The sequence below is a fragment of the Nicotiana tabacum genome, chromosome 9, assembly GCF_000715075.1.
Source record: "Nicotiana tabacum cultivar K326 chromosome 9, ASM71507v2, whole genome shotgun sequence".
In the NCBI taxonomy this organism is placed as follows: domain Eukaryota; kingdom Viridiplantae; phylum Streptophyta; class Magnoliopsida; order Solanales; family Solanaceae; genus Nicotiana; species Nicotiana tabacum.
Window position 1 is genome coordinate 92,916,877 of NC_134088.1, and position 144,179 is coordinate 93,061,055.

A 144,179-nucleotide genomic window follows, 5' to 3' on the forward strand; every position below is an offset into this window, starting at 1 on the left:
TAAATGAATGTGACATACGTCGCATCGATTCTGAAGGAGGCATAATGATACTCGAGAAACGGCGGCAAAGAATTCCCGCCATAAAAACTTACCACTTCCCGAATATTCAGTTGAGAATATTCAGAAAGTGGGGGGACTATCTGTATTGGTGGAAAAAGACACTACGCATGGACTATCAATAAGCTGACGGGGCATGGTATGTGGAATAACGATGTAAGGACAAGTGGCATTCTTAATTAGACGAGTTAAAGAATGCGAAAAAGGCACGAGACAAACACCCACGGGGTTACACTGAGGAAAAAATCGGACCTGACAATTGCAAAAGGAGAAACATGAACGAAATGAATAAAGGCTGTGAAGAAGGGAAGATACACAAACCTATCATAAATAAGGAAGGGAAATCGATGTAGTTACAAGGAATCTTTATTCATAAATCTTTCCGTTACGGTTAGGGGTGGCATGTGGGCCGGGCCCGGTCCTAAGTGGTCCGGTCCTAAGTGGGTCGGTCCTAGGCGGGCCGGTCCTAAGCGGTCCCGGGCTTCGCGGGCTTCTCGTTGGAACCGGTCCGGGACCGGGACCACGAACTAGCGGTTCCGTGTTAAGTGGGTCGGTCCCGGGCCTAAGCGGGCCCAAACGGTCCTAAGCGGGCCTAAGTGAGCCCAACGGAAATTTTCTATTTTTTAAATTATTTTTATACAAGTTAGAGAAAAAAAATGGTAATAAAAATATCTAAGGCAATTCCTAGTAAATTATATTATAGAATTGTCACCTAAATTTTTTAATTCAAATTTAAAGACAAAAATATTGTAAAGAGATATTCAAAGCAATGCGTTATAATATATATACTATACTATACTATATATACATCTTAAGATATATAAGCTATATTCGATTTACTATATATACATCTTAAGATTTATACATTAATATTCGATTTATATACTATATATACATCTTAAGATATATATATATATATATATATATATATATATATATATATATATATATATATATATTTATACATTAATATTCGATTTATATACTATATATACATCTTAAGATATATATATATATATATATATATATATATATATATATATATATATATATATACTATCGAATATGGCTTAAGATATCTCTCTCTCTCTCTCTCTCTCTCTCTCTCTCTCTCTCTCTCTCTCTCTCTCTCTCTCTCTCTCTCTCTCTCTCTCTCTCTCTCATATATTTCAATAAAAAATTCCCAAACGTAAACTTTCACATACATACATCTTATATATATATACTATACTATATATACATCTTATATATATATACTATATATACATCTTACTATATTAAGATGTATATATAGTATATCGTAAGATGTATACTATCGAATATGGCTTATATACTATGTATATAGTAAGATGTATATATACATCTAAGTCTACTTCTACGGTTTGAATAAAAAAACCAATTAAGAGCCATTTTAACCTTTTCAATTTCAACATTTAAAATTCGCATACCATCACCTACAATTAAATGGTAAATATGACAAATACATCTAACATGAAAAATGTTACTAAATACAGGACTTAGTATAGTGGTAAGCAAGGCTACAACATTTGTGTTACTAGTAGCATTATCCATTGAAACTGATATTATTTTATCACTAATGCAAAAATATCTACAAATATCCGCAATCGTGCTAGAAATAAACTACCATGTGTGACGTGAATTAATTATTCTATAAGCAATAATGCGCTTTTGCATTATCCAATGCTCATCAATCCAATGCAATGTGTTATATTTTTATTATAGCACTAAAAAAATATGGCAATATCTTTCTTAGTCTTCCTCCCCCCTATGGGATGAGCACAACAAGGTGCTAATACCACCATTGAGAAGAAAAAGAAACTAATCAAGATGTGCCAAAATACAAGTTACATATTAATTTACATGGTATCTCTTACAAATTTCATAAATCCTTCAAGGTCCGGAGGAATTTCCGTTGGTGGTGGCGAAAATGAAGCTTGGTCATCACCGCTTCCAGGCGAAGCATCATCCTCCGCAAGTTCAGCTAGCATTTCTTCATAAGTTTTGTCTACCTCTGGTTGTGATTCAGTAAATCCAAAATTTCTTCTTTCTGAACTGATCCAATCTCTGAAAAGTACTGATTTTTCCAAGCTCTCCCTTATAGACGCTCTATAATCACCGAGTTGAAGTCTTGCTTGACTAAAAGCGCTCTCTGATGCCACTGTTGAAGCTTGAATAGTTAAAATATCTCGGGTCATCCTTGAAAGAATCGGAAAGTATTTTTCTTTGTCCTTCCACCATTCCAAAATATTAAAGGAGCCGTCGGGATTCACTTCCTCAATTCCCTGTGACAAATAAACTTCAAGCTCATTTAGTTGTGAACAATCACTAGTACTAGAACCTTGAGAACCCCTGAACCCTGCCCAAGTACTAAGTGCTCTTACTCCCGCAGTTCTTTTAGATGATTGAGAACTAGAAGAAGAAGGAGTTGGAACATTTGGTCTAGCATGATCTAATGCAACTTGATAAGTATTATAAATAGTTTGAACATTTATTTTAATTGAGGCTATTGCGTCCGCAATTGTAGACAACTCCTTATCTTCAACTGCTAAACCATTATAAACAGTTTCATACAAAAATTGAGGACCTCCTAATTTCATAGTAGGATTTAACAATGCAGCAACACCATAAATAGGGGAATAACGAAAAATATTTTTTAAATTTTTTCCTCATGGAATCAATAGCAAGTTGATAAATTTCCTCACCCTCTGAAAAATGATCAAACAAATTTGCAAGTTCTGCAATATAAACTAAACAGTTAGAAATAGTAGGATAATATTGCCCTGAAAATTCATTTGTAGCAATATAAAATTTTTCTAAAAAATCTACAAGCATTTTAACATTAGCCCAATCCGCATTTGTAAGGTGCTCATCATCATCACTTACATGAGCATTAAGCGTTGAGTTTATGGGGTTTCTATATTCATATGCAACAACTAAACTTTCATACATGTAATTCCATCTAGTTGGACAAGGTTTAGGAACCTTTCTTTCTCTTAGGACAAATTTATCACATCTTTTAAAATATTCTCTAAGTCTACTTCTACGGTTTGAATAAAAAAGCCAATTAAGAGCCATTTTAACCTTTTCAATTTCAATATTTAAAATTCGCATACCATCACCCACAATTAAATGGTAAATATGACAAATACATCTAACATGAAAAATGTTACTAAATGCAGGACTTAGTGTAGTGGTAAGCAAGGCTACAGCATTTGTGTTACTAGTAGCATTATCCATTGAAACTGACATTATTTTATCACTAATGCAAAAATATCTACAAATATCCATAATCGTGCTAGAAATAAACGGCCCTGTGTGATGTGAATTAATTATTCTATAAGCAATAATGCGCTTTTGCATTATCCAATCCTCATCAATCCAATGACTGGTAACAGTAAGGTAATCACAATCATTACCACTTCTACCAATATCAGTTGTAATAGCAATACGATAATTTATATGAGTAAATAAATAGCGCAAATATTTTTCATATTCATGTTTATATTTATAAATATCACTCTTTACGGTTGTGCGAGGAAAACCTTTATAAGTAGAATTATAAACTTTTCTAATATAATGCACAAAGTGAGGGTTAGAAGGAAAACTATAGGGTAAGCACATAACAGTAACCATTTTTGCCAATTATTCCCGATCTTTTTTTAGATCATAATATAAAATACCACCGGTAACAGTGTTAATTTCTGATTGAAATTGATTTGACCCGGTACTAAGGTCAGCCTGACTAGGTGCACTTGTCCCCTCGGCCAAAGCTTTCATATAAAAATATCTAGCTTTATCTTGAGGGTGTAGCAATATGTGTCTAGTCAAACTTCCCCCCCCCCTCCCCTCCCCTCCCGACTTCCAACATATTTAAAAACTAACTCTTTGCTACAAGTTTTACACATAGCCCTATTTTTTTTCTCTTAGTTGAGTAAAAAATGTCCAAACAAGAGATGTTTCTGCCCATTTAGAAGGTTGTCTAGAAAAAGTAGGGGCAGTAACAGGAGGGTCAGATGGGGGATCATTTGGATTATTATTAGTTGGGTTAACTTCAGGAGCAGGACTAGTGGGTGTATCGTCATCCGGTTACGTTTTATCAAAATCTATTTCTTCATCATCATTTTCATATTTGTCATAGGGTGTAGCAATATGTGTCTAGTCAAACTTTCCAATATGTGTCTAGTCAAACTTCTCGTCCCCCCCACCCCCGACTTCCAACATATTTAAAAACTAACTCTTTGCTACAAGTTTTACACTTAGCCCTATTTTTTTCTCTTAGTTGAGTAAAAAATGTCCAAACAAGAGATGTTTCTGCCCGTTTAGAAGGTTGTCTAGAAAAAGTAGGGGCAGTAACAGGAGGGTCAGATGGGGGATCATTTGAATTATTATTAGTTGGGTTAACTTCAGGAGCAGGACTAGTGGGTGTATCGTCATCCGGTTACGTTTCATCAAAATCTATTTCTTCATCATCATTTTCATCAATAGTTGGATTACCATAAAGAGCATTCATATATTCATAGTTTAATTATTCACCGGGTGCAATATTATGGCAAAATTGACTCTCGATAAATTATAATAAACTATTATCGCTATCAAGAATAGCAGGTATAGGACGGGTAACAGGTTTCGGCCAGGGAGCCGGGGGAAGTGGAGGAAGTACAGATTGGCCACTAGATTCACTACTCTTGGATTTTTCCTTATTTTTACTAAATATTTTTTTTAGGGAATAAGCCATCTTAATTAATCAAGCAAAGTAAATAAAACAAACAAAACAATAATATTAAAACTTAAGAGTTGGAACGAGTTTACCGAATTAACGAATAACTTGTTGAAAAATAATTATCATTGAAGACTTAAAGACTTGAAGATTTCAATTCACCAACTTCACAATTTTACACAAATTGTAACAATTAAGTAAGCAATTATAGAAGAATATTAGAGAGAGATTGAGAGAGATTGATGATTTTGTGAGAAAAATGAAAGAATGAGGGAGTATTTATAGTTGAAAATAGGGAAAAAGTGTAATTATAAAAAGTTTGGGGTTAAATAAAATTTGGGAGGTTAAATGGCTATTTTGCAAATAGTCAACGGCTATTTTGGCAGACCAAACGGCTAGTTTTTAAATGGCCAAACGGTCAATTTTTTTAAAAAAAAAAATTATCCGTTGGGCCCGTTTAGGACCGCTTGAACCGGCCCACTTCTGAGCCGGTCCCGGTCTCGCGGGCCTCCCCTATGAGACTGCCCACTACCCGGCCCATCACCCCACGGTCTCGGTCCTATCCGGTTAGGACCGTTTAGGCCCACCGCCCATGTAGGCTTGCGGTCCTGGGCCGGTCCCGGTCCTAACCGGCCCACTAGCCACCCCTAGTTACGGTTATACATGGTAACGAGCAATCAAAGCAATTAATATTATTAGTGAGCCCAAATTAAGTAAGTGAACTGTTATAATTGTATGCTCATATATAAGGACTGAAATCTCATTTGTAATAAAAAAGTAACAATTATTATTGAAATTTATACGGTTATTCTTTGTTTTGCTCTCAAAGTTCTAAGCCGTAATTTTGGGAGTGATTATCAGTTCATTTCATATTTTCTTTGTCAATCATTTTCATTCCTTAATCTATTCTTTCAAATTGTTGGGAAAGTGAAGTAAATCTTGGTTATCGGTAACCCGATTTCTTCTAGATATTGACTTTGACCGAGAAAATTAATTTTGGGTTAAACATAAGGAACTTGCAAATTCTTCAAAGAACACCACTGTCTTCATACCATATAGTCCTGGCCATATCCGGGATATTGGTCAGCAGATACGCAATGGCCCGATGGAGGCAGCTAGTGCACAGGACAAAACTGAATAGCGTTGTTTGTTCTTTACCCTTGTGAAACAGTGAAAGTATATGTTCACTTACCTCTGGACAGAAGCCTAAACATTTCTTCAATGTTTTGGGATGGATTGTTTTGGTATTTTAGGATGTTGATAGTGTATAGCAGAAAATCGAGAGAAGCTAAGTTTTTTTGCATTTTGCATACTTTTAATGTGTGCTTCCTTTTGCGTTTCCATCATCTCTTTTTTTTTTCCCCGAATACATCCTTCACTTCTCATTTTCTTTGGGGCAAAATGGAACTCTTTGAGTTGCAATCTGCCAATTTCAATTCATGCTCCTTTTGCGATTTTCATCATATATTCTCTTTTTAATATTTTTTTTTTTCTACACGGCCTAGCTACCTGTGAAAAATTTCACGTGATAACATATTTGGTTGTTCTTTTACGATTTAGTTATCAAATTAGGTTGCATCACGTGAAAGTTATTTCACTAACTATGAGGATAACGCTAAAACGATAACATTTACAATTTTCTGAAACCCAATTTCAATGTTTATGAGGTCAAATTTAGTTTTAGTTGTTCAAACTTCATACTTGAAGTAGTTAAGGTTTGAAGATTTTTGTGGACCAGTGGCTTCAGTAGTTTTTAAGGGTAGAAATGACCAATTTTATTAATGGCAGGGGTATATTTGGGACCATTTACGAACAGAGGATAAAATTATTTCATTTTCAATAATTTAGGGGTAATTTTGAACCTTTTTCGTACTTAATATTTGTCGCCCATCTTCGGGGGAAAATATTAGTATACTCCACTTGAAGGAAATTAGCAGTGGCATGAATTTGGAGTGAGGGATGGATGAGGGTGGTGGATTTGTTGATGGTGTTTAAGGGACATATTTTTCCAAAATTAGTTCATTTAGTAAAAAAATAGGCAAAGTTGGACGAAGTTTTAATTTATGGCCATGTTTTAAGGGACAACTAAAGGTGACTTTTTGTGCAAATGACCCTCAAGAAATATCTGCGACGTAAGTGGTCTCATTTCAGTTCAATTTTGAGAGAGTATCATGCAAAAACTTATGACAGATTTCCGACTTAATACACGACATTAAAATTAAATACTGATTGCTTAGGGTTTTACACAAACTTTGCAGCTCCGAAGCCACATGGTCACAAGGGTGATCAACTAACCACCCTTCGTCGAAAAATTACATTGTGTATATAGGTAAAATATTACGTTTTAGAGGTATATGACGCATATTGAACACTTTTTGTTGGAAATTTTTTTTCACTTCTTTCAAATTTGAATTTTCTTGAAAAAATTTCTAACTTCGCCACTGGTTCGAACCATCAATTAGCAATGGCGTTCTGGGGTTAATCTTTGACTATTTGGAATTTTTCTTCCTTTTGATATTTACGTATATCTCTCTCGTTACTTTCTTTATACTTCCAGGCACTCAAATGGATCCCGACGAATCATTTACTCACTATTGTAAAAACGGAAGGTTTCATCTCTCTCTCTCTCTCGTTTGTTTCAACAGCATGTTCCCTTTTCCCCACATTAAATTAAGTTTATTTTGCTTTACGAACAATAATCTTGTATGTAAGTGGAGAAAGGTAGAGGGCAAAGGCGTATTTATAGGGCAGATGTGTAAGTTCACGTGAAATATGTTCCTCTCCCTAGATCATATATAATAATGCTAGTGATTTTTACTTAATAGGTATGTATTCTCCAAAGCTCAAAGAGCCTTGGTGCAATGAGTATTACCTGCACCTATACAAATGAAGTTGGTATTTCAAATCCCACAACTATCTTATTATTATTTGTTTTTTTTTTCTAGAATTGAGCCCGAATATTCAAGTCTCAGATCTATCTTGTTGTTTTTTCTTTCTTTTTCTAGAATTGGGTCCACCCATGGAGATCGGGTATCTCTTGTGTCTCCTCTTGCATATTAATTAAGTAGTACTTTTTTCTCTCTTTCTTTGGTTTATTCTTTTAAAATTCCTAAATTTGACATATTGAAATCCCTATTCTCCTGCTGTCATTATCGTTAAATTTATATAATTAAATCTAATGTCCTTATTAAGATTAGCAACATTGGAGAGGATGTGTCATATAGTCAATGGATTTAACTAATCTTAATATTTATATGTGAAAAATCACTAAAATTGCAAACAAAAAATTATATATATATATATATATATTATTTTAAATCTATAATTTCAAAAGTATAATGAGTTCATGATAATTAGAATGTAAAAGTTGAACCCGTCAAATATAAAATTCTGAATCCACCTTTTTATAATAATGCACTCATATTCTTGAAATCTTTAATATCCCTGTGGTAGAAGGGCAAGCCCATTATCCATCAAGTTTTAAATCATACACCCTCGGTTATTGAGAGAAATGCTGATGTGATTTATTTTTATTTTGAAGCCAAAATAGAGCTCAAATTTATTCTAGATGCCAGCAAGTTGGCGTGGACACCATATTAAGCCGCATATTTTAAAACCCACCTTGATAATTCTTGTTCCATTTAGAATTAATGATAGTTTTAACTGTTACTGTAACAGGATTATCCGTGTAATATTTAGTATATTACGCCATAATTGCTTGAGCTTTTAAGGTTAAAGCATAAGTCTGAGATGTGGTCTGTGGTCCAAAATAACATCTCTCTTTGTATATTGTAAAACCAATCCTCTGCGTACCTGTTCCAACATTTGCTTTTCCCTTTAAAGCTCTTTCTCTTTTTATTCCATTTATTTTCCATTATCATGATTGTCATGTTTTCTTTATATACAATTCAGGCAACCTTAGACGGTGGTTCTGTTAGAAAAATAATGGGATGAGTGATCCGGCTTCGATAGTGAAATCACTGTTCTTAAGGAATTTAACTTTCTCATTTTGTTGTTGCAGGGATAATAGCATAATTCCTCTAGGATTTTACAAAGCCGCTAAAATTCGACTTTCAGTAATTAACTCGAATTTCCCACAAGAACAGAATATTTGTGAGTTGAGAAATAAGTAGAAGAGACAATAACAACAACAACAACAACAACAACAACAACAACAACAACAACAACAACAACAACAATAATAACCCAGTAAAATCCCTTTAATGGGATCTGGGGAGGGTAGTATGTACGCAGACCTTACCCCTACCCTGAAAGAATAGAGAGAATGTTTCGGAAAGACCCTCGGCTCCAAAAAAATAAAAAGACAAGGACAAAATGGAGACAATTTTAGTATCACAACAGCAATCATAGGAAAAATAGGAACGCCATGAAATTCAGAAAAAAGATGCAAAGCAAAGGGAGATAATATTAGTATCACCACAACAATCATAAGAAAAATAGGAACATCATGAAATCTAGAAGAAAGATGCAAAACAAAAACGATAGCTAGTAAATAGGACTTGCACTGAAAAACGAAATAGTAAAAAGAAAAAGAGACGAAAATTTGATGGTGTGTTTCGTTTCGGAGATAATATGGATATTTATAATACCTCTAGGAGTATGTTGGAATTAACAGACTCAACTCTTCATAAACGGGAACCTTTTAAAACCAGTAGTCACATATTTTAAATTTTAAAAAAAATGTTTTCCCTAAAATTAATTTAAAAACGTTTTTATTAATAAAATAATAGATGACTAATATATTATTAATTCCGGGCTACTTACTTGGCCTACTCAATCTTGACTATTAATAATTCCAATTTCCCTCCAAACTATTCAAACATTTAAACAATTCTTCCTTTCTTTGTTTTTCCAACGAGTGACAAAACAATCTCTTTCAAACATTAGCTAATCTAACAGGTTCATCCATAGTTCAGTGTGAAGTAGATGATAAGAAGCCAATTTGCTTGTGTTCATTGGAGACCTGCCAATTAAATCTTGAGTTTTGAGGAGGATGAAGAAGTGACGTTCTCAGTTATTGGCTCTATGTGAGAATGTCAGTGAGATGATGACTCTCCTTAATTTGATTATTATACGGACGATGAAGATGACTCTATGGATGATGATCTTGACATCTGTCCACTTTCTCCTTCTTCCAAAAGTAAAAAAAGGGCAGCCCGGTACACAAAGTATCCCACGTTCACGCTAAGACTATCCAACGGGACAGGACGGTGGCGGAACGGGCCTAAATGGGACGGGATAAACGAGACGAAACGATAGGCCCATCCCATCCCGCTAACAAACGGGATGGGACGGGACGGTTTTGCGGGCCTTAAGTGGGCCGTTTTTTTAAAAAAATTAATTATTTAAGTATTAAGTTTGGCAAAGGCTAATTTTTTGACAATGACTAAGTTTTTAAAGTTTACAACGGCTAGTTTTTTGACTTATTTAATAAACTTAAAACTTAATAAATTATAAGGAAATTAGAAAACTAAGTAAAGAATTATAAAATATTAAAATAAAAGACTTGTAATGAAATATTTTAGTAATCCATAAAGAATTGTGCTCCTTAAGTAAGTGCTTGGCTAAACCCCCGTCCCACTACTAGTCTTGTGTACAAATCGTTGCTTACATTTTTCACATATAGCACGTTGATTGACTTTATCATGTTAAAAAAATATCCATACAAGTGATGTTTTGACACGTTCACCCTTAGGCGTTCCCCTTACAGGAGGTACAGGGGGTAAAGCTCCAGACCGAGATTGACTCTGAGTTGAAGCTTGTGTTGCGAGATTAGTGGGTGTTTCATCTAATTCTTCATCCTCATTTTCTTCATCCTCAATAAAAATATCATTGCCAAATTATCTTTGTAAAGTTTCATGATCTAGTTGTTCTCTGAAATTAATATTATAACATGCACGGCATTGGGAAAATGAAGTTCCATCAACATGAGTCATTTCATCTATATGTTTTCTAATTCTAGGAGAAGGATTAGGATTAGGACTAGAATTAGAATTACTACTACTATCACCTTTACTACTTTTTTTACTACTTTTTTTAAATAGGCCAAATACATTTTTAGGTGCCGTAATTTAAATACGAAATTAAATTAAAAAAGTTAACACCAAAATTAAACACACAAATAAAATACGAAAATAGAACACGTAAAGTAAACACAAAAATTAAGCATTAAAATGATACGCAAAAATTATATATTAAAATTAGGAGATGGAACGAGTGCATCGTGATTAAATATTGAAACTTGAAGAAATTACCCAAATAATTGCTCCAAATACTTGACGAATTAATTTGAAGCTTGAAAGTTGCTCCAAAAATTTGCCCAAATACTTGAAACTTAGTTGATCACTTGATTGTGAGAAAATTAAGAATAACATAGATAGAATGTAAGAGATCTGAGAGAGAATGGTTGATTTTTATGGGAAAAAATAAAGAAGGATGGGGTATTTATTGTTAAAAATAAGATCAAATTATAATTTAATAAACTTAGGGGTTATATTAAAAGTTTGGGGGGAGGAGGGGGAGCAAATATGGCCGTTTATAGTCGCTGGGAACGACTAAATTTGCAATGGAGGTCGTTGCCCAACGACTGTATTTCAAAAAAAAAATTAAAAAAACACTCAGGACAGGCGGGACGGGATAAACGGGACGAAATGGGCATCCCGCCCCATCCAGTGTATCGTTTAACATAGGCCCATCCCGTTTAGATTTAAGTGGGCCGGGACGGGACGGGATATGGGACGGGACCGGGACGGGACGGGATACGGGACGGGACCGGGATCGGGACGGGACGGGATGGCCCGTCCCGTTGGACAGCCTTAGTTCACACAGAGTCTAGCGAAGGGCCGCACCCGAAGGGATGTGATGTATGCAGTCTAACCTAAAAGCAAGCATTAGTGGCTACTTCCACAGCTCGAACCCGTGACTTATAAGTCACACGAAAATAATTTTACCTTCTTCCAAAAGTGGAGGTAAATATTTTAGAACTTTATTCAGTGAGTCCTCTAAAAACTGCCAATGCATTTCGATGTGCAGTAATTTGTCTTCCCTATTTGAGTTTCCCATTTTGAAGGCGAATATATAGACAAAATATGAGAGTTTATTAAGATTAAAGTGCTTAATGAGTTAAGATGAATATAAACATAGCTTTTTGAAGAGTTTGCTATTTGTGTGGGATAGAGGTAAAGCCTCGTTATATAGTTTAACTTGTTGGTGTTTGGACTGGAAATATTTCTTCAAAAACCAAGACCAAGGTTATTTGGGTTTAAAACCAAATTTTGGTTGGTTATTGGTTTGAAAAACTGAAAGCAGCATTAACCTTTTATCTCACAAAAAACCAAAACCAAAGCATTCAGGGTGTGTGTTTGGTACGAAAGAAAATGATTTCTTGAAAAATGAGTAATTTTATCACTTATTTCTTATATTTTGTTGGTGAATTGAAAAGTTTTTTTGCAAAAAGTATCTTTTAGTGTTTTTTTAGTGAGTAAAAAAATAATGTTTTGAAAAATATACAAAATTTAGGCAAATGCTATGGGGTGCGGGGTTGGGATGGATGGATGATGGGAGTGGGGGGTTTGGGGGTGGGGTGGTGGGATTGGGTGGTTTAGGTGGTGGGGGTTTGGGATGGATGGGTGGTGGGAGTGGGTGGTTTGGGTAGTGGGGCCTCGTGGGTGGGAGGAGGTGAGGTAGTTTTGGAAGGTTGAAAAAGAGTTTTAGAAAATATTTTCTTTTCTTTTAGTAGAAAAAATATTTTCCTCCAATTGGAGGAAAATGAGCTAAGGAGAAAAATATTTTTCTTAATACCAAACACACCCTCAAATTCTATTATATAGAAAAGAGAAGTTGGTCGCACCCAAAGGTATGGCCTAGTGGTCAATGAAGTGGGTGAGAACCTTGAGGTCTGAGGTTCAAATCCCAGCGGAGGCAAATACTAGGTGATTTCTTCCTATCTATCCAAGCATTGGTGGATAGAGTTACCTGGTACTGGTACTGGTACTTGTCCCTGGTGGGAGGTGGCATGTATCCCGTGGAATTAGTCGAGGTGCGCACAAGCTGGTCCGGACACCACGATTATTAAAAAAAAAAGAGAAGTTGGTCGATCAAGGGTATATTTATAATTTCAGCTGACCTAAATTGAACTTTTATTGCTCATGACACATAACCTTTCCAACATTCTTCATCTAGAATCCTCCGGAGCTAAGTCCTCCAACTTTCTCTCATCTTTACTTTGTCCAATCGTCTTTCATCTTTTCTTCTATTTGTTTTTTAATTATTTTACTGCGGTATCTTAATGATTAACATCTTCTTATCCATAGTTGAAAACAAAGGTGAATTGGTGAGATATCTACCAATTTTTTATGTTTACTTGTAATTTTAATTCTTTTCAGTTCATTCCATTCTTTATGCTTAGACTGATGCAAAGGGACTTGTTCAAGCATTTTGGGCTAACTTTTCTTATTAAGCAAATAAATAGAAGATCGATGTTTGACTAAATGTGGTGAAATCGATGACAATTTGTGCTCTTGACATTGGTGGTTTAATGAATTAAGAAGGAATCGGACTTCGAATGCAACCGTGTTTCACAATAATGATAAAGTTGTGTGCTACTGCTTTCTAAATACTTGTGACGATCAAAGAAAACGCTCAGCTTCGTTCTTGCGGGATGGAGCACTTTTGGAGCTTTCAAAGTGCTGAATTAAAATATTAAGGTATAACCCTTCACTTGTTGTTTTTTGAAGTTTTTATTTCTTTTCTTTATTTATTATATTAGTAAGATAAAGGTCGATTCTCTACTAATATTGAGGTGTAGTTCTTTTGAAACTTTGATTTCTTTTGAATGTAAAACCGATGAAGATTTTGATGATCGTTGATTGAAATTTTTAATATATAATTCTTTATTTATTATATTAGTAAGATAAAGGTTGATTCTCTACTAATATTGAGGTGTAGTTCTTTTGAAACTTTGATTTCTTTTGAGGTGTAAAACCGGTAAAGATTTTGATGATCGCTGATTGAAAATTTTAAAATATAATCCCCTTTTAGATTTTTGTTTACATTGCCAGTTGCATATATAATGTGCTTAATTCGTTGTTATAATCGATGTAGAGTATATGATTTTAAGATCATATAGGTGATAAATTGATAATTAATTAGTTTTTGAACTATTTTATAGTTTACTCGAAAATAATTAATAATAAAGGGTATTTTCAGCTTGCACCTTTAATGTATTAACATAACTCTTGTTGATTAAGGCAACATGAAGAGACTATGTAGAAGGTTGTGAGCTTATAAAATACTCATGATATGATTTTTTTTAAACTAGATATAGTTGCCTGGTCACAGCACGAGCTACATCAGGAATGCCTTTAAAGAAGGATTCTATTATGTCGTGTCCGCATTCATATTGCATATGCTTAAAATTCTTTACTACTATCTTACTAGAAAAGAACCTGTTGCCTCAAGCAAATCTACATGAATAGAATTAACCTCTTAATTTCGAGCAACTATTTTATAATAAAATTTGTTTAATTCATTTCAGATATAACTGAAAGAACAAATATTGAAATAAAATTTGTGTAATTCATTTCAGATGTAACTAAAAGAACAAATATTGACATACTTTACTTTTCGGTTATTTTTTTTGGCACGTAAAATAATTTTAATTCGCAGTCCGAATCACAAAAAAAAGGATAACTTACCAGTAAAAATATATAGAGTAGTTACCGACAGTTAAGTGGAGAATGATAAGTTGATAGAAATTAAAAACTCCCTAATCGAGCCAAGTGAGGGCTCACGGAGAGTATTGAACATTAAGAAGAATTTTTTACTAACTTATTAATTTTTATTTTTTTGTTTTTATGTTATATTATGTATAAAAAATATTTATGATAGTGCTTGGTTTGTCTATTGATAATTTTTACCTTAATATGTAAGTTATACTTCAAATGAGAAAATAATAAGCTTTTCAGCGAGAATTTTGAAGATTTGTTTGTAAGGTCAGGGGAAGGAGGAATTTTAGATGTTCTTAGAAATCATGGACCTTCTGAGTGCCTCATTATGTTTCTAAGTTGATTTTGGTAAATGGTACATGTTGATAATTGTGAAGATCAATCTTCTATTTGTCACATTCAGTACTATGACATATTCATTAGTTTTATCCGTACTTATTTTTATAATTATGACCAATATATATCCCTTTCCTTTTGTTTATTTGTCATTTGGATATGTCGATTTCTTTCAAAGGTTAGTCATGATAAATTGCATCTACTGAGTATTCTATTCGTGGTTTATTTGTAGGTTGTGTTTGAGATTCACTTCAAAAATTGGTGGCTCGACTTAGTTGATCAAGTGAGTTTAGAGTGATATAAGAGACACAATGTGATATTTTTTATTAGTTAAGTGATTTGTTTGCAAAAGCTTGCCTCTTGTGGAAAGTGAATAGTATGACTTTTCACATTTTTGCTTTTGCACAAATAGAACAAGTTGTATCAAGATGGTATGAATGGTAATGATATCATTATCAAGTATATGTATCAGTAAAACAGCTGTACTTTTCTAGAACCATAGTCATCTTGCTAATTCAGCGGATTGCAAATTTTTAGTTTTGTCAGTGTGAATTCTTGCTGGCCAATTTTTCGTTTTTGATAGAAGGTGCCGTCTTTGGTACTACTATTATTTTACACGATCCAGGAACTTCGATAACGTTGGCGTGATTCGGTTTGAGCAACAGATTTTGACGTGATACATCTTCGTAATGAAAATAGAGTGGAAACATGAGTTGATCCGTAATGAGTATTAGATTGAAGTTCTCTTAAAGAAGACCGCCAACTCCTATCCCCAAGATAGAAAGCGCCCGGTCCTCTTCTCCTGTGTCGAAGTGTAGTGTAGTGTGGTGATGCTTTGCCTCACAGAAAGAGTGGGAGATAAAAAGGAAGAATTTAGAATTTAAAAATCAAAAGAGATTTTTTTACATATTCTCTATCATTTGTTTCTCATTTAGTCAGCTCGCCAGATAAATGTACATTTTATCCCATATTATTGTCGTATTCAATATCATCCATCAATTTATCTTTACCGAGAGCATGAAAACTAATTGCATAAATTTCTGTTCTTTAGTTTTATAGTTTGAGGCAAACTTAGAATATAGTATTGATTTTTATGTTGGGCCCGGGCTTTGCACGGGCATACCTATCTAGTCATGTTAATAAATGTGAATTCATGCACAAAATATAGACAGCAGGTGGAAGGAAAATAAAACATTTTCTTTGAAAGCGATTGCAAAAGTCAAAAACATTTGCATGATATAGAAGAGTCATTTTAGAGAACCTTCCATCGGAGAAAGGGCAACTAACACCGGTAACTATATAAGCTTTCTTAAGAGTTAAAAAGTAGTAATAGTTAGATTTTCAAAGAGAAAATGATCAAAATAGTCCTTAATGTATTGGGATTAGTTTATTTTGGTCCCTGTGATATGCACCTTAATAAATATCGTCCTTAATATATAGAAAAGTGTATCATTTTGATCTTTACCCCTAAAAGCTAACAGATATGTTAAAAGTGTTGTTAAGTTTAACCCTTCAAAACAAAACAAAACAAAAAAAAACCAGTCTCACCTCTATGATGAGCTACGACAATGGAGCTCCACGAAATTAGTGAAGAAAGAGCCATCAACAGAAAGACTTTCAGTAAGCGACAAAATCGAAAGGAGAAGAAACCTTGTTTCTAAATCCTTTCAGTAAGCGACAAAATCGAAAGGAGAAGAAACCTTGTTTCATAGATTTGGAAGCCTATTAAAGAAGACAATGACTAAAGCACTATCCTGATATATATATAAAAAGATAACAAAATGATTCCATTTGTTTCTTGCTCGTGTTGTCCCTTTTTTTTTTGTTAGCAAATAAATGAAGAATTGAAGCTCCCACCATTTTAGTAAATCAACAGAGAATTAGAGATCCAACCATCTTGAAATAAGTCCACACGCCTTATACTTTGTTTGAGCTAAATGATATTTCTGTAAAGATTCTTAGAAATTTTTGAGAATTAAAGAATATTTCTGCAGAACAAAGATGTTTCTTCTAATTATTGTTTTTCTTTAAAATTATGAATAAGTATTTTGAAAATATGCAACAAAAAAAATTGTTTGGAAAAAAAACTTAACAAGTACTCTACAACTTTTTCTGAATCTTTTCAAAAGACTTCAGACCTCACATTCACCCGTTTGTTTGAAAATTTTCAAAAAAAGAGTTTGTAAAATTTTGCGTTTGTTTGAATTTTTTTTTTGCAAATGATTAATTTTATTTCAATATTTTGTTTTTCCTAGAAATGTTTGAGTTGGTTATTAAATTTTTTAACTTTTGCTAAACAAACAAGAGTCATTTGCTTGAACTTCTTGATACCCAGATCTGCTGCGGTCAAATTTGATCTTATCCAAAAAATATAGCCCGTAAATTCCTTCCCCAAAACTTAGCTGAGATTTGGAGCTTTCCCTAACAGTCAAAAGGGAGGGGTTTGGTTTCATGGAGCTCCTACACCAGAGCTGACAGAAATGAGGCTAGCTTTCCTCTTCTTTTTTTTAAAGGATTAAACTTAACAGAACTTTTAACAAATCTGTTAGCTTTTAGGGTTAAAAACCAAAATGATACATTTTTTCTATACATTAAGGACCATATACATTAGGGTGCATATATCAAGGACCAAAATACACCAACCCCAATACATTAATGACCCATTTTGATCATTTTCTCGATTTTCAAATCCAACAGAGGTTGAATAACAGCAGTACTGGAGTCCATTTGCTTGCACTACTTATCAAGGACAAGTATTATAAAAATTCAGTTAATTTTTGTATCTACATTGAAAAAGCCAATAGAATTGAATTGGTTTCTCAAGCATACCAACAGACTATTGACTGCTCTACAGATACTGAAAGCTTTTAATTAACGATCAATTTCGTCTAATGTGTATGACACTTTTACTAATGTGTTCTCTGAAGGACAAATGCAAACCTCCTCTCCTCAAAGGAATACTCAATCTCCTCCTCCACAGGAATCCTTTCAGCTAGCTTCGAATTGTAAGGTAGAACAACAGCTGGACCTGGTGTTGCTGTCTGCATCGGAACAGAGACAGTTGAAGGAGTAGAAGGCACAGGAATTGGCATTGCTCTAGTAGGAGTTTTGTTCTCTTCTTCAACAGTAGAAATTGTCTTTACAGGAGTGGAGAACGGTGTAGTATGGTTACTTAGCAGGGTTTTCATTACCGTCTCATTCTGTTTTCTGTTCACATCTCCCAATATATTTGTTGCATTGGTCTTCGAAGAATCTGTGGTAGAAATGGGTGAGAACGGCTTCCGCATCATTGATGTCTCTACTTCTGAACCATTCAATGCACTGATGGGGTGCTTTTTTGAAGGATGTTCATCAATACCCAAACCTCCTCTCCTCCCTAAGCAAAGAAGCATAACTAAATTAAGTTGAGAAAGGGGCAGTACACCTAGAATTCTTTAATATGATATCAGAAGAAAACCACCACTGCATCTTGAATTCTTTAATATGATATAAGAAAGCTAGTTAAAATTCACAGTCAGTGTTTGGTTACCTGCTGATCTTTCTGCAAATCCATCATCCTTAGAATGATTAAATTGGTCGAGCTGATGAAAGAGCTCAGACTTCTTTGCTTGACGTGTGTTTGGGGTAGCTTTAGTGGAATGAGGGAGTTCGGTTTTACAAGTTTGCTGCATTGTTCCTCCAAGCGAAAGCCTTTTATTGCTTGGAGTACCACCACATGACAACTTAGGACCTTTTTTAGCACTTTGGTTCTTCATAGGGCTGGGTTTAGAGCCATAACGAGCCTCTTGTTCTGCCATCAACTGTCCCTGAAGTTTCTTCTGGTCCTGATATAAGATGAATCAGGTGCAGGTTATAGCTTTCTATGATAGCATACATTTAAAGTCAACATAAATCCAGTTGAGAGTTCATACCCTCTGCCTCTTACGTTCCAGCTCCTTTTCTTCCCGCAAGATGGTATACTCTTCAAGCATAGCGAGAACACGAATCTAACAAAAAGAAACAAACAATTTAGGAGATCTACATGTATGGAACCTTAGACCTGAATGTTATCATATCTTAAAAGCTCAAGGTGGGGAATGCATACACCATCATAAGTGAATAAAGTGCCTCTCTCATTCTCCCATGCTTTTGTTTTTGATGCCAATGCCTCCACCATTGCTGTTGAACAACATTTTAATTGATTTGAAGGTTATTAACATTATCGACAAAGAGAAGGTCATCTTTCACCACTGAGATGTCTTCATCTAACTTTTATATGAAACAAATAAGCATTGACAAGAATAAGGTATATGAGAAAAACCTGGAAGCTTATTAACCAAAGCACGAGCTTTCTCAGCACGCTTCAGAGTAAGGTGGGTGCCTCGTCCAGCATTGTAGCGATTTTCATCCTAGACAAGAAATCAAGATAATAAATAAGCATTTTAGACGTACTTCATGAAACATGCCAATGCTAGATGAAAGCAAACCAACCCTGTTATACTCCTCAAGCCAACACTCCTCCTCACATGCAGCAATCCATTTCTCGACTTTGTCTAGAATGTCTTTTCTGCTAAAAGCTTCCTCTTTAGCTTGAGCTATTTGGAGCTCAATTTGCTCAAGGACAGAAGCAGCATTGACAGCTCCTTTTCAGAGATATGAACAAAGAAGAGCATAAAAATTAATCTCGTAACAAAGACATAGTAATCAATTGGGTTTCTTTCTACTTGAGTACAACTTAAATACCAGATTCAATAGCCTCAATAGCTATACTCATTGCACTGTCTGAATCAGCAACGATATGTGTTTTTCTGTAGATCTCCTCTAGTTCTGACCTCTTCTTCAAAACAAGCTCCTTCATTTTGCTTGCTTTCAGTTCTTCCAAACGGGACACTTCTCCCTCAACCTTGATAGTTAAGGGGACATTACTATAAGGCCCGAAGTACAATTTCAAAGTCAAGCAGAAGAAGCACCAGCAACAATGGAAAACTAATAGTTACAATAATCTCAAAGATTCTATAACTTACATGAGCAATGAATTCCACAGACAACATGTCAGGCTCTGTTATCTCATGTTCTTTGGCAGCTATCTTACGAGTGACATTCTGAAATATATTTTGCTCTTCAATGGGTGTATCCATCAAATTCCATAGTTCCAACATGGATGTAGTAAGATCTTGTAGCTGCAAAAACCAGAAGGTCATCAATGTCTACAGAGTGTAACAAAAATGATAGGTAACACTAGAATAATTTACTCATCTGCATACCCGCTGCATCCTTTGTAACTTAACTTCTTGTAGTCTTTGTATTGCAGCTGCTAAATTTTGTATGGTATCATTACTAATGTTCTTAATTTCTTCTGATTCCCCTAGACTGGGATCCACCTCACTGATAGTATGTTTGAAATCCATGCCAAGAACCGAGCATAGTGAGTTCAAAGTACCTAGGTGATCCAGAACCTGCTTCAAGCGTTCACTCTGCCAAAAAAGAGTAATAGTTTAAATCAAAGGGCAGGGACGGAGAACATTGGCCTTGGCGCTGTAGAGAAACTGCTAACCTTTTCTTTTTGAAGTGCATGCAGTTCTGTATGCAATTCTTCGAGCTTTCGTAATGATAAATCACTTTCATCCACTACCATGCTTGTAGAAGTAAACCTAAAGATTTCATTCTTAATCTTCTGTATCTGCTCCGTAACTTCAATGAATTGATTCTTTCTGTCAGATTTCCTCTTCCGCATCTCCTCCAGTGCTGGAACAATGGCTCTAAGTTCTGCCTTCAAACCTCCTTTGTTCTGATCAGACTGAATACAGGAGATTCATTATAAAATTTCCATAACTGATCTTGTGAAAGGAGAAAAAAAAATATGTAAACCTTACTCTAAATCAATATATAGGGTATTACAATTTTTTTTCCATAGAATATAAAGAAGAGCCTGGAGGCTGCTTCATCTTAACACTATTGCAAGAATTAAACGAACCGGCACTAGCTTGGTACAATTTAATATGGTATTTACAGATAAAGCAACTGCGATATGGGCATTTCATACAAGCAGCCCACATATTGAAACTGTAAAGGTAACTGTAAAGGTAATTAATTGGCTATGACATTCCTAACCTGCTTAATGTGCACGGGGCGCTCCCCCATAGCAGAACATATAGCAGCAAGCTCTGCTTCTGAATCAGCAATAGCCTGCCTTAACTGAGCCCTGCTCCTGTTCGCTTGATCCACTTTTCTTCTGTACACTTCCAAGCATTCTCGTTCAATCTCAAATAGCATTTTGTCCCTCTCGGTATCACACTCCCCAACTTCATCCCATATAATCTTCAACAAAAAAAGAAGAAAGGAAAAAAGAGCATATTGAATATGTAGGATGCCTTTCATCATGAAATCAAGAAGATAAATACATAAAACATAAATAATTATGAACATGTTATAGGCAATATATTCATAAAAGTTACTACCTGCAGTTCATGCAGCAACAATCCACATGTTGTTTCCGTTTGCATAAGCAGGTCATTTTGAGGAGTTGACATCTCGGAGATATTTCCACTGCCAATTAAGAATGATTCTTACAAGATTATATTCGAAAAAATATTGTATAATAATAAATCAGAGATAGCAATTTCACCAGTCATCAACTGTAACATTGGTCATAAACTGTAACAATTAGTCTGATAAATAAGTGATCAAGAAAGTAACACAATTTTTAATGTCCTTCTGACGTCTATTCTTAAAAATGAGCATGCCTAGTCCCTCACTGTTTTTCACCTAAGATGCAATTTCTGCAGATTTAACTTTGCTAAATAAAGAATCCTCTTAAGACCCCACCTTCAATTCTCATACCCACAATTAACAGTTCAAATTCTAAGCTATAATCAACTCTATAATCTCATAATCTGTAGAATTCTTAAGTCCTAGGAATTAGGATACAAATATCTTCTTTTTTATTTTTTTTTATTTTATTTTATAACGGTGGTGTCTGGGCCAGCTTGCGTGCAGCTTGGTTGTTCCACTGGATACCTGCTATCTTCAACCAACACAGGTACCTGGTAACTCTGTCCAAAACTTATGCAAATGGGAAGAAATTACCAAATGTTTTTCCTCCATAGGAGATATAAAACCAAGGCCTCATGGTTCACCTCCCACTTTGTAGACTACTAGGCCACACCCTTGGTGATGCTAGGATATCAAATATCTATTTTGCTAACTTATTAAACCTTAATTAAGTTCTAACTTGAACAAACTGGATTAGATTAAAAGAGGTATTGTAGGTGATTTCAAATGCTTAGATTTGAGATAGTCAAAATTTCAAACTAGCCGTACGGATAATCAGAATGATATTTCAAAAGACTTGAAATTTACGAATTTCATCCCAAGTACTGACAGCTCGTTGAAAATAATAGCATTACAATTTTTTGTCCGTTTCTTAAGTGAAAATGCATATTAGTAGGCCATTAACACATCGTAACAAATAAAAAATGCGCATAAACTGCTGCTCAATTAAAAACGATTGAAGAACGAAAGTGAGAAAGAGGAAAACATACGACTGTGTATTTGGGCGGAGAAGGGAGATTGCGAGAAGTTGGCACTGCAGCAGCGAGAGATGGAGAGGAAGAAGAGAGGTCAGCTTGTCCCAGCAAATAATTTGAAATTTGAAATATGGGGGTTTCCTGATTTGGCGTCCATTATATTAAAATTGAAATAAATAACAACGGATATTGTGGATCTGGGCTTGTATCAGAAATCACACAAGTCTAAAATGCTTCCCATGCTATAGTCCTTGGAGCTGGGCCGACCCGAGCCCAATTGAATTTTTACACAACTGAGCAGCCTCGTGTGTCCAGGACCTTTTGTTACATTTTATAGCGAAACACTTGACATTTAGATATTATTTAACTATTATAAATAATAAATAATTAAAAACTTCAATTCTTTTTATGTTATAAGAGATAATAATGATGATGAATGTTGTTGTAAAAGGTAAAATACTGTTTGTTATTAACATAAAATTGTTTTCAAAGAAATTTGCTTGTTATTTTGAAATATTGTTATAGAGGTTGGTTGTTACACAGAAGTCCGACTATATAATCAAGTTGCAATCAAGTTGAGCTTGAACCAGTTCTTTTTTCTTTTCAAAAGTGAAACTAGCTCGAATTGAAAAATTAGGAAATAAAGTAAAATATCAAGAAATTAAGATTTATATGCTAAAGATAAAGTAATACGAAAACGGGAGGGTCTAAAAGATGTCTTGATGGACATAAGAGCTAAGTGTGATGACCCGCCATGTCGTCATGTCATATAGGCGACATTTGGCATATATTAATACCATTTGGAAGCTTACATAGGACGAAGACTAGCATTTATGAGAAGATTCTAGAGAAGTATGGATATTTCCTTTGGAAGACTCTAGATCCCTATGGATTTGTTAGAAAAATTCCTTGGAATCTTCTAGGCTTGTAGAGAATTCTAGAGAAAGCCCTTTATCTTGTAAATATTAAGGACTTGTGTAACAATTAATATTTGCACACTAGCCCTTAGGAGACTAGTATATAAAGGAGGTCATTCATTTGTAATTCATAAGAGCTTTGTCTAGAATTCTCTACAAGCCTAGAAGATTCCAAGGACTTTCCTAGCAAATCCATAGGGATCTAGGGTCTTCTAAAGGAAATGTCCAAACTTCTCTAGAATCTTCTCACAAATGCTAGCCTTCCTCCTATGCAAGCTTCCACACGGCATTAATATATGCCAAATGGCACCTATATGGCATGATGACATAGCGGGTCATCACACTCTCCTCCGCCTATGTCACGTCCTTAGACTTTAACTAAGTACACGTGCGACACTTGACAACCCGCTCACGATCTTGCATAACTTGCTCACGTTCTTACTATGCCAAGTCAGCCTTACTACACTAAAGATCGCTAAGGGAATATTTCAACACATGCGCATTGCTAGAAGGAAGCTTTGTAGGGAACCATGGTTGGTATTACCAAGGGCGTGGTACTTGCAAAAGGGACAAATATGAAGGTCTATAAGCAAAAGGAGTATGGCGGTGAACGGAATACACGCGAGGTGGACGACATAGTCATCTACAGCAACCCCTTGAAGGAGCACATAGAGAACTTAAGGAAGGTTTTCCAAGTCTTGCGGGAGAATGAGCTATACATCAAGAGGGAGAAATGCGAGTTTGCACAATCAAAGGTGCACTTCTTAGGCCATGTTAGTAGCAATGGCGAGCTACGCATGGACGAGACTAAGGTACGTGCTATCCAGGAGTGGGAGGCACCTATAAATGTAACTGAGTTGAGATCCTTCCTTGGCCTTGTTAACTACTATCGTCCGTTTATCAGTGGCTAGTCAGCAAAGGCCGTACCATTGACTGAGTTGCTAAAGAAGAACAACCCATGGGTTTGGACGGAGCATTGTCAAAAGGCATTTGAAGGCCTTAAGGCAGCTGTAACAGAGGAGCCAGTCTTGGCGTTACCTGACTTTGCCAATACATTTAAGGTGCACACAGATGCCTCAGACTTTGCCAATTGGGGAGTCCTAATGCAGAATAAGCATCCCATAGTGTTTGAGAGCCGAAAGTTAAATGAGACGGAGTGGTATTACACGATGCAAGAGAAGGAGATTACTGTCATTGTGCATTGCCTTCATACACGGTGACATTATTTGCTCGGGTCGAGGTTCGTAGTCAAGACTGACAATGTGGCTACCAGCTAATTTCAGACGCAGAAGAAGCTCACACCAAAACAGGCCAGGTGGCAGGATTTCTTGGCCGAGTTTGATTATGTGGTGTAGTATAAGCTGGGCAAAGGTAACGCCGTAGCCGATCCCTTGAGTCAAAAAACCGATCTTGCTTCCATCACTTCAGCAAGTTGGGATATTTGTGAGGCTATAAAAAAGGCATACAGCATGATCCAGCATCCAAACAGGCTATCGATTTAGCCGACCAGGGCAAGACGAGATGTTTTTGGGTAGAAGACGATCTATTGCTTACCACGGGTCAGCGGGTCTACGTGCCTGAGTTTGGAAACATTAGACGGCGGATCATAAGGGAGAGTCATGACACAATGTGGGATGGTCATCCAGGCCAACGTTGCATTAGGGCCTTGGTTGAGTTAGTCTACTATTGGCCACGCATGCAAGATGACATAGAATGTTATGTGCAGACTTGTCTTGTCTGTCAATGGGACAAGGTTGAGCAACAACAACCTGGAGGACTTTTGAAGCTACTACTAGTTGCAGAGCGTCCATGGGAGAGCGTGACTATGGACTTTATCACTTGCCTACCAAAGTTCCGACGGTTATGGTACTATTATGGTGGTCATGGATAGATTTTCCAAATATGCCACCTTCATGCCCGCCTCACCAGGTTGCACTGCCAAGGAAGCCGCTAAGCTATTCTTTTAGAATGTGGTGTAGTATTGGGGCTTACCAAGGCATATTATCAGTGATCGGGATCCCCATTTTATTGGAAACTTTTGGAGAGAGTTATTCGACATACTTGGCATAGAACTACACTTTTCCACTAGTTTCCACCCACAGACAGATGGACAAACGGAATGGGTCAATGCCTTACTATAATGCTACTTGAGGAATTATGTAAGCACGCATCAGAAAGATTGGGTAAGGTTCCTAGACATCGCCCAATTCTCTTATAACTTGTAGTGGAGTGAGTCCATGGGGCGGACACCATTTGAGCTAGCCACAGTCCAACAACCATAAAGCCCATATTCATTACCAGTCGTATTCGAGGGAAAAAGTTTGGGGGCTTATCATATGGCCAAAGGATGGGAGGAGCAGCTTGACACTGCTAAGTCCTACTTGGATAAGGCAACTAAGAAGATGAAGTTTGCGGATGGTAAGTGGCGTCCCACGGACTATAGAGTTGGGGATATGTTCATGGTAAAGTTTAAACCAAGACAATTCAAAGCACTACTCAGCATGCATCAGAATATGATTCGCAAGTATGGGGGGCCATTTAAGATCGTCGCCAAGGTAGGCAAGATCTCATACAAGCTTGACATGTCATCATATCTTAAGATCTACCTTGACTTCCATGCCAGCATGCTTAAGCCATATCATGAAGACAAGTATAATCTGAGTAGGGGCCAATCAAGTTGAGCACCTATTACTATCACCGCCTTGCATGATCGGGAGATTGAGGCTATCATGGATTACCAGGCCAGGCAAAAACAAGGTCAAAAAGCCACTGCTATGTTCCTCGACCATTAGAAGGGGAGATCACCGGAGGAGGCCACATGGGAACGATATGAAGACTTATGGCAATTCAAAGATAAGAACCAAAAGTTTATGCAGCAATATTGCGTCGCGGTCGTCGCAACATTAAGTGGGGGAGAATGTGATGACCTGCCATGTTATCATGCCACATAAGCACCATTTGGCATATATTAATGCCATGTGGAGGCTTACATTAGAGGAAGGCTAGTATCTGTGAGAAGATTCTAGATAAGTATGGACATTTCCTTTGGAAGACCCTAGATCCCTATGGATTTGCTAAAAAAGTCCTTGGAATCTTCTAGGCTTGTAGATAATTCTAGATAAAGCCCTTATCTTGTAAATATTAAGGACTTATGTAACAATTAATATTTACATACTAACCCCTAGGAGACTAGTATATAAAGGGGGCTATTCATTTGTAATTCATCAAGCAAAGCAATGAAGTTCTCTGTAATACAAAAGCTGTCACACCCTAAACCTGAAGAGGCATGGCCGACACCCGGTGCCATACTCGGTCCGAGCATACCACTCTATAACTGTGAAATCTGGAGGGGTAACCCTCAACTTAGGCCAATGAGGCCATATTTTGAGTCATCTGAAAATAATGTCTCTCTCATCTGAGGGATAAGCATACCAAAAGGCTGATATATATGACTGTGCAGGCCGACGAAGCCGCCATGAACATTTACGGATATACAAAATATACAGGACTCGTCTACAAGCCTCTGGAGATGATTATATTATGGTCGGGACAGGGCCTCTACCTACCCATCAAACTTGTATAAAAAATGGACTCCAAGGTCTAGACCTGGTAACTCCGAGGGAGTGGAGCTTACAAACCAAGCTGATGTTTGACTCTGTCTGCTGGGAAGGTCTATCCAAATGTCTATCAGGACCTGCAGGCATGAAATGCAGCGTCCCCGGCATAAGGGGCATCAATACAAAATAATGTACCGAGTATGTAAGACAATAGAATAACTGAAAGCTGAGACTGAACTGATAATATAATAACTAAAAGTAACTGGGAGTCAAAGATAATCTAAAGATATGCTTACCTGCTGATATTGACTCAACTTTCTCGATATAGTAAATAAAATAGTTGTTCGGCTCTATAAGGCTCGGTACGTATAACTGCTCTGCCATAGTAGGTTCGCTCATAGGCACTCGGCCATACTAGTCTCTGTATCTCGGCCATTCTGGGCTCGCTAATAGGCGCTCGGCCACAGTAGGCTCGGTATATAACTTACCATCTGATCAGAGGTTGCCCAATAGGGGCCTGCCCACCGATTATAGCTCGATGGTGGTAAAAATACTGTAATACTGCGCAATAGGGGCATGCCCACCGATTATAGCTCGATGGTGGTAAAAATATTATAATATTGTATATATATAGACTCTGTGCTCTCTTGACTAGAAGAAGACAATACTTAACTGAATATAAAGTCTCGATAAGGGAGAATATGATAACTTATGAGACTAGGATAATGTACATATATTCAGACTTCTCTTTATGTCTCGTTATCAAACACATATAGTTACGAGATCATGCCAAAATGAAGAAAATATTTAGCCTTAACATACCTTAACCCCGTTTACTTCTTAATACCTTCCGAGCAACTCTTCAAACAACTCAACTCAATCTACCATAGCGTAAGGAGATTCAAAATCAGTGCTGAGTAAAGGCTAAGTTCGTTACTCAAGCTATTAGCTCGTTGACGTAAATTCGGCAGCATCTCCCCAGTAACAAGGGCTTCCTCCAATACCATATACCAACAACAACAACTAGAGAAATACAGCAACATATAAATATCAATAACAAGACACCGTATAACAACAACAAGTCACCACTACTTCATGACGAGCGGTAAGCTCCTATTGGAATCCGTATAACCCATATCACCCTTATAGACTTCTTACTTTAACTTAACAGTATCATTAACATGATAACAAAGTCACTCATCAATGATGACCTTAGGCACATGCAATAACACAATACACATACCTCCTACAGTAGCTTCAAGTCGAAATCCAAGTTATATTTAGCTTACAACAACCCTCAACGGCAATGCCACACCATAGAAGTGACTTAAGCTAATCTTCACTTCCAATCTAAAGTTTCATATGTTTCTTTCACCAATTCACTTGCTAAACATATAGACATGCATAACAACAGAAAACATATCATAATCAAGTTATTTTTCCCATTTTCCAGCCATAACAACAAACATATATATATATCCTTAAAGCAACCCAATAAAAGATAACAACAACTCTTAACAACATCTCTTCCCCTTTCAAGTACTATCTTGTAATCTTTCACTCCAACACCATAACCAACATGTAATTAACCTTAAACACCATCAAAAGGATGTTAAACATATCTTAGGCAGTAGATAATATTTGAACCCTAAGCTTAAATTAGCTCACCATCATCCTTATTCACATCACAATACCATAGAGGGGTTATTCTTCACCTTTGGCTAACTTTGATGTTGGATTATGGTGTATTTTTTTGGAATTTGTTTGGAGCCTTGGGGGAATTGTTTGGGAGAGTTTGGAGAGTGTGAGGATGGAAGGAGGTCAAAAAATGAGCAAATCTCATCCCAAAAACGAGATAAAAACAAGTGAAGGTCGGCCACCGACCAAGTGGGTCCCATAGGGGCTTCCAGCGCAGTCTCGCAAAAACGTGAATATATCTCTACACTGATATTGTATTGATAAATGGTTTAATGCGTTAGAAACTAGACTCGTAGATCATCAATTTGATATGTGCATCATCCCGTAATTCCAAGTACATTGGGAGAAATGCTCAGCTACATTTGACCTAATATTCAGCATATTTATGAATGTAACTTGTGATGATCTTAGCCAACTTTTATTCCACAACTCGCTTGACTTCAAAACATAACACACGACTATCATAAGAATAAAATAACTCATAATATAACCTCCTTATCATTTTGAGCACCCTAGTCTCACCCCAAAAGTACATGATATAACATTCCCAACTTGTTGACTTTCGATGAAACCTATTTTCTTCAATTCGTTTAGCTTCTAAGCCTTCCAACCCTATTGGTACTTGCAGTTCATGATCTTAAATATTTGTAACCTCCAAGTTAACATGATTAACTTACTTTATGTACTTTCAAAGATGATCTCATTTCTGAGCTTATATCAATTGACTTACGACGTACTTTCACGTACGAAAATATGGGGTGTAACAAAAGCTTCCTTTGGCAATGCTCCTATGTTCTAACATTGCCTTAACGATCTTTAGTGTAGTAAAGCTGACTTGGCATAGCAAAAATGTGAGCAAATTATGAAAGATCGTGAGCGAGTTATTAAGTGTAACTCATGTGCTTAGTTAAAGACTAAAAGGACGTGACATAAGGCCCTATATTCGTGACTGTGCAAATTACTCCCTCTAGTCGGTTTCATCTGTACTTTAGCCAAAAAAGTTGGTCCAAACTATTTGTCGTAACTACCAAACCATTAGTTACTAATTTGAGTTGAGATAAAGGTAATTTAGTCAAGTATCTCTTATGTTAATGTTATTAAATAATTTTTTAATCAGTATACCAAGATCCTGATCATTTGGTAGCATGTATTAGGAAAAATAATATTCCATATATTAACTTTGGTATTATTAATCCCTTGTTTGATAGTGTTTTTCAACCTATGAAGTTTTTAGTTATATACCCTATTAAGTATTATTCTTACACATAGCAAATCATGGCGTTACAAATACGATAATTTGTTTAACACGGATAAGCATGTATGATGATAGAACTGTTATTTCAAAGCCTTTTCCAAATCCTTTGTAAAGAATATAAAGGGTATTTTTGTAAATAGATATAAAAAAAAAATATGTAATGCATGTTATTTTTAATACACCAAACCAAACAGTCAATGGATAATCTCAACATAATAAATTTTAATATAACTAATCCCAACATTATTAATATTTCAAAGTGGATACAATGAAAGCAATATTTCCAGGTTTGCCCCAACGCTCTTCATGAATCAAAACTTTGCCAAATCGACAATATGTATAACCTTTGTAATTTGCATATATAAATATATATTTAACATAGTTATTAGTTGAAAATATATATTCATAATTCACTTTAGTATTTCAATTATGCCCGCTTAACTTCTAGTTTGGCGTCCAGCCGAGGTGGGTCTTTTCTCAATATGGTTAACTTAGTAGCTTTTAGCTTGATTAAAGTGGCAATATAGATAGCATACCATAGTTGGAAAATCACATATTCTAAAAAGCTAGAATTATACAAATAAGCGGCGCAAAACTTATTAGTTTGGCCAACCATTCAACTAAGAAATATAACTAGTCATATTCTTGGGTTAGAGATATTCCACATGAGAGGTTTCAGTACTTGAAAGTTTAAATCCTTCAAACCCTCATTTTCTCTGTTTTTGAGCAAACTAAAAACATTCACAAGATTAGTGTTTCAACATCTAGTTAAACTGTAATATTGCAATTTTATAGAATTGCTTAGAAGTTCATAAAGGGTTAACCAATAAGATAAAGGTGCAATAGGAGCAGGTAAACCTGTTCAACCTTTTGGTTATAAGGTGACAATCTCACAACAAAACACAAGAACAATGACACCAACCATGCATGACAAAGGCTTAAGCGCATCCCAACATTCTTTACTCTCAACTGTGCATTAATTGAGCGAGCTTTACTCCAAACTCTGTCAAAACTTCAGACATCATAGATTGTCCATTCTCAATTGTCCTTTGGCACCTTACAGAAGGACTGAGTAAAATTGTACCAATGCCATGCTAGCAACCTTAATTTGATAAATAAATGGTGAAACAAACAGGGCTCATCTGTCAGCCTGTTAGGACGCTGGGTTGGCATTGTGCCATCCTGTGGTGCATGGCGATATGCTCATGAACTCATCAAATTCTTTGACATGAATATCACAGCATTTCCACTGCAAATTCAAAGGACAACCAGAAAACATGAGTTTTACGATGGTTGAACATTAACCACTAAAGACAAGTAGGGAGATATTGTACAAACGCAGCGAAATATCACAAAAGCAATGCTTGGCACCCTCGAAAGAAAATAAACAAAATGAGTGTTTCTTTATCAACTTACTCCTCTCATCCGATCATGGAAGATAGCGGGGCCAGGATGGTAACTGCAAGCAGCGTCATGATTTTCCTTTTCTGTAAAGGTCTTACCACAGCCCTTATTTTTACAAATTTGGGGTTCGTTTATATCAACTTTCTTCTTCACCGGAGCAGGATGGCATTGCTGTACATCTGTATTGCTCTCAGAAGGTACAGATGTTACTGTATTTGATGCTTTTGGAATTACTTCTCTGGGTTGTGAACCTTAAAAACCAATAGCAAGAACACTGATCAGAGTCCGGGCAAAAAGCAAAAGAGAGTCCCTATATTGGGAGTAGAACAAAAAGCAGTTTGAGGATGAAAACAAACTTTTTCCTCGTTAACCTACTAGGAAGCAAGAACCCAGAAGCTTGAGCTCAGTATTGATAAGATTAACAGCCTACTCAGCACTTTCAGCTTGCTAAACTCAACTAAAACTGTCCTAGTCGTCCAAAGTATATCGCTAGATGAAGTAAGAAGATGGAAGACTACCGTGATCAGAACAAAAGAATCCCTGGCGGCATCTAGGACAAGCTTCTTTCGGTGATACATTGGTTGTAGAAGTTGGTGCAGGAATTGCTCTATTCCGGTTAGCAGCTGGATTTGCTATCACTGGTTTTTCTGTTGTGTGCTTTCCTGTCTTACAACTGCACAAAAAAAACTTTGATGTTACTGGCAGACACAGAAGAAATTATGTGTTTTAGCTCGATATTTAGCAATCTCAGGAAGGTTCCATTTCATGCCAGTCAAACAAATCAAGCCAATTATGAAAGTGTTACGTAATTCTTCTTACACTAGAGATAAGTAGATGAGGAGGATTGATAAAAGAAGTATGTTGTTCACTATTACCTATCCCAAAAGAATAAGTATGTTCTTTTCTCATTGTGTGTAAGAATAAGGGGATAAAAGAAACCAATAATCTGTGACGGACGGAAATGAGTTTCTTGATCACTTAACAAGAATAGTAGAGGCAACAAAAATTAGGAAAAGAAAAGGGTTTGTCTACGATTAATAAATGACCCCGCATAATACCTCCTCAAACTGTTCAAATTGATAATGCAGGGCAAAAGCTCCCTGCATCTTACACTATAACACCCCACCACCACCCCACCCCTTCCCTCCTTCCCCATACCGGAAAACAACAAAGAGATGCAAGGTTTAATTTAAAAATTAACAACTAATCATAGAGTAGAAGTGTCTGAAGCGTTTCCAGCTGGGCGGTTAAAAAGAATAATGAAGTCAAAGTAATATAACTACTGAGAGGAAGATTATGACATACATGAATCGAAAATAAAATGCAATCAGATTCTGCCTTAACTAATTAAACCAATGCCTGGGTCTAAAGCTTTATAATATACCAGTTTCAACAGATTCTAGCAAACAGAAAGGGTACTACTATTTGGCACGAAAGTCTGAAGTAAAATAAGGAAAAACATAAGGTACCCACCCAGGAATTTCGAGAAATAAACTGAAATCATGACTGCTTTTCTTGCAACAACTCCACTTCTTCATTCCATCATGAAATAAAGGCTGCAAATATGAACTTAGATGATTAGCTGGATGTTTTAGAAGCTACGGTATCTGCAAAGCAAGATAAGAAATCGGAAAATTGATTTCACTTACACCCTGATGCCAAAGGACCCAGCAAGTGCATTCACGTTCAATGCGGTCCGTGCAAAAGAAGAACAAACTTATCAACAGATGTTTAGAAGGTAATGCATAATTCATAAGAGATGACGTTCAATTCCACGGAAATACAAAATTAAGATTCTTGCAAAATTTATATTGTCTCATAGTAGGTTCCTGCTATAGTCTCTACATTCCAAATGATAATCATATTCTTGCATCTATTTGCAGTAATTTCACCAGACATCCTGTTGACTATCTTTTTTTATCAGTAAGCAAAACGACATCCTGCTGATTCTTGATAATGTAAACACGTTTTCTTAAGGTGATGTATGTGCAATAGGATAGTACATGTACATGCAATTGTGCACCTACATGCTACGCGGGGCTCACAAGGACATAAGAAAAAAGCTAGAATTTGAGCTATTAGTAAGCACTCCTCAGTTTTTACCTAGTGACCTTTCTTTATCCCGAGTTAAATCTGCTTTAAGAATAAAAAAAATCAGCAAATTTCTTACAACAAATTCCACACTAAGATGCTGCAAATGTTTCTTTCCTGGTTTCTGCGAGTGTAAAGAAGCTCCAGTCCCTTTGCACATTACAACAGATTCAAAGAAAAAGAAATCGATTTCGATCCCTAAAAGGTAGACCTAGGTAAATTTTACCATGCATTCAGTAGATTTAACTAGTTTTGTCACTTCCTTTATCCTAATTGGATATTGATGCTATAAATAGGTTTTTTTATATGGGGAAAACTGGAAGATCGACATTATTGCCTGATTTATTGTTTATCCCCTCATACAGTTAGTTAACTACACTAAAAAGGATAGTATAGTTGAAAACTCATTATATTTCTCAAAAAAAGTACTTTCTAAGCTACCGAAAAGTACAAGACTGCACCAATCAGATTGATATACTTGCTAATGATAAGTTCACTTTTAAAACATTATAGAACATTTCAATACTAAATAATTCCATTATCAAGTGACTTATAATGAAGTTTAAAGAGATTAAAACTGAAGCGAATACATGAATTAAATTTAAAAAACAAGGAATTGAATCAGAGAGATTAAATAAAGGGGGAGACGAACGGATTCGTGATAAGTGCAGGAGTTTTCAGGGTTATCATCCTCAGTGAAGGTGGCGTTGCAACCGATCCTCTGGCATCGAAGTCTCTCCATTACTGAATGCTGATCCTCTAGAAACTACTGTTAATCGGTTTCTGCAAAAGGGATCTAGTCTTCCCCAAAGTCTTTCTTTTTCGTTTTTGCCCCCAATTTATTTCTGGGAATCCGCGTTTCCCAATGCTAACTTACGTATTGGCCTACTTGCTTTTTTATTTTTAGTTTTCAAGTAACGGAAAAGGGCGATATGCCTCGCTATCGATAATTAGTCATTAGTACCGTCCGTCATATTTTCTTTCACTATTACTCCCTAGCGTCATCCATTTTAATATTCTTGCTCCCTCACTAACGTATCCTTTAGATGGACACATGGCGCTATCTTAATCGGCCTAACCATCTATTCATTTGGATTCAATACTCGTTCAGCCCCGACTCGTTAACCCCACATTCCCCCTAGAAGGATGTAATCATTTATTTCCTCTTCAAAGCTATGATTTTTCCTCATCTGAAGCGATTTTCCTCTGTATTCTGTCATCATCTCTATTTTCTTTCTTATTTTGTGTATAATTTTCACAAATAGGGAGTTACAATGTCAGAAGGGAGTTCTTCGTCTCAAGAATATGTGTCGAGTAGGACATGCAAATGCGGATTGACTGCACTCTACCTCATGGCTTATACTCCTTGGAACGCTGGTAGGAAATTCTACAAATGTCTTAAACCTGAGGTTAATATCTTATATTCTATATATAGTTAGTGTATGATAATTTTTGGTTTTCATTATTTTCTAAAATTTCACTTATAACATGTTGTATGATTTTGTTTTTCAGAAAATTTCGTGTAGTTATTTTGAATGGGTTGATAAAGTGTTACCGGAAAGAGCTATGATAATTATTTGTAAGTTAAAAGCACAATTGGAGGCTGTCAAAATTGAAAGGCTGAAATTGAAGAAAAAATTGAAAGCCTTAGAGGCCATAAATGAGGTTGAATGCACCAAAACAAGAATTTTGGACTCTTCAGTGGATGCTATTTATATGGAAAAGGGACATATTGAAGGGAAAAAAATGAAGAAATGGAGGCTGCAAATCGCTGGGAAATGACCAATTCAAGGAATTTGAAAGCCAAAGTCTTGAAGATGAAGATCTTTACTATGATATCTTGGGTCCTATTTGCTAGCTTAATTGCATCTTGTATGATGAATATAAATGATAACTAGTTGGTCAAATCTAGTTTGTATTTTTTTAAGTTATCATGTATGGTGAACTTAAGTGGAAGCAGTGTAGTGTATATTTTTCTGTTGGCTAATTAGATTTTTACTTTCCGGATTGTATATGTTGATTGCTCTTTGTTTTTCACATGTTTTTGTTGGTTAATATGATTTGATGTTCATGAACTTGTTCCGATATAAAAATGAGTCACACATGTTAACTGCTATTCAAACTACATAAATAAACTTGTGTTTATTCAAATAACTACACTACTAATTATATAAGTTGCAATAAGAAAACAAACTAAAATATTCTAAATTACCATTAACATTACTAACAAAAGTTAACTGTCAAGTTACAGTTAAATTGACACACGGATGCCATATTATAACCCAAAAATAAGTTACCACCTAGGTCATACTATGGCATCCAACTATCAGTACTAACAAAGAATTAAAAACTAGAGTTAAATATATTGTAAGAAGTCACAAATTACAGCACCAACCAATTTGTTTAGACAAAATACTATTACTTCATAAATATATTGTCCAGCATAGTATTTCACTTTCCCTTTCTTGCCTTAAGCTTTTAAATTTTTTCTGCTTGTGCAACTCCAGCTGGTTAGTAGTTAGAGCTTCTTTCCCCTCCATGTGAGTCCTCTCGGTGAATATGACAAAATTGAGGGCTCACACTAGTTGAATCTCCTCTTAAGCTGATGACTCTTGTTCTAGATGTGATATTTGGTTGCTATCTCATTTAAAGCCTTGTCCCCATCTCTGATATAACTTTTGGCCTTAAAGAAGGGTCTTCCTCATCTGTGAAGTATGGTATAGAACATGTGGAACCAACAGTTTGGTGTAGGAATGAACACAAAAGGATTGCTGGAGCCTTCACTAGCTTGAGATTGTTCAGCCCTGACAATGATATCTTTTCATCAATATCTTCAAAATTTTCAGTTGTCTTCCTATTTATGGTAGAGTTCCCTTAGATGGCTGTCATTAAGAAATGAGATATTGTCAATTAAAGTAGATATTGTTAAAGACTAATGATAGTAATAGTTACCTTCTTACACCCTCATGTGTTATGGTTTGACTCTCAATAGTTGCTGCAGTTCATAACCCTTCCTTTCCTTAACATAGACCATTCTCTTTGTCTCTTAATTGCTTCATCCTTTTCCCTAGTTTTCTTCACCTTAGGTCTGCCAGCTAACTTCATTATCTGTGGTGGTTCCATTGCATCTGCAGGGACTACCTTCCAGAATTTTTCTTCCCTAACAGGCAGTATCTTGTGTGAATAAGTCTTTAATGTTGTCTCTTTACTATACCACCAATGTATTCCCTGCAAAGGATCAAGACTTTTGTACTCAAATGCCCTAATGGCATGAGGACATGGTATTCCAGATAGTTGCCAAGACTTACAGCTGCATTGCTTCAAAACCATGTTTACTATGTGTTTATCAAGCCCTTCAGATATTTCATAGCCCCAGTCACCATTAAAGTGAACCACACATTTATGTGCAATCCTCAAATAACCTTCATAAAGCTTCATGGCATAAAGACTAAAGTCAGCAGTCCATGACTTCACTTTATCCTCATGTTCTCTCAGCATTTCCATCACCTTCACCTTCACCCTAATGTCCTTTAGAATCTTAATTATAGGTTTATACCTTGTATCCAAGATCCATGCATTAAATGATTCTGTGAAATTGTTATCCACAAACATATTCTTGCATACACATCAAAGAATGCTCTACACCATGACTGGGCAAGGTAATGCAGCAAATTCTTCACTGTATTTTCATCCATGTCCCCTATCTTCTTCAATTGGTCATCAAAATCCTCCTTATATGTGCATCATGCACTCCACCACATAAACCTTTTTATTTCTCCACATCTTCATCTTTTACACCAATTAGCCTCAATGTGTCTAACTTAATACCTATGATTAGCTTCAGGCAAAACAATTTTTATTGCCTCAATCAAACACTACAAATCATAAGAAACACAATATTAGTTTAAAGAAACATATAGAACTATAAAAGAATATGGACATAAACACTACCTTTTGCATGTCTGAAATGATAGTGTATCCTTCTCCCATGTTGAGATCAAGTGACATCTTTAGCATTTTAAAAAACCAGTCCCAAGTTCTCTTTGTTTCTTTGTCCACTATAGCCCAAGCTATAGGATAGAAATGATTCATTGAGTCAAGACCAACAACAACCAAAAGCTGACCCTTAAATTTTCCCTTCAGAAATGTCTCATCCAGTCTAATGAAAGGTATCATACCTTCCTTAAAACCCATTTTCAAAGCATGAAAACAAATATACATTCTTAAGAACCTCTTCTTACCTTCAGTAAGAGCATCTTTGACATATTGATTATTATATCACTTCCAGAATTACTAATCTTCAACTCATTAGCATAGGCCTCTAGCTTGTTTTATTCATCTTTAAAGCTTCCTTGTAGCTTATTCAAAATTAGTTTTTTTGCTCTCTTACATTTACCATGGCTTGAATTAAGCTCAAATGCAGCTCTCAAATCATCCCTCATCTCTTTCACTTTATATTTTGGATTGTCTTGCAACCTCCTCTTAAAATAATGTGCAATGGTGAAGTAGTCAACATTAATATTATCATAAGCAATGAAACAATTATGATTTGAATTTAGTGTCTGGTTCTAACCCCTGGACAGTCCCCATCCTTATAAATTAGGTAAACATATGGCAACCTACCTGACACTCATATCTAAGCCTTTTTGTATTATTTTTCTTAAGCAGTATCTCTTTCTTATTTGCCATAGCATACAGTTTCAGACACTTCCTAGCTTCAGAAATATCCTTAAACCTCATATTTTTATCTAGGTCTTTGTAATCCAGCAGCTGATCAGTTATACCCATACTCCTCTGAGTTGAGATAATGTCTAATTCATCAGAATCATACTCTGAAGAATCAGAGTCAGGTTCATCATCACCCTCACCATCAGTTGATCTACATTTAGGTGCAGTCTCATGATCAAGTGCAACATCATCAGGTTCATCCTCACCATAATATAAAATATCAGGTGCATTCATTTCCAACTCACAATCCTCTACATCAAATATATCAACAACAGTGTAATCACTACAAACCATTCCCAACAGCTTTCTAATACCACTATCCCATTAATTTCATAGTATCTACCAGAAGGAGCAGATACATTAACTTGTTGAATGCCACCAAATAATAACTTAGTGCAAAACTCATTAATAATATCTATAAAGGATAGATGGTCAGAGTCATAACCTTTCAAGGTGTGGAACATCTTCTTAGTGTATATGACTTGTGGCTCTCTACTCCATTCCTCGCCATAGTTAAATATCAAGTCCAAATTAATCATAAGCAATTTGCAATCAATTGACATATTAAAAAATAAGCAGGTGAACCAGAAAATAAACTAAACAAGAACATAACTAATCAATATTATAAAATAAATCTGAAAAGAAACTAATAAAAAATAGTAAAGCAACATTCAAAGAAACTAATAAAAGATAGTGAAGTAATATCCCTAGACAAAGGGAAAGAACATGGTCCAATACCCTAAATCACAAAGCACATAAAGACAACCCGGACCACCAAATTAGCCTTTATGACAATACAACCATATGCAATATAACAACTAATAAATTTAAAGCCTTTAAGACAAAATGAATTATTATACTATACATTGGGGACCACCATCACAAGCACATGTAAATACAATAACCCATAAAGTTAAAGAAATGTGTAACCCCCCCCCCCAATATGCTTAAAATAATATAGCTTGAAGTGAAAATCAAATAATAAAGACCCATAGAAGAAACCCCAACCTAAATGACAAAATCTGCTAACCTAGATATTTTAATCACTGAAACCAACCATTAAAAACTAAGGTTTAATCAAACCATAAACATCTTAAGACTAAGCTTTTACTATGGTAGGGAAAATAATTTACCTTTAGATCTGTAACGACCCAGCCGGTCATTTTTTAGAGTTGTAGCCCCGTCCCTCTATTTACTGCTCATTTTATACTTTATAGCTGTTATGTGACTTTTCAGGGTAGTCGGTTCGGGTCCGGAGTAAATTCAGAATGAAATGAGATACTTAGTCTCAAGGTTGAAAGCTTAAGTTGAAATGATTGTCCGAATATCGATCTATGAGTAAATAATTCCAGAATAGAGTGTTGATGGTTCTGTTAGCTCCATTTGGTGATTTTGAACTTAGGAGCGTGTCCGGGTTGTGATTTGGAGGTCCGTAGTAGAACTAGGCTTGAAATGGCGAAAGTTGAATTTTTGAGAAGTTTGATCGGGAGTGGAATTTTTGATATCGGGGTCGGATTCAGATTTTGAAAGTTGGAGTAGGTCCGTAATGTCAAATGTGACTTGTGTGCAAAATTTGGGGTCAATCAGACGTTTTTTGATAGGTTTCGGCGTCGTTTGTAGAAGTTAAATTTCCTTAGTTTCAATAGGCTTGAATTGGGGTCCGATTCATGTTTTGATGTTGTTTGATGTGATTTGAGGGCTCGACTAAGTTCGTATGAGGTTTTAGAACTTGTTGGTATGTTTGGTTGAGGTCCCGGGGGGCCTCGGGTTGATTCCGGATGGTTAATAGATCAAAAGTTGAAGTTGAGTGATTGCTGAAGGTTGACCTCTACTAGTGTAACCGAACCTACAGAGCTTTGATTTCAGGTGTGGGCTGTGATGCACATATGAGGTTTAGAGGGGAGTGTGTAGGTGGTCGGAGGTGCGAAGAGTTTTCCGCACCTGTGTGGTCGTAGGTGCAGTGAGAGGTGCACAGAAGCGGAAGGCGCACAAGTGCGATAAAGAGTTCCGCATATGCGTGATCGCAGATGCGGCAGGAGGACCCCAGAAGCGGAAGTGGGCAGATGATCTGGGACCGCAAAAGCGACTTGGATGCTGGCAGAAGTGAGTCCGTAGAAGCAGAGTGAGGGACCGTAGATGCATGGGTGATGTCGCTTCTGCGATGCCGCTGAAGCGGTTAAGTATCCGCAGAATCGTAAAGCCTAGGTAGATTATTAAAATAAGGGTTCGAGATTTTTGGCTTCATTTCAAACATTTCAAGCACGGTTTAGGCGATTCTTGAGAGGGTTTTCGAGGAGATTCTTGAGGTAAGTCCCTTGTGCTCATTTTTTATTAATAATCTTGCTTCCCCATTGATTTTCCCACCTAGTTGGTATGTATTTAAGGTGTAAATTGGGATTTTGAGGCTAGGGATTTGAAGAGTTTGATTTGGGGATTTGGGTGACGATTTGGTGTTGGATTTTGATAAATTTGGTATGGAGTTGATTCCTTTAGCCCGTATTGATTATATCACATTGTTTATGGCTAGATTCGAGGCATTTGGAGGTTCTTTCGCGAGGCAAGGGTATGTTGGATTAGAGATTTGCTCGGATTGAGGTAAGTAACATTTCTAAATTTGGTTCCGAGGGTACAAAACCCCGTATTACGTGTCATGTATTTGATTTTGAGGTGACTCACATGCTAGGTGACGGGCGTGTGGGCGTGCACCATAGGAATTGTGACTTGGTTAAATTTCATGAAACCTTGTAGTTGAATAATCTGTTGTTATCTGTACATTCTCCATGTAGTAGAGAAATTGAATCACAAATCATGTTTAGACTATGTGTTGGCACTGTAGGGACCCACAGAGGTCGTGTACATATTGAATTATCTGCTAAATTGCTATTTTTTGCACTCAGTCACAGTTTTACTTGTTTATTATATCTTAATCTCTATTGTTCCTTGTTGATACATTATATCATTTCCGTTGGGGCTGACTTTCATGATTACTGAGAGCCCGAGAGATTGGAGAGATTGATGATTGAGTGAGGTCGAGGGCCTGATTGTGAGATATTGATACTATATCACGTGAGTTGTTCGTGTAGCACGTGAGTTGTCCGTACGGATCCAGGTATTATACTATAGCACGTGAGTTGTCTGTGCAACACGTGTGTTGTCCGTGCGAATTATAGCGCTTGGGCTGAAGGAGCCCCTCCGGAGTCTGTACAAACCCCCAATGAGCGCATGTACCTACTGAGTGCGAGTGCCGAGTGCTGAGTGAATGGGAGGGCTGAGTAACTGTGACCCTGAGATGATGCATTTAATTTCATTATTGTTGCACTTAGCTTCCATGTATCACTGTCTTGAAATTTCTGAAAGATATTACACTCTGTTTCACTTAAACTTGTCATGGAGTAACTATTTGATCTAATTTATCGAACTTGAGAGCATGCCTACTTTCCTATGTTGAAATCACTGTAATTGAACTATAACTGTGAAGCTCGTCACTACTTTCAGTTCTTTATTTAGTCTCGTTACTTACTAAGTTGGTTGTGCTCACGCTACACCATGCACCTTGTGTGCAGACCCAGGTGCTTCCGATCATGGCGGTTGCGGAGTTGTGGAGTTCGGATTCTCAGAGACTATCGAGGTAGCTGCTTGGGGTTTCATAAACCTTGTTTCTCATTCCCATCTTTCCACTTATTGTATTTAGTTTCAGATTATCATAAACAGTATTTTCTAGACTTGTAATGTATAGATGCTCATGTACTCTATGACACCCAGTTGTTGGGAACTTCTGGGTTGTATTTTGGATTTCTATCCCGTTTGTGAAAACTTTTATTGTTTAAACTGCTTTAATTTATTTTCTGTTTAAAGTGTTGGAAATATTTTTAAATATCGGCTTGCCTAGTACCACGATAAGCGTCATCATGACAGGTTAGGATTTTGGGTCATGACAAGTTGGTATCAAAGCCTAGGTTACATAGGTCTTACGAGTCATGAGCAGGTTTAGTAGAGTCTTACGGATCGGTATGGAGACGTCTGTACTTATCTTCGAGAGGTTACCGAACACTTAAGAAATTTGACATTCTTGTATTTTTGTCATGCAGATTTGTTGGTTCCGATAACTAAACTTCTGTATTCTATTCTTTCACAGATGGTGAGTATACGTGCTACCGGACAGGATGGACATCCACCAGTACCACCATCTAGGGCCACGAGAGGTAGAGGTCGTGGTAGGGGTCGTGGTAGGGGCAGAGGTGCAGCTCATACAACAGCTAGAGCAGCACCTGTAAATCCACCAGTTGCTCCAGCTCAGGAGCAGGTTCTAGATGTATTTGAGCCAGTGGGGCCAACTCAGACACCGGATGTGCCCATTGTGATTCTAGGCCTTTGGGAGGCTTTGGCCCAGATATTGACGGTTTGCACTGGCCTTGCTCAGATGGTATCAGCTCTGGTTGCGCCAGCCATTTCTCAGGCCGGGGGAGGTACTCTTACCCCCGCTGCCCATACTCCAGAGCAGGCGATGCAGGGACTTCAGACACTTTAGGTACTACCAGCCCAGTCGGTTGCAGCTGCTCAGGCCCCGATAGTCCCCGTTATGACTGATGATCAACAAAGGAGACTTGAGAGATTTGGGAGGCTTCAGCCTCCATCATTTAGAGGTGTTGAGTCGGAGGATGCCCAGGGCTTCTTGGACAAGTGCCAGCAGATTCTTTGTACAATAGGTATTTTGGAGAACAGTGAGGTATCGTTCACTACTTTTTAGTTTTCTGGGGCTGCTTTCAGATGGTGGGAGGCTTATGAGAGGCGAAGGCCGGTCGGTGCAGCACCACTTACATGGCAGGGGTTCTCCATTCTTTTCTTGGAGAAGTTCGTGCCGCAGTCTTGCAGGGATGAGCTGCGCAGATAGTTTGAGCAGTTACGTCAGGAGGGCATGTCTATGACGCAGTACGAGATAATTTTTTTGAGTTGGCTCATCATGCAGTTTGGTTGGTTCCCACTGATAGGTGCTGAGTCGGAGGATGCCCAGGGCTTCTTGGACAAGTGCCAGCAGATTCTTCGTACAATAGGTATTCTGGAGACCAGTGGGGTATCGTTCACTACTTTTTAGTTTTCTGGGGCTACCTTCAGATGGTGGGAGGCTTATGAGAGGCGAAGGCCGGTCGGTGCAGCACCACTTACATGGCAGGAGTTCTCCATTCTTTTCTTGGAGATATTCATGCCATAGTCTCGTAGGGAGGAGCTGCGCAGATAGTTTGAGCAGTTACGTCAGGAGGGCATGTCTATGATAAAGTACGAGATAATATTTTTTGAGTTGGCTCGTCATGCAGTTTGGTTGGTTCCCACTGATAGGGAGAGGATTACGAGGTCCATTTATGGCCTCACGTATCAGTTGCAGTTGCTTATGACTAGTGAGAGAGTGTCTGGTTCTACTTTTGACGAGATGGTTGACATTGCTCGGCATATAGATATGGTCTGTAGCCAGGAGCATGGTGAGAGGGAGGCTAAGAGGCCTCGAGGTTTGGGCGGTTTTGGTGGTGTACCTTCTGGGGGACAGTCCTACCACAACAGGGGTCGTCCTTATAGGCCTGCTCTGATGACTTATCCAGCTCATCATGGCGCATCAGCTAGCCACGGTTCTTACAGTGCTAACTCATGCTAGTCTTCATTCAGTGCACTACCAGTGCAGAGTTCTCACCATGCCTCGTCCGCTCAGGTTTCTACAGGTAGTTCCTCGGGTTATCAGGAGCAGCAGTTCCATCAGAGGAGGGGTTGTTTCGAGTGCAGAGACTTTAGTCATATCAAGAGAGATTGCCCTAGGTTGTTGAGTGGGGCTCCACAACAGAGTTCTCGGCTGATGGCACCAGCACCAGCAGTTGCACCACCCACTCAGCCAACTTGGGGTGGTTCTTGGTCTGCTAGGGGTCATCCTAGATGGGGAGGTTGATCAGGTGGCGATCGGGCCCGATTCTATGCTATTCCTGCCAGACCAGATGTTATTGCTTCCGATGTTGTGATCACGGGTATTGTCTCAGTATGCCACCGAGATGCCTATGTATTATTTGACCTTGATTCCACTTATTCGTATGTATCATCGTATTTTGCTCATTATCTGGATATGTCCCGTGAGTCCTTAGATTCATATGTTCATATATCTATACCAATGGGCGATACTATTGTTGTGGACCGCGTATATCGATCATGTGTAGTGATTATAGGGGGATTTGGAGACTAGAGTTTATCTCTTGCTACTTAGTATGGTTGATTTCGACGTGATCTTGGGTATGGATTGGTTGTTTTCATTTTATGCTATTCTAGATTGTCACGCTAAGACCGTGAAGTTGGCGATGCCAGGGCAGCCAAGAATCGAGTGGAGAGATTCTCTAGACTATGTTCCCAGTAGAGTGATTTCATAATTGAAGGCCCAGCGGATGGTTGGGAAGGGTTGTTTATCCTATTTGGCCTTTGTGAGGGATGTTGGTGCTGATACTCCTGCTATTGATTTTATTTCGATGGTGCGAGATTTTTTGGATGTGTTTCCTGTAGACCTGTCGGGCATGCCGCCCGACAGGGATATTGACTTGGTGCCGGGCACCCAGCCCATTTCTATTCCACCGTATTGTATGTCACCAGCTGATTTGAAGGAATTGAAGAAGTAGCTTCAGGAACTTCTTGATAAGGGGTTTATTAGTCCTAGTGTGTCGCCTTGGGGTGCACCGGTCTTGTTTGTGAAGAAGAAGGATGGTTCTAGGCGGATGTTCATTGATTACACGCAGTTGAACAAAGTTACAATCAAGAACAAGTATCATTTGTCGCGCATTGATGATCTATTTGACCAGCTTCAGGGAGCGAGGGTGTTCTCTAAGATTGACTTGAGGTCTGGGTATCACCAGTTGAAGATTCGGGACTCGGATATTCTAAAGACGACATTCAGGAACCGTTATGGTCATTATGAATTCCTCGTGATGTCTTTTGGGCTGACCAACGCCCCAACAACATTCATGCATCTGATGAACAGTATATTTCAGCCTTATCTCGACTCGTTTGTCATAGTGTTTATTCATGATATCCTGGTGTACTCTCGTATCCAGGAGGAGCATGCCTAACATTTGAGGATTGTGTTGCAGTTGTTGAGGGACAAGAAACTTAATGCTAAATTATCCAAATATGAGTTTTGGCTTAGTTTACTAGCATTCTTGGGGCACATGATGTTCAGTGAGGGGATTCAGGTGCATCCGAGGAAGATAGAGGCGGTTCAGAGTTGGCCCAGACCGTCCTCAGCTACGGAGATTTGGAGCTTTCTCGGCTGGGCCCGTTACTATCATCGCTTCGTGGAGGGTTTCTCATCTATTGCATTGCCTTTGACCAAATTGACCTAGAAGGGTGCTATTTTCAGATGGTCGGATGAGTGTGAGGAGAGCTTTCAGAAGCTCAAGACTACCTTGACCACCGCTCAAGTTCTAGTTCTACCTTCATCTTCTGGTTCTTATACAATATATTATGATACTTCTCGGATCAATATTGGGTGTGTCTTGATGCAGGGAGGTAGAGTGATTGTTTATGCTTTGCGTCAGTTGAAGCCTCATAAGAAGAACTACCATGTCCATGATTTGAAGTTAGCTGCCATCGTTCAAGCATTGAAGATTTTGAGGCATTATATCGACGGTGTGTCTTGTGAGGTGTTTACGGATCATTGGAGCCTCCAGCACTTGTTCAAACAGAAGGATCTAAATTTGAGGCAGTGGAGATGGTTGTAGCTGCTAAAGGACTATGATATCACCATTCTGTATCATCCTGGGAAGGCCAATATGGTGGCCGATGCCTTGAGTAGAAAGGCGGTGAGTATGGGTAGTCTTGCATTCATTCCCGTGGGAGAGAGACCTCTTGTAGTTGATGTTCAGGCTTTGGCCAACCAGTTCGTGAGATTGGATATTTCAGAGCCCAGCCGGGTTCTAGCTTGTGTGGTTTCTCGGTCCTCCTTATATGATTGCATCAGAGAGCGTCGTGCAGCGAGAGTTGGGTACCCAAGTTTAGTTGAAAACATCATTTCACCCTCAGACGAACGGATAGTCCAAGCACACTATTCAAATATTGGAGGATATGCTACGCACTTGTGTCATTGATTTTGGGGGTTCTTGGGATTAGTTTCTGCCACTCGTGGAGTTTGCCTATAACAACAACTACCACTCGAGCATTCAGATGGTTCCGTATGAGTCTTTGTATGGGAGATGGTGTAGATCTCCGATGGGTTGGTTTGATCCTGGTGAGGCTAGGCTATTGGGTACTGACTTAGTCCAGGATGCTTTGGACAAGGTTAAGATGATTCAGGAGCGGTTTCGCATGGCGCAGTCTAGACAGAAGAGTTATGCCGACACGAAGGTCTGTGATGTTGTTTACATGGTTGGGGAGAAGGTACTGCTCAAGGTTTCACCCATGAAGGTTGTTATGAGGTTCGAGAAGAAGGGCAAGTTGAGCCCTCAGTATATTGGGCCGTTTGAGGTACTTCAGAGGATTGGGGAGGTGGCTTACAAGCTTGCCTTGCCACCTAGTTTGTCGAGTGTGCATCCAGTGTTTCATGTTTCTATGCTCCGGAAGTATGTCGTCGATCCGTCTCATATTTTGGATTTCAGTACGGTTCAGTTGGATGGTGATTTGACTTATGATGTGGAGTCGATGGTCATTTTGGGTCGGCAGGTTTGTAAGTTGAGGTCAAAGGACATAGCTTTAGTGAAGGTGTAGTGGAGAGGTCAGCCAGTTGAGGAAGCTACTTGGGAGACCGAGCGGGATATGCAGAGCAGATATCCACACCTATTTGGGACTCCAGGTACGTTTCTAGACCAGTTCGAGGACGAAAGTTTGTTTAAAAGGGGGAGGATGTAATGACCCGACCGGTCATTTTTGTGAGTTGTAGTCCCGTTCCCCTATTTAGTGCTCATTATGTACTTTATAACTGTTATGTGACTTGCCAGGGTAGTCGGTTCGGGTCGGGGGTGAATTCAGAATGAAATGAGACACTTAGTCTCAAGGTTGAAAGCTTAAGTTGAAATGATTGACTGAATATCAATCTATGAGTAAACAATTTCGTAATAGAGTTTTGATGGTTCTGTTAGCTCCATTTGGTGATTTTGGACTTAGGAGCGTGTCCAGATTGTGATTTGGATGTCCGTAGTGGAACTAGGCTTGAAATGGCGAAAGTTGAATTTTTAGGAAGTTTGACCGGTAGTGGACTTTTTGATATCGGGGTCAGATTCAGATTCTGGAAGTTGGAGTAGGTCCGTAATGTCAAATGTGACTTGTGTGCAAAATTTGGGGTCAATCGGACGTTTTTTGATAAGTTTCGGCATCGTTTGTAGAAGTTGAATTTCCTTAGTTTTATTAGGCTTGAATTGGGGTGCGATTCATGTTTTGATATTGTTTGATGTTATTTGAGGGCTCAACTAAGTTCGTATGAGGTTTTAGGACTTGTTGTATGTTTGGTTGAGGTCCCGGGGGCCTCGGGTTGATTCCGGATGGTTAACAAATCAAAAGTTGAAGTTGAGTGATTGCTGAAGTTGGACCTCTGATGGTGTAACCGCACCTACAGAGCTTTGATCGCAGGTGCAAGCTCGCAGGTGCGGGCTGTGATGCACAGATGAGGTTTGGAGGGGAGTGTGCAGGTGGTCGGAGGTGCAAAGGCAATGATTTTCCTTCGTCATCATCTCTATGAATGGTTAAAAACTGAATACTTAACCCTGCAAGATCCATTTGAATTATGGAGTAGTTTGAAGGCGTGATATGACCATCTTAAGCAATCGTATTGCCAAGAGATCGATATGAATAGATTTACTTACGGTTACAAGATTTTAAAATCGTAAGTGAATATAATTCTGTTGTATTCAGGATAACTTCCCAACTTAAATTATGTGGGGAAATTACGAATGATGAGAACTTACTAGAAAAGACTCTTTCCACTTTTCATGCCTCAAATATGGTATAGCAACATCAGTACCGTGAAAAGGGTTTAAAGAAAAATTCTAAATTAATCTCATGCCTCCTGATGACTGAGCAACATAATACCCTTTTAATGAAGATCATGAAGCCCGTCCCACTGGATATGTACCAATTTCCGAAGTGAATATGGTAGCCGCGAATTAAAAGTCTGAAAGAAGACAAAACAATTAGCGTGGTCGTGGTCATGACTATGGTTGTGGGCGTGGACGTGGAAGGGGACGAAATAATTATCGTCATCATGTTGGAAATAAATAAGAGAACGATAAGGGTTCTCAAAATAATCCTTTAAAAGACAGAGTTAATATTTGCCACTGATGTGGTATGAAAGGTCATTGGGTACGTATTTGTTGTACACTTGACCATTTTGTTAAACTTTATCAAGCCTCCATCAAAAGGAAAGAGAACAATGTGGAGGCACATTTGACTTTTCAAAATAATGATGATGAAGTAGGTCCCTCAAACAAATATGATGATGTTAAGGCAAATCTTGCATATAAAAATGATGATTTTGGAGGCCTTGCAAATATTACTCATTTAGAAGCTGGAGACTTCTTTGACAATAATGACTGAAGAAGTGATTATCTTATTGGAGAATAAAACTTTAAGAAAAGTTGTTTTTTTTTATATTATGTCTGCAGGTAGTTTGTTATTCTCAGTGTATTTTTCTGAAAGCATCATGTGTGCTAGTCTCTATATTCCTAGTGTAATTTGTTAATGCTTATTTATTGATAGTATTTCGTATTTCTTATAATGTACTTTTTATTTCTTTCGTACAACATGTGTTCTTTTTATTTCTTTATCATGTTGTTCTCTCTCTTCGAACTTTCTCTCTCTTCGAACTTGCTCTCTCTCACACTCTAGTCTACTGTGTCTAACAGCTCTTTGCCACTACCGGTGACAAGCTAGGCTCTGCCACCGGTGATGGCCATCACCACCAGGTAAGTTCTCGTTCTCTATCCCCCTCCTTTCTCTCTCTCATCCCCCCTTCTCTCCCTCCTCCTCTCCTCTCTCTATCCTATCCCTTTCTTCGCCCGTTTTTCCTCCTACGTCGGCGGCTTGCACAGAGCTGGTGACTTCCATCTCCTCTCCTCTACTCTCTTCTATCCCCCTCTCTTCCTCTCTCTCTCTCTCTCTCTCTCTCTCTCTCCTCCCCCCTTTCTTGTGTGTGTACGTAGTGACGGCAGATCTAAGGTCCCCAGTGGGATCCAACCACGTGTTGTTGAGTGTGCTATTGTGCAGTTAGATTTTTGGCCAAAAGATTTCCTGGTGGCAGTCGTCTCTTCAGAAGCGCCATGTCCCACAACGTTCCAGTCGGCTCTGACGAGCAACAGTCACTACGGCCAACTTTTTGGTGACCTTTTTCGGCGATTGTCGTTGAAGAAGTGGGAGCAAGGCGGCATCAAGTTGAATATCAAGGTTATACTCTCGGGAGTTGGTACCTCCCACCTCCCTGACTCTCTTCGTTGTATTAGTTAAATTGTTGTCATTTTAGTTCGCTTTAGTGTAATCATAATATCTGAGTGCCTGTAGTTACATATAGTTTTCTTATAGATTGGTCATTTGCCTATCTTGGATTCGCGATTTTTCTTAGTCTGTCGTAGGTATAGTGGCTGAGGTCTGGGATGGTAGAGTAAGGTCATGTCCTCGGGTGGGGCGAGAGGTGGGGAAGGGCTCAGGGGGTGGTATGGGAGGCAAGGGAAGTAAGGGGAACAAGAGAGCCTCTAGGTTGAGAATTGGGTCATGAAACACAGGAACACAAACGAGTAAGTCTATAGAGTTGGAGAAGATTCTTCAGAGGAGGAAGGTTAATATAGCTTGTGTCCAGGAGACTAGGTGGGTAGGATCGAGGGCGAGGGATGCGGACGAGTATAAGTTGTGGTACTCTAGAGTCATGAAGGGTAAGAATGGAGTGGGTATTTTGGTGGACAGGGATCTTCGAGAGTTGGTGGTAGAGGTCAGGCGGGTAAGTGATAGATTAATGACTATTAAGCTAGTAGTTGGGGAGTGCACTCTAAATGTAGCTAACACTTAGGCGCCGCAAACGGGCTTGGATGAGGAGGTTAAAAGGCGCTTCTGGGAAGGGTTGGATGAGATTGTGTGTAGTATCCTGCTTGCTGAGAGGTTATTTATAGGAGGGGATTTCAATGATCATATTGGGTCGACTGCTGATGGCTATAGCGAGGTGCATGGCGGCTTCGGCTTTGGGGTTAGGAACGAAGGAGGTACTCCGCTGTTGGATTTTGCTGAGGTATTTGAGCTGGTGATTGCGAACTCTAGTTTTCCAAAGAGGGAGGAGCATTTGGTTACTTTCTGAAGTACGGTGGCGAGGACCTAAATTGACCACATCCTCCTCAGGAGTTGTGATAGAGGGTTGTGTAAGGACTGCAAGGTTATCCCAGGGGAGATTATCGCGACGCAGCATAGGCTCTTGGTGATGGACGTCGGTATCATGATAAAGAGGAATAAGAGGTCGGCACGAGGATGATCAAGGATCAGGTGGGGAGCATTGACTAAGGATAAAGCCCAGGAGTTGGAGGGGAGGTTAGCGACTTTGGGAGCCTGGAGGAGTAGTAGGGACCCAAGTGCTATGTGGACGACGGTGGCGAACTGTATTGGGGAGGCGGCGAAAGAGGTGTTAGGGGTCTCTAAGGGTTACCTTGACAGGCACAAAGATGACTAGTGGTGGAATGAAGTGGTCCAAGTTAAAGTGGAAGAGAAGAAGAAGGCATACCTGAGGTTAGTTGGGAGCACAGATGAGGAGGAGAGTAGAGCGAACAGAGAGAGGTATAAGGTAGCTAGGAGGTAGGCGAAGCTGGCGGTCACAGAGGCTAAGACTACTGTATTTAGTCATCTATACGAGGAACTAAGGGACAAAGGCGGGGATAAAAAGCTCTTTCGATTAGCCAAAGCAAGAGAGAGGAAGGCTCGGGATCTGGTACAAATGTGGTACATCAGAGATAAGGACGGTAGAGTATTGACGAGAGAGGCACATATTAGGAGAAGATGGCAGACTTACTTTCATAAACTTTTGAATAAAGATGAGGACAGGGACATTGTGGTAGATGAACTGGGGCATTCCAAAAGTCATCGAGACTTTAGGTACTATAGATGCATTATGGTTGAAGAGGTCATGGGGGCTATGCGTAAGATGAGTAGGGGTAGAGCGACCGGACCAGATAAAATTCCGGTTGAATTTTGGAGGAGTGTGGGTAGAGTAGGTTTGGAGTGGCTGACTGGGCTGTTCAATGTTATTTCAGGACGAAGAGGATTCCGGATGAGTGGAGGTGGAGTACAGTGGTACCGTTGTACAAGAACAAAGGCGATATCTAGAGTTGTAACAACTATAGGGGTATCAAGTTACTAAGTCATACCATGAAAGTTTAGGAGAGGGTGGTGGAAGTGAGGGTGAGGAGGGTTGTGTCTATATCCGATAACCAGTTCGGGTTTATGTCAGGTTGTTCAACTAAGGAAGCTATCCACCTTATTAGGAGGTTGGTGGAATAGTACATGGATAGGAAGAGGGATCTACACATGGTGTTTATTGACCTGGAAAAAACGTAAGACAAGGTACCTAGGGAGGTTCTTTGGAGATGCTTGGAGGTGAAAGGCATGCTGGTTGCTTACATTAGGGCGATTAAGGACATGTATGATTGAGCTAAGACTCGGGTTAGGACAGTGGGAGGCGACTCAGAGAATTTTCCAGTTGTTATGGGGTTGCACCAAGGATCTGCACTCAGTCTATTTTTATTTTCCCTGGTGATGGACGCATTGACACACCATATTCAAGGGGAGGTACCATGGTGTATGTTATTCGCTGATGACATAGTTCTGATTGATGAGTCGCGAGGCGACGTTAATAAGAGGCTGGAGGTTTGGAGACATGCCCTTGAGTCTAAGGGTTTCAAGTTGATCAGGACTAAGACAGAATACCTGGAGTGTAAGTTCAGCGTCGAGTCGAGGGAAGCAGGCATGGACATGAGGCTTGAATCACATGTCATCCCCAAGAGAAGTAGTTTCAAGTATCTTGGGTCGGTTATCCAGAGGGATGAGGAGATCGACGAGGATGTCGCGCACCGTATATGGGTGGGGTGGATGAAGTAGAGATTAGCATATGGAGTCCTATATGACAAGAAAGTGCCAGTGATGCTCAAAGGTAAGTTCTATAGAGCAGTGGTTAGACCAACCATGTTGTATGTGGCAGAGTATTGGCCAGTTAAGAACTCTCATATCCAGAAGATGAAAGTATCAAAAATGATGATGTTGAGGTAGATGTGTTGGAAGACTAGGATTGATAAGACTAGGAATGAAGATATTCGGGAAAAGATGGGCATGGCTCCGATGGATGACAAGATGAGGGAAGCTAGGCTCAGATGGTTCAGGCACGTGCGGAGGAGAAGCCCGAATGCCCCAGTAAGAAGATGTGAGCGGTTGGATTTGGCGAGTATGAGAAGAGTTAGAGGGCAGCCCAAGAAGTATTGGGGATAGGTGATCAGGTAGGACATGGCGAGGCTTAAGACTTCCGAGAACATAGCCCTTGATAGAAAGGTGTGGAGATCGAGCATTAGGGTTGTAGGTTAGGAGGTAGTGGAGCTCTTTTCTACTTCGCACCGGGTGAGAGACTAGTATGATAGGGTTGTGTTACAATTATTGCTTTTCATCTATTTTTTAGTACTTATGATGTTGTTGTTATTTCTATGATTTCTGTTGATGGTACTGATATATTATCATTTTCGTCTCCTTGAGCTGAGGGTCTATCGGAAATAGCCTCTCTTAAAAAAAAAAATTGCGGTATATGGCGTTAATTTCGACTATTCTGTCTTTACGTTGCATCAAACTTTAATCAATAATTTCTCAATTCCCAAAGTTCGAATCTAAAACTCCGATTAAGAATGAGGGATTTCATGATCGATCTAAACATTAGTTCGTTTGGTTGGTAAACAAGTTATTCCAGGGTTAATTACCCCATGATTGTCATCCCACCCTCCCATAGGAATAAAAATAACACTACAATCCCGAAATAATTAATTTTGGGATAAATTAATTATTCATTATCCCTCATACCAAACGACCTTTAACGAACCCTTAGTTAGGGGTCATTTGGTAGGTGTATGAATAGGGTATATTAATAATGTTGGGATTATTTCTTATCCTGTTTGGTTTGGTATATTAAAACCAACAAGGAAAATTATGGTAAAAAGGCAAAGGAAACAGAATCCAGTTAGGCGTTTGAAAAAAGCAAAAGTGGAGGTGCACCACTCTCAAAAGCCACTACATCTAGTGACCTTAGAGGATTTCCTGCCATCTTGGTTCCGCATAAAAAATTTCCGTGATGGTATTGAGGCCTTTTGTTGCAATGCTGATAAAGGGGAAGAAAAGAGTGATGACCTACCGTTGGCACCATCTTCATAAAATCTCATCGATCCTATTCCTCAAGAAGTTAACGCGTGCGAGGAAAAAGCTACATTCACAAATGACAATCTTCTACGGTGACACTCTTCATAACCGCCCATTGTACTTGGTTGGCTATATGCGTGATGAAAGGGTAAATCGAATTTTGGTTGATGTATGATACTCATTGAACATCTTCCCAATTCGCACAATAAAAGAACTTGGTATTCCCATGAACGAACTCTCGTAAAGTCGTGTGATGATCCAAGGATTCAACCAAGGGGGGCAAATATCCATAGGTGTGATCAGGTTAGGAATCACCGTTGAAGATATGCAATCAAGTGCATGGCTGTATGTGATCGATGCAAAGACTTCATACAACGTCTTGCTTGAAAGACCTTGGATACATGAGAATAAATTGGTTCCATCTGCCTACCATCAATGTTTGAAATACTACGACGGTGAAGTTGAGAAGAAGATAGTTGCTGATGACGAGCCATTCACCGAGGCTGAGTCACACTTCGCCGATGTAAATTTCTACTTGAAGAACTGCATTATGAAGGAGCTAAAAGTTGATGATGTCATGAAAATCAAGAATGACGAGCCCACAACTAAAAGAGCTGAGGTGACTGCTAGTAAAGCCAAAGCTGTTACTGAGGAGGTACAACCAAACTCGAATAAATCCTATAAAGGGGATATTGCGTCTTATGGCAATAAAGTAACTCCACGCTCCAATATATCCATAAAAGGAAGAAAGATGAAGTTGAATCATCTAATCTCCAAACTAACATGCTAAAAGAGTTAACTCTTCCGGTAAAACGAATTGAGGCAGTAAAGTTGTCCTCAAAGCCACTTGCATGGTTTGTGTCCCAAAATCATTTCCATAATATGGCACTCCCTACAAAGTGAACAAATGAAGGTTTTGATCCTAATGCTTACATGAAATTTGCAAAAGCTGGACACATTCCCAATGAGCCGTCAAAGTTAGGGAAGATCCCATCAGAAGCTGCTATGAGGCAATCACGTGAAGGTTTGGGATACAAGCAATCATCACCAGTACGCATCTCCATAAAAAGGGTGAGCATCAATTGTATCACTGTAGAAGATGAATCTGCCACTTCTAACAAGCCTTTTGATCGATTTGGAAAATCAACTGTGAGGACTTCTATGTTTGAGAGGTTGGGTCTATTAAAGAAAGGGAATAAGTTTCAGAGAATTTATCGAAATACAAGAACACCCATTTTGCCCAAAATTCAAAAGATCTCTAAGGATTTCCAAAGTCTGGTCCCTTCTAGAATGAGGCGACAAACAAAAGTCATGGTTTCATGTGAGGAGGTAGTAAAGGTGAAGCCATACACTGTGGTCTACACTAAAGGACGTGATGAATAAAGTATGGGTTCTTCGTATCATGTCACTGCACAAGGCGAGCACGGTGTTTCATCTAATGGAGGATGATGAGAAATTGGAGGATGTTTCACCGTGTTATCACATATCCTTCAATGATGGGGACCCTCAAGAAGATGAAGATGCGAAAGATGCTCCCCCGAAACTTGAAGAAGGGGAGAAGGTAATGATTGATGCCTTAAAAGAAGTTAACCTTGGCACAGATGAAGAACCAAGGTCCACATACATAAGTGCTTTACTAGCAATCGATGAATAAAGCACTTATATCGAGTTACTCAAGAAGTTCAAGGATGTCTTTGCTTGGAGTTACAAAGAGATGTCTGACTTGCACCCTAAAGTAGTAGTTCATCACCTTGCAGTCAAGAATGACGCTCGTCCTATTAAGCAAGCCCAAAGGCGTTTTAGGCCGGACTTGGTTCCCTTAATCGGAACCGAAGTTAACAAACTCATCGAAGCTTGCTTTATTCATGAAGTTAAATACCCAACATGGGTCTCAAGTATTATCCCTGTAAGGAAGAAGAATGGCCAGATTCGGGTGTGCATTGACTTTAGAGATCTCAACAATGTGTTTCCCAAAGATGAATTCCCGCTTCCTATTCCAGAGCGGATAATCGTTGCTACTACTAGTACGAGGCAATGTCATTTATGGACGGTTCATCGGGCTATAACCAATTCGTATGGCCCCAAAATATGAAGAGCTAACTACATTCCGTACCCATAAGGGTATTTATTGCTACAAGGTAATGCCTTTTGGCTTGAAGAACACTGGCGCTACTTACCAAAGGGCTATGCAGAATATTTTTGATGATACTCTCCACAAGAATGTCGAATGCTATGTTGATGACTTGGTGGTAAAATCAAAAGAGAAGATCGACCACTTGAAAGACTTAAGAATGGTGTTTGAGTTTCTCCGGAGGTACCAACTTAGGATAAATCCATTGAAATGTGCCTTTGGAGTTACTTCTGGAAAGTTCCTTGGCTTCATTATCTGACATCGAGGGATCAAAATTGATCAAGCCAAAGTGGATGCCATTTTGAAGATGCCTGAGCCTCGCGATATTCATGAATTGAAAAGTCTGCAAGGAAAGCTAGCATACCTTAGAAGATTCATATCAAACCTAGCTGGGAAATGCCAACCATTCAGTCGCCTCATGAAGAAAGGTGTTCCTTTCAAGTGGGACCAAACTTGTAGCAATACCTTTGAACGCATCAAAACTTACTTGATGAAGCCTCCGGTTTTTGGCAACCCCTATAGCTGAAAAGTCATTGATACTATATATTTCAGCACAAAAAAGGTGTGTTGGAGCGTTGTTGGCCCAAGAAAATAGTAAAGGGAAAAAAAACTCCCTTTACTACTTGAGCAGGATGATGACACCAAATGAGCTGAATTATTCGCTAATCGAAAAGTTAAGTTTGGCACTAGTCTTCTCGATCCAAAAGTTGAAGCACTACTTTCAAGCTCATGTCGTTCGTCTTATTTCTAGAGTAAATACCATCAATTTTGTTATGTCAAAACATGTCTTTAGTGATCGACTAGCAAGGTGGTACCTCCAGTTAGGGCTGTGCATTTGGATCGGATATCCAAAATCCGAATCGATCCGCTCAATTTCGGATATTTGGATCGGATTTTAATTTTGTTTATTAAAATTTTGGATATTCGGATCGGATTCGAATTGGTATAATTTTGACCCAATCCGATCCGCAATCCGAAATTATTAGGGCAAGTATAAATACTAACTTTAATTTTAGGGTTACGTTAGGTCTTATTTTATTTTCTTTTCTCTTCTCTGTGTTCCGACTCCGAGACTGCTGCTTATTTTTAGAGAATGTTGCTCGCTTCCTCTGTCTCTTCTCTGTATTCCAACTTTCGATTATCGACGACGACCGGACTACGGTAAGATTGACTCCCTCTCTCTCTCTCTCTCTCTCTCTCTCATTATCTCTCTCTTTCTCCCCCTTTCTTAGAGCTTTAAGGAAGTGTTTGTTCTCTTTTATTTCATGGAAGAAATTAATGAAATAAATTAGGGACTGCTACTAAGACTTATTTGGGTACACGTATCGGTTTGGGGTTGTTTGGCTTTAGGGACTACTAAGACTTTAGTTTTTGATTTGTTGTCTAAATTTATTTTGGGAGTTTCACTCTTCACTTTCTTTAACAGAAATAGTCCATGCTATTACTACTATTCTGAATCTGATTTTACTTTGTAATTTTTTGTTTGTTTCGTAGATGGAAGATGAGGTAAAGATGGTGAATGAAGTTCAAACTCTTGAAAAATGTGGTGAAAGTGGTGCTTCAAATGATTCCACAACCAACATTGAATCTGAATCTGGTTCGAAGAAAAGAAAAATCATGAAAGAAAGATTAGTTGCTTGGCGACACTTCAATAAGTCCACTGATGTCGAGGGTGTTAAAAATGCGAAATGCAAGTATTGTCAAGAAGAATATGTAGCTAATACCAAAAACAGTGGTACAAGCAATTTGCTATCGCATAATTTCAAGTGTCCGAACAATCCCAACAAGTCGGAGACAAGCCAGACAAAATTAGCTTTTTAATAGAAAGCTCAAACAGGTGATGTCTCACTTATCCCTTGGAAATTTGATCAAGAGGCATGTAGGAGGGCTTTAGCTCGTATGATAATTATAGATGAACAACCCTTCATTTCTGTTGAAAAGGATGGATTTAGAGACTTCGTGAGAGCTCTTCAACCTTTATTTCATATTCCATCTCGTACTACTATGACTAGAGATTGTTTTGAGATTTACCATGATGAAAAACTTGCTTTGAAGTCAATTTTTAAAGAATCAAAATAGAGAATTTGTTTTATGACTGATACATGGACATCAATTCAAAGAATTAACTAAATGTGTATTACAACACATTACATTGACAAGAATTGGAATTTGCATAAAAAGATGTTGAATTTTTGTCCAATTACTAGTCACAAAGGCCAAGATTTAGCTAGTGGTATTGCTAAGTGTTTACTTGAATGGGGAGTGGATAAAGTATTTACTGTGACAGTTGATAATGTGAGTTCTAACGATGTTATGGTTAAAGAATTATCCAAACAATTTACCAGATGGAACATAACTTGATGGAAGGTAAGCATGTTCATGTGAGATGTATGGCTCACATCATCAATCTAGTGGTTCACGATGGGTTGAGAGAAGGGAATGTGTCTGTGGAACGAATAAGACAAGTTGTTAGGTACATAAGACAATCTCCCGCAAAATGGAGAAGTTTAAAGAATGTTGTGATCTCGATAAGATAACTTCTAAAAAATCATTGTACTTGGATGTTCCTACTAGGTGGAACTCCACATATTTGATGTTGAAGGTTGCTACAGTTTATGAGGAAGCCTTTACAAAATATTGTGATATTGATTATGGTTTGATGTCATGTATTTCTAACTGTATTTATGAGGATAGACAACCTGCATGTCCTCTTTTAAGTACTGATTGGGATAGTGTAAGACGTATTGTGAAGTTTCTTAAAAAAACTATGAACTCACCTTGAAGGTATCAGGTACACTTTATATTACGTCTAATGTGCACTTTCTTGAGATATGTGTTGTTGGCTCTTCTTTGAAAGAGTTGATGCAAAGTGAATATGCTACCTTGAAAGAAATGGCAAAGAGTATGAAAGAGAAGTTTGATAAGTATTGGGGGGATCCACAAAAGATGAACAAAATGATTTTTATTTCATGTGTGTTGGATCCATGCCACAAGTTTCAATCTCTTTCATTTGCGCTTGCTGCTATGTTTGAAGAAATAATAGGTGTGAAAATACAAATGAGGTGAAGACATACATGGAATCTTTGTTCAATTTGTATGCAAAGAAGAATGGTGGTTCTGGTTCATGTCCATCTTCTCCATCTTCTGGTTCATGTCCATCTTCATCTTCTCCTGGTTTATGTCCATCTTCTTCAACTTCATCTACTTCTTCATCATCGCTTTCAAAATCCATGCTAGATTTAAAGAAGCATAAGGAGAGTGAAGGAATTGATTTTAAAACAGAGTTAGATAAATATTTGGGTGAAGATGTTGAGGAAGACTATGAAAATTTTAACATTCTGAGGTGGTGGAAGTTGAATTCACCCAGATTTCCCACTCTTGATGAGATGGCATGTGATGTGCTAGCCATTCTGATTTCTAGTGTTGCCTGAGAATCGGCCTTTAGTACCGGTGGATGCATTCTTGATCCATTTAGGAGTTCATTGACTCCTAGGTTGGTTCAATCTCTTGAGTGTGTCCAAGATTGGTTTCGGAATGAATCAACAACTCCAGTTAAAATTGAAGAAGATTTAGATAATCTTGAACAACTTGAAGCTGGTAAGACTATCTTATTTCTTCTATTACTTTACTTGTGTTTAATGTATACTTATTTTATGTTTATTTAGATTATTTTTAAACTAATTTCTTCTATTATTATCTTATTCTACAGACTTTATTAATGCCGGAAGAGAGCCTTGCATCATCGAACTGCAGAAATAAACAAAAGTCAGTCAGCTTTGAAAGAATAAGTTAGCCTTTCTGTTTATGTGTTGTTCTGCTTTTATATTGATTGTCTTCGAAAAATTGAGGAAAGAAATTCTTACCTCTTTGAAGCCCTAGCAAGATCCTTGTGAAATCTTCAAACCTTGAACAAGAATTGATGGATAAATGACTAAGTCTTCACTTTCTCTCTCTAAAATACTCTCACCTCTCTAAAATATCAGATTTTGGCTAAAAATGAGCTTCAAGGGCTATAAATCGAAGTTGGGTCCGTTAAAAAATTAGAAAGAATGGAAGCTCCGACGCAGTTAAGCGGTCGCATATGCGATCGCATAACAGGTATGTGATCTGCATACCGGCCACATAATTTGGCCTCCAAAGGTGGGCATTACTGACCCGGTTTGCGGTCATTATGCGGCCCGCATACTTGTTCTGCGGTCGCATAATGCACCGCAAAACAGGTTTGCGGTCACATAGTGCACCGCAGATTTTTCTCAAATCTTGCCCCTTTCCTGATCCACTTTACGACCATTATGCGGTCCGCATAGTGATTTTATGACCACATAGTGGTCGCAGAAATGACCTTTTTCCGACAAAATTTTCCTTTAAACATAGGTGCATTGTTCAACCCAAAAAGTCCGAGCCGCGGCGAGTTGCTCGCCGCGAGAAATTTCTATAATCTTTGTACTAATTGATCTACCTCGGCACCACCAAACCTTAATTTCCTTAGCAAAATTTCTCCGGGGTCATTACACATAAGTTAACATCCTGTCAACCTTTTTAACTTAAATTCTAAACCTTGGAACTAAGCGCTCTAAATCATTTCAAAACCTCACCGAACCCAAACCAATTACCCCAGCAAGCCAAATAACAACTATAATTCATAATTTGAGCAGTAAATGGGAGAACGAGATTGCAATAGTCAAAACGGTCGGACGGGTCGTTACATTCTCCCCCTCTTAAATAAATGTTCGTCCTCGAACGGGCATAGAATCATACCTGGAGTCTCAACTAGATGTGGATATTTGCTCCGCATCTCCTGCTCAATCTCCCAATTAGCTTCTCTGACTGGCTGGCCTCTCCACTGCACCTTCATCGAAGCTATGTTCGTGGACCTCAGTTTTCGAACCTGATGGTCTAAAATAGTTACCGGCTCCACATCATAAGTCAAATTACCGTCCAGCTGCACTGTACTGAAATCCAGAATATGAGACGGATCCCCGACATACTTTCGGAACATGGATACATGGAACACTGGATGAACACTTGATATACTAGGTGGCAAAGTAAGTTCATAAGCCACATCTCCAATTTTTTTAAGTATTTCAAAAGGCCCAATATATCGAGGGTTCAACTTGCCCTTCCTCCCGAACCTCAACACACCCTTCATGGGTGAAATCTTGAGCAGAACCTTCTCCCCAACCATGTGAACAACATCACGAACCTTCCTGTCGGCATAACTCTTCTGTCTAGACTGTGTTGTGCGAAGCCTTTCCTGAATTACTTTAACCTTCTCTAAAGCATCCTGAACCAAGTCAGTACCCAATAGTCTAACCTCACCCGGCTCAAACAAATCCACCGGAGACCGACACCGTCTCCCATATAAAGCTTCATACGGAGCTATCTGAATGCTTAACTGGTAGCTATTATTGTAAGCAAACTCCGCGAGTGGCAGAAATTGATCCCAAGAACCCCCAAAATCAATGACACAAGCGCGTAGCATATCCTCCAATATCTGAATAGTGCGCTCGTACTGTCTGTCCGTTTGAGGGTGAAATGTTGTACTCAATTGAACCTGTGTGCCCAATTCTCGTTGCACTGCCCTCCAAAACTGTGAGGTAAACTGCGTACCCTGATCTGAAATAATAGAGACTGGCACGTCGTGTAGGCGAACAATTTCGTGAATATAAATCCCAGCCAACCGCTCCAAAGAATAATTAGTACCAACTAGAATAAAATGTGCAGATTTGGTTAGCCGGTCTATAATCATCCAAATAGCATCAAACTTTCTCAAGGTCCGTGGGAGCCCAACTTCGAAGTCCACGGTAATACGCTCCCATTTCCACTCCGGAATTTCAAGTCTCTGTAGTAATCCACCCGGTCTCTGATGCTCGTACTTTACCTGTTGACAATTTAAACACCGAGATACAAACCCAACTATATCTTTCTTCATCCGCCTCCACCAATAGTGTTGTCTCAAATCCTGATACATCTTCGCGGCGCCTGGATGAATAGAGTACCGTGAACTGTGATCTTCCTGGAGAATCAGCTCGCACAAACCATCTACATTAGGCACGCATAGCCTGCCCTGCATCCGTAATACACCATCATCTCCAATAGTGACTTCCTTGGCATCACCGTGCTGAACTGTGTCCTTAAGGACAAGCAGATGTGAATCATCATACTGGCGCTCTCTGATGCGATCATATAAAGAAGACCGAGAAACTACACAGGCCAAAACTCGATACGGCTCGGAAACATCCAATCTAACAAACTGATTAGCCAAGGCCTGAACATCCAAGGCTAAAGGCCTCTCTGCTACCGGTAAGTATGCTAAACTGCCCAAACTCTCCGCCTTACAACTCAAGGCATCGGCCACCACATTGGCCTTTCCGGGATAATAGAGAATGGTGATATCATAATCCTTAAGCAACTCTAACCATCTTCGCTGCTGCAAATTAAGATCCTTCTATTTAAACAAATGTTGTAGACTCCGATGATCTGTATATACCTCACACTGGATACCGTACAAATAATGCCGCCAGATTTTTAAGGCATGAACAATAGCTGCTAACTCAAGATCGTGGACTGGATAATTCTTCTCATGTACCTTGAATTGTCTGGACACATAGGCAATCACCCTACCGTCTTGCATAAGTATTGCGCCGAGACCAATACGCGACGCGTCACAATATACAGTATACAACCCTGAACCTGTAGGCAACACCAATATTGGGGATGTAGTCAAAGCTGTCTTGAGCTTCTGAAAGCTTTCTTCACACTCATCCGACCACCTGAACGGAGCACCTTTCTGGGTCAATTTAGTCATAGACGATGCAATAGACAAGAATCCTTCCACGAAGTGACGATAATAACCGGCCAAGCCGAGAAAACTCTGAATCTCAGTAACTGAAGATGGCCTAGGCCAACTCTGAACTGCCTCTATTTTCTTCGGATCCACCTTAATCCCTTCACTGGACACTATGTGTCCCAAGAATGCTACCGAACTAAGCCAGAACTCACACTTAGAGAATTTGGCATAAAGTTTCTCCTCTCTCAGCCTCTGTAGTACAATACTCAAATGTCGTGCATGCTCCTCCTGGCTACGCGAGTACACCAGGATATCATCAATAAATACTACGACAAATGAGTCAAGATATGATTGGAATACACTGTTCATCAAGTGCATGAATGTTGCTGGGGCATTGGTTAGCCCAAAAGACATCACAAGAAATTCATAGTGTCCATAACGAGTTCCGAATGCCGTCTTTTGAATATCCGAATCTCGAATTTTCAACTGGTGATACCCAGATCTCAAATCAATTTTGGAGAACACCCTCGCTCCCTGAAGCTGGTCAAATAAGTCATTAATACGTGGCAAAGGATATTTATTCTTGATTGTCACTTTGTTCAACTGCCTATAATCAATGCACATCTGTATAGTACCATCTTTCTTTTTCACAAATAGAACCGGTGCACCCCAAGGTGACACACTAGGACTAATAAACCCCTTTTCAAGGAGTTTCTGAAGTTGCTCTTTCAATTCTTTTAACTCAGATGGTGCCATACGATACGGAGGAATAGAAATAGGTTGAGTGCCCTGCACCAAGTCAATACCGAAATCAATATCCCTGTCGGGTGGCATACCCGGCAGGTCTGTAGGAAATACATCAGGAAAATCTCTCACTACCGGTACTGAATCAATAATAGGAGTATCTGCATCAACATCTCTCACGAAAGCCAAGTATGACAAACACCCCTTCCCAACCATACGTTGGGCTTTCAAATAAGAAATTACCTTGCTAGAAACAAAATCTAGAGAACCTCTCCACTCAACCTTTGGCAACCCCAGCATGGTCAACGTCACGATTTTTGCGTGACAGTCCAGAATAGCATGACATGGAGACAACCAATCCATACCCAGGATTATATCGAAATCAACCATACCGAGTAATAAAAGATCAACCCTAGTCTCTAGTTCCCCAATAGTTACCACACACGACCGATCCACACGGTCCACAGTAATAATATCACCCACCGGTGTAGATACACTAACATGTGAAACTAAAGACTCACAGGGCATATCCAGATAATGAGCAAAATATGATGATACATATGAATAAGTAGAATCAGGGTCAAATAATATAGAAGTCTCCCTGTAGCACACTGAAACAATACATGTGATCACTACATATGAAGTAACAACATTTGGCCTGGCAGGAAAAGTATAGAATCGGGCCTGACCGCCACCTGATCGGCCTCCTCCTCTTGGGAGACCCCATACTATTATAGAACTGTAAAACTCCAATAAAAAATATTTAGCATCGATAAAATATGAGTGAAATCAATCCAAGAAAGGACAATGAATGACAATAAAGAGCATGTCACATTTTTAAACTTTTAAACTCTTTTATTATAAAAGTAGCGTAACTTCATTCTCTACATGATTGAAATTAAATATTATTTTCCTTACTTTCCAGAAAAGTAAAAAACCAATTGATAAATTACATGATTGTAACTAGCATAAAGGTTTTATACTCTGTTTTATATCAATGGAAAGAGTGCGCTATTAATTCTGTTAAAAAAGATCGATTGTCAAAAATTTACAATTAATATTAAAATCTTCATTATTTCCTTATATTCATTACTTGCCTTTTAAAATTAATAAGAAATTAATTATCTTGTTATATAATAACATTATAAATGTAGCATCTATGAAGAGATGTTAGGTGAATACGACAACATAAGATGTTTATATTTGATATAATAAATTAATAATAATTACAAATACTATATAACTAATCCAACTAAATTCATCATCTTTGCATGTTTCAAAACATATTGAGTTTAACTATTGTGTCAGTGTAAATTAATTTTTATTATTTAAATATATATGGCATTTATTTTAACTGTAATTGCTAATTTTCAACAACTTTTTCTTCTTGTATACGTTTAATGTACACGTGCAACGCACGTACACTAACGCTAGTCATATAGAATAGTAGTAAACTTGAATAAACATCAAACAAAGACTACAACACACCATCAAATCTGACAAGTATTAATCAAATTTTGATTCTTCATTTAAAATTGGTAGACAAGAAAATTAAACAACTCCTAAACTATGCAGAGTTTAAGAAAAGAATAAACACTAGAAACGCTTCTTCGACTTGGCTTTTTCGATCTCTTCACGTAATTCTTTTTTCATATCTATTTTTTCTTGTTAGATTTGTTGTTCATCAAATTCTTCACCCATCAGCATTGAAATTTCTCTTTCTGTTTCCAGATCGAAACTCTCTTTTATGTTTTTTCTTTGGCTTTGTAACTTCAACTTGGCTTTTTTTAACTCTTCACATAATTCCTTACTTAAAATGCATAACCTTAAAAGATTCAAGTAGAAGCCATTTAAAGTTATTGTTCTTCTTCTTTGTTTTTAAAAAAAATGTGGTTCCCTTAACGTCCGCATACAACATATTGAATTTCAGATGTATTAAGGAGAACATCACTCTAGCTTCATATAACTAAGCCACATGAGTTGCAGGACAACCATGCAGCTCATAGGATGAATCCTCCTCACACGCTAAATTTTCCCTCTTCACTAATATGTAATACTTCAAAAAAACCAAACAGATGCATACTATCTAAAGTTGTTCTCCTAATGGTCATGCACAAGAAAAGAAACTGCATATGTATTAAGGAGAACGCCATTCTTGCTTCATTTCGCAACATCACATGAGTAGAAGGATAACAATGCAACTCTTAAGATGAAGCTCATCTCTCCATTTTCCAACTTGACTAAAATGAATAACCTCGAGAGATCCAAATTGATGCTTATCATTAAAAGTTAGCAATATTCCCATTCGCTCCAAACGCATAAGAAGGCTATCCCAAAACCACCCACCTATCCACCTCTTTCATTTTAAACAATGTCCAATATTAGAAAGGAATACTTAAGGAATTAACTAGTAAGTTTGGCTCCATACTAAAGGAATCAACTACTAACTTTGGCTCCCAAAGATTTTTACGGAGAATATGTTTCAACATGAAATATTAATACTAAATAAGTGGCCATTGACAATCAATCCTATAAGGGGAAAGATGGATATAGGAGAAGAAAAAAAAAGAGGTGAAAGTTGTATAACGTTATACAACTTTCACCTCATAGTTCAAAAGAAGTTTAGTTCAGGCTCATCTAGTTGTCACACTCTTCTTTCAGGATACTGGTAGTCTCGGAGCTAGCTTGTGTGCTTCTTGACTATTCTACCGAATACATGCACAAGTACGATAACACTTATTTCCTCTATCTTTTTGCTTTCCGTATATGAAAGTGCGGAGTAGGTACCAACACAACAACAAAGGTCTTAATTATGCGAATATAACATCGATTCTAATCATCGAAGATATCATTATTATTTTTTGTTATTCTTCAGAAACAATAATGTGAAGCACGCACCTTAACGAGTACATTAAGTGTTGAATTTACACCAACTGGTATACATAACCCACGCAAATAACATGAATAAGAAGCTTAAAGAAAATATTGGAACAAACTCTGCAAGTATAAAACTTTCAGGGGTTTTTTCATCAAATGCTAAAAGATAGAAGGACTCAATTTTTGCACTGCAATTTTATTCACGGTGAAGTACGAAGATGAGGTTTTCCAAATATCATAAATAACTTGCAGAATTATTCTCTTTTCTTCATTTCTTTTTAAACAATTTAAGTGTATTTTGAATACTTCCTGTCCATTTCGTTTGAGAGGTTTGAATATTCACCAAATCCATAAATAAGGTCACGGTATCAATTTATTTTGAGAATCATTAAAATTTAGTCTAATTTTAAAGAGATCTTAATTTTCACACGCAAGAAATCTAAAAGTAAAATACAAAATATCTTTGATCAACCATTTTCTTCTCAGCAAAAGCGTAGAAGGTCGGTTATATTGAACCATTTCTTTAAAGGTGACACCTCGAAGTTGTCATATTTACCAAATATTATTCAGATGTCCTAAACGGTAATTCAGTTGAATTTTTAACCTTTGTCATTTTACAAACTTAAACATGATTATAGAGTCACACATTTTCAGAAACAAAAAGATCACCCGCCTGAACGATTGCTGCTCTTAGTACGCAATTCAAAGAATGTCAGCTCCCCATTGTTTTGATCAAAATCTCCTCAAAAATACTCCAAAAATAAATAAATATAGTATTGTATGTGAAATACAATTGAGAACAATAATGCATTGGTTCTTATGTGAAATACAATTGACAACAATAATGCATTGGTTCTTAAAGCTACGAAAGAATCTTATAGACCAAACCAGATAAGTAATCATGTTAACGGAAGAATGTTGCACTAATCCAACATACGCCTTGTTAAAGTGGGCTCAATCATGAATCAACCACTTCAGCATTAGCTCTATTTGACTTATAATAATATGATTATTTGACTTATAATGATATAGAATAGCAGTAAACTTGAATACACATCAAACAAATACTACAACACACCATCAAATCTGACAAGTATTAATCAAATTTTGATTCATCATTTAAAATTGGTAGATAAGAAAATTAAACAACTCCTAAACTATACAGAGTTTAAGAAAAGAATAAACACTAGAAACGCTTCTTCGACTTGGCTTTTTCGATCTCTTTTATGTTTTTTCTTTGGCCTTGTAACTTCAACTTGGCTTTGTTTAACTCTTCACACAATTCCTTTTCCCATGTCTGTTTTTTCTTGTTGATTTGTTGTTTATCAAATTCTTCACCCATCGGCAGTGAAATTTCTCTTTCTGTTTCTAGATCCAAAGTCCTTTTTATGTTTTCTCTTTGGCCTTGTAACATCAACTTGGCTTGTTTAATTTCTTCACACAATTCTCTTTTCCATATTTCCTTTTTCTTGAAATTACTCTGCTGGGAGCAAGCCATTGGAGAATGAAAACTTTGAGCAGAGAAAAATATATAGAGAGAGAATGAGAGAACTGAGGAGGAACTTTGGGAAGAGAAAAAAAAAATATAGGCAGAGAAAGAGAAATATACTGTATAGAGAATGAGAGAGTAGTAATACTGAGGAGCAACTTTGGGCAAAAATATATATAGACAATGCTTTCCCTGGTTGACATGCTTTCCTATTCCTATCATTATAGGAAAGGAAATTAGTTAAGCAATATTTTTGCACTGCAATATTTTTGAATTTACACAAACTGGTATACATAACCCACGCAAACAACATGAATAACAAGCTTAAAGAAAATATTGGAACAAACTCTGCAAGTATAAAACTTTCAGGGGGGGTTTCATCAAATGCTAAAAGATAGAAGGACTCACATGCAAATATCACTTGGCAACCATCCTACCAATGAAATCCTCATACCGGATCTTCCCATCGGATCCAACAACAACCTCTCGGATCCACTCATCAAATTCCGCAGGCTCAAGCTTCTCACCAATACTCGTTAAAATATGCTTTAGATCAGAAACGACGACGAAACCAGTGTCGTCTTTATCAAGGACCTTGAACGCGTCGCGCAATTGGCGATCAAATGGCTCCGGTTTGAGGTGTTTTGACATGAGGTCTAAAATTCGGTTGAAATCGAACGACGAGGTGAGTTTTTCCTCGGCGATTATTGATTTGAGTTGGGCTTGGGTCGGGTTACCACCGAGTGATCTCATTAGGATCCCTAGCTCCGATGGAGCAATTTTGCCGTCGTCGCTGGTGTCAAAGAGAGTGAATGCCTCCCTCATGGAGGATATTTGATCGTTGCTCAGATCTTTCACCATTGCTATTTGCCTTCTCTGACTCTCTTTGCTTTTCTCCTATGTATAAAACTTGAGGGGCGTTTCACTTGTTTTTGAAAGTTTATATCCATGTTTCTAGGCTCGGATCTCTATATGCATTGACATTGAGAGTAATAAAATATATACTGTATCTTCTATTATATCAAAACTAGTGTTAACCGTGTACGAATAATTTGACAGAATATTAATTATATAAAATTATAATTTAATATTTTATCATGTTATTTTAATAAATATTAGTTGTTAATTTATTATGTAATTTAGTGTACAGAAATATAATAAAATCTATACAAAATCAAAGAATATACATTATATAGTAATCAAATACTAATTGTTTGTTCCTTTTTTATTCTTTGTTATTATTAAATTTGTAAGTACTTAGTATTATACATTTACTAATATGACTTTTTATTAATTTGTCAATTGGCTTAATATTTTGATGCCACTTGGCTTAAGGACAGGACTTTTTCCTCTCCTTTTAATAATATATAGATATATAAATTTGAATGGACAGTTTTTTTTTTCGTTTTTTATTATAAAATATTTTATTTTATTATTTTATAGATATTTAAATTTAAAAATAATAACCAATAACTAATTATTAACTAAATAACTAATTATTAACTACTTATGCCATATGGCTTTTTTCTATGATGCCACTTGGCTTAAGGAAAGGGCTTTTTTCTCTCCTTTTAATAATACAAGTGTTAGAACCCGCGCGATGCGCGGATAATTTAACAGAATATTAATTTTATAAAGTTATGATCTAAATATATTAAATTATTTTAATAAATATTAGTTATTATTTTATTATTTCATGTAGTGTACAGAGATATTAAAAAATCTATACAAAACAAAAGAATACACATTAAATAGTAATTGAATAAATTATTTGTTCCTTATTATTCTTTATTATTATTAAATTAGCAAGTACTTAGTACTATATATTTACTAATATGACTTTTTATTAACTTGTCAATTATTTTTATATTTTGAAATTAATTCTCTTTTATTATAATATAGATATATATATTTATTACTCTAAAAATATATTTTTTTAAAACTTATATTATACTGTTCAAAATTATTCAATTGTCTAAATTTATCAATAATTTTATTGAGTGTTATTTATTATTTATTTATTATTTATTAATTAAGTCTATAAATATCATAAAATTTTCTTCATTCCCATCTTTTCGTACATTCTTTTCTACTGTAATATTTGATTAGTTTTCTTATTTTGGAATTTACTGAAATTTTAAATACTGTAATATTTTTACTAAATTATAATTTTAAATTCATAAAAAGTATAAAGATATAAGCCTTTTTATTATTTTTATAAAACAAACTACCAATATGTATAATTATTTTTAATTCAATTTAAATTTTTAACTAATTATATATATATATATATATATATATATATATATATATATATATATATATATATATATATATATATAGAGAGAGAGAGAGAGAGAGAGAGAGAGAGAGAGAGAGAGAGAGAGAGAGACTATATTAGGAAAAAACTACTACCCAATTTGAATTGAAAGTTTTTTTTTATTTCTTTCTTTTCGTTTTAATTATTTTAAAACTCCAAGTTAAAACTATACCCTAATTTGAATTGGTATTTTTTTTAATAAAATATTCTATAACTCCAACTTGAAACTACTCCCCAATTTGAATGGGTAGATTTTTTTTGTTTTTCTTATTGTATCTAATTATAATATTTTTTTAATACAAATAGAGTAACCAATTAATTTAAAATTTAAAAATTCAAAATATTTTTTAGTTAGAAATGTAGTTTATTTTATCTTAAAACTCCAAACTAAAACTACTTCCCAATTTGAATTGGCAATTTTATTTTATTTTTAATTTCGTTTTTTATTGTAAAATAATTTTGAAATCCCAACTTGAAACTACTCCCTAATTTGGATGGGTAGTTTTTTTAATATATATATATATATATATATATATATATATATATATATATATATATATATTCCTCTTTTTTCCATTTTTTTTTTTATTTTAAAATAATTTTAAAACTCCAACTTGAAACTACTCCCCAATTTGAATGGGTATTTGATTTTTATATCTTTATTTTTTTATTATAGCTAATTATAAGATATCTATATTTATATCATTCAAATAGAATAACCAATTAATTCAAAATTTAAAATTCAAAAGGTTATTTTAGTTAGAAAAGAAGTTTATTTTGTCTTAAAAATCCAACTTGAAACTAATTCTCAATTTGAATTGGTAATTTTTATTTTTTTATTTAAAAATAATTTTAAAACTCCAACTTTGTTGGAGCTTTCTCCTAAAAATCTACACTTGTCGTCTTATGGTTATACCACTTGGCATCATTTAATTATTTACTTCTTTTTTATATATATAATATAAAATATTTATTTATATAGAGTACTATATTAGGAAGAAACTACTCCACAAATTGAATTGAAAGTTTTTTATTTCTTTATTTTTGTTTTTTTATTTTAAAATAATTTTAAAACTCCAACTTGAAACTACTCCCCAATTTGAATTGAAAGTTTTTTTATTTTTTATTTTTAAATATTTTTAAAACTCCAACTTGAAACTGCTCCCCAATGTGAATGGGTAGGTTTTTTATTATATATTTTCGTTTTTTATTATAGCTAATTTATTTTTTCTTATTTTTGTTTTTTTATTTTAAAATAATTTTAAAACTTCAACTTGAAACTACTCCCCAATTTGAATGGGAATTTTTTTAATATATATATTTTTATTTTTTTTTATTATAGCTAATTATAAGATATGCATATTTATTAAGTCAAATAGAGTAACCAACCAATTAATTCAAAATTTAAAATTCAAAAGGTTTTTTAGTTAGAAAGGTAGTTTGTTTTGTTCTAATGCCACTTGGCTTTTTGTGGTTATGCCATTTGTCTTAATATTGTGCTTTTTTCTCTCCTTTTATTATATATATAGATATATAGAATATAGATATAGATTTTTATTTTCGTTTTTTATTTTAAAATATTTTTAAAACTCCAACTTGAAACTGTTCTCCAATGTGAATGTGTAGGTTTTTTATTATATATTTTCATTTTTTATTATAGCTAATTTTATTTTTTATTTTAAAATAATTTTAAAAGTTCAACTTGAAACTACTCCCCAATTTAAAATGGATTTTTTTTTAATATATATATTTTTTTATTTTTTTATTATAGATAATTATAATATATGCATATTTATTAATTCAAATAGAGTAACAACCAATTAATTCAAAATTTAAAATTCAAAAGGTTTTTTAGTTAGAAAGGTAGTTTGTTTTGTCCTAATGCCACTTGGCTTTTTGTGGTTATGCCACTTGTCTTAATATTATGCTTTTGCCTCTTCTTTTATTATATATATAGTCTGCTCCTCTCATATATATATATATATATATATATATATATATATATATATATATATATATATATATATATATATATATATATATATATATGAGAGGAGCAGACAAAAATATTAAATAAAATAATATGCTAATAAAAATTTCTATTAACAATGTGGTAATACTAAACATTGGATAATATAATAAAGAAAAATACATAACAAAAAAGTTATTTCATGACTATATAAGTATTCTTTAATTTAATAGAGATTTTATTATTAGATATATAGTATTGACAAATAAAATGACAATTGAAATTTATTAAAGCAATACGATCTAATGTTCAAACAAACCCGATCACAATTGAAATAAATTAATATTTTTAAATATTGACCGCGCATCACGCGGGTACGACTACTAGTACTACATAATAGGAACTCCATGCCATCTCCATTTATAAGTAGCTTATTACAAAAATTAGTCAATTCATAATATATTTTTAATATTAGTCAATTAGCTATTTGTTGCTAAAACAAAGGTCAAATTTTTGCTTTCTTTTAAATGTGTGTTATTAGAATATATTGGGTACATCTTTAGGAGATTGAATCTCAACTTTGGAATGATTTGGCGGAGTTTTGAGGTAGTTTGAATTGAAATTTCGAAGTAGAAGATGAAACATGAAAAAATAATTTTTGTATTTGTATCATTTGTGTATCACATATATATCATATTTGTATCAAATGTGTATCACATGTATATCCATATACACATGTGTGTGTGATACATGCGTGGCACATATTTGATACATGTGTCGCGAAAGAATTTTTTGAACTCGATTTTAACTACGAATTCTGATACCAAATCAGTCCTAATCACCTCAAATCTCCCTCAAAATTTATATATTGACTCATCTATATGTTTTCAATGAATTCCAACCATACCTATTAAAAAAGGTCCCCTTTTGCTTAAATTTTTGGAATCTTCTATATATATATTTTTGTATTGTATCACCTTGTTTGTTACCTCATCCATGAAATTTTCTTTCAATCTTGCATTTAATGTTGCTGATGGAGATTTTTTTTTGTGTGTTTCTTGGAGAGAAAAAATCTTGTTTATTTGGGTTTTCAATATTTATATGTGCTTGGATAGTTTTGGCAAGTCTATGATTAATTGCTAGAGGTTGGTAAGTGTAACGACCCGATCGGTCATTTTGACTATTGCAATCTCGTTCCCCCATTTACTGCTCAAATTGTGAATTACAGTTGTTATTTGGCTTGCCGGGGTAATTGGTTTGGGCGGTGAGGTTTTGAAATGATTTAGAGCGCTTAGATCTAAGGTTTAGAATTTAAGTTGAAAAGGTTGACCGGATGTTAACTTTTGTGTAACGACCCCAGAGAAATTTTGCTAAGGAAATTAAGGTTTGGTGGTGCCGAGGTAGATCAATTAGTACAAGCTCGCCGCGGCTCGAACTTTTTGGGTTTAACAATGTACCGATGTGTAAAGAAAAATTTTATCGGAAAAAGGTCACTTATGCGACCACTATGCGGTCGCAGAATCACTATGCGGACCGCATAATGGTCGCAAAGTGGATCAGGAGAGGGGCAAGATTTGAGAAAAATCTGCGGTGCACAATGCGACTGCAGACCTATTTTGCGGTGCATTATGTGACCGCAGAACAAGTATGCGGACCGCATAATGACCGCACACCGGGTCAGTAACGTTCAGCTTTGGAGGCCAAATTATGCCGCTGGTATGCGGACCGCATACCTGTTATGCGATCGCATATGCGGCCGCATAACTGCGTCGGAGCTTCCATTCTTTCTAATTTTTGACCCGACCCAACTTCGATTTATAGCCCTTGAAGCTCATTTTTAGCCAAAATCTAATATTTTAGAGAGAGGTGAGAGCATTTTAAAGAGAGAAAGTGAAGACTTAGTCATTTATCCATCAATTCTTGTTCAAGGTTTGAAGATTTCACAAGGATCTTGCTAGGGTTTCAAAGAGGCAAGAATTTCTTTCCTCAATTCTTCAATTTTGGGTTTGGAGTAAAGATGGATGATTAATAGTATGATTCATGGGTATAAGAGTATTATGTATACATACCAATAAGGTTGTGGAAGGATTGTTAAGTTCAAATGGGTAAGGATTGGGTTGAAAATGGTAGAAATCTTCATAGACTTTAATTGAAGATTTGAGGGCCGAGTTGATGTTGGATTTTGGTGAAATTTATATGGTTGGACTCGTGGTTGGATGTGCGTTCATATTCTATAACTTCGGGCGTGCACCGAGGGGATTGTGACTTGGTCCGTCCCGGGAAACTATAAAGTTGAATAATTTATTGTTAGCTATATGATCTCTATATGTTGAAGAAATTTGACTATAAATCATATTAGAAATCATGCTTAGGCTATGTTATAGTACTGTTAAGACCCGTAGAGGTTGTGTACTTGTTGAATTATTTGCTAATTATTGTCTTGTACTCAATCATGATTTTTCTTGCGTATTATACCTCAGTCTTTCTGGATATTTGTTGATATACTATATTATCTTTGTTTGGGATGATCTTTGTGATTTCTGAGAGCTCGAGGGACTTGAGAGGTTGAGGACTGAGTAAGGCCGAGGGCCTATCGGTGAGGTAAGGATATTCTGGCACGTGAGTTGTCCGTGCAGGATATTATAGCATGTGAGTTGTCCGTGCAACACGTGAGTTGTCCGTGCAGCACGTGAGTTGTCCGTACAGCACGTGAGTTGTCCATGCAGATTATGGCGCTTGGGATGTAGGAGCCCCTCCGGAGTCTGTACACACCTCCAATGAGCGCGGGTACCCATTGAGTGTGAGTGATGAAGGCTGAGAGCCGAGTGGTTGAGTTGTTGCGATAAGTTGAGTGATTGTTACATGAGAGGTTGTACTTGCTTTACATTTGTTATTGCACTTGGTTGCTATCTGTCATTGTTGTAAAATCTATGAAAGAATTTATATCCGGATTACTTGAAATTGAACTGTATAAAAATGATTTGACTTAAACTGCCGGATTTGTAAGTATGTATATTCTTTGCTAGAACTACTGAAAGTGAACTATGACTGTATAGCTCGTCATTATCTTCAATTCCTTAGTTATTATTGTTACTTGCCGAGTTGGTTGTACTCATACTACACCCTGCACTTCGTGTGCAGATCCAGGTGTTCCTGAATATAGTGGGTGTTGATCATTTTGCGCAGTTGATTTTCAGGAGATTTTGAGTTAGCTGCCGTGTTCCGCAGACCTTGTCTCTCCTTCTCTATCTCCTTGTTTACTGTGTTTGGTCTCAGACTATTATAGACCGTATTTTCTAGACTTATACTCATATTAGATGCTCATGTACTCTGGGACACCAGGTTTTGGGAGTGTTGTATCGAAAATTGCTAGATTTTTAGTATTGTATTAAACGTTACATTGTTTTTATTTAAAGGAAATTGTGGGTTATTAATGTTGTCGGCTTGCCTAGTACTGAGATAGGCGCCATCACGACAGGTTAAGATTTTGGGTCGTGACAAGTTGGTATCAGATCCTAGGTTACATAGGTCTCACGAGTCATGAGCGGGTTTAGTAGAGCCTTGCGGATCGGTACGGAGGCGTCTGTACTTATCTTCGAGAGGCTGCAGAAATCGTAGGAAAACTTCACTTTCTTGTATTCCGTCTTACGAAATTGTTGATTCTTGAAACTAAATTTATGTTATTCTATTCTCTCACAGATGGTGAGAATATTTACTACCAGTTCGGACGGTCAGCCACCAGTTAGGGTCGCGAGAGGCTGGGGCCGTGGTAGAGACTGGGGCCGTGGTAGAGGCTGGGGTCGAGATAGAGGTCAAGGTATAGCTCGTACCACAGTTGGAACAACAACTGTAGTACCACCAGTTGCTCCAGCTCAGGAGCAGATTCCAGATATAGGTGAGCCGACAGGATCAGCTCAGGCACCAGCTGTGCCCACTGAGATTCCAGGCCTTCAGGAGACTTTGGCCCAGATATTGGCAGCTTGCACTGGTCTGGCTCAGGTGGTTTCGGCTCAGGCCACACCTGCCGCTTCTCAGGCCGGGAGAGGTACTCATACCCCCGTTACTCGTACTCCAAACCAGGTAGTACAAGGACTTCAGATATCGGGGGCACTACCATCCCAGCCCAGCCGGTTGCAGCTGCTCAGTCCCCGGTAGTTCCTGTTATGGCAAATGATGAGCAGAGAAGACTTGAGAGATTTGAGAGGCTTCGACCTCCATCTTTTAGCGGTGCTGAGTCAGAGGATGCCCAGGGTTTTCTAGATAAGTGTCAGCGGATGCTTCAAAAAGCGGGTATTCTGGAGACCAGTGGGGTCTCATTCACTACTTTTCAGTTTTCTAGGGCTGCCTTCAGATGGTGGGAGTCTTATGAGAGGTGTAGGCCGGTCGGTGCAGCACCCCTTACCTGGCAGCAGTTCTCCGGTCTATTCCTGGAGAAGTTCATACCTCAGTCTCGCAGAGAGAAGCTGCGCAAGCAGTTTGAGCAGCTTCGTCAGGGTGATATGTCCGTGACGCAGTATGAGATGAGATTTTCAGAATTGGCCTGTCATGCTATCTAGTTAATTCCTACAAATAAGGAAAGGATCAGGAGGTTCATAGATGGCCTCACTTTTCAGCTGCGATTACTCATGACTAGAGAGAAAGTGTTTGGTGCTACTTTCGACGAGGTTGTTGACATTGCTCGTCAGATTGAGATGGTTCGCAGCCAGGAGCGGGTTGAAAGGGAGCCTAAAAGGCCTCGTGGTTCCGGTGATTTTAGCAGTGTTCCTTCAGGGGGTCAATTTTACCGTGGTAGGGGCTGTTCTTACAGACACGTTCAGGCTGGTCGTCCAGTTCATCATGGTGCATCAGCTAGCCACGATTTTTATAATGCTTACTCAGGCCAGTCTTCATTCAGTGCACTACCAGCGCAGAGTTCTCATCAGGCCTCGTCTGCTCAGGCTTCTACAGGTAATTCTTCAGGTTATCAGGAGCAACAGTTCCGTTAGAGGAGGGGTTGTTTCGAGTGCGAAGAATTGGGTCATTTCAAGAGAGATTGTCCTAAGAATTTGAGTGGGGCTCCAAAGTAGAGTTATCGACCAACGGCACTAGCACCAGCAGTTACATCACCCGCCCAACCAGCTCTGTCACGACCCAATTTCGCCTATAGGTCGTGATGGCGCCCAACACTACAGCTAAGCAAGCCAACTAATAAGTCAAACATACATTGGTTAAAATTTTATTCCAAGAAGATAATAAAATACCAATTTATACTAATGTGTGTGCCAAGACCCGGTGTCACAAGTGCATGAGCATCTAGTAGATTACACAAAACTCCAAATACTGTCTGAAATGAAATAGACAGAATATAAATATAAGAAGAGACACTGGTAGCTGCAGAACGGCTCAGAAAGGCAGCTCACCACTATGCCTCGTGATGACGTGGGTATGTGATGATAGGTCCTCCACTAGTACCTGTCTCAGATCCTGCACAACAAGTGCAGCAAGTATAGTATGCGTACGTAAACAACGTGTACCCAGTAAGTATCAAGCCTAATCTCAAAGTGGTAGAGACGAGATGGCCGACTTTGACACTCACTATGGGTCAATAACAATAACTGAAATAAAACTAGAATATTTAAATCATCATGATTTACAGAATTTACAATAATTTGTTTAATCAGCAGAGATAATCAAATTCCTTCAAATGTAACAATTCTCAATATATTAATTAAATTCCTTCAATTAAAATAGTTTCCAATTTATCAATTAAATCTCATTTACAGGAGTAACAATTAATTCCATAAACAAGCAAGAATAATAATTCATTAAATTCCAAGGATTTTCTAATTTACTAAATAGCTTCTAAAGCTGAAATAAATTATTAAAGTATCGTGTAATTATTATTATTAAGCACGATTTCTGCCGAGGACGTACGGCCCGATCCAGAGTGTTGTGTACACTGCTGAGGGACGTGCGGCGCGATCCATAGATGCATCTATCCTGCCGAGGCGTTCGGCCCGCTCCACAAGAAAGGAGGATATTTTCTTATGTGCCTCCGGAAGGACAGTATGTTTATTATAAGATAAATTTGGGAGGAGAACAATTTCTTTTGACAATTAATTGATTTAAATAGAAATAAAGCCTATGAGATTTCCATCCTTTAATATCTTTATCAAACAATTCACAATATATTCATATATATCAATAATATTAATTATATATATATATATATATATATATATATATATATATCAATTAATATTAATTAATCAAAGAATACAATTTACACAAGTAATACATGCTTTGAGTCCTAAACTACCCAAACTTTAGCATTAATAGTAGCTACGCACGGACTCTCGTCACCTCGTGCGTACGTAGCCCCCATAATTAGCAACAATTATTTAATCTTAATCACCTATGAGGTAATTTTTTCCCTCACAAGATTAGACAAGAGACTTACCTCGTCTTGCTCCAATTTAATCCACTATAAGGCCTTTTCCACGATTATCCAACTCCGTATGGCTCGAATCTAGCCAAAATAATTCGATACAATCACTAAATATTATAGGAATCAATTCTATAAGAAAATACTATATTTTAAAGAAAAGATCCGAAATTAATTAAAAATTCGTCCGCGGGGCCCACATCTCGGAATCCGGCAAAAGTTATGAAATCCGACAACTCATTCAATTACGAGTCCAACCATACAAGTTTTACTCAAATCCGACTCTAAATCGATACCGAAATCTCAAAATTTCGTTTCTATTAGATTTCTAAACTTTTTCAAATTTCAATCTCAAAACACTAATTAAATTGTGAAAACAATGATATATTCGTGTATATTGATCAAATACGAGTTAGAATCACTTACCCCAAATGTCTTTCCTTGAAAATCTGTCAAAAATCACCTATGTTCAAGCTCAAGTTTGTCAAAAATGGCAAATGGGTTGATGCCTCTGTTTTTATAACTTACAGATCTGCCCAGTTCGATCTTGGGAGCTCGTTCTCGGGAGCTCGATCTCGGGAGCTCGATCTCGGGAGCTCGATCTCGGGAGCTCGTTCTCGGGAGCTCGTTCTCGGGAGCTCGATCTCGGGAGCTCGTTCTCGGGAGCTCGATCTCGGGAGCTCGATCTCGGGAGCTCGTTCTTGGGAGCTCGATCTCGGGAGCTCGATCTTGGGAGCTCGTTCTTGGGAGCTCGATCTCGGGAGCTCGATCTCGGGAGCTCGATCTCAGGGACATGGTCATGGCTTCGATCAATTTCGATCTTGGGTCTTGACCCTGGCCCTCGAGCCTTGCCTTTGATCATGGCTTCGATACTGAGCCTCGTCCCTGGATTCGACTCAGGCCTCGATCGTGGGCTCGATATATGGGTTCGATCTGGGGCTCGATCACAGCCCAGAATATACAGCAGAAGAAAAAATTGCAGCAGCTTTTTAAGTCCAACCTTTGATCCGTTAACCATCCGAAACTCACCCGAGGCCCTCGGGACCTCAACCAAATATACCAACAAGTCCTAAAACATCATACGAACTTAGTCGAACCTCTAAATCACATCAAACAATGCTAAAACCATGAATCATACCCCAATTCAAGCTTAATGAAACTAAGAGTTTTCAACTTCTACATTCGATGTCGGAACCTATCAAATCAACTCCGATTGACCTCAAATTTTACACACAAGTCATAAATTATATAACGGAGCTATAAAAAATTTCGGAACTGGATTCTGCCTCCGGTATCAAAAAGTCAACTCCCCGGTCAAACTTTCAAACTTTAAATTCCTATTTTAGCCATTTCAAGCCTAATTTCACTACGGACTTCCAAATAAAATTCCGATCACGCTCCTAAGTCCAAAATCACCATACGGAGCTGTTGGAATCATCAAAATTTTATACCGAGGTTGTTTTCTTAAAATGTTGACCGAAGTCAAACTTAGCACTTTAAGGCCAACTTAAGGAACCAAGTGTTCCGATTTCACCTCAAACACTTTCAAATTCCGAACCAACCATCCCCGCAAGTCATAAATTATTACAAGCACCTACATAAAGTTTTATTTTAGGAAACGGGATTCTAAAAATTAAAATGACCGGTTAGGTCATTACAAGCTCGGGGTGGGGACGTGAACAAGAGTTGTGGTCAAGGAAGTCTTGAACTTCTGAAAGCTCTCCTCACACTCATCATACCACCTAAATGGGTCACCCTTCTATGTCAATATAGTCAATGGGGCTGCTATAGATGAAAACCCCTCCACAAAATGGTGATAATACCTAGCCAACCCAAGGACACTCCGGATCTCAGTAGTAGTAGAAGGTCTGGGCCAACTCCGAACTTCCTTAATCTTCTTCAGATCCTCAAATGATACTCATGATCCTCCCGGCTGCGAGAATACACCAATATATCATCAATGGAAATTATGTCAAAGGAATCCAGATAAGGCTAAAATATGTTGTTCATCAAGTGCATGAAAGTTGTTGGTGTGTTAGTCAACACAAACGAGATCACCAAAAACTTATAATGGCCATAACGGGTCTAGAAAGCAGTCTTCGGAATATCTAAAGCCCCGATCTTCAATTGATGGTACCCCGATCTCAAGTCAATCTTCGAGAATACCCTAGCGCCCTGAAGCTAATCAAATAAGTCATCAATACGCGGAAATGGGTACTTGTTATTGATAGTAACCTTGTTCAACTTTCTGTAGTCAATGCACGTCCTCAAAGAACTATATTTCTTCTTCACAAAAAGCATCGGTGCACCCGAAGGTGACACACTAGGCCTGATGAGTAACTGCTCCTTCAATTCTTTCCACTTCCTTGCTAACATACAATATGTTGGAATAGAGATGGGATGAGTGCTCGTAAATAAACATTATTTCTGAAACTTTTAGTTTTAAATCATCTCAAATTTTGAATATTGAAATGTATTTATATTTCTGTGAAATAAAACTTTTATTTCCAATTTGTTCAAATAAAAAAATTATATATGATGAAATATTAATTAATATTTAAGTATTAAATTTTAGAAGATCCTACATATTTGTTCACATAACAATCAGCAAGTTGTAATTTTAGATAAGAAAAACTTTGTTTTTAAAGTGTTCAAATGAGAAAAGAATTTATAAAAATAAAATTTAATTGATTTTAAAATCATATACGTTAGGAATCTTGCATATAATTTAAATAATAAACAATTTACTTAGCTATATTTTATTTTTATTTTAAAATTTTAAATATTACAAAAATGATTAAATATTATTTTTTTCGACGTGCCCTCTATTGACGCGTATAAAATTATAAAAATATAAGCCCTTCAAAATATAATTTTGAAACTTTAATATTCTATTATGTATCCCGTTCTTTTATATTAATTTCGTATCAAAAAGATCGTCGAGGTACCAGGTATCATAGACAAATCAACTGCAAAAAGAATAAAAATTAACGATGGATAAATTCATCGCTAATCCTATTAAATGACTAATTAGTAACTGAATATAAAAATTATCATCTACAAGATGAATTTCGTAACTAATTCATATTTTGTAAAGTTAAATTATGTAATAAACTTTCTTAGTAATAATATTAGTTTTTGTTTACCAAAAAAATAAAATTCATTTTCCATCTATTTAACAGGAGTGTGCATTGAGGTAATTTACGTTTTTCTATAAATTAAATTATGGTAATTAATTTTTTATCATAAATTAATAACTTCTATTTTTTCAGAGGTAATTATTATTTAAAACACAATGCTGTAGTAAATTTTAAAAATAGAAATAAACGAATTTAACAACAAAGCTTCTAAAAATACTTATGATTTTAAATTTTAAAAAACAACAAATAAATCATATAAAAGGAAAATAAAGAGGCAAAATTGGTCTTTGTGATTAAACAAAAAGGACAAAGAACAAAAATATTACACAAGATCGTGAAATTTCCTTGTTCGAAAGTCGAAACCAGCAAAAATAATTCTCCTACTTTTTTGTATTCTGATATTTCTTTAATATTTTGTATCCTTATTAGGAGAAGATATTAAACAATGAATTATATGACATTTCGTTAACTGATTTCGTGGTTTTAATATAGTATAGATTATAAGTCAAATAATCATATTATTATAATACTTGTCAGGTTTGATGGTGTGTTGTAGTCTTAGTTTGATGTGTATTCAAGTTTACTACTGTTTCATAATCACTTCCATTAACATGATCACTTGGCTGGTTTGGTCTATAAGATTTTTTCGCAGCTTCAAGAACCAATACATTAATATAGTCATTTGTATTTTTTTTGCATACAATATTATATATATTTCTTTCTTTAGAGTATTTTGCATGAGATTTTGGTCAAAACAAGGGGGAGCTAGCATTCTTTGAATTGCGTACTAAGAGCAGCAATCTTTCAGGCGGGCAATCTTTTTGTTTCTGAAAATTTGTGACTCTATATAATCATGTTTAAGTTTGTAAAAAGACAAAGGTTAAAAATTCAACTGAATTACCATTTAGGACTTCTGAATAATATTTGGTAAACATGACAACTTCGAGGTGTCACCTTTAAAGAAATGGTTCAATATAACCGACCTTCTACGCTTTGCTTAAAAGAAAATGGCCGATCAAAGATATTTTGTATTTTACTTTTAGATATAAGAATTGTAAAATTCCGAAAAAAAATGAATTTTTTTTTGTAAGTGAAAATGTTATTTGAAAACTAGAGTTGTGTTTGGACATGAATATAATTTTGGGTTGTTTTTGATGTTTTGTGAGTGATTAGAGTGAAAATTTTAAAAATTAGCTTTTTGGAGTTTTTCAAATTTTTGAAAAATTCCAAAATTCATCTTCAAGTGAAAATTTAAAATTTTATGGCCAAACACTAATTTCGAAAAAAAAAATAAAAAAATTTCGAAATAAAATAAAATTTTTCTTATGTCCAAACGGGCTCTTAGTCAAACATAACTCTAGAATATGAAAATTTGTCGAAGACAATTGTAAACGGATAGCACTATTTTTTGTTGATATTAATTATATTGTTGAAGTTTTATGCTTTGCTCACCATAATTATTAAATTATTTTATTTGATCGATTTGTCTATATAAACCCAAAAGACGAATAACTGAACCAAAACTCAAAAGAGATCAAGTCAAAGTCCAAAGCAATATGGCTAGATGCAAATTCAAGATTTGATAGTTATGGGTATCACTATTTTAAAGCAAATCAACCACTAGTGAAGGAGATTGAATTAGAGTGTACAATTAGTCGATTCGATCCGTTTCTGATTAATTCAATTTAGTTCAATCGATCTTGAATTTATTATCCTTGTTTCTACTTTATAAGTCTCCATGCATATTGAGAGTCCATCCTAAGTTAGAATGGGGCCCATTTTAACTTCCATGGGCATTATTAGTAGAAACATGGCTGTTTGGACATAATTGTTTTTCCCTTTTCAATAATATTTTCAAATTTGTGTTTGCTTATACATTTAACTAAATTTTTGAACATAAGTTTCAAATCTGAAAGAGTAATTTTTAAGTGAATAATAATTTTCTCATTTTTTATAATACATATCTCAATTTTCAAATATACTTTTTTTTTTCAACTTAAAAAATATTTTCTTTCAAATCTCATAAAGTATTTTTAAATCCCAATTTCGTTAGACAAAATCCACAGACAGAGAAACATAGGAGAAAGAGAAGGCAAATAGCAATGGTGAAAGATCTGAGCAACGATCAAATATCCTCCATGAAGGAGGCATTCACTCTCTTTGACACCGACGGCGACGGCAAAATTGCTCCATCGGAGCTAGGGATCCTAATGAGATCACTCGGTGGTAACCCGACCCAAGCCCAACTCAAATCAATAATCGCCGAGGAAAAACTCACCTCGCCGTTCGATTTCAACCGATTTTTAGACCTCATGTCAAAACACCTCAAACCGGAGCCATTTGATCGCCAATTGCGCGACGCGTTCAAGGTCCTTGATAAAGACGACACTGGTTTCGTCGTCGTTTCGGATCTAAAGCATATTTTAACGAGTATTGGTGAGAAGCTTGAGCCTGCGGAATTTGATGAGTGGATCCGAGAAGTTGTTGTTGGATCCGATGGGAAGATCCGGTATGAGGATTTCATTGCTAGGATGGTTGCCAAGTGATATTTGCATGTGAGTCCTTCTATCTTTTAGCATTTGATGAAAACCCCCCTGAAAGTTTTATACTTGCAGAGTTTGTTCCAATATTTTCTTTAAGCTTGTTATTCATGTTGTTTGCGTGGGTTATGTATACCAGTTTGTGTAAATTCAAAAATATTGCAGTGCAAAAATATTTCTTAACTAATTTCCTTTCCTATAGATGATAGGAATAGGAAAGCGTGTCAACCAGGGAAAGCATTGTCTATATATATTTTTGCCCAAAGTTGCTCCTCAGTATTCTCTCATTCTCTATATATATATTCTTCTTTAAGTTGCTCCTCAGTATTACTACTCTCTCATTCTCTGTACAGTATATTTCTCTTTCTCTGCCTATATTTTTCTTTCTCTTCCCAAAGTTGCTCCTCAGTTCTCTCATTCTCTCTCTATATATTTTTCTCTGCTCAAAGTTTTCATTCTCCAATGGCTTGCTCCCAGCAGAGTAATTTCAAGAAAAAGGAAATATGGAAAAGGGAATTGTGTGAAGAAATTAAACAAGCCAAGTTGATGTTACAAGGCCAAAGAGTAAACATAAAAAAGACTTTGGATCTAGAAACAGAAAGAGAAATTTCACTGCCGATGGGTGAAGAATTTGATAAACAACAAATAAACAAGAAAAAACAGACATGGGAAAAGGAATTGTGTGAAGAGTTAAAAAAAGCCAAGTTGAAGTTACAAGGCCAAAGAAAAAACATAAAAGGGAGTTTCTTTCTGGAAACAGAAAGAGAAATTTCAATGTTGATGGGTGAAGAATTTGATGAACAACAAATTAACAAGAAAAAACAGATATGGAAAAAAGAATTACGTGAAGATATCGAAAAAGCCAAGTCGAAGAAGTGTTTCTAGTGTTTATTCTTTTCTTAAACTCTGTATAGTTTAGGAGTTGTTTAATTTTCTTATCTACCAATTTTAAATGATGAATCAAAATTTGATTAATACTTGTCAGATTTGATGGTGTGTTGTAGTCTTTGTTTGATGTGTATTCAAGTTTACTGCTATTCTATATCATTATAAATCAAATAATCATATTATTATAAGTCAAATAGAGCTAATGCTGAAGTGGTTGATTCATGATTGAGCCCACTTTAACAAGGCGTATGTTGGATTGGTGCAACATTCTTCCGTTAACATTATCACTTATCTGGTTTGGTCTATAAGATTCTTTCGTAGCTTTAAGAACCAATGCATTATTGTTCTCAATTGTATTTCACATACAATACTATATTTATTTATTTTTGGAGTATTTTTGAGGAGATTTTGATCAAAACAATGGGGAGCTGACATTCTTTGAATTGCGTACTAAGAGCAGCAATCGTTCAGGCGGGTGATCTTTTTGTTTCTGAAAATGTGTGACTCTATATAATCATGTTTAAGTTTGTAAAATGACAAAGGTTAAAAATTCAACTGAATTACCGTTTAGGACATCTGAATAATATTTGGTAAACATGACAACTTCGAGGTGTCACCTTTAAAGAAATGGTTCAATATAACCGACCTTCTACGCTTTGCTGAGAAGAAAATGGTTGATCAAAGATATTTTGTATTTTACTTTTAGATTTCTTGCGTGTGAAAATTAAGATCTCTTTAAAATTAGACTAAATTTTAATGATTCTCAAAATAAATTGATACCGTGACCTTATTTATGGATTTGGTGAATATTCAAACCTCTCAAACGAAATGGACAGGAAGTATTCAAAATACACTTAAATTGTTTAAAAAGAAATGAAGAAAAGAGAATAATTCTGCAAGTTATTTATGATATTTGGAAAACCTCATCTTCGTACTTCACCGTGAATAAAATTGCAGTGCAAAAATTGAGTCCTTCTATCTTTTAGCATTTGATGAAACCCCCCCTGAAAGTTTTATACTTGCAGAGTTTGTTCCAATATTTTCTTTAAGCTTCTTATTCATGTTGTTTGCGTGGGTTATGTATACCAGTTGGTGTAAATTCAACACTTAATGTACTCGTTAAGGTGCATGCTTCACATTATTGTTTCTGCAGAATAATAAAAAACAATAATGATATCTTCGATGATTAGAATCGATGTTATATTTGCATGATTAAGACTGCTGGTACCTACTAAGCACTTTCATATATGGAAAGCAAAAAGATAGGGGAAATAAGTGTTACCGTACTTGTGCATGTATTCGGTAGAATAGTCAAGAAGCACACAAGCTAGCTCTGAGACTACTTGTATCCTGAAAGAAGAGTGTGACAACTAGATGAGCTTGAACTAAACTTCTTTTGAACTATGAGGTGCAAGTTGTGTTACGTTATACAACTTTCACCTCTTTTTTTTTCTTCTCCTATATCCATCTTTCCCCTTATAGGATTGATTGTCAATGGCCACTTATTTAGTATTAATATTTCATGTTGAAACTTATTCTCCGTAAAAATCTTTGGGAGCCAAAGTTAGTAGTTGATTCCTTAAGTATGGAGCCAAACTTATTAGTTAATTCCTTAAGTATTCCTTTCTAATATTGGACATTGTTTAAAATGAAAGAGGTGGATAGGTGGGTGGTTTTGGGATAGCCTTCTTATGCGTTTGGAGCGAATGAGAATATTGCTAACTTTTAATGATAAGCATCAATTTGGATCTCTCGAGGTTATTCATTTTAGTCAAGTTGGAAAATGGAGAGATGAGCTTCATCTTAAGAGTTGCATTGTTATCCTTCTGCTCATGTGATGTTGCGAAATGAAGCAAGAATGGCGTTCTCCTTAATACATATGCAGCTTCTTTTCTTGTGCGTGACCATTAGGAGAACAACTTTAGATAGTATGCATCTGTTTGGTTTTTTTGAAGTATTACATATTAGTGAAGAGGGAAAATTTAGCGTGTGAGGAGGATTCATCCTATGAGCTGCATGGTTGTCCTGCAACTCATGTGGCTTAGTTATATGAAGCTAGAGTGATGTTCTCCTTAATACATCTGAAATTCAATATGTTGTATGCGGACGTTAAGGGAACCACATTTTTAAAAAAAAGAAGAAGAAGAAGAACAATAACTTTAAATGGCTTCTACTTGAATCTTTTAAGGTTATGCATTTTAAGTAAAGAGGGAATATGGTGAATGTTGAAGCTTCACATGTGAGTTGCGTGGTTCTCCATAGTATTTTTGCAAGTTCATTTGTTACTTGTGAATGCTAAGGAAACATCAAGACTGCAACCTACTCATGATTCGCTTAAGGTCCCTTAAATTGCATTTTAAGTAAAGAGGGAATATGGTGAATGTTGAAGCTTCACCTGTGAGTTACGTGGTTCTCCATAGTATTTTTGCAAGTTCATTTGTTACTTGTGAATGCTAAGGAAACATCAAGACTGCAACCTTTCTATTGCACAGTGAAGTGGAGATTCTTAGAAGATGGAAAGAATTGTTTCTTGTCCAGCATCTCCTCTGGAACTAGTGATTTCCTTTTAGATCTTTATCTAGGATTTGGAGCAAGATAGAATTGTTTCCTATTGCACAGTGAACTAGTGGTGAGTTAGGGAAGGTGTATGTATATAGGTCTTGCAAGATAGTAGCTGATCAGGTTTAGGTTGAAGAGGCTCAAAGGTTTTTTGATATAACTTCCTTTTGATATGCCATAAATTTAAAAATCATCAAAGATGCTCTTGCTTGGAGAGTTTTTATTTCATTATGAAGAGGAGATTCACACCTCTAGGTGCATAGACTTCTTAACCTTTCAGGAGAGCAGAATGGTTAAATTTGAGGGTTTCTACATAAACATTGGGGGGGGGGGGGTACCTGTTGCAGGTTGGGGAAGGAGAGAATTTCAGAAAGTCTTTCTCTCTAAATATGTATTTATCTTCAGTAGTAGGCTGAGAAAGTAAATATGATATGTGTGTTGGTTTTTCCAATGAAACTAAATCAGAGCTGGAGGTTGTTGGTGAACTTACAATCCTCTGATCTTGTTTTATGAAGTCACAACCTCATCATTTTTTAAAAAAAATCAAGTCACAACTATGAGAAGTAATTCATTTAAGTGATTAATAATCGGCTTGCTAAGCACTCACTGGGGTTGGGCGCATTAATGATGTGTTGTTTAACTTTGACGAGTCTAAAAAATGCATTTGAAATAACAAAAATACAAGTAGGGATAAAGTTGGAAACTGGAATTAGAAGGATATAACCACTGTTCTTGTACTTCTGTAAAAGGTCCCTTAAATTGCATTGTTTAAAAGAAAATTTATTAGAGGCTCTGTGATTGACCAATTGAGTTACACCTAAACACTATTGGTAATCCTTTATAATTTGCATAGAAGTTTGTCCGAACTCCATTGTTATTAAAACAAATGGTATAGATTATAGTCAAGTCAAATATAACTATAAGGCTATAAGCACACAAAAGTATGTTCTAGTGGTCGATGAAGTGAGACGTAAATCATGGTAGACCAGGGTTCAAAGAATGCTTGATGAATTCGTTCCATCTGCTTGCATTGGTGGGAGAGTTACCCGTTAGAGATAGCAAGTACCCTACAGAATAGTCAAGATATGATCGAGCTGGCTCGGACATCACCACTATAAAAAAAGGTCTAAGATAACTTATGAGTTCTGAGAAATAGACAAAATGTAAGACATACAACTAATTACATAGTTATAACTTAGTAAATGCTGCCTCCAAATTGCTTAACTTGACCACAATATTTGATGTTGGGAGGTTAGTTATGAATCATGACCTTTATTTCCTGTAGCCTACTATATTTAACAATAAGAATAAACTTAAGAGGGAAAGGAAGTGAGTTCTTTGCTGATGTTAAGACGCATAAGTAATACGTTAAAAGAGATGGCATTCGTTCGTTTCTGTTGTGTTGTCAACGCATTGCGATGTTTTGGAAAAGCAGAAGATTCATCTTGCTAGGATAAGAAGTATTTTGTGGTTGAGATTATAATCCACCTTTAATTGAGGATATCACCTGTAAGAGAATTGACTTGCCTCCCAGTGTGAGACACTTAACAATCCCTATAGGATTAATGGTTCAAACTATGTTCAAGTTACAACAGTTTCCAGGAGGAGCCTAGTGAATTTTGCCCTAAAACTTGAAAAGCTTATTAAGATCACTTGGTTAACCCTCGTTGTAATATTTTCTTTCTGGTAGGTCATAATTATCACAATTTCAATTGATACAATTAATATCATATTTAATTTTGATCACTAGTTGAGTGAAATATTTTAACTTTACTGATTTTGCTTATTTTTCACATGCAGGTGATTTGCATCTTTGGCTATATTATTCATAGCATGAAAGAAGATCTGACCTTTTCCCTCGGTAGCTTAGCCTTTTTATTTGCATGTTTCATTGTACCCCATTAGCCATTTTCCTAATTGTTGATTTTACTGTTTTCTTCCCTTGCACTGTCATTGAACAATTCTTGGTTCAAGTCTTTGGTTTGTATCCTGTATTTTGGTTTCATCATTCTGAAACATCGTGTAGAACATAGGGGTACTTAAGGAATACATTTGCGTCTTGGGTTAAAACCTCTTCGTTGTTACTCGTAAACTTTGGATATGACTTTAGGCACATAATATTTCACTATTTCAGCATACTTATGCTATAACCAACCCTTTTTCCCCTTAGACCATGTAGCTCTTGTCCAGGTAGTCCTTTTCGTATCCACCATCTTGGGTTAAGTGATATTAGTTCTTATACAACTTGTTCTACCGACGACTTCTGCCAGACACTTATATTTTCTCCTTTCCAGTTTCCATGACCTTGAGGCGTCGTGTAGTTCTTGAACCACCTGTTCTTATTTGACCCAAGTAAGGTTACATTCCAAAACTAAGTTGAATCAAATGGAGTAGCCCATTTAGGCTATAAGTTTTAATTTAGGTATCTTTCAGTATGAGCTATGCTGTATAGCAGCTTTGGATTGCATTGCTGCTAGACTCTCTTCCTGATCCATACACCATTTCAAAGATAATCTGTTGGACTTTCCTTGCTTTAAGCGAGAAGCGAAGCGAGGCGACCCATCGAGCGCTTCTGCTATCTGAAGCGTAGCAGGTATTCAAAAGCGCTCTCTTCCCATTAAAAAGCGAGAAGAACGATGCGAAGCGATGCGTAAGAAGCGTGCGCTTCTCTGTTTTAAAGGGCTGCCAGCCTATTTAATTAAAAAAGATGTTCTTTTTTTAAAACATCTCGACCAGCAACAACAGAGAAAGAAAGAGGCGACCAGGGTTCAAGTTTTCTACACTTTTCAACTTCAAGATCATCAAGTTTGGTCTAGGTATGTGATTTCTTCTTCCTTCTTCTTCTTCTTTTTCTTTTTCTTTCACTGGTTCAGCGTCCAAATAGCAGTGAAATGCTGGCGATTTCTTTTTTCCCTTCAGTTCTTCTTTCTCATTCTTCTCCACTTCCTTCTTCATTTTCTTGCACTGTTTTTTCGTTTGAAATGCTGCCCGTTTTTTACTGGAATGGTATACTGCCGTTCCTCTTATTTTTATATCCTTTATTCTTAGTTCTTATTGCCTTTCTTATGTGTTACGTAGTTGTTCTTTTAGTTATCCGCTTCACTTTAAAATAGCGAGCATTTCGCTTCTCGCTTTAAGCGAAAAGGTGGTTGTTGCTTTTCCTCGCTTTACGCTCTTCACAACACTGCTTTGGACTATTAGAGCCATATTTGAAATGCAATATAAGCTTTTCTTGATTCTCTGCTAATTAATGAGCTAGTGCCGAAATTATGTCACTCTCTTGAAACAAATGTAATTTCCCTACACTTACCAACATTTTCTTAAATTTCTCGAAGTTTCAGCTTTTATCTTAACAGTAGGGCACTTAAATGGGACGGAGAGACTTACATTATTCTGAAATCTATACAGACGTCGTTTATCCAGCCATTTGTATTTTTTTTTCTTTTTTCCTATCCCAGAAAGCATTTACTTACTACATGGTTCCAGTAGCCCAACTGATTGTGAATGTTTCTTATATGCAGTGAGTCTACCACAGCGAGGAGACAGAGATATGGGATGGATTAGCTTTTTGGGAAATTGACTGACCAGTTCAAGTCTTCTTTATGTATTGGAAGAGTTGTCAGGTCCATTTTTTCTTAATTATTTGTTCTAGTGATACTTATGCTGACATTTTCTGGATACGGACGGTATAGTGATACTTTGATTAGAAGAAAATGGCTGAGCAAAGATTCTTGTATTTAATTTTTGGATTTCTTACATGTGAAAATTAAGATCTCTTGAGATTTGACACAAAATTAAACATAAAATTGTAACAATTTTGGTTAAACAAATTTCCGACGCGTCATTGCCTTCAGCTTTCCTATACGAAATAGGAATCTCCGAAACATTGAATCAAAATTTCCTTTCCTATAGATGATAGGAATAGGAAAGCGTGTCAATTAGGGTAAACATTGTCTATATATATTTTTCTTTCTCTGCCCAAGTATTCTCTCATTCTCTATATATTCTTCTTTAAGTTGCTCATCAGTATTACTACTCTCTCATTCTCTATACAGTATATTTTTCTTTCTCTGCCCAAAGTTGCTCCTCAGTTCTCTCATTCTCTCTATATATTTTTCTCTGCCCAAAGTTTTCATTCTCCAATGGCTTGCTCCCAGCAGAGTAATTTCAAGAAAAAGGAAATATGGAAAAGGGAATTGTGTGAAGAAATTAAACAAGCCAAGTTGATGTTACAAGGCCAAAGAGAAAACATAAAAAGGACTTTGGATCTAGAAACAGAAAGAAAAATTTCACTGCCGATGGGTGAAGAATTTGATAAACAACAATTCAACAAGAAAAAACAGACATGGGAAAAGGAATTATGTGAAGAGTTAAAAAAAGCCAAGTTGAAGTTACAAAGCCAAAGAAAAAACATAAAAGAGAGTTTCGATCTGGAAACAGAAAGAGAAATTTCAATGCTGATGGGTGAAGAATTTGATGAACAACAAATCAACAAGAAAAAACAGATATGGAAAAAAGAATTACGTGAAGAGATCGAAAAAGCCAAGTCGAAGAAGCGTTTCTAGTGTTTATTCTTTTCTTAAACTCTATATAGTTTAGGAGTTGTTTAATTTTCTTATCTACCAATTTTAAATGAAGAATCAAAATTTGATTAATACTTGTCAGATTTGATGGCGTGTTGTAGTCTTTATTTGATGTGTATTCAAGTTTATTACTATTCTATATCACTAGTGTTAGTGTACGTGCGTTGCACGTGTACATTAAACGTATACAAGAAAAAAATTGTTGAAAATTAGCAATTGCAGTTAAAATAAATGCAATATATGTTTAAATAATAAAAATTAATTTACATTGACACAATAGTTAAACTCAATATATTTTGAAACATGCAAAGATGATGAATTTAGTTGGATTAGCTATATAGTATCGGTAATTATTATTAATTTATTATATCAAATATAAACATCTTATGTTGTCGTATTCACCTAACATCTCTTCATAGATGCTACATTTGTAATGTTATTATATAACAAGATAATTAATTTCTTATTAATTTTAAAAGGCAAGTAAAGAATATAAGAAAATAATGAAGATTTTAATATTAATTGTAAATTTTGGACAATCGATCTTTTTAACAGAATTAAGAGTGCACTCTTTTCATTGATATAAAACAGAGTATAAAACCTTTATGCTAGTTACAATCATGTAATTTATCAATTAGTTTTTTACTTTTCTGGAAAGTAAGGAAAATAATATTTAATTTCAATTTATCAAGATTCTAAAATAGATATTTCATGTAGAGAATGAAGTTACGCTACTTTTATAATAAAAGAGTTTAAAAGTTTAAAAATGTGACATGCTCTTTATTTTCATTCATTGTCCTTTCTCGGATTGATTTCACTCATATTTTATCGATGCTAAATATTTTTTATTGGAGTTTTACACTTCTATAATAGTATATATAAATAAACATTATTTCTGAAACTTTTAGTTTTAAATCATCTCAAATTTTGAATATTGAAATGTATTTATATTTCTGTGAAATAAAACTTTTATTTCCAATTTGTTCAAATAAAAAAATTATATATGATGAAATATTAATTAATATTTAAGTATTAAATTTTAGAAGATCCTACATATTTGTTCACATAATAATAAGCAAGTTGTAATTTTAGCTAAGAAAAACTTTGTTTTTAAAGTGTTCAAATGAGAAAAGAATTTATAAAAATAAAATTTAAGTGATTTTAAAATCATATACGTTAGGAATCTTGCGTATAATTTAAATAAGAAACAATTTACTTAGCTATATTTTATTTTTATTTTAAAATTTTAAATATTACAAAAATAATTAAATATTATTTTTTTTGACGTACCCTCTATCGACGCGTATAAAATTATAAAAATATAAGTCCTTCAAAATATAAATTTTAAAAATATAAGCTCTTGAAAATAATAAATATTGAGCCTATTCAGTCAAAAAGTACCGGATGGCCTAGCTAAGCATGAAAACAAATAATATAATTTTGAAACTTTAATGTTCTATTATGTATCCCGTTCTTTTATATTAATTTCGTATCAAAAAGATCGTCGAGGTACCATGTATCATAGACAAATCAACTACAAAAAGAATAAAAATTAGCGATGGATAAATTCATCGCTAATCCTATTCAATGACTAATTAGTAACTGACTATAAAAATTATCATCTACAAGATGAATTTCGTAACTAATTCATGTTTTGTAAAGTTAAATTATGTAATAAACTTTCTTAGTAATAATATTAGTTTCTTTTTTACCAAAAAAATAAAAATCATTTTCCATCTATTTAACAGGAGTGTGCATTGAGGTAATTTACGTTTTTCTATAAATTAAATTATGGTAATTAATTTTTCATCATAAATTAATAACCTTTATTTTTTCAGCAGTAATTATTATTTAAAACACAATGCTGTAGTAAATTTTAAAAATAGAAATAGACGAATTTAACAACAAAGCTTCTAAAAATACTTATGATTTTAAATTTTAAAAAAACAACAAATAAATCATATAAAAGGAAAATAAAGAGGCAAAATTGGTCTTTGTGATTAAACAAAAAGGACAAAGAACAAAAATATTACACAAGATCGTGAAATTTCCTTGTTCGAAAGTCGAAACCAACAAAAATAATTCTCCTACTTTTTTTGTATTCTGTTATGTCTTTAATATTTTGTATCCTTATTAGAAGAAGATATTAAACACCGAATTATATTAGAAAAAACTTCTTTGATTTACAACTCCTAAATATTAGGAAAGTTTTTTGATTTTACAATTTTATCCAATGTAAAATATATTTTAAAAGAAAAAAAGACGAACGACATTTTGGTAAAGACATTCGTGCTTTTAATATAGTATAGATTATAAGTCAAATAATCATATTATTATAAGTCAAATAGAGTTAATGCTAAAGTGGTTGATTCATGATTGAGCCCACTTTGACGAGGCGTATGTTGGATTGTTGCAACATTCTTCCATTAATATGATTACTTATCTGGTTTGGTCTATAAGATTCTTTCGTAGCTTTAAGAACCAATGCATTATTGTTGTCAATTGTATTTCACATACAATATTATATATCTTTTTTTTTGGAGTATTTTTCGAGAGATTTTGATCAAAACAATTGAATTGCGTGCTAAGAGCAGCAATCTTTCGGGCGGGTGATCTTTTTGTTTCTGAAAATTTGTGACTCTATATAATCATGTTTAAGTTTGTAAAAAGACAAAGGTTAAAAATTCAACTGAATTACCATTTAGGACTTCTGAATAATATATGGTAAACATGACAATTTCGAGGTGTCACCTTTAAAGAAATGATTCAATATGACCTTCTACGCTTTGCTTAGAAGAAAATGGCCGATCAAAGATATTTTGTATTTTACTTTTAGATATAAGAATTGTAAAATTCGGGAAAAAAGTGAATTTTTTTTGTAAGTGAAAATGTTATTTGAAAACTAGAGTTGTGTTTGGACATGAATATAATTTTGGGTTGTTTTTGAAGTTTTGTGAATGATTAGAGTGAAAATTTTGAAAAATAGCTTTTTAGAGTTTTTCAAATTTTCGAAAAATCAAAAATTCATCTTCAAGTGAAAATTTAAAATTTTATGGCCATACTGATTTCGAAAAAAGTGAAATATTTTCGAAAAAAAATAAAATTTTTCTTATGTCCAAACGGGCTCTTAGTCAAATATAACTCTAGAATATGAAAATTCGTCGAAGACAACTGTAAATGGATAACACTACTTTTTGTTGATATTAGTTATATTATTGAAGTTTTATGCTTTGTTCACCATAATTATTAAATTGTTTTATTTGATCGATTTGTCTATATAAATCCAAAAGACGAATAACCCGAACCAAAACTGAAAAGAGATCAAGTCAAAGTTCAAAGCAATATGGCACCCGGAATCTTCAGGATCCGCCTCTGCCTTCAAGACAGCCTTAGTAACACAATATATATTAGCCATTAAAGCCCCCAAGGCTTTTTGATCTAGCAGTAAGTAAGAGTATAACACGTACGTGATGTGTGAGTAATTAGGCACACATCTTGATTTGAACTCTATTGCAAACAAGACCAAAGCCTAACGATTGACCATAAAAATGTAGAAAAAATAGATTAAAGCATAAAAGGAAACACACATTAGTTAGACATGAAAAACGCAAAGAAAAATCAGGAATAGTAAGGCATACTTTGGTTTTAGTCTCGATTTTGACATCATACATGCAGTGTCTTCTATAATGTGTCATGAACAGATTCTTTTTTCTCTGAGTGTTCATGTGGGTATTACATTACATTACACTATTACTATGAGAAAATATGATCGAGTAGAATGATTGGAATGTCAGTAAAATAGAGATACTTTTCAATTTTTTCCTTTATATTCCGGCAGCTTTGGAGGGCAGAAAAAGTTGATGAAGACCTATTCCATAAATGTCCAAAGGTGTAAGATTTGAGTTTACACAAATTAATTGTGTGAAGCATGAAATAAAATTTTATAATAAAAATTCTCAGTTGAACAACTATATAAGTGTTTAACTGAAAAAATGGTGATTACTCATGTTTTCTACTTTATTAGTCTCCATGCATATTGAGATTCCATCCTAAGTTAGAATGGGCCCATTTTAACTTTCATGGGCATTATTAGTATTTAGTAGCAACATGGCTGTTTGGACATAATTTTTTTCCTTTTTTCAATAATATTTTCAAATCTGTGTTTGATTATACATTTAACTGAATTTTTGAACATAAGTTTCAAATTTGAAAGAGTAATTTTTAAGTAAATAATATTTTTCTTTCATAAATTGCAATATTTTTTAAAATACATATCTCAATTTTCAAATACTTTTTTTTTCAACTTAAAAAATATTTTCTTTCAAATCTCCTACAGTATTTTTTATGTCAAAGCCTAAACGCCCTTCAAGTTTATATAACCACAAAATTTGAATCCCCATTTCGTTAGACAAAATCCAGAGACAGAGAAACATAGGAGAAAAGCAAAGAGATAGCAATGGTGAAAGATCTGAGCAACGATCAAATTTCCTCCATGAAGGAGGCATTCACTCTCTTTGACACCAGCGGCGACGGCAAAATTGCTCCATCGGAGCTAGGGATCCTAATGAGATCACTCGGTGGTAACCCGACCCAAGCCCAACTCAAATCAATAATCGCCGAGGAAAAACTCACCGCGCCGTTCGATTTCAACCGATTTTTAGACCTCATGTCAAAACACCTCAAACCGGAGCCATTTGATCGCCAATTGCGCGACGCGTTCAAGGTCCTTGATAAAGACGGCACTGGTTTCGTCGTCGTTTCGGATCTAAAGCATATTTTAACGAGTATTGGGGAGAAGCTTGAGCCTGCGGAATTTGATGAGTGGATCCGAGAAGTTGTTGTTGGATCCGATGGGAAGATCCGGTATGAGGATTTCATTGCTAGGATGGTTGCCAAGTGATTTTTGCATGTGAGTCCTTCTATCTTTTAGCATTTGATGAAAATCCCCCCGGAAAGTTTTATACGTGCAGAGTTTGTTCCAATATTTTGCTTAAGCTTGTTATTCATGTTGTTTGCGTGGGTTATGTATACCAGTTTGTGTAAATTCAACACTTAATGTACTCGTTAAGGTGCGTGCTTCACATTATTGTTTCTGAAGAATAACAAAAAACAATAATGATATCTTCAATGATTAGAATGGATGTTATATTCGCATTATTAAGACTGCTGGTACCTACTCCGCACTTTCATATACGGAAAGCAAAAAGATAGAGGAAATAAGTGTTACCGTACTTGTGCATGTATTCGGTAGAATAGTCAAGAAGCACGCAAGCTAGCTCCGAGACTACCTGTATCCTGAAAGAAGAGTGTGACAACTAGATGAGCCTGAACTAAACTTCTTTTGAACTATGAGGTGCAAGTTGTATAACGAACACCCCCCCGTTGGTGAAGCTAGCAAAATTTTCAAGGGTGTTCAAACTTGAACAAAAAAAAAAATCTCAACAAGTCGGTGCACCGAAAAATTTAAATCAAACAACGTGATATCGAGCTAAATTATAAAAATACGGGTAATAGTACAAACAATTGGATAAATCCAAATTAATATAAGAAGCATCGAAAAGAGATTCTACTTATTACAATTGTACTCAACGAGGCTTCATCTCTTGAAATGTTTTTATAATAGACTCATTAGAAACAATACTAAATACTTCTCTTTCTACATAAGGCACTATGCAACCGCCTAAAAAGTCATCATCCATTCGATTCCGCAAGTCATTCTTGATAAACTTCATTGCTGAGAAGGCTCTTTCAACGGTTGCAGTGGCAACAAGCAGAAGCAGCGCAAGTTTCACTAAGAGGAATACGAGAGGATAAACCGAATGCTTCTTTGTCTTAACTAATCTTTTTGAAAGATCAGAAATCCCATTTAGATTGGAGAACCTTTCATCAAAATTACGAACATCAATAATGTAACTCGCAAGTTGATTCTCAAGAGCACTCATCCGAAATTCATCAAAGTCATCAGGATACAATTCAGCCATCTTCATTATTTTTATGATATCAAAACTTGAAAATGAGTCAATTGGATTCAAACAAGCAACTCCATGAAGCAAATCAGTTGTCACTTCGTCAAAACGATCATTAAGTTCTTGAAGTTGCCAATCAAGAACTTTACAAAACACATTAACACGATAATGATGAAAGACAGTATAATCAGCAGGTTTTCGCCGTGATCTTCCAGAGTTAACATATAGATCATCAAAATTAGGCACCAAAATATCATGCTTGATACAAAATATAGATACTTTATCAACAAACAAATCTCATTCATCATCCCTCCTTAAAGTTTGCAATCTTTTCTTTGCTACTTGAACAAGTAGCATGACATTTGCAATATTTTGCTCTTTCTTTTGTAAGGATACATTCAGCTCATTAGTGATTCCTAAAATATCTTTCATTAAATGCAACAAGAAAGCAACCTTATATGTTTGACAAGCTTCAAGATACCCCGATGCCTTAGCTCTATCATCTAAAGTACCTGCATCTTCAACAAGAGTATCAAGAACATCAACAATAGAGCCAAACATACGAATAAAGTTTCCAAATGACTTGTAGTGAGATCCTCAACGAGTATCACCGGCTCTAACAAGACCAAGTTCTTGATTCAAGCCTCTACCTGTTTTTAGTTCACCCATATCTAATGCCTCTTGGAGTTTTTCGTTTTGAAAATCTCGAAATTCATCCACAAGTTTAAAAGTTCCAACACATTCAAAATATTTGAAACCAGTAATACAAGTTCACCTACATGAACACACTTCTTAGAAACCGCAACAAGAGTTAGTTGAAGTTGATGTGCAAAACAGTGAATAGAATGAGCCGATCTACTTTCTTGTTTAATTAACTTCTTAAGACCTTTAATATCACCTTGCATATTGCTTGCCCCATCATAACATTGTCCACGTATAGAAGATAAACTTAAAGAATGATGAACAAGTACATCGACAATTACTTTATTTAGAGAAAAAGCAATAGTATCTCGAACATGAACAATGCCAATAAACCTCTCCATCACACTTCCTTTTTTATCGACATACCGTAAAACAATAGCCATTTGCTCTTTGCGTGACACGTCTATAGACTCATCAACTAATAAAGGAAAGTAGTCACCATTTAGATCCTCTATTATAGCCTTAATAGTTTCTATCTTACATGCGGTCACAATTTCTTTTTGAATATCTGAAGAAGTCATCTTATTGTTTTTTGGAGCACGTTTCAACACAAAGGGTTTAATCTTATCATATTTATCCGCATACCATGAAAGAATTTCAATAAAATTAACCTTGTTCAATGACGTTTCACTTTCGTCATGACCGCGAAATGCAAATCCTGGATTCAAGAGAATCCTTACCACATCAACTGAAACGTTTAAGCGAAGCCAATATTCATGCTTAATTTGATCAGACTGTTTGTCAAATGCAACAATAATAGACTGTTGTTGCCGCATTAGATCATCACAATTTCTATTTGCTTTATTGTGAATACTATTTGGCAAACCAACATGTTTCTTAAAACATTCTTTTCTGTTCCAATTCCTAAACCCTTTACTCGAAAAAACATCACCACCACCTTGATGAATACTTTTGCCCTTAAATAAATAACAAGGTAAACAATATGCAGCATCAGTACTTACACTATACTCCAACCAATTAAAATCATCAAACCATATAGGATTAAAACGACCCTTAAATCCAGAAAAATCAGATTGAGGGAAGTCATGATATCGAGGTTGGCAAGGACCACCTTGAATGTATGCCCTCCTTATTTCATCGCGATGGTTTGGATGATACTCCAATATTGGAGTTCTTTCAGCTGGATCGGACTGTGGAGCAATTGTATCAATTTCTTGTCTTAGAGAAGAATGCGAGGGAAAATTTGATTGATTGGCATTTTCTTCTCTGTTAGATTGATTTTGAGATTCCGAACTTATTTTTGGTACTTTGTTGTAAAATTTCAACAAGTTCATTGCAACTTCAATTCCCTGAATGTATAAAGTAGTTAAAACATATTATTCCTAAGTCCTAAATCATTAGGAGACACACAAAATCAGTAAACTTTTACTATTACTCAAGGATTTACATGTCTTTCTATTTGTGCTCAAATATCTTGAGTAGACCCTTTTTAGGCACAGTACCAAACCAAAAATCATAGAACTTTAATAATTAATACCAAAACTGAAACTTTGAAGCCAAAAAAGAAAAGGAAAGACGAGTTTCTAAGTTCTAACCAGTTCAATGGAGAGTGGAGACTAGATTAATGGAGACTGGTGTTGTCGGAGTGATGAGTAGCGCCGGCGGAGAGGACTGAGCAGCAAGAACTTCCAAACCCAGAACTTCACTTGTCACTTGCAGACTTGCAGTAGCACTGTTACTGTAGCATAGAGTCAAAGAGATAGGAGAAGATGGAGACCAAAATTACCTAGATTTTTTCTTTTTGTTTGCGTGAGGAATGAGAAATTGAGAGGGATCGATTTTGATCTTTTAGGGATTTTGATTTGTTTATTCCAAATTTTTGTTTTATAAAGATTATTTGTTCCATATTTTTATTTTATAAAGTAAGTCAAACAGATCTAACGACGTCGTTTATTTTGTTTGTCTTTTTAAAAAATAAAAATCTGGAACGCAACAAAAATTGTGGAGAGTGAAGATCAAACCCGCGCCCATGAGGCCCTCTTGACCACCCTTTGCCACTGAGCTATGACTCTTCATTGTTGCAAGGGTGTTCAATATGTATTACATGTATGCAAATCCAAAAATTTTACCTATATACACAGTGTAATTTTTCCGATATTTTTCGACGAAGGGTGGTCAGTTGACCACCCTTGCTACACTGTAGCTTCGCCCCTTCTTTTTTTTTCCTCCTATATCCATCTTTCCCCTTATAGGATTGATTGTCAATGGCCACTTATTTAGTATTAGTATTTCATGTTGAAACATATTCTCCGTAAAAATCTTTGGGAGCCAAAGTTAGTAGTTGATTCCTTAAGTATGGAGCCAAACTTATTAGTTAATTCCTTAAGTATTCCTTTCTAATATTGGACATTGTTTAAAATGAAAGAGGTGGATAGGTGGGTGGTTTTGGGATAGCCTTCTTATGCGTTTGGAGCGAATGAGAATATTGCTAACTTTTAATGATAAACATCAATTTGGATCTCTCGAGGTTATTCATTTTAGTCAAGTTGGAAAATGGAGAGATGAGCTTCATCTTAAGAGTTGCATTGTTATCCTTCTGCTCATGTGATGTTGCGAAATGAAGCAAGAATGGCGTTCTCCTTAATACATATGCAGCTTCTTTTCTTGTGCGTGACCATTAGGAGAACAACTTTAGATAGTATGCATCTGTTTGGTTTTTTTGAAGTATTACATATTAGTGAAGAGGGAAAATTTAGCGTGTGAGGAGGATTCATCCTATGAGCTGCATGGTTGTCCTGCAACTCATGTGGCTTAGTTATATGAAGCTAGAGTGATGTTCTCCTTAATACATCTGAAATTCAATATGTTGTATGTGGACGTTAAGGGAACCACATTTAAAAAAAAATAAAAAAAATAAGAACAATAACTTTAAATGTCTTCTACTTGAATCTTTTAAGGTTATGCATTTTAAGTAAAGAGGGAATATGGTGAATGTTGAAGCTTCATCTGTGAGTTGCGTGGTTCTCCATAGTATTTTTGCAAGTTCATTTGTTACTTGTGAATGCTAAGGAAACATCAAGACTGCAACCTTTCTATTGCACAGTGAAGTGGAGATTCTTAGAAGATGGAAAGAATTGTTTCTTGTCCAGCATCTCCTCTGGAACTAGTGATTTCCTTTTAGGTCTTTATCTAGGATTTGGAGCAAAATGGTAGCACTTGGTTCATAGAACTAGAACATGTAATTAAAGTGACACTAAAAGGCACAAGGTTTGTGCCCCTTTGTATGGTGGAATGATTATGATTTTGGTGAGTTAGGGAAGGTGTATGTATATAGGTCTTGCAAGATAGTAGCTGATCAGGTTTAGGTTGAAGAGGCTCAAAGGTTTTTTGATATAACTTCCTTTTGATATGCCATAAATTTAAAAATCATCAAAGATGCTCTTGCTTGGAGAGTTTTTATTTCATTATGAAGAGGAGATTCACATCTCTAGGTGCATAGACTTCTTGACATTTCAGGAGAGCAGAATGGTTAAATTTGAGGGTTTCTACATAAACATTGGGGGGGGGGGGGGGGGCTACCTGTTGCAGGTTGGGGAAGGAGAGAATTTCAGAAAGTCTTTCTCTCTAAATATGTATTTATCTTCAGTAGTAGGCTGAGAGAGTAAATATGATATGTGTGTTGGTTTTTCCAATGAAACTAAATCAGATCTGGAGGTTGTTGGTGAACTTACAATCCTCTGATCTTGTTTTATGAAGTCACAACCTTATATTTTTTTTTTAAAATCAAGTCACAACTGTGAGAAGTAATTCATTTAAGTGATTAATAATCGGCTTGCTAAGCACTCACTGGGGTTGGGCGCATTAATGATGTGTGGTTTAACTTTGATGAGTCTTAAAAATGCATTTGAAATAACAAAAATACAAGTAGGGATAAAGTTGGAAACTGGAATTAGAAGGATATAACCACTGTTCTTGTACTTCTGTAAAAGGTCCCTTAAATTGCATTGTTTAAAAGAAAATTTATTAGAGGCTCTGTGATTGACCAATTGAGTTACACCTAAACACTATTGGTAATCCTTTATAATTTGCATAGATTATAGTCTAGATGCTCACAAGTTAGTCCGAACTCCATTGTTATTAAAACAAATGGTATAGATTATAGTCAAGTCAAATATAACTATAAGGCTATAAGCACACAAAAGTATGTTCTAGTGGTCGATGAAGTGGGACGAAAACCATGGTAGACCAGGGTTCAAAGAATGCTTGATGATTTCGTTCCATCTGCTTGCATTGGCGGCAGAGTTACCTGTTAGAGATAGCAAGTACCCTACAAAATAGTCAAGATATGATCGAGCTGGCTCGGACATCACCACTATAAAAAAAAAGGTCTAAGATAACTTATGAGTTCTGAGAAATAGACAAAATTTAAGACATACAACTAATTACATAGTTATAAATGAGTAAATGCTGCCTCCAAATTGCTTAACTTGACCACAATATTTGATGTTGGGAGGTTAGTTATGAATCATGACCTTTATTTCCTGTAGCCTACTATAGTTAACAATAAGAATAAACTTAAGAGGGAAAGGAAGTGAGTTCTTTGCTGATGTTAAGACGCATAAGTAATACGTTAAAAGAGATGGCATTTGTTCGTTTGTGTTGTGTTGTCAACACATTGCGATGTTTTGGAAAAGCAGAAGATTCATCTTGCTAGGATAAGTATTTTGTGGTTGAGATTATAATCCACCTTTAATTGAGGATATCACCTGTAAGAGAATTGACTTGTGTGAGACACTTAACAATCCCTATAGGATTAAACATGGTTCAAACTATGTTCATGTTACAACAGTTTCCAGGAGAAGCCTTGTGAATTTTGCCCTAAAACTTGAAAAGCTTTTTAAGATCACTTGGTTAACCCTCGTTGTAATATTTGCTTTCTGGTAGGTAATAATTATCACAATTTCAATTGATACAATTAATATCATATTTAATTTTGATCACTAGTTGAGTGAAATATTTTAACTTTACTGATTTTGCTTATTTTTCACATGCAGGTGATTTGCATCTTTGGCTATATTATTCATAGCATGAAAGAAGATCTGACCTTTTCCCTCGGTAGCTTAGCCTTTTTATTTGCATGTTTCATTGTGCCCCATTAGCCATTTTCCTAATTGTTGATTTTACTGTTTTCTTCCCTTGCACTGTCATTGAACAATTCTTGGTTCAAGTCTTTGGTTTGTATCCTGTATTTTTGTTTCATCATTCTGAAACATCGTGTAGGACATAGAGGTACTTAAGGAATACATTTGCTTCTTGCAATGTTGAACCAGTTGTGTACAGTACAGTTGCTTTCTATCTTCAACTCAATGCGTCAATACTTCTACGTGCTATAGTGGAATCTCTTGTCCATTATTAATTCTAAACTTCAGCCATGATCAATTATGTGTTTATTGATGCAGCAATCTACTTGTAACATTTAAGAAAAAAGAAAGGAATGTGTTTTAGACTAAACATCTCTTATTTGTGGTTGTATGCTTTATCCACTCGTTTTTGACAAAAAGAGTTCTCCTACTTATGAAAAATCGCTGGGTAAATAGTAATTGGGTCATTTATCTGGTGCATGATCTATCTTAATAAACAGCCAGTGAAGTGTGGCAGTGTCCACCTTATATATCTGGGATTATTTCAACTAAGTGTATGCCAAAGGTTGTCAACTAAGTGTATGCCAAAGGTTGTCAATTTGCACCAGTGAAGTTTAATCATATATTATTCTCACTTTGCATACTGGATGACTCCTAAAATTGTATCGCGCTCAATATACAACAATCGAAGCCCAGTTCCCGGGCATATTCGAGGGGCAAGTGTACAATTATATGTTATAATTCTGTATTGGTGTAATAAACAATTAAACTTTCTGGAAAAATAAAACAGAAAGTTAGTAATACTTGTTTAACGAAATAGATTCTTGAAAACAAAAAACAGTATAGGAATAAACCGAGCCCACTGAATACACAGTGTGTCCTTAAGGAAATTATTCACATCAAGTACCCGAGGTGGTGGAATATATCCTCCCAGGATAGAACGATTTAACTCACCAGAGTGTTGGTACCAAAACGCCGGTGAACAGCGAGCCACTCGAAGGCTGTAAAACACACTGGAATTAATTGTGCAGAAGAAAAAGAAGAAGAAGCTCAGAAAATTTCGTAAGGAAAGATTCTGGGATTCAAACTCTATTTATAGAGTTGCTAGCATTGTTTCTGAAAAGGTTTGCAACCTTTCAGAAACAGCCATGGCTGTTGGAAAAAGGGTTGTTTGAAATATTGCGGGAAAAATGTATTTAAAATAATCCGGGAAAGAAAACGGGCCTGACCGAACCGGTCGCGGGTCATGGTTTATTCCGGATTGAATTTTTCGTTAATTATTTAATTAATTAATTAAATAATTGAAAGGAATTTTGTCCAAAAGGATTAATCAATCAATCGAAATCCGAAGCCGAAGCCGAGCCGAGCGAGCGAGCGAGCGACGAAGACGGCGCGAGGCTTGCCTTTTTCTTAACTCTTTAAGAGCTAGAAGAAGAGCAATTATATATATACCCATCAAAAGCCTTTTCTTCCTCCGATATAGGACAATGTCTCTTTGCCAAGGGAAACTCAAATATTTCATTTTCCCTCCATTTCTCATTCACCCTCTTTAAGCTACACAAGCTTAAAATCCCAACAATCCCCCACATGAATGGGGAATGGCTATAAAATAAAGGAATGCACGGACGCGTGTGTGTTTTACATGCAAGAATTAATTGCATCTGGATAAGTAGGTTTCCATTTGAACTTTCCGTAGTGAACTTATATCGGATATACTCGGTCAATCGGTAGATTTGATATTTTTGAACCGTCGAGCTTTGTTGTATACCTAGACAACATAAGTCACACAATCAATTCTTAACCATCTATGGTTCTCACGATTGTGTTCGTTTCAGCCATGAACACCGCCTGGTTTCATGAGTGCTTAGAGAATGGGCCTCTACTTTCATTCCCCTTGAAGCGGCTTACACTTCACACTCACATATGTGATTTCTAAACGTGTAATCTTGTAGACACACTATCTGGTCATATCCTGCCAGACTTAGCAAATCATTAAAAAATCTTTAAGCTTTGTTGACTCATCAAAAAGCCTTAATGTTTTACTTCGATTTCTGAACATTATATTTATCACGAGAATGGGTTGAGTTAGTTGACAATGTTGAACCGTCATTCATAACTTTGTTTGATCTCTTTGAACCTAGCTCGTTGGATCTCCAGTCTGCTAGGTAGAGTTACCGTCATGATGACTTGTCCTAGACCTTAACCCCATTCCCTTTGATGATCTTTCAACTGCCTCTCTAGATAGGTCTTTTGTAAGTGGATCTGACACGTTATCTCTTGACTTTATGTAGTCAATTGTGATAACACCACTAGAGAGTAGTTGTCCAACGGTATTATGTTTCCGTCGTATATGACGAGATTTTCCGTTATACATAACGCTCCCTACCCTGCCTATTGCCGCTTGACTATCACAATGTATACAAATAGGTGCCAAAGGTTTGTGCCAAAATGGAATATCTTCCAAGAAATTCCGGAGCCATTCAGCTTCTTCACCGGCCTTATCTAAAGCTATGAATTCAGATTCCATTGTAGAACGGGCGATTCACGTTTGTTTGGATGATTTCCAAGACACTGCTTCACCCCCAATTGTGAAAACATATCCACTCGTGGATTTAACTTTAGATGATCCAGTGATCCAATTTGCATCACTATATCCCTCGATCACGGAGGGATATTTGTTATAATGCAAAGCGTAATTTTGGGTATGTTTGAGATACCCCAAAACTCGTTTCATTGCCATCCAATGTATGTGATTGGGATTACTTGTAAATCGACTCAGTTTACTAATAGCACATGCTATATCTGGTCGTGTACAATTCATGATATACATCAAACTTCCCAATACTCTTGCATAATCCAGTGGTGAGTCACTTTCACCTTCATTCTTTTAAAGTGCATAACTCACGTCAATTGGAGTCTTGGCAATTTTGAAATCCAAATACTTGAACTTGTCAAGTACATTTTCAATGTAGTGAAACTGTGATAATGCTAGACCTTGTGGAGTCTTGTGAATTCTGATTCCTAAGATCACATCAGCAACTCCTAAGTCTTTCATATCGAATTTGCTAGCCAACATGCGCTTAGTAGCATTTATATCTGCCATTGTTTTTGCTCATTATCAACATGTCATCAACATATAAACAAACAATGACTTCATGACCCGGGAGTGTTTTTAATGTAAACACATTTGTCGCACTCGTTGATTTTAAACCCACTTGCCAATATTGTTCCATGTAAATCTCTTCCTCTAATTCTCCATTTAAGAAAGCTGTTTTAACATCCATTTGATGGATTTCAAGACCATACACGGCCGCTAGTGCCACTAACACCCTAATAGATGTTATCCTCGTTACTGGCGAGTAAGTGTCAAAGTAATCAAGGCCTTCCTTTTGTCTATAACCTTTGACAACAAGTCTTGCCTTATATTTGTCAATAGTGCCATCAGCTTTCACTTTCCGTTTAAAGATCCATTTCGAACCTAAAGGCTTATTTCCCGGAGGAAGATCTACCAATTCCCATGTATGATTATCCAAAATTGATTGAATCTCACTATTGACTGCCTCTTTCCAAAACGCTGAATCAGAAGATGCCATAGCTGCTTTAAAAGTTTGAGGCTCATTTTCAAGCAAGAATGTCACAAAATCTGGTCCAAAGGAAATAGATGTTCTTTGACGTTTGCTACGCCTTGGATCTTCTATACTTGGAGTATTTTCCTTTGGTTCTTCCCGAGGTCATTTAGGTCTTTCACTTAACAACTCACATTCAGTTTTATACGGATAGATGCTTTCAAAGAATTCAGAATTATCTGATTTCATTACCGTATTAATGTGAATTTCGGGATTATCGGATTTATGAACCAAAAACCGACATGCTTTACTGTTTGTAGCATATCCAATGAAAATGCAATCAACGGATTTTGGTCCGATTTTAACCCTTTTAGGTAAAGGAACTTGTACCTTTGCTAGACACCCCCACACTTTGAAATATTTCAAGTTGAGTTTTCTTCCTTTCCATTTTTCATATGGAATAGATTGCGTTTTGTTGTGGGGTACTCTTTTGAGTATTCGGTTAGCTGTAAGGATAGCTTCGCCCCACAAACTCTGCGGTAATCCGGAACTTATTAATAAAGAATTCATCATTTCCTTTAATGTCCGATTTTTCCTTTCCGCAATTTCATTAGATTGAGGTGTGTAAGGTGCAGTAGTTTGATGGATAATTCCATATTCCGAACATATTTCTGCAAATGGAAATTTATATTCTCCACCCCTATCACTTCTAATCATTTTGATCTTTTTATTCAATTGATTCTCCACTTCATTCTTGTATTGCTTAAATGCTTCAATTGCTTCATCCTTACTAGTAAGCAAATAAACATAACAATATCAAGTGCAGTCGTCAATAAAAGTAATAAAATACTTTTTCCCACCTCGAGATGGTGTCGACTTCATATCACAAATGTCAGTATGAATTAAGTCTAAAGGATTTGAATTCCTTTCAATAGACTTATAATGATGTTTTACAAACTTAGACTCAACACATATTTGATATTTTGATTTATTACACTCGAATTTAGGCAACACTTCTAAATAAATTAACTTCCGCAAGGTTTTGTAATTGACATGTCCTAAACGAATATGCCATAAATCATTTGACTCCAATAAATAAGAAGAAGCTGCAATTTTATTCATACTGTCAACAACCATTACATTTAGTTTGAAGAGCCCCTCTGTGAGGTAGCCCTTTCCAACATACATTTCATTCTTGCTTATAACAACTTTATCAGAAACAAATATACATTTGAATCCGTTCTTAACAAGCAAAGAAGTAGAAACTAAATTCTTCCTAATAGCAGGAACATGAAGAACGTTGTTGAGCGTTAACACCTTGCCGGAAGTCATCTTCAGGAATATCTTCCCATAACCTTCAATCTTGGTTGTTGCAGTATTTCCCATGGAAAGCTCTTCTTCGGGACCGGCAGTAGAGTAAGTTGCAAATGCTTCCTTGATAGCACAAACATGTCGAGTGGCTCCAGAGTCAATCCACCACTCCTTCAGATTTCCAACTAGGTTGCATTCCTAAAGCATTGCACACAGATCATCAATGTCATCATTCTTCTCCACTATGTTGGCCTGTCCCTTATTCTTATACTTGTTCGGGAGACGACAATCAGGGGCTTTGTGACCGGTTTTTCCACAATTGTAGCAGCTGCCCTTGAATTTCTTTTTGTTCTGCTCCTTAGTCTATCCAGAAGACCTCTTTCTCTTCTTACTTTTTGGAGCAGTCTCCTCAACGATATTAGCTCCCATGATCGTTGAATTTCCACGAGACTTCTTCTCGGCTGTTTTGTTGTCTTCCTCAATCTTGAGACGAATCACAAGATCTTCCAACTTCATTTTTTTGCGCTTGTGCTTAAGATAGTTCTTGAAATCTCTCCACGAAGGAGGCAATTTTTCAATCATTGCAGCCACTTGAAATGCTTCATTCACGACCATACCTTCAGCAATAAGGTCATGAAAAATAAGTTGAAGCTCCTGAACTTGGATTCCAACAGTTTTACTGTCTATCATTTTATAGTCTAGAAATTTGGCAACCACGAACTTCTTCAAGCATGCATCTTCAGTCTTGTACTTCTTCTCAAGTGCGTCCCATAATTCTTTCGAAGTATTCATCGCACTGTACACATTGTACAAGTCATCCTCTAAAGCGCTTAAGATATAACCTTTGCAAAGAAAATCTGTCTGCTTCCATGCCTCAACAATCATGAATTTCTCGTTGTCCGGCATGTCCGCAGCAGGCACTGGAGGTTCTTCACTAGTGAATTTCTGCATACCAAGTGTGGTAAGCCAGAAGAACACCTTTTGCTGCCATCCTTTGAAGTTGGCTCCAAAAAATTTCCCCGATTTCTCTGCCGGTGGAACAACAGTCCGGCTTGACGAGGCTATCGTCGTTGCCGCAATAGTCACAGAAGAATTTCCGTTATCAATTGCCATTTCTCACTGTAAACAACATAAGAGTTCAATTAATGGCAAAATCAGAACAGTAAACAATACTGTTATTAAAAAAAAATAGTATGTATAATAAATAAAACCGAAGTTTTTATATACTGTTTCACAGAAAAAACGATGAAGTTTTTATGTTCTTCAAATCGTTTTATGAATTTCAATACTCTGATGAAGTTTTTTATATCTTCAAATCAGAATAGTAAAATTCAGAAGGAGTAGAAAACCACACAAGTTTTAATCTCCACAAACAAAATACAAAATATAAAAAAAACTAATTTCCTTAAGAATGTTATAATTCTATAATGCTGTAATAAACAATTAAACTTTCTGAAAAAATAAAACAGAAAGTTAGTAATACTTGTTTAACGAAATAGATTCTTGAAAATAAAAAACAGTATAGGAATAAACCGAGCCCACTGAATACAGAGTGTGTTCTTAAGGAAATTATTCCCCTCAAGTACCCGAGGTGCTGGAATATATTCTCCCAAGATAGAACGATTTAACTCACCGGAGTGTTGGTACCAAAACGCCGGTAAACAACGAGCCACTCGAAGGTTGTAAAACACACTGGAATTAATTGTGCAGAAGAAGAAGAAGAAGAAGCTCAGAAAATTTCGTAAGGAAAGATTCTGGGATTCAAACTCTATTTATAGAGTTGCCGGCATTGTTTCTGAAAAGGTTTGCAACATTTCAGAAACAGCCATGGCTATTGGAAAAGGGTTGTTTGAAATATTGCGGGAAAGAAAATGGGCCTGACTGAACCGGATCGCGGGTCATGGGTTATTCTGGATTGAATTTTTCGTTAATTATTTAATTAATTAAATAATTGAAAGGAATTTTATCCAAAAAGATTAATCAATCCGAAGCCAAGCGACGACGACGACGGCGCGAGGCTTGCCTTTTTCTTAACTCTTTAAGAGCTAGAAGAAGAACAATTATATATATATCCATCAAAAGCCTTTTATTCCTCCGATATGGGACAATGTCCCATTGCCAAGGGAAACTCAAATATTTCATTTTCCCTCCATTTCTCATTCACTCTCTTTAAGCTACACAAGCTTAAAATTCCAACACTATAGCTGAAGTTTCTAAACTTTTTTAAGTTTAATTTCCTTGGAATTAACTTCAGGCTCACGAGATTGAAGTTGAAAATTGCGGGTCTGAAGTTGGGAGATTGAAGTTGAAAATTACGGTTCTAAAGTTGGGGATGTCAAGCCTGGCTTCAAGTCTACATTACATTTGCGGTCCGAACTTCAAACATTTAGGTGCGAAGCTTAGCTCGACAATCTCCAATCGTTAGGCACGTATTTCTAAAGTTTGAAACTTCGAGATCAAATGTCTAAGCTTGAGAATTATTCACATCCTACAAGAAATACAAATAGGAAAGATTGCAACCAAATTTGTTCGATAATGATTTGTTAGCAATTGCTTGATAACTAACATCAAGTCATCAAGTATGTTCAAGCTTAACTAAGCGGGACACAAGCAATGATAATAGACGACTTTTAAGAAAAGTACTTATATAATATAAGAATGTTCGAGAATAGTATTGAAATAAATTCGTGTTTTGGGTCAAATTAAGAAAAAAGAATTTTGGATAAATAATGATAACTAAAAAATATTAATGGGCTAACATGGAATAATAATGTGTTCAACAACAAAAAGGACCACATCAGTCCATAATGTGATTGCGGCAATGGAATATCACTATGTGGCAAATAACAATTCGCAAAGGCAATGGACTACCGTCCAAGTAAAGTGGGAACCCCTGACATAGGTGCATACAAGCTCAACAATGATGGCTCCTCTTTTGGGAACCAGGAACAAGGGGTATATGGGGAGTTATTAGGAACTACGGGGCGACAAGGTTGTTGGCTTCATGAAAGGCTTTCCTAATATCACTAATAATCTGGTTGAATTAAATGCTTTATTTCAAGGCCTTTAGAATGGCCATGGAACAAAAACTGACTCCTCTGATCATTAACACTGATTCAATGAAAGTAATTAAGATGTTACATGCTGGTCATTTGCCCTATAGCCCTATTATAACTGAATGCATGTTATTGATGGTTCGATTAGAAATCCAGTTATCAGCCATAACTTCATGGAGCAGAACCAGGTGGCAGACTTTCTAGCTAAAGAAGACGCAAAGAAGAAGCTTTTGACAAGACATGAATTTTGATAGTTTCTCCGGTATTTGCTAATAATACAATATGAAGAGACATCCTAAGAACTACATTTAGTAGAAAAAATGTAGTATGTAATATTAATGATACTTTAACCAACAATGCTGGCCACTGGGAAACCCTACAAATATGGTTGGTTTGTAACTATTTTAGTACTTCAAGTAATAAGTAGTATCTGTTTTTACCACAGAAAAGAAGAAGAAGATATTAATGGGCAATAATGCCATATCGAGCAATGATTAATGGGAGTTAAAGGAGGAGGGAGGAGGAAAAAGGAGGGTATACAAGGCGAAATCTTTTTCCGTCAAACTTAGAAAGGTTATATTTGCACAAATTCCTTAAATAACGGCGCAAAACTGTGCTATTTGTGCAAATGTTGGGATATGTTTTGGATGGGTCAAAAACTGGACCCAGGATTTCTGGCCCAATCCCTTGGAACAAAATATCCTCTTCTTTCATAAACCCTAGTTAACTATAGTGGAACCTAGGGTTTGTTAACTCCCTTCAAACTGAAGCTACAATTCAGTCTCATCTTCACCATGGGTCGTATGCACAGTCGCGGGTTCATTTCTTTTGCCATTCTTCCTCAATTTCTCCATATTTCTACTTAAAGTATCACTCTAATTTTTTCAGTAAAGGTATATCAGCTTCAGCTCTTCTTTACAAGAGAACTCCTCCCAGTTGGCTTAAGATCTCCGCTCCAGATGTAATTTATCTACTTTTTTTAAAATATAGAAACAAGTAAGTATATTAAGATTCATATATGCTTATGTTTCCATTAATTTTTAGGTTGAGGAAAATATCTGCAAGTTTGCAAAAAAAAGGATTGACACCTTCACAAATTGGTGTGATCCTTCGTGATTCTCACGGAATTGCTCAAGTCAAAGAGTGTCACCGGTAGCAAGATTTTGTATCCTTAAAGCTCACGGTATTACCTTTTATATTTATATTCTTTTCAAATTATTAATGCTGCAAGAAATTCAACTGCAATTACATTTCGGTAAAATCTGGTTTACCATATCAATTAATTATCTATTTGGACAAAATGTGCCCCAATAGAGTGGTATATGTGTGCATAAAATCTAATATGCGATTACTACTTCTCGATTTGAACAAAATGTGCCCCAATGGAGTGAAATATATAAATAGCTCATATTGACAGCTCTAACCAGCTTGGAATCAAGTTACAGTTGATTGATATAACATGTGAAATATTTTGGGCAATTGGATAGGGCTTGCTCCCGAGATTCCAGAGGATCTATACCACCTAATTAAGAAGGCAGTAGCCATTAAGAAGCATTTGGAGAGGAACAGGAAGGACAAGGATTCGAAGTTCGGCTTGATTTTGGTGGAGAGTAGGATTCACCGTTTGGCTCGCTATTACAAGAAGACTAAGAAGCTTCCACCAGTCTGGAAATAGTAAGTCATTTTCTCTCTCCGTCTCTTAACAATTTTACTTGGAAAAAGCTCTATGTCTAAAAAATTTGTGTCCAAAATGTCCAGAATAATTATTTATATCCATTATGCCCTTTTGTGGAGAGAGCGAGTGAGCAAGTCAAAGTTTTAAATTTCTATCTCTTATTGTCAAATCGCTCAAAAAGTTAAAAAGTGCTATAAACAAAAATGTTCCTATACTATGGTGACACCACTAGAATTGACTATAGCTTTCTTTTAACTCTATTTTTTCACATCACTACTTTTTTGCATTACCACTTGCAGTATATTTCACCCCATATGTGGTCAAACCAGCACATGAACGGCTGCAACATGGATGGTGGGCCCATTTGTCTACTGTTATAAATGAAATAAAATAAACAAGGAAAAAAAGATAAAATAGTGCATAGTAACAAAAGAAATGGATCGAAAGAGTAGAGAATGCTATTTTCCCTCCTCAATAAGGATCTCTGCTGATCACATCTAAACCAAGCAAATACATTTGACCCAAGCAAATATACGCCATTGCTGATCAATTCCTTCTATTCATTGGCCATTGATCCATCGATTATGAGGGTCGATGGATCGACCGAGGGAAATAACATGAATAATTCCCTCAAATGGATAAACTTTATTTTGTGTTTCACACAACTGACACAAATTGTGTGAGACTTTTTTTGTTTCACAAATTAATGGACCAAACTGTACACTTTTGGGTCCACAAACTCTAGGTCCACCAATTTGTGAAACAAAAAAAAGCCTCACTCAACTTGTGTCAATTATGTGAGGCGTAAATAAAGTTTTTGCCTTGGTTCATCCCCGACAAATAAAGTCGTTGTATCAATAAGGCAAATAGAGGAACAAACTAACAACATTATATGGAAGATTTCTAGGCTTTAATATAAATTCAACCAAAACTAGTTTTTGTAGAAAAAAAGTCTAAAGAGTTCCTTTGCACTAACTGGAAATCCTTTAAATTCAAAAGGATATTCTGATTTGAAGTCCTTTTTTTTTTTCACAACTACAAAATCTGATTCCACTGTTGCTTGGAAAACTAGAATCGAAGAAGACGAGGAGCCATTAAGCTTTTTGGATTCTCCTGCAAGGAGTCGCAGCTGGATTAGGATTTTGATATGAGTTTGGATTAGGGTTAGGAGAAGTTGAATAAAAATAAGCTTAGAGAGAGATGAAGAGGAGGCTAGGGTTCGCCAGAGTTGGTGGCGGGAGGGAACTGGAGATTGGTATTGGTTTATCTTGTGGGATAGGGGTGTCAAATGGGCATATTAGGCTGATTTTGAGCGCATCAAAATGCGTTGATAAATGGGCGGTTCGATGACCCATCCAAAAGTTACTTGGGCTGAATTGGGCGGGTCAGAATGAGCTGAGTTAATAAATGTGCGGGTCAATAACCCATCCAAACTGGGGCGGGTTGGCGGGTCATTTTTCTATGGGCTAATTTTGTCGCTCCCTATTATGGGACCTTTTGTAAATTAAGGTTTTTTGGGTTTTTTTCAAAAGTTTAAACAACTTTTTGAATTTAGTTTTAGATTATTCTTAAATATCAATAATCTCTTATATACTTACTTTAATTCTAGAAGAGGGTTATTTCCTTAAGATAAATAACTTGTTAGTCAATTTTTTTAATTAAAAAAAAACTCTAACGAGTATTTTAATCATCGCACCCGTAGGTAGTGTGAAATAATAGAGTTAGCACATATCGCATGAAATATAGTGTAAGTAGTGACATGAAAAATAGAAGTTAAAAGAAGTTTTGGACACGTTTTAGCTGACCTAATATAGCTTACATATACTTTTTACTTTTTAGGTGATATGACCATAAGACGTGAAATTGGAAACTTTGACCCACTCTCGCCTCTTACTCCAAAAGGGTATTAATGAGCGTAAAAATTCATTATGGACATTCTGGATGCAAAATTTCTAGACTAATAACCGCGTCTGTTTTACTTTACACTTCATCTAGTGACCTCTGGAGGTTTGTAATTTCAGAAATAGTATTCCTTATTATATGTATCCTTTTAGGTTATAGTGAAGACTGGAAAAGTTTTCCTGCACAACTTTTGTGGTTATGTGCCATTGATTCTTTGTTGCTTATGTTTGTGATTTGACTAAGGGGTTGATTTGTTTGAGTGAATCGTAAGGATAGAAAAGGAATTGATACGGAAGATAATACTCTACATTATTTAAAGTATGCTATCTTTCTGAATTACCTTTCTGAGTGTTTTAACTGGCCCTAAATTGTGAGTGGCTAGCTATGGCGCATAGTTTGATAAGAAAGATAGTACTCCACATTTTTTGAAGTTTACTATCTTTTTGAATTCCCTTTCTGAGTGTTTGTGTAACTGGCCCCTAAAATATGAGTGGCTAGTTTTGATGCATAGTTTGTTCCACTTGGTAAGGTTTTTCTTTTTGAAGAATTAAGCTGAAACACTGCTTTCTTAGTTGTCTTACAATTTCCCAAAAATACGGAGTACTTCTTAGTTTTCTCCCACTTGATAGAGATTCTTTTGAGGGGTCGAGCTCAGATGTTAGTCTTAATGTTTCTGTCAGCAAATGAAGACCTCTCAATCATTTACATTTTTGACATGTTGCTAATAGGTTTATGTTGATTATGATCCACTTGAGAGTTCCATCCTCCTAGAACCAGTTAGCCAATGTGTTAGATTTGCGCTTGGGTTAAAACCTCTTCGTTGTTACTCGTAAACTTTGGATATGACTTTAGGCACATAATATTTCACTATTTCACATATAAGTTTTAATTTAGTTATCTCAGTATGAGCTATGCTGTATAGCAGCTTTGGATTGCATTGCTGCTAGACTCTCTTCCTGATCCATACACCATTTCAAAGGTAATCTGTTGGACTTTGGACCAGTGTCGTGAAAAGCGGGCGCTTCCTCGCTTAAAGCGAGAAGAGAAGCGAGGCGACCTATCGAGCGCTTCTGCTATCTGAAGCGTAGCAGGTATTCAAAAGCGCTCACTTCCCATTAAAAAGCGAGAAGAACGATGCGAAGCGATGCGTAAGAAGCGGTGCGCTTCTCTGTTTTAAAGGGCTGCCAGCCTATTTAATTAAAAAAGATGTTCTTTTTTTAAAACATCTCGACCAGCAGCAACAAAGAAAGAGGCGACCAGGGTTCAAGTTTTCTACACTTTTCAACTTCAAGATCATCAAGTTTGGTCCAGGTATGTGATTTCTTCTTCCTTCTTCTTTTTCTTCTTCTTCTTCTTCTTCTTCTTTTTCTTTCACTGTTTCAGCGTCCAAATAGCAGTGAAATGTTGGCGATTTTTTTTCCCTTCAGTTCTTCTTTCTCATTCTTCTCCACTTCTTCTTCATTTACTTGCCACTGTTTTTTCGTTTGAGATGCTGCCCATTTTTTACTGGAATGGTATACTGCCCTTCCTCTTATTTTTATATCCTTTATTCTTAGTTCTTATTGCCTTTTTTATGTGTTACATAGTTGTTCTTTTAGTTATCCGCTTCACTTTAAAATAGCGAGCGTTTCGCTTCTCGCTTCTCGCTTTAAGCGAAAAGGGGTTGTCGCTTTTCCTCACTTTAAATGGGACGGAGAGACTTACATTATTCTGAAATCTATACAGACGCCGTTTATCCAGTCATTTGTATTTTTTTTTCTTTTTTCCTATCCAAGAAAGCCTTTACTTACTACATGGTTCCAGTAGCCCAACTGATCATGCAAAATGTAATTCCTGATTGTGAATGTTTCTTATATGCAGTGAGTCTACCACAGCGAGTAGACAGAGATATGGGATGGATTAGCTTATTGGGAAATTGACTGACCAGTTCAAATCTTCTTTATGTATTGGAAGAGTTGTCAGGTCCATTTTTTCTTAATTATTTGTTCTAGTGATACTTATGGTGATATTTTCTGGATATGGACGGTATAGTGATACTTTGATTAGAAGGAAATGGCTGAGCAAAGATTCTTGTATTTAATTTTTGGATTTCTTACATGTGAAAATTAATATCTCTTGAGATTTGACACAAAATTAAACATAAAATTATAACAATTTTGGTTAAACAAATTTCCGACGCGTCATTGCCTTAAGCTTTCCTATACGAAATAGGAATCGCCGAAACATTGAATCAAAATTTCCTTTCCTATAGATGATAGGAATAGGAAAACGTGTCAACAAGGGTAAGTAAGCATTGTCTATATATATTTTTGCCCAAAGTTGCTCCTCAGTATTCTCTCATTCTCTCTATATTTTTCTTTAAGTTGCTCCTCAGTATTACTATTCTCTCATTCTCTATACAGTATATTTTTCTTTCTCTGCCCAAAGCTGCTCCTTAGTTCTCTCATTCTCTCTCTCTATATATTTTTCTCTTCCCAAAGTTTTCATTCTCCAATGGCTTGCTCCCAGCAAAGTAATTTCAAGAAAAAGGAAATATGGAAAAAGGAATTGTGTGAAGAAATAAAACAAGCCAAGTTGATGTTACAAGGCCAAAGAGAAAACATAAAAAGGACTTGGGATCTGGAAACAGAAAGAAAAATTTCACTACTGATGGGTGAAGAATTTGATAAACAACAAATCAACAAGAAAAAACAGATATGGGAGAAGGAATTGTGTGAAGAGTTAAAAAAAGCCAAGTTGAAGTTACAAGGCCAAAGAAAAAACATAAAAGAGTGTTTCGATCTGGAAATAGAAAGAGAAATTTCAATGCTGATGGGTGAAGAATTTGATGAACAACAAATCAACAAGAAAAAACAGATATGGAAAAAAGAATTACGTGAAGAGATCGAAAAAGCCAAGTCGAAGAAGCGTTTCTAGTGTTTATTCTTTTTCTTAAACTCGGTATAGTTTAGGAGTTGTTTAATTTTCTTATCTACTAATTTTAAATGAAGAATCAAAATTTGATTAATATTTTTTTTTCTACCAGAAATTCTTTACTTACTACATGGTTCCAGTAGCCCAACTGATCATACAAAGTGTAATTCCTGGTTACCGTTGCTGATTGTGAATTTTTCCATTTATATGCAGTGAGTCTACCACAGCGAGTACACTTGTAGCGTAGACTGAGACATGTGATGGATTAGCTTTGAGAAATTGACCAGCTCAAGTCTTCTTTATGTATTGGAATAGTTGTCAGCTGGCTTAGATATTACTATTATAAAAAATGTAATAATAATGGAAAAGGAAGCTAGTATTTACTTGGAGTGTTTGCTTTGTAGTTTTTTTTCCCTTGGTTTTTATTCAAAAGTCGAAGCATATAACTACTTTTTCTTCCTTCTGTAGTAGGGCTATGATTAATTAGGCACTTAAAATAGAAGAGGGAGATGGCACTCTTAAATTGCATACAAAGTACAACCATCTTTCAGGCGGGCCATCTTTTTGTTTCTGAAAATTTGAGATTTCTGTATAATCACGTTTAACTCTTGAGATTTGACACAAAAGTAAACTAAATTTGAATGGGTCTCAAAATAAATTGATATTGTGACCTTATTTATGGTTTTGGTGAATATTCAAACATCTCAAACGAAACGGACAGGAAGTATTCGAAATGGAGAATTTTACGGATACATCCAAAATAAGTCTAAATTTATCAATTTCTAGCCATTAATCACAGACGTATAGATGAATCAATATACAAATTTTGAGAAAGATTTGAGGTAATTTGGATTAGTTTTGAGTCAAAATTTGTAGTTGAAATCGAGTTTAAAAATTTCTCTACGACATATGTATCCTAATGTATCTCACATACATGTACACATAGATATACAGGAGAGATACATATTTGATACAGAAAAGATATACGGGAAATACATGGTGAGATATACATATCGTCTTCTTTCATATTCATCTTGTGCACTTCGAATTTGGCTCAAATTTTAATTCAAACCACCTAAAATCTCTACATTCCAAAATTGAGATTCAAACTCCTTAAGATGTATCCAATCTATTGTAACAATACCCGTTCAAAATAAATTCTAATTTCGAAAACGCAAAATTTGAATTCAAGTTTAAGCAAGCTTCAATGATTGTTCATGGCATTTTTAATTTAATGCTTCGACTAAATCCAACAAACTAATATTTAGTAGTGATTTCTAAACCGAAATAATGTGCTCGATTCTCTGATTTACAACTTAAAGGAAGTAGAATATTAGAATATTGCTCAAGTTCAGTGTCTCAAAAAGTTAGAATTGCCTTTGCGTTTTAGCAAAATAGATATGTTACAAAATGACATTTGGGCTATTTCTGGTAGATATTTTAACTTGGGCTAGTTTTGGTGGAAAATCTTTATGGACTGATAGTTTGGGTAGTTTCCCTACACGGTAAATTGTTTAAAAAGAAATGAAGAAAGGACAATAATTCTGCAAGTTATTTCTGATATTTGGAAAACGTCATCTTCGTACTTCACCGTGAATAAAATTGCAGTGCAAAAATATTGCTTAATTAATCAAAGATAAGCAATAACACCGTTCATTTTAAAAAGAAAATTTTACTTCCTATAGCAAATGTATACACCCAATTTATTATAAACCAAAATTATTTTAAAATATTATTTTCTATAGCTACCTTTTATATTTTATAGCAAAATAAGTATTTTATGGTATATACTACCATTGAGGCATGAAATAAGGCATGAAATACGCTATTTATGTTTTTCCTCTCTCTTAGACAGCTGGACATACCTATTTTTAAGGGATTGTCGTTACTGTATTCATGAATACATGGCGCGAATACATGTGAATACATATGGGTAGAGCTGTATTCATGAATACAGCAGCACGAATACATGTGAATACATGCGCGTACAGCTGGACTGCCATGATTTTAGGCGTTTTTTGTTATTGTATTCATGAATACATGGCGCGAATACATGTGAATACAGCTGGACTGCCCTGATTTTAGGCGCTTTTTACTATTGTATTCATGAATACGCGAATACATGTGAATACATGCGTACAACTGGACTGCCCTGATTTTAGGCGCTTTTTACTGCTGTATTCATGAATACAATAGCGCGAATACATGTGAATACATGCGCGTACACCTGGACAACCCTGATTTTAGGCGCTTTTTACTATTGTATTCATGAATACATGACGCGAATACATGCGCGTACAACTGGATTGCCCTGATTTTAGGCGCTTTTTGCTGGTGTATTCATAAATACAGCAGCGCGAATACATGTGAATACATCAGCGCGAATACATGTGAATACACTACCGTAACAACTGAATAGTAACTATAGAAAGTAATTATTTATATAATAGCTATAAGAAGTTAATAACCACTGAATAATAGTGGATTCTGAAAATTCCCTCTATTGAAAAAGAGAAGAAAAGGTTAAGCGCCAAGAAACTATAACTCTATAAGGGACATTTATACGAGTGTGCACAGGAGGTCAAAAAAAGATTTCACGAAAAATGTTTATGTTAAAAATAGTAAACTTTCATACCTATTTAAGAATAAAATATATACAAACCACCCAGAAGACAGTAGGTACGTACGTTGTATATCGAAGATATATAGTTCACATTTTGTATGCTATTGTAGGAAATAATAACAGTTTAATATTATATATTCTTACTGTTGTAAAGTATTAAGGTATACAAAAGTGTACACCTCGATAGTAGACAATGTACATAAGTACAACCATGTAATTTTTTAAGAAGCAATATTGCAACCATAAGTTTAGGAGTTGTTTAATTTTCTCTAGAGACGCTTGGTCATCAAAAGAAATTATTTTTTTACATGTTCTAGTTTGTTTACAATTTTCTCTATCTAATTTGTTTATAATAGCAATGTTAGATTTTTTTACATGTTCTAGTTTGTTATTAAAAAAATTGGCAGTTTGATGATTCAAATAAAATAGTTTATGACCAAGCGTCTCTAGTGTTTATTCTTTTCTTATGAACGCTAACTTTGTATAGTTTAGGAATTGTTTAATTTTCTTATCTACCAATTTTAAGTGAAGAATCAAAATTTTGATTAATACTTGTCAGGTTTGATGGTGTGTTGTAGTCTTAGTTTGATGTGTATTCAAGTTTACTACTGTTTCATAATCACTTCCATTAACATGATCACTTGGCTGGTTTGGTCTATAAGATTTTTTCGCAGCTTCAAGAACCAATACATTAATATAGTCATTTGTATTTTTTTTGCATACAATATTATATATATTTCTTTCTTTAGAGTATTTTGCATGAGATTTTGGCCAAAACAAAAAACGTATGGATTATTAGAGAGCTCTTGAAACAATAATGCTATTAATTTGAATGAAAATCTTAAAAAGATAAAAAATACAAGTATAGTGTATTTTGGGGGAATGGTTCACTTTTAGCATTTGACAGAGTTGTAAATTTTAAAATTAACGCATAACAAGTCCTAAAGTTTAATATGCATAATGTCATTCATTTTGAATTAATGCACAAAAGAAAATATAGTTTCTTTTCTCTTCTTAGAGATCGTTAAAAATAATCTTAGTCTTAATTGATTTTAGGGTCCTTTGGTTTATGGGATAAAAGATAACAATCCCAAGATAAAAAGGTGGGATTACTTTATTTTGCGTTTGGTTGATTTTCTTCCCCCGAAATTAAATGTTTAGGATTAGTTATACCATAATTATGATATTATTTTTATGTCATCTTCTATGCAGGATAACAATCTCAGGATTATTTATCCAGGATAATCCTTTTCCAAAGCTTTTCTCCAAAGTTTCAAAAATAATTTAAGTTAAAATTAAAAATAAAAATTTATCCCAAGTTATCTAGTGTAAAATAAATACAAAATTCTAGGGTTGCCACAATTTCTTAACTTGAGAAGGAAAATAAAAGTTTCATTTGTCCAAAGAAAAGAACCTCGGAGGTTTTACGTAATTTAATGTAGTTCTATGCAACATACGTTTAATATCAAATAACTTTCGTTCCAACTTTAAAATCAAAGGATCCGCTGTAGCAAAAAATAAGAAGACTTAATTCCAGTACATAAAAGTGATAAAACCAATTATAGTATAAGATTAATTGGCTAAAAGGCAATGCCATGGACAGGAATATATAGGATCGAAAGCATACAAATCACCTGAAGTGAGAATTTCATCCCAATAGTCACGGAACATTATATGTTATAACAAGTTAAATTGTATTGACAATGTTTTGATGTATATAATTAACTTAAATCCTATTGAAAGAGTTTAAATTTTATGCACTGATAGTGTAAAAAATTAAATACTTTCACAGTCATATAATTTAGAAGATAATTACGAATAATCTTATTTAATAGTGTGCTTGGTTATATAGTAATAATAAGGTGAGTTTTGCTTCTTATTTGTCTGATTTTCATTTAAATTCGGTAAATTGTTGGTCCGCTATTTCCTGTGTTTGTCCGCAAATAATTGTGACTGATTGTGGACTCTGAAAAACAGGACACGAGTGCAAAGGGATAGTTCTGTTCCTTATTAAGTTTACAAAATAGGTTCTTTACCAAGATTTGTAGGTTCTTTTTTTCTATGTAAAACTATAAAAAGGTCTCATAAAATATTATAATGAAAACTAAAATCCGAGCTTTTTAATACAACAATTTAAGACGACGAGTAAATTGAAGCTGAAACTTAAAAATTTTGCGAAGCCCTTTAGTAGTCTTACATAATTTGTATATGTGTCATCTATTTTTGATAATTTTTCTTCATTTTGTTTTTTAAAAATTGATCAAATTTCATGGACAAATAATTTTTTCATTTTATTTTATTTTTAAAGTAGCCGAAATTTATGTCCAAACCGGAGCTAATGACAATATGTATGAATTATAGGAGTAGTTGAGAAGTTTCCCACAAGTTGCAGAGGCCCTACACATTGTAGAAAAGATAAAAAAAGAAAAAGAGGAGCAGTAGCATTAAAAGTGTTTGTTTTTAAGTGTTTGGATATTTTTGTTTTTGAACTTCCTTAATTTGCTGAAACTTTTATAAGTTTGTAAAATAGTGAATAACAGAACTGGAAAGAACTGCTACTTTAGAAGCAATAATAGATTTCCTACTATACTAAAATTTATGAGCTTATTCAAGCCATAATATAATGATACGGGGATGCTTTTTGAGCTGGTGGCTTATTGGCCTGAAATTTTCATACAGAAGCTGCTATATTTAGTAGTGAAACATCTTATTCAAAAGGGAAAAGGTTCAAAATTGCTCCTCTACTCTAGTATATTGTTTCCTAATCCTAACGGATCTACACTGTGGCAGCTAACCCCCTTAATTTTTTCTATGTCAGCTGGCATGTCAGTTTCTAAGTCACTCGACCCCACCAAGTTAAAACCCCACAGACCTCATTATATCACCCGTCTTCCACTCGTGACCCGTGACCCGTTTGCCTACTAAATAAATAAGTTAGACCCATCTAAATTGACAAAGAGAGTCATTTGGTCTGCATACGTTCGATAGAAACGAGAGAGAAGAGTATGGAAGGTTCAAAAGAAAATCTTCTATTTTCAGTGGTTAATGCTGTCCAAGGTAAGGTTATCCCCCAAAATCTGAACATTTCTGCTATTTTCATATGTTTGTTGTTTATAAATGAAGTATTTTTGTCTTAGGGTTCGCATTTCTTTTCTGTTAAAGTTAGGGTTTTTAGATTATGCTTTGTTTAGGGATTTCACTGTTATGTGTTCAGATATGTGATTTGTCGTTTAGGGTTTTACTTTGTCTGTGTTTTTGTCGTTTGTGTTTGCATGTGACTTTCAACTTTATACCCTAATTTTTTTGTCTGTTTCCATTGGTCGATTAGGGTATATTAGTGGAATTGATGATATCTGGTTTATTATTACTGTGTTTTAAAAGAACTTTCTATGGTTTAGGGTTTCAAGTATGTGTGGTCCTTTTTGTTTTTTAAAGAAGGGTCTCATATGGTTGGTATTTAACTGAAAAAAAGGATTTGAAGTATTTGTTAATAGCTGACTTGTTATTTGGTCCCCTGTTTCACCTGCATTTACTTTGAAGATGATGCTCATGTGGGTCTCTTACAGATATGTTTTGTGCTTATTTTATTGAGGAGGGACTTTAAGTTTGATACTTTATTATGTGGTCCCCCATATGCATGCTTGTGTCCGTTTCTTTATCATAGTACCTCATTCAATTTTGTTTATTTATTTATCTACCTCTGTACCTTTTCCTTATTCCCTTTATTTATCTCCTCTTTTGTTTATTCAGGCTTTTTCTTACATATTTATTTATTATTTCTGTACCTCTTGTCTTTGTTATTTATTTATGCATTTACTATGGTAGACTGTAATAACTTTATTCATGATTACTATGCAGCCTTTTAAAGATGATGCTAGTTGACTTAGTTTTTCATCATGATGGAGTTGTACAACCAATTCATGAGGATTGCATTGAAGTGTCATTTCAATGGCAGTGCAGACAATGGATATGAGGTGACTGAAAGTAGTGACAGGCACATTGTGAATCTGAGGTTAAAGAAATGTACCTGCAGGGCATGGGATCTTTGTAGCATTCCATGTTCTCATGCAATATGTGTATTATTGTACAAGAAAGTGGACCCTCTAAGTGAGATTCATTGGTACCTTACCAATGAGTCTTATCTCCTAACTTATTCACATAAGTTACAACCAGTAAGAGAATAAAAGTTCTGGAAAATTGACCCTTCACAATACATGGCTCCACCTCCTTTGGTAAAGATGGCTAGGAGAGCAAAAGTTAAGAGAACAAGAGAAAAAAATGAGGAAATTAATAGGCAAGAGCAATGGTCTCAGTGAAGGAAAGGGAGGGTAATAACATGTAGCAACTGTGGTAAACCTGGAAACAATAGTAGAGGGTGTGCAAAAGTAATCAATACTATAACTTTTTCTATCATTCTTTTTCTTTCAACATCTAATAAAAGTTTTCTTTCTTACTAACAGCATTCTAAAAGAAAGCAGCCCATTGGAGGCAAGAAGAAAGGGAAAGCAGACAAAAAGGAAGAGAACTTTACTTGATGAAGCTACTGATGATGAACAGCCCAGATCTCCTTCTCCTGCACCAGTGCCACAAGAAGCCACTGATGAGGAAATTCCTTTGTCAGCCCCTCAGCCAAGTCAGCCTACTCAAACAAGTCAATCCAACAACTTGTTGTTTATGCCAACCCCTTCAGTGCAGAGGCAAGAACCAAGCTGCAGTGCCTTCCCAGACTTTGATACAGAGCCTGAAATAGCTATAAGGCGAAGAAGTATCTCTGAGGCAAAGACTAGGCTACAGTTGAGGCAACTACAAAGTACAACAATTGGAACAAAGGCAATTGGATTTGTTGGTAATGCCAGTGGTGTGAGTGAGCTATCAAAATTTTCATTCTCACCAAAGAAGCTGCAATGGCAGGGGAAAAATGCTATTACTAGTAATCAGCTTAACAAACAAAGATTGGCCAAGTTGAAAGCAAAGAAGGGTAATGGGAAGAAGCAGATTTAATACAATCTGGTGTTCTGGAATATGGAGCTATTGAACTCTATTATGTTTGTATATTTTTGGTTGTGATGTAATTACTGTTAGGTAACTTGTTATTTTTGGTTGTGTGACTGTTTAGTTAGTGACCTGTTAACTCGAATGTCATGTTATGTCACGATCCGGAATTTTCACCGTCGGGACTGTGATGGCGCCTAACATTTCGCTTGTTAGGCAAGCCAACGTTAGAGAATCATTAAACCAAATCCTTATTTCCATTCAGTAAATAACCATAATTAGCTAAGATAAAATATAATAAGTACGAATTAATATAAAAATTGCCTTAATTACTATCACTCAGATCTGGAGTCACAATTCACGAGCATTCTAGAATTCACTACAAATAATAGTCTGAAAGAAATACAACTGTCTGAATGAAAGAAACAGTAAAACAGAAAAGATAGACGGGGACTTCAAGGTCTGAGAGAGAGAGAGAGAGATTGAGAGAGATAGAGAGAATATATTAACATTAATTAATTTTAGACTTTATATTGTGAACGCCGACAGATATACCTTGAGTCTCCGAATAGCAGTCCAATAGCAAAATCTCGATCAACCCGAGCCGGTACCAAAATCTGCACAAAAAGTGCAGAGTGCAGTATCAGTACAACCGACCTCATGTACTGGTAAGTGTCGAGCCTAACCTCGACGAAGTAGTTACGAGGCTAAGGCAAGGCACCTACAAATCAACCTGTACAATTTAACAGTGTATATACAAATAACAGTAATGAAGAGCTAGACAGGAAATATTGGAAGGAAAAAATATGCTGGGGGATATACGAGATAAAGAACTACAGCAGAATGATAATTGGAACAACCAATGTACTATGAATCAACAGAAACAACGAATACAGTAAAGGAAAAATGCACGGTATCACCCTTCGTGCTTTTACTCTCAATCTCACTATAAAATCAGTAGAAATGGCATGGCATCATCCTTCGTGCATTAACTCTCATATCATGGCACGGCATCACCCTTCGTGCATTGACACTCACAATATGGCACGGCATCACCCTTCGTGCTTTTACATTCACAATATGGCACGACATCACCCTTCGTGCATTAACACTCACAATATAGCACGACATCACCCTTCGTGCATTAACACTCATAATATGACACGACATCACCCTTCGTGCTTTTACACTCTCCCTTACCATAATGCAATGCATAAATAACAACATGGAGATAGAATAACAAGTACATGCCTTACTTCAACGTTTGGTTCCACAATTCAATCTCAACTTAGAAATAAATACTCAATTATCACCAAAAAATTCGTAAACATGAAAAGAACGATCAATTTAACAACACTAGTATAAACACGTAGCAATTAGGCATAGGAAAAAGACAATATAAGAAAAACGGAAGAAACATGAAAAACAGGTAAATTGGCGGCGCATAAGTACTCGTCACCTTATATATGCGCCGCTCACATGAATTTCACATAGTAAATAGTCTGAGGTTCCTAATTCTCTTAAGTCCAAGTTAGACACAACACTTACCTCGCTCCGAAGGCCACTTAATTCTCAACCACAACTTTTTCTCTAGAATTCACCTCCAAACCACTCGTATCTATTCAAAAATGACTCAATAATATCAAATATTGCTAAAGGAATCAATTATATTGTATAAATTAAATTTTCCAAATTTTCCTCCAAAAATTTAAAAAATTGACCCCGGCCCGCTTGGTCAAAACCCGAGGTTCAAACCAAAATCTATTTACCCGTTCACCCCGAGCTCGGATATATAATTAATTTTGGAATCCGACCTCAAATTGAGGTCTAAATCCCCAAATTTTTGAAATTTCTAGTTTCTATCCAAACCTCTAATTCTACCATGAAAACTCTAGATTTTAGGTTGATAATTCATAAAATGTAATGGGTAATTGAAAGAAAATGGTTTAGAATTACTTACCAACACTTTGGGGAAGAAAACAACTCTTGAAAATCGCCTCTAACCGTTTGGTTCTTGAAAATGTTGAAGAAATGGCTTAAGTCCCGTTTTGATTCTGTTTTAAGTGTTGGGCGATAGTGTTCATCGCGTTTGCGAGAGCACTATCACGTTCACGATGAGTATAGGCTGCCAAGCCTTCGCGTTCGCGAGACCTTATTCGCATTCGCGTAGGCTACCCCCTGGCTTACGCGTTCGCGAGACATTACTCACGTTCGCCAATAAGGAACGACCAACCCTCCCCTCGGTCCCATATGCTTCACGTTCGCGATGAGCCGGTCACGTTCGCGAAGGGTAAATCCCCCATCACTTCGCGTTCGCGACCAGGCCTTCGCATTCGCGTAGAGTAAAAATCAGCCATCTCAGTTTCTACTTCGCGTTTGCGAGAGTGCCTTCGCGAATGCGAAGAAGGAAACCAGAAGGCACCGAAATCTGCAGAAAATAATTCGATACGAACCCACCGGGACCATCAAAATATGGATCCGGACTCGTTTACCAAAAATATTGACCGAAATCAACTAAAATGAACTTTTAAGGCATAAATTCTTATTTTCATAAGTTTTTAACATAAAAGTTTTCCGGAAACATGCCCGGACTGATCACGCAAATCGAAGAGGGTAAAAAATAAGATTTTAAAGCTTAAAAGAGCAGAATCGAGTTCTAAAATATAAGATGACCTTTTGGGTCATCACATGTTATCTCTTGGTTGTGTAATATTTTGGGGTGATAATGTGACTTCCCCTTGTGTGGGGTTTAATGTAGTTTGACTGTTTAGTTGGGGAAACTTGGATGTCATGTTGTCACTTGGTTGTGATATTTTTTTGGGGTGTTAATGTGACATTCCCTTGTGAATGAAGCAACTATTAGTTTATGAATTTAAATGTTCGTTTCATTGTTATTCATTGTCCAATTTATAGATGCTGTCCAACCCCTTCATTGTTCAAGATTTAGGAGTCTGCAGATTCATCACTATAATATATTGTCCAGATTTTGACAGAGATAATGCTTTCAACACATGCAATTTGTGTGCTTTGTAACTGCTATGTTCATTAGCCCATATCTCGGAATCTGAAGGTTATCACTGTGTAACTGCTATGTAACATCAACTAATAATATAGCAGGTTCATCACAATTGGTTCCCTCGAATACATACAGAAAGATGACTATGAACACATACAACATCAATAAATAATATAGCTTCCAACGAAATACATAAAACTAAGATTACATTAACTAATGTAAACGGTTCAAAACAAAATACATAACACCAACATTACATCAACAAAATGATAATAAAGATGCACCTATTCAAACGAGAAGAAAACTAAAAACAAAACATATTTACTAAAAAAAGGTCACAACAATAGACATCAACAAGACTCACCAAAATTCACTTTATCATTGACGCCGCAACAAATCCAACAAAAAGTGCCCATGAAATCATAAGCATCATCCTCGTCTTCAAAACCTTCTTTTCTAATTTTATTACTTTTGCAGCTTCAGCTTGGTGTAGAGCCTCCATGGCAGTTAATTCTTCTTTCAATTTATCCCTATCAATTTTAATCGCTTCGCAAGACGATGTTAGATCTTTAGTTGTAACCAAATCTCTGTTCAATGAGATTTCATCTTCCTATTCAAAATAACCACAAGAATGAGTCTGTCGAAGACAAAAAAACCAGAGAAGACCCAAAGATTTTTATTATTAGCATATAATTTAGAGTAAACTAATAATAATTTAGAGCTTTTGTTAGAGAATCACTAACCTTAGGCTTCAGACATTTATAAAATCGCCTTCCAGGGTTTAATAGAGCCGTTGAAGTGAAGTGGTTTGCAATGATGCCACAACGATACCTAATTTGGGATGAATAGCTTCCTTGCGACATTGAAGGCTGAGGAAAATAGGATTGGGGTCGTGTGAGCCCTAATTCTTTGTCAATGGAGAATGTAATGGGGTCTATGGGGTATTAACTTGGTGGGGTCGAGTGACTTAGCAACTGATATGGCATCTGACATGGAAACAATTGAGGGGTTCAGCTGCCACGGTGTAGATCCGTTAGGGTTAGGGGTAATTTTAAAAAGTTGATTAACGGTAGGGGCTAGATTGGACGAATAGTATAACGGATGGCAGAAGTAAACAATATATCATAGTAGAGGGGTAATTTTGGACCTTTTCCCTATTCAAAAAGCTTACTCACATAATCACCTGTGTCAACACTAATCATATCCAAAATGTATAAGTTTGCAAAAATTAAAATATGACATATGAAAAAAGTTTAATTACAAGGTACAGTTATGTGTTTTTAATTCTATACTCTACTGATGATTTGAATCATTTGCTTTAATGTTATGACTCCCCCTTGTGATGTGACTTGAATATGCATCAAAACTTCTATTTTTAGAATTTAAGCTGCTTTATTGCTTTAACGAAATCAATACTTACATTACTTTGATTCAGTGGCGGACCTAGAATTTTATACAAGCGATTTCAGTCAAAAAGCATAATAGTCACTTGTATAAGCGGCACCGGTAAATAGAATTTGCTGACTACTTATTTTTGTTCAACATGTGACCTCGAAATAAAGTCATTGACGCTATTTTACAATCAAAGGTGGGATTTTAAAAAAAAACTATTTACTTTTAATTTTTGAAACTTTATCTATATATATAAACAAATTTTACTTCAACAAATTTGAAAATTTATTAATTTGAACAATTTTTTTTTAACCAATTTAAAAATCTTATAACTCTAAGAAATTTAACATAATAAGTAATTACAAACAAAAAAAAAAGTAAAAAAGGGAGTTATGAACTAAATAATTGATATAAACTTTTAAAGTAAAAGAGTAAGCATCAAACTAAATTTTTTAGTATAACACAAATCAACAATTCCAACATACATAAACTAAACATTAAATTAAAAAATTACAAATAATCTCAACAAAGCACTCTCATATTTTAGCAGAAACTATGCAAGAGAGAACCAAAACTCACTTAATGGAAAGGTTTAATTTTTTTTTTTTGAATTAAAATTGAGTTTAATAAGAATAGCTAAAATAGTTACGTAAATAACTGGAACATAAAATGCAATGTGGAAAAAATATAAGTTAACGCTTTAGTAGAGATTCGAACTTTTGACCTCAGCCCACACTATGAACCCTCTTTGCCACAGCTTCCATTTGTGTCAAGAGGGTTCATGTCTTATAATATTATCTTCTGTCATGATTTTCTGATGAACTTCACAAGTAAAATTAATTAATTTTTTTGACGAAGCGGGTTCAACTGAACCCCTTGCTATAAGGTGGGTCCGCCCCTGCTTTGATTCCAAGCTACTTTTACTTCTGCAATTTGTGCTAGCAATTGCTTCCTTGGATCTTCGTTTTGTATTCAAACCATGCTCTCTATCTGTGACTTGAATTTGAATCCATGTTGTTGCTAGACTCATTAACATTATTTACCATTGGATGCAAGGGAGGATTTAGGCGTAAAATATGGGGTACGTGAACCCATGATCTCTTTGTCAAACTAAGTATTTTATGTACATATTCTCTAGAATTGGTGTAATATTATCTATTGGCACTCATGCTCCAAAAAGGTTGAGTAGTGCATTTGGTTTAAAGCTGAGTTATTCACCTTGAGGAACAAGGATCAATTCCTATTTAATACTTTTTTTTCTCCTTTCGTTAATGGTGCACCCATGTTCTAGAAATCCTAGATTCGCCTCTGATTGGATGCGCTTCTTGTTTACCCGTAAAATGATACAATTGAATTTGTAACATGGTTTAAAGACAAGTGAATTGATTTGACTCAAAAATACGAAGCAAATAAGAAGAGAAATAAGATTATGAAATAAAATTAAAGGGAATGCAAGCCTGGCTAAGTTTTTAGCTTCTCCGATAGCAATGGCGAGAACAAAATTAAGAACAAAATAGAATGAGAGCAGATTATAGATTTTTCATACAGAATGTTTCGTGTCTACAAATGATGCTAATTTCCCTATTTATTGCTTTATTTAGGGAGACAAGATCATCAAGCTCCTATTGAATGAGAATAAAATCGCCATTGATGGCTGCATAACGATTGGCTATAAATGCAGATATTCTATGTAATTGAAAGTTATCCGATGTCCGTATTTCGAACTTTTGTTATCGGCTACTTTGTCTTCGGGATTCATCCAACATCGGTCACATGCTTGCACCCGGTGCCAGCTGTTTGTTGATTCACGTCCCACCTGCCTTTGGTTTCATGTATCACTTTGTCATTCGTACAACTGTCACTAACCGATTTTGCCCCATACAGATGAATAAAACAAATGAGACCGAAAAATGAGAATGATGTTGAATCAAAACCTCTTACTGTAAACACCATCATACCTCTTCATCTTAGCACAAAATCTGACATTCAATAACAGAATGAACCTACAAATCCCAAAAGTGACAGACACTAGCATGTTCGTAGGTACCCTTCTTCCATTCGTCCATTCCTGTCATGTAGGAGGAATGTAGTTGGAACAACGTTGAAATCCTCACCCCTAATGAGGTAGAAAGAATCATCTTCACCAAACTAGGATTCATGTATGTTTATACATAACATTTCACTTTGGGCCCTTTCACTTTAGGAGCGAGTAAAGGAATTGACCTAATAATCTTAGAGTTTTCCCACTAATATCAAGTCTATTTGGCACAAGTAGGCCTATCCGTATGGCGTATGGTGGCTTGCCTCTGCCAATTGTGTTATGAGGGAAACCTTAACTCTCACACACATGATGAGTCTCTACTCCCCTAAAATTCTCCGTGGGGGTGTTCTAAAACTTAACAAGCGCAGCCATCATGCCCTCCTTACTAGCGTTGACGACGACAACGACCATAAATTGATGGAATGGTTTGTTATTATTGCTACCAGGGATATCTTTCCGGACACAACACTTGCTTTTCCTGAATCATGGAATCTTCTTCGTAAGTCTTCAAATTTCTCTTTATTTTTATGTTCAAAAAGTCCTTCCTTCCTTACTAACTTTATATTTACCTTTTCCAGCTACTTATTGGAAGCCACCACAGGTTCAAGATCTGGCCCAATGGGTACAGAAAATTCTGAATATTACTATGCCAGAGTCCCGAAGGTGAAAAGAAATGGCACCCAAATATGGATGGAAAGCCAAAAATCATGGTAAACAAAAATTATCCGTTCTTTCAATCTTTCAATATATCTTGGAAACAATTTAACTATCTTCTTGTATCACATAGGACTTCCGAAGGGATCCGTTGTATGCCTAGACATTGAGGCTTTCGATGACCCGGAGGAAGCCGAACGGGTACTGCAAAATGCCCTTAATCGGAGGAGAGCTCGCGAACCTACTTGCACTTCTAGTGAAGGTGCCTCCTCCCGGAGTCCCCATCCCAAAAAAAGAAACCAAAGAGGAAACATACCTCCCCTGCCGGGGACTCGGGAGACGATAGTGAAAGAAACACCAACTGGACCCTCTATAGTGGTTCTTGATGATGAAGGAATCGATGATGAAGCGGTTTCCTTTCAGAGAAGAAAAAGATCTTCATCAGCTCAACCAGAAGCTCAACCGGGTGAGCTTCAAACTCCACCACCAGAAGAAGTTCAAGGACTCTTGGAGAAATTGGAAATGGCCGAGAACGATTCATCTCATTTTCGAATCTCCACAACTGCTTCTGGTCAAAAGAGTTCACCCTCTGACCTTCCCCCGCCTTCAACTTCTGAACATGTCGCAACCGCATCTCTTTCTCCACCAGCTGCTATCTCTCCACTAGCTCCAACTGAACAAACAATAAACACCCCTTCCTCACATTCATCCGATTATGGGAATCGTCTAGGGAATACTTTCCCATCACCCACTCAAAACCTTAGTGGCAATCGAAGTGTCACCCTTACGGTTTTGAATGAATGCCACATACTTTCCAAGCCGGTAGAGCTTGCCAATTATCTGAAGCTACTGGCCTCAGAAAAAGACTGGAGAAAGATGGATTCTCTCTTCGGTGAATGTTTTCTAAACAACAGCATGCGTTATTTGGCGCAGGTATCCATTTAACTTTCTTCCAACTCTTTTTCATTTTCACTCTACACTAATAATTTTTACTTTAGCCTTTTCAGGCCAACCTTCTTGTTTCCGAAGGCCTGCAAAGGTTGATTTTGGCCAAGCAAGAACTTATTGCAGAACATGACTTTTAGCCGAACGAAATTAATTTGTCGAGCGCCTCTCGGTGCTAGAGACAAAAATTGCTCAAATAGATGATCTCGAGGCTCGGTTACGACAATCCGAGCAAGATAGAATGGTTCACAATCAAGAAGCTGCTCAACTACATGAAAACCTTAAGGAAGCAAAGGCTAAGTGCACTGAACTGCATGATACTGTGACTACTACTGCCGAGCACAAGTCTGCTTTGATGGAGCAAGTCAACAACTTGGAGGCTAGATTACACTCTAAAACCGATGTGGTCAATGCGGGTGAGGATAAGAGAGCAATAATGGAAGAAAGTCTCAAAAGGGTCATGGAGCAGAATCAACTTCACTCGACCACCAATGTTGAGCATGATTCAAAAATCAGCATTATTAAAGCTGAAAATGAAAAGCTCCAATCCAAGATTGATAAACTACAAGCTAAACTCTGAGACCATGAAGATTCTATCGTCTTTGAGAAAACCTATGCCATATATCATACGAATAGGAAGACTTTGGAGGAGGCAAAAGAAGGCATTGCAAACATTGATGACTGCATTGCCAAAGCTCATGAACTGGAGATAACCGCTCTCAAAAACCTCCTAGCTCGGTCTAATGCTTCTTACTCCTCAAATACCAACGCCGAGTATTCAGGAACCGAGGAGAAAATCTGAGAGGAAACTGAAGAAGAAGGAGATAAAGATGAAGGCCCTGATTCGGAAGCGGAACAACCTTCTCACAATAAGAAAATACAAAGACTCTTCCCTCTCTTCGGGCTATAGCAGCAAGAATTAATGTATATAAATTTTCTTTTCTTTTGTAACTATTCCAAAACTTCTTTATTAAGTTTGGGAAGAAATGTTTTGCTTAAATGCTGTGCAAAAAATATATCAGGAAGATTCTTTTTCATTTAACAGATAAAGTTTCCAGAATCTTTTCTCATCCGATAACTTTTGACCCCGGGCATAAATACTTCTGGTATCTACTCTTTGACTATGAGAGTTTCATAAGAGATGGCACTTATGTTTATGGTGCTATTGAAGAGGACGTCTCATGTTCATTCCGGCACAAGTATTTGAAGTTTTTGTTAACTTTCAAACGATAAAGTAAATTAACTTATTATTCGGACAAGAAATAAAATAAAAATAAAAGGACTTGATTTATTCCCTCTATTTTTAAAAGTACAATTACATAAATATTCATTTTCTTAAGTAAATAAAGTTGCCAATACATGTGGCTAACATGTACAACTTATTTCTATGGGGCTGATCATGCAGTCCCCGGTCCTGATAAGACATTGATCACGGTTCTAACAGTCCCCGGTATTCGAACACTTTTAGTGCCTTGTCATGTATTATTTTTCCCAGTGTTCGAATGCTAATTAAGTATGAGAATTCGAACACTGGAAGTCTTGCATTCACCGATGACCCTTCCTTCGTAGTATTCTTTACATTACTGCCTCATTAATGGAAAAAACTTGTGGATGGTTAAATAATCTCTTTCCAGAGGTTAACCATCCATATATTATTTAACCATCCACAAGTCGTTTTCCATACGAGCTTATTTACACATAACTGTTTTTACTCATGCTAAAGTGAAGGCAATAGAGCTTATGGTTATTGATTCACTAGTGAAGGAACCTAGTGCCTTGATGCGAGAAGTTTTGCATTTTTCGATGATCCTTCCTTCATAGTATGCTTTACATTACTGCCTCATTAAAAATCTTGCTAAAAAATCCAATTGGGACAAAAACTGGTCGAAGGAAAAAAGAGTGCAACACATACTTTCAACACCACCAAGGATCTTCAGCAATAATACCTTTTGATGCGAGTCACATTCCAATTGCTTGGCACTTAACTCCATCTTGATTTTCTAATTCATACGAACCTTTACCGGTTACAGCTGAAACCGGGTAAGGTCTTTCTCATGTTGGTCCCAGCTTCCTGGCATTAACTTCCCGAGTAAATTGAGTAACTTTTCTCATTTCCAAATCCCTAACTTTGAAATATCGGAGATTTGCTCTATGGTTGTAATACCTTTCCATCCTTTTCTTTTGTGCCATTATCCTCACATATGCCAGATCCTGGTGGTCTTCAAGCAAATCTAGTTTAACCAGCAATCCTTCATTGTTTGTTTCTTCTTTTGCTCGGGAAAACTTTAAGGTCGGTTCCCCCAATTCCACTGGTATCAAAACCTCTGAACCGTATACGAGTGAAAATGGTGTTTCACCTGTGCTTGACTTCGTCGTGGTCCGATATGCTTATAAAACACCCGGTAGCTCATCTGACCACTTGCCTTTAGTATCTTCTAATCCCTTTTTAAGGTTTTGAATAGTTACCTTGTGGGTTGACTCCGCATGTCCATTAGCACTCAAGCAGTTTGGCGAAGATGTAATGCATATGATCTTCAATCATTTCAAAAACTTTGTGATTTTGGAACTTATGAATTGTGGCCCGTTGTCACAAGCGATTTCTTTTGGTATTTCAAATCGGCAGACAATGTGGTCCCATATAAAATCAACCACTTCTCATTCTCCAATCTTTTGGCAAGCATCTACTTTAACCCATTTAATAAAATAATTAGTTATAACCAAGAGAAATTTTACCTTATCGGGCCCTTATGGTAAGGGACCGACTATATCCATTCCCATTTCATGAATGGCCACAGTGACACCATTGAATGTAAATGTTTCATGGTTGATGCACTAACTGTGCATGGCATTGATATTTATCGCACTTTTGTACAAATATCTTTGCGTCCTGCTCCATCCAAAGTCAATAGTAGCCAGCTCTGACTAACTTGAGAATCAACGAGTTTGCACCAGAATGGTTCCCGCAGACTCCTTCATGAACTTCCCTGATCACGTAGTTAGCCTCCGATGTCCCTAAATACTGCCATGGTCCTTGGAATGACCTCCTGTATAATTATCCTTCAACCAGACATTAACGAGCCGCCTAGGTCCGTAGTGATGCTTTTGGGTCTTCAAGCAATTTGCCATGCCTTAGATATCCAACAAACTCGTTCCTCCAATCCTAGATTAAGATAGTTGAATTAACTTCACAGTACCGTCCACATCCAACAACGAATGTTGCAGTTGAACTACCGCACCAGAATCAGATACTTTCATTTCTGTGGAAGATCCCAAATTGGATAATGCGTCTGCTTCCACATTTTCCTCTCTTGGAATGTGGATTATTGACCATTCCCTAAATCGTGACAATAATGCTTGGACCTTGTTCAAGTATTATTGCAAGCGCTCCTCCTTGGTATCGAAAATTCCGTATACCTGGTTCACCACCAGCTGGGAGTCACACTTATGACCTCGGAGCCTAGTCCACGAGCTAGTTCAAGTTCTGCAATCAAAGCCTCGTACTTGTCTTCATTGTTAGTTAACGACACAGTTCTGATGGCATGTCTCAGGTTTCCCCCAAAGGAGTGATTAATACTACACCGAGACTGGACCCTTTTACGTTGGAAGCTCCATCCGTAATCAAGGTCCAAAATCTGATACCATTCCCAATATAAATACTTCTTATTTAGCAGCTAAAAGCATTAATCCGAGACTAAAATTGGCCACGAAGTCGGCCAATACTTGTGACTTGATTGCATGCCCGGGCTTATAGTAAATGTCGAATTCACTGACTTTGACTGACTATTTAGCCAAACGACCCAACAACTCAGGTTTATGAAAGACATTCTTCAAGGAAAAGGTTTTCACAACGACTATAAGATGACATTGAAAATAGGGCCTAAGCTTTCGAGAGTCAACTACAAAAGATAAGGCTATCTTTTCAAGGTGCGGATACCATGTCTCCATTTTTGATAATACTTTACTAAAATAATAAATGGAAAATTGCGTACCTTCTTCCTCTTATACCAAAACAACACTTACCGCTACTTCCGAGACTGCCAGATAAATCAACAGTTGTTCACCTTCTTCCGGTTTTGACAATAAAGGAGGGCTAGATGAGTACCTCTTTAGGTATTTCAGTACCTGTTGGCATTTCGGAGTCCATACAAAATGGTTCTTGTTTTTCAAAAGTGAAAAGAAGCGATGACACTTCTCCGAAGACCTCGAGATTAACCTACTTAGAGCCGCCAACCTACCGATCAACCTTTTGACTTCCTTCACACTTGTTAGCTGGTCTGGGATATCCTCGATGGATTTTATTATGTCGGGGTTTACTTAGATCCCTCTTTGTGAGACTAGAAACCCCAAGAATTTACCAGAACCAACTCTGAAGGCGTACTTCTTCGGGTTGAGCTTCATATTGTATTCTTTTAAAATGTCGAATGTCTCTTGGAGATGTTTTCATGTGATCTCCTGCATTAAGAGACTTAACTAACATGTCATCTATATAAACTTTCCTTATCTTACCTATCTGTTTTCATACATTTTATTAACAAGCCTCTGGTAAGTGGCTCCGGTATTTTTAAGCCTAAAAGGCATCACATTATAGCAATATGTGCCAAGATTAGTGATGAAAGAAGTCTTCTCTTGATCTTCTGGGTCTATCTAAATTTGATTATACCCGGAATAAGTATCAAGAAAACTCATTAACTCATGCTCGACTGTAGCATCAATCATTTGATCAATGTTCGACAATGGAAAATAGTCTTTAGGGCATGCCTTATTTAAATCTTTATAATCTACGTACATCCTAAATTTATTATTCTTCTTAGGCACTACTACCACGTTATCTAGCCAATCAGTGTAACTTACCTCTCGAATTGAACCTATATTAAGTAATCAGGTTATCTCTTCCTTAACAAACCTATTTCTGATCTTTGCTATCGGTCGTTTCTTCTGCCTTACCAAAGGGAAGTTAGGATCCAAACTCAGCTTGGAGACTGCCACCTCTAATGAAATACCTGTCATATCTAAATGCAACCATGCAAAACAATCAATGTTAGATTTAAGAAAATCCATAATTTTTAACTTGAGTTCGGGACTCAACCCCGTTCCTAAATGGGATTTTCTTTCCAAATATTCTTCGAATAAGGCCATTTGTTCTTGTTCTTCTGCAATTGACTTGGTCATATCCGTCTCCTCCAGTGCCTGAAAAGACCTCGGTACCTGATATAATTCCGATGACTCATCGTCTTTATTATCTCTAATTGGATGGAAGAAGGCAACGGTTCCTGTAATTACTATTTTCTTGTTTCCTTGTCCTTGCTACTGGAAATGCTTACTGTGTTCATTTCCCTTGCAACCGGTTGATCTCCTCTGATCTGTTTGATCCCTTCTCGAGTTGGAAATTTTAAAAGTTGATGATATGTTGAAGGTACAATCTTCATTTCATGTACCCATGGCCTTTCAAGGATTATATTATAACCTATGTCGCCATCTACTACTTCGAACCAGGTGGTCTTCTTTACACCTTCGGCATGTGTAGGCAACAAAATTTCTCCTCGGGTTGTGACACTTGTTAAGTTGAACCATGCCAAAAGCTTTGTTGCCGGAACTATGTTTCCAGTCAGCTTCATTTGCTCGAAAACTCTCCATTGTATGATGTTGGCTAGTATCCCTTTAGCTATAGGTTAGGATCCCTTTGGCTATAGGTTAAGATCCCTTTGGCTAGGATCCGATCTGAATCATTTCGGCAACCTAGCTTCTTTAATATTCCTCATTGCCAACACCAATTCTACCAAACTAATGTTAAAATTGTAGTCGGATAATATGAAATATGTCGAATCTCGAGACCGCAACGTTTCTTTCTCCTCCAATGATCTGTTATATCGACCCTGGTTCACCCATTAATTGGAAGCTAACCTATCCGAAGACTGAAAAACTTTATTTCCACACCTATCAGCCCTCTCATAAGGTTGAAAAGACTTCTAGAAGACCTACGATCTGTATCAGAATCATTTTTGAACTTATCATGATTCCAATAATGATTCCGTCCTTTTGAAGACATCGAAGAACCGAGTTGATCGTCTTCTATTCTGATCTTCGGCTCGTAGCGATTGTGAACATCTGCTCAAGTGGTTGTCTGAAATTCGAGCAAGCTTTCCTTCAATTTTTGGGAGGAATCAGAGCTCAACGAGTTGACACCCTATGTAAATGCTCCGCTGCCCACTCATATGGAACTGCTGGTAACCATATCCTTTATTTCTACAATCGGATCACGAACTCTCGCAAGAGTTCAGATTCTCCTTGGGATATTTTAAATATATCCGCCTTCCTTGATTGGACCTTTCTTGCTCCAGCATAAGCTTTGATAAACGAATCTGAAAGCATTTTAAAAGAATTAATAGAATGCTCAGATAAGAGGGAATACCTATTTAAGGCACCCTTCGTCGGGGTTTCGCCAAACTTTTTCAACAAAATAGATTCGATCTCATGTTGGGCCAGGTCGTTTCCCTTAACAATTGTAGTGTAAGTCATGATATGTTCCTGTGGATCCGAAGTCCTATCATATTTCGGTATATCCGGCAATTTAAACCTCTTAGGGATAAACTTCGGAGCCTCACTTGATATAAACAACAACTGCGTGGAATCATGTCCCTTCAACACTGGCGGCACTCCCGGGATCTGGTTCATGTGATCATGAAATTCCTTTACATTTTGATCCATTCGTTCATTCATTTCCTTCATAAATCTTATGAGCTCGGATTTGAATGGGTCATTTACATTGTTGTCGTTCCCTGATCCACTTCCGGTGCCTCCCGCCGCGTCAAAATTGAACTCCTCCCTTGGAATGTTATTATCGGTTCTTTGAACGGTTTGATCTGCTGGAACGCCAGGAGGAATGAGGACTCTTCCACCCGTATTATTAGAAGCACCCGATAATGCCTGTTTTAACTCCGTCATCACCTGATCTTGCCTTTAGAGGTGATCTATAATTGCCCTTTTGCTGCTCCCTTTGATTTTGACCGTTTCAACAATCATCAAGAGTTGGACTCATCACATGACGAGGATTTTGTCCTTCACGAAGGGGAGTTGTTTTATCTCCTTCATTTTGGGTTTCATTGGTTGAATCTGTCACGCCCCAAAACCGAGGAGTGCGACTGGCGCTCAACCGAGTGAACCCGACTGAGCAAGCCTGTTAGACTTTATTCTACCCAAATTCATTCGTGAATAAAGAGGAGATGTACTCCGTTAATCAAATACTGAAGAGATTTCATTAACCGCTTCTATTTCATTCCCATTAACAATATCATTCAATATTTTCAAAATAGTATGAGTTTATAGATTTAATGAAAAATATGCTGCCAAATACCAACAGTTCTAATCCAATTCCCAATATCAAATACCACCCACAACCTGTCTACGGAGATTCTAAGTACAACTGAAGAGTAACATGGAAATGCCGGCAACAAGGCTCCGGATATACCTCAACCACAAAGTATATGAGAAACAAAATATACATGACCCCGAAATAAAGTGGGACTCACCAAATCAGCTGAAAAGAGTATACTGCTATCACTGATTAATGCCTCCTGCTGTAGAACCACCTGCATCCATTAAAGATGCAGCGCCCCAGGAAAAAGGGACGTTAGTACTGTCGAATAACACTAGTATGTATAGCTAGAAATCCTCTTTCAAAATAGAATGCCCATATGATCTATACGTGGAACACATAATATAATGTAATTGAAACAACTTGTACAAACAAGGACAACAGAAGGGGCAACTATTGTCTGCATTAATAATGTGTTTCATTAGACCATCCTTAGTGTTCACATATCATATTATACACTTATGCGTTTCATAGACCTCCCATAGTGTTTATTCATACTATACATCTATACCTCTTATACACAATGCACCTATGCGTTTCATAGACCATCCACATGATTTCATATCACAATGGATTTCATAACACAATGTACCTATGCGTTCATAGACCGTCCACATGATTTCATATCACAATGTACCTATGCGTTCATAGACCGTCCACAGGATTTCATAACACAATGTACCTATGAGTTTCATAGACCGTCCACAGGATTTCATATCACAATGTACCTATGCGTTCATAGACCGTCCACAGGATTTCATAACACAATATACCTATGCGTTTCATAGACCGTCCACAGGATTTCATATCACAATATACCTATGCGTTTCATAGACCATCCATAGGGTTTCATAACACAATATACCTATGCGTTTCATAGACCGTCCATAGAGTTTCATAACACAATATACCTATGCGTTTCATAGACCGTCCATAGGGTTTCATAACACATTGGAAACAAAAGTACAAATACGTACATCTCATAACCTTTCACACCACATATCACCTAATCCGTACTTTCAACCACTTACAACATTATTATTTTATTGGCTCTCTTGGCCATATATATGATTCTTTATTCATGGCGCAATGGCCGTATTTCATATTCCACACTTTCATTTCTTCCCTTTCATAGATCATCATCATAATTATCAATAAGTAGAATATTTCGGAAATTGAAACTTTAAATTCATTAGTGATGAAGACTTTAAACACAATCGATTTCTTTCCAATAAATGGAGTAAAATGATTGGCAATCGAAGTACAAGGTAAAATCATACACAATTTCCACTCACGAATATGTAAGAACGCAAAACACATTAAAAATTACTTACAAAGCATAGCATTAGCTAAAACAACCACACATGGGCATCACTTGAGTTCATAAACTTTTAGCCGATTATATTGTCGAAGTCAATTTTGGAATAGTTGAGTCAAAGCTCATTTCATAATCTTTCTCACATTATTTTATTTCATTGGCACCATTGGTCACAAGTATAACTTTCACTTTGGCACGTCGGCCACACTTTATATTCCCAATTTACTGATTTTACTTCCAACCATATTTATAGGTTATCAACAATAAGACATTTCCAATCAAGACTTTAGGTACACATATGAGCAATTAAGAGTCTCAAGAATATTGAGATTTTCTCACACAATTTGGCATACTAGCTTTCATTTGAAATACGATTCAAGCCACCACATTTTAATACGCAACCCATACTTTAAAACTCACAAAAACATTATGGAATTCAATTCCAAGAGAGAAAGTTTAGCCAACATACCTCAATTGAGCTTTTCTTAAATTACTACAACGTTCCGAAAATTCTAGCAATCCCAATCTATTTGAGACATAACAAAATTGAACCATAATTAGGAAGATATTCATGGTCTCAGCTCATTTGAGCATTTTATCAAACACTAAGTGTGGATTAAGGTTCAAGGTCCTTTTATGGAGGATTCCATCACCCCACAACCCAATCTTTACCATTTTAGCTCAACAATCTTTCTACACCCTTTGATAGCACATGCATGTAAAATAAACAACCCTCTTGCCCAGAAATTATCTTGCTTATTACCCATTTCTAGACAAAATTCGAAATTGAGGGTTATGGTGTAGAATCTTACCTCTAGAATGAAAACCTGGTGAGCTTGCCTTCTTAATCTTCCAAAACTTGAGCAAGAATTGAAGAAAAATATTGGAGAACACCTTATCACTCTAGGGCACCCTCTCTCACTCTAAAATGTCAGATAATAGCTCAAAAATGACCAAAAGAGTATATTTAACGAAATATGGTCGGGTTTTAAAAATCCAAAAATGAAGCTCCGGAACAGGTTCTGCGGACTGCATATCGGTCGCATAATTGGTGTCCAAAATGACCAAAAATTTGCTTGAGTCTGCGGTCACTATGTGGTCCGCATAACAGTTATGCGGTCGCATAGTACGCCGCATACAGTTATGCGGTCACATAGTCGCATAATGGACCGCAGAAATGCACTTTTTTGCCAAAAAAATTTTCTTTACTTTTACGTGCATTGTTCAACCCAAAAGGTCCGAGCCGCGGCGAACTAATCCTCAAACACGTAAGCCTAGTCAGGCACCATGAAACATTATTTTCTTTACAAATTTTACCAGGCTTTACATTTAAGTTCTTCAAAATTTTCCGGGGTGTTACAGAATCATCACACTGAAACACATCTTTACGTTCATTGTGTGCTCCAACATTATAAACATTGTTGACATTGTTAGCTACCATATTTGATTTTTCTTTTGCTAAGAAAGTAATCAAAATTTTTTAGTAAGAGATAAATGGATAATAGCAATTACACAATTGTCTATGACCCACGGTGGGCAACAAACTGTTTATCTATAAAATGGCACAGTTGAATTTGTAACGTAATTTATAGATAAGTGAATCGATTTGAGCCTAAATACGAAGTGAATAAGAACAGAAATAAGATTATGAAATAAAATTAAAGGGAATGCAAGCCTAGCTAAGTGTTTAGATTCTCCGATAACAGTGGCGAGAACAAAATTAAGAACAAAATAAAGAAAGCAATTCTATAAAATGAGAGCAGATTATAGTTTTTTTTGTA

General features: G+C 36.3%; 3 protein-coding genes, 1 long non-coding RNA gene, 2 other non-coding genes and 1 pseudogene across 7 annotated transcripts; 3 read left to right on the plus strand and 4 right to left on the minus strand.

Annotated features, from left to right (window-relative positions):
- Window positions 1–17,603: 17,603 nt before the first annotated feature.
- On the minus strand, window positions 17,604–22,528 carry LOC107765825 (65-kDa microtubule-associated protein 3-like). Its single transcript, XM_016584526.2, has 13 exons — window positions 22,398–22,528; window positions 21,315–21,402; window positions 20,968–21,174; window positions 20,411–20,653; window positions 20,121–20,330; window positions 19,881–20,036; window positions 19,600–19,759; window positions 19,348–19,499; window positions 19,178–19,265; window positions 18,962–19,035; window positions 18,789–18,863; window positions 18,407–18,701; window positions 17,604–18,253 (listed from the first exon to the last, which is right to left on the minus strand). Exons 2-13 carry the CDS (start codon window positions 21,384–21,386, stop codon window positions 17,787–17,789), a joined length of 2,199 nt encoding a protein of 732 aa, XP_016440012.1. The 5' UTR covers window positions 21,387–21,402; window positions 22,398–22,528; the 3' UTR covers window positions 17,604–17,786.
- Window positions 22,529–30,569: 8,041 nt separating this feature from the next.
- On the minus strand, window positions 30,570–34,169 carry LOC107765834 (cysteine and histidine-rich domain-containing protein RAR1-like). Of its 2 annotated transcripts, NM_001324891.1 has the most exon segments (6): window positions 30,963–31,058; window positions 31,226–31,464; window positions 31,732–31,886; window positions 32,687–32,769; window positions 32,863–32,865; window positions 33,957–34,046. In NM_001324891.1, coding segments are annotated over 6 exon segments (666 nt in total).
- Window positions 34,170–36,289: 2,120 nt separating this feature from the next.
- Window positions 36,290–36,916, minus strand: LOC142164029 (uncharacterized). The gene has a single exon (XM_075221193.1). The coding sequence runs from the start codon at window positions 36,914–36,916 to the stop codon at window positions 36,290–36,292; it is 627 nt and encodes a 208-aa protein (XP_075077294.1).
- A 30,077-nt stretch (window positions 36,917–66,993) lies between these two features.
- Window positions 66,994–68,465, minus strand: LOC107767767 (uncharacterized). Its single transcript, XR_012694959.1, has 2 exons — window positions 67,838–68,465; window positions 66,994–67,644 (listed from the first exon to the last, which is right to left on the minus strand). It is a non-coding gene; the product is annotated as an uncharacterized LOC107767767 (long non-coding RNA).
- Window positions 68,466–83,164: 14,699 nt separating this feature from the next.
- Window positions 83,165–91,075, plus strand: LOC107760961 (uncharacterized). The gene is made up of 3 exons (XR_012694960.1): window positions 83,165–83,837; window positions 89,070–90,085; window positions 90,791–91,075. It is a non-coding gene; the product is annotated as an uncharacterized LOC107760961 (transcript).
- Window positions 91,076–95,554: 4,479 nt separating this feature from the next.
- On the plus strand, window positions 95,555–103,818 carry LOC107760971 (uncharacterized). The gene is made up of 2 exons (XR_012694963.1): window positions 95,555–96,761; window positions 103,536–103,818. It is a non-coding gene; the product is annotated as an uncharacterized LOC107760971 (transcript).
- Window positions 103,819–111,361: 7,543 nt separating this feature from the next.
- On the plus strand, window positions 111,362–118,428 carry LOC107779169 (small ribosomal subunit protein uS15-like; annotated as a pseudogene).
- The last annotated feature ends 25,751 nt before the right edge of the window (window positions 118,429–144,179 follow it).

Excerpts from the sequence above, each read along its gene's own strand:
- LOC107765834 (XM_016584536.2), bottom strand. The coding sequence starts at position 32,967 with ATGAATTATGCATTACCTTCTAAACATCTGTTGATAAGTTTGTTCTTC. Across the intron at positions 31,887-32,686 it reads TTATTTCTCGAAATTCCTGG|TTGTAAGACAGGAAAGCACA; the intron begins GTGGGTACCTTA and ends TTTTTTGTGCAG. Across the intron at positions 31,059-31,225 it reads TCCATGATCGGATGAGAGGA|TGGAAATGCTGTGATATTCA; the intron begins GTAAGTTGATAA and ends TTGAATTTGCAG.
- LOC142164029 (XM_075221193.1), bottom strand. The coding sequence starts at position 36,916 with ATGTTTGTGGATAACAATTTCACAGAATCATTTAATGCATGGATCTTG.
- LOC107765825 (XM_016584526.2), bottom strand. The coding sequence starts at position 21,386 with ATGTCAACTCCTCAAAATGACCTGCTTATGCAAACGGAAACAACATGT. Across the intron at positions 20,654-20,967 it reads GCCCCGTGCACATTAAGCAG|TCTGATCAGAACAAAGGAGG; the intron begins GTTAGGAATGTC and ends TCCTGTATTCAG. Across the intron at positions 20,037-20,120 it reads AGTTACAAAGGATGCAGCGG|CTACAAGATCTTACTACATC; the intron begins GTATGCAGATGA and ends TGGTTTTTGCAG.